Here is a 144,179-nt window from a genome sequence, read left to right on the forward strand (position 1 = left end):
AGCCTTTGAATGTTATGGGGAAAAAGAGTATTGGCAGATGTTACAAAGTTAGTTAGCTTGAAATGAAGATGAGGAGACTGGATTATCTGGTAAGCCCTGAATGCAAGCAATGGTATGTAATCTTAAAGAGGGAGGCAGAGAGGGGCACCTGGGTGGTTCAGGTGGTTAAGTGTCGGATTCTTGGTTTCAGCTTAGGTCATGATCTCACAGTTTCGTGAGTTTGAGCCCCACATCGGACTCTGCGCTGACAGTGCTGAGCCTGCTTGGGATTCTCTCTCTTCCTCTCTCTCTACCCCTCCCCTGCTCACACTGTCTCTGTCTCTCTCAAAATAAATAAATAAACTTTAAAGAAGAAAGAAAGAAAAAGGAAAGAAAGAAAGAAAGAAAGAAAGAAAGAAGAAAGAAAGAAAGAAAGAAAGGAAGAAAGGAAGAAAGAAAGAGGGAGGCAGAGAGGTTTCACACACACACACACACACACACACACACACGAGGAAGAGGCTCCATGACCACAGAGACAGAGACTGGAGTGGTGCGACTATAAACCAAGGAATCTGGGCAGCCACCAGAAGCTGGGAGAGGCCCAGAGAGCCTCTGGAGGGAGCCTGGCCCTGACAGCGCCCTCACTTTGGCTCAGTCCAGCCTCCAGACTGGGAGCAAATAAATGTGTGTTGTTTCAGCCACTAAGTATGTGGTGAATTGTTGCAGCAGGATCAGGAGCCAAATGCAAAGGCACCCCCCACGATGCAGGCCACCTAGGCTCTGGACACACCCTCAGCTGCCCCCACCACTGCCTTCTGCCAAAGGTTCCCTAGGGATTGGGGGTAGTTAGGGGGGAAAGCCTATGTGAGGTGAAGGGTTAGTCTGGCTTCAATAAAGTCCTGGCCTTGACCACTATGATTTAGGGGCCTGAGACCAGTCTCTTGGCCTCAGTGGTGAAATGGGGACACAATGACACACACATTGCTGGGTAGCTATGGGGATGTATTTTTGGAGTTGGAAATCTTTGGAGTTGGAAATCTCCTTGGAAGGAGACCTACCATCACTGTTCAGGCTCATGGGAAACCAGGAACAGGTGTACTCTGACCACTATGCAGGAAGGAGGGGTGGGTACTTTAAAGATAAAGAACTCCAGGAAAGGGATGCAGGGAGACCACTGGAATGCCACTGAAAAGCCAGGCTGCCGGAAGCCCACAGATTTCATGCCCCCACCTCCTCCGGCCTCTGGTTTCTCTCTGGTCTTTCCCTGTAGTCAACTTTTTCTAGTCCTGTCAGCACAGGGGAAGGTGTCCACAGGTCAAGTCCCAAGGTCCCACACTGATCACCCCCAGCACTTCTGGGTTCTCCAGTGCAGAATTCTGGATGGGGTCCTGGCTTGCGGGGGTCTCAGCCCTGGGCCAGTGCCAATTCCTTCCAGTCACATGGGGCTGTGCTTGGTCAGCCACTTTGGAGAAATAGGTAGCTGCCTCTGTAATGAGGTGTACTTGGAGGCAGATGAGGCCAACAAAGCAAACACAACTAAGTGTCCATTCTAAGCTCTCCTAGCATAAAGAATAGGACCAGGGTGGCCCTCTCCATAATGCCACAAAAAGTGCCCCTCTCAAAAATGACTCAGGAGGGGTGTCCAGGTGGCTCAGTCGGTTAAGCGTCAGTCAGACTCTTGCTTTCCACTCAGGTGAGGATCTCATGGTTTGTGGGATTTTGCCCTGTGTCGGGCTCCCTGCTGACAGCATAGAGCCTGCTTGGGATTCTGTCTCTCCCTGTCTCTTTGCCCCTCCCCTGCTCACACTGTCTCTGTCTCTCTCAAAATAAATAAATAAACTTTAAACAAAATGACACAGGAGGGGCGCTTGCGTGGTTCAGTCGGTTAAGTGTCTGACTTTGGCTCAGGTCATGATCTCATGGTTCATGAGTTTGAGCCCCACATTGGGCTCTGTTCTGACAGCTCAGAGCCTGGAGCCTGCTTCAGATTCTGTGTCTCCCTCTCTGTCTGCCCCTCCTCCACTCATTCTCTGTCTCTCTCCCTCAAAAATAAATAAACATTTTTTTAAATCTTTTAAAAAAATGACACAGGAAAATGTCCCTCATCTGGACTGGGCCTGGTGTGTGGAGGATCATCTACCCCTCTGCACCCCAACCTGGCAGTAACCATGAATTGGACTTGATAAGAACCCTGAAACCTTGATTGTCAGGAGCAGAGCTGGACCCTGAGCTGGGCCCTGGTGCCTGCCCTTACAGCGCAGTGACCATGGACCAGGCCACATGTGCTCAAGCAACACTAGGGCACACGAGCAGCATCACTGCCAGGGGCGGTGCAGAGGGGCAGGTGACCCCCCCCAAGCACTCCACCTCAGTCCAGATAAGAATATTTTCCTTCATTATTTTTGGCAGTGACATTATGAAGACAGCCCACAGTTTCTGTGACAATGTGTTGTCTCCAGTTACTTCCACTAATGGCAGATGGTTTCTCCACCATGTACGTATAGGAGGCCCAAAGCCAAGTGCCAGTGATGTACTTAAGACCACAAGAAGGTTTTCATTTTAGTTTCTCTTTGAATAAAAAAATAATATAATAATAATTATATGTATAATGGATCCAGCCTGGATTCATCAATGTAGTCATGAAATATATACATGTATTTTTTTAATTTTTGGAAGAAGACACCCACACACCAAGGCAAAAGTCCTGGGGAACCCACAAAAGGCACACTGCAGGCCTGCTTCCTTTTATAAGTAATTGTCACGGATGTTGTCACAAGGCATTTTTGTTGACATATCTGTTTATGTCTGTAGGATTAATTTCTAGAATTAGATTTGCACAGAGGGAGATTAACAAGAAAGGGGCTTGACCCCTGAGGCCTCTCAAACCCCACAAGGGATTTCTGTCATCTATAGAACTTTGTAAACACTGGTAATTTTTCCCCTAAAGGGTGAATTGTCTTTTATCCATAAATCTTTGAAAATTTCAAAACAATTTTAGTCATTATTTGTTTGAGAAAATTTGGGGCTTGCTTTCTCTGTGCTTGACTTGACAGTGGTCAGAAAAAATGAGGTTTTGCTCCCATTAGTGAGACACCAGGAGAATGAAGCAGGTAGGAAGACATCAGAGACATTTGCAAATTTAAATCTTATGATTTCCATTAAGCACATGCATTTAATTTACTCTCTCCCAAATTTCTACTAAAAATAGACTAATAATAATTGTTTCAAGTTGTAAACCCACAAAGACAAAAAAAAAATGGTCATAAAATGACAAGCCAAGAAATTTCTGAATGATAAAAAATGGATGAACGGGATACCCACATGCAAAAGAATGCGGATGAATCCCTACCTCACACCATATACAAAATGTAACTCAGGGGCACCTGGGTGGCTTAGTCAGTTAAGCGTCTGACTTCAGCTCAACTCATGATCTCACAGTTCATGGGTTCAAGCCCCACATCGGGCTCTGTGCTGACAGCTCAGAGCCTGGAGCCTGCTTCAGATTCTGTGTCTCTCTTTCTGCCCCTCCCCTGCTCACATTCTGTTTCTCTCACTCTCAAAAATAAACATTAAAAATTTTTTTTAATGTAACTCGAAATTGAATTGACCAATAACCTAAATGTAATAGCAAAAAACACAAAACTCTTAGAAGAAAATATAAGGATAAATCTTCATGACCAAATCTTGGCTTTGGCAATGAATTTTTATATATGACAACAAAAGCACAAGCAAGAAAAGAAAAAAATAGGTAAATTTGATATCAAATTGAAAACTTCTGTGCACCAAAGAACACTATCAAGAAAGTGAAAAAAAAAAACCACAAAAAAAAAGAAAGTGAAAAAACAACTTACAGAATTAGAGAAAATGTTTGCAAACTGTTTATCTGATAAGGGTCCAGTATGCAGAATATATAAAGAACTCTTATAGCTCACAACAAAAAGACAAAGAACCCAGTTTAAAAACGGGCAAAGGACTTCAGTAGAACTTCTCCAAGGAAGATATGCAATGTCCATCAGTCATTAGGGAAATGCAAATAAAAACATAATTAAGGTACAATTTCACACACACTAGGATGGTTATAATAGCAAAACAAAGACCAGAAAACAAGCGTTGGTGAGAATGGAAAAATTGGAAACCTCACATAAAACAGTACAGCTCCTATAGAAAACAGTTTTGGAGGTTTCTCAATAGGTTAAACATAGAATAACCATAGGAATCAGGTTTCCATTCCTGGGTATCTACCAGAAGAAGTGAAAACAGGTACTCAAATAAATACTTGTATACACATGCTCACAGCAGCACTATTCACAATAACCAAAAAGTGGAAACAGCTCTCATCAGTGGATAAGTGGGTAAGCAAATTGTGGTATGTCCATACAATAGAATAATTGGCCATAAAAAGGAACGAAGCACCACACAAGCTACAACATGGATGAACCTAAAAATATTATGCTATGTCATACGTTGTTTGATTACATAGATATGAGATACCCAGAATAAGCAAATTCATAGAGACAAGCCATGGACTGAAGGTTTGGCCAGAGCCAGGGAGGGAGTAGGAATGGGAAAGGGCTACTTAGTGGGTATGGGGTTTCCTTTCGAGGGGATAAAAATGTCTTGGAACTAGATAGAGGTTACGGTGGCACAACATTGTTCACTTTGAAATGGTTAATTTTATGTTATATGAGTCTCATCTCAATAATAATTTTTTTTTAATTTTTAAATATATTTATTCATTTTTGAGAGAGAGAGCGTGAGCAGGGGAGGGGCAGAGAGAGAAAGGGAGACACAGAATCTGAAGCAGGCTCTAGGCCCTGAGCCGTCAGCATAAAGCCCAACATGGGCTCGAACCCACAGACCGTGAGATCATAACCTGAGCCAAAGTATATGCTTAACCGACTAAGCCACCCAGGTGCCCCTCAATAATAATTTAAACCTTATTAGACAAACAATAGAACAATCATTTCCAGGGTGAGGGGGTGGTAGGTAGAGGGATTGGCAGTGCCAAGGAAGGGGAACCCCACGGTCTGTGCAGACACCACCCCACAAAAGGCTCAGAACAGGGAGTCTGGGCAATGGATGGAAACGGATAATCCTATGAGCAGAGCAGCTGAAGCCCCATGTCCCCTACCCCCACATAGAGCCCCCCCCCCACAAACACACACACAGCTGGTGACTACCCAAGCCCCATCCTGGCTGGAGCCTGAAGTTGACCTTGATCCTCTGGGGAAATTGAAGGAAACAAAGGGACACACACAACCCAGGAGGAGGTGATTCCCTGGATGGAATTCCCAGCATGGGGCAGCCACTGGGACCCCCTCACCCGAATGGAGCAGGAAGACACAGATCTTGACATGGGTGTGTCTCTGTAAATGTCCCCATCCTGTAGATGACCCCAGTGAAGACATCCATGGGAAGAATCAGCAAGAGTAGTAGACAAAACTTAGCAAGTAAAAATACAAGGCACTCAGGGCGCCTGGGTGGCACAGTTAGTTAAGCGTCCGACTTTGGTTCAGGTCATGATCTCACAGTTCATGAGTTTGAATGCTGTCAGCATAGAGACTACTTTAGATGCTCTGTCCCCATCTCTCTCTGCCCCTCCCCCACTAGTGTGCGTGCTCTCTCTCTCTCAAAAATAAATAAACATTACACAAAAATAAAAGGCACTTGTGTTTGATATCAGAAAAAATATATACAAAAATGTTAAATGTGACTTCATGCAATACTTTCATTGCTACCTCTTATCTCAGATGCAATGAATATTTGTGGGGGCACTTGCCCTGGGCACCAGATGCAAAGATGGAAGCCCAGCTGGGAACACAGTGACTGTGGCTTGGCTCTGGGGAGGAAGGTCACAAAAGTTCAGATCCCTGGTTCCGTAATTCTGGGTCAACTCTTACAGTCGGTCTTCTCTTGTTGGGCCCTGGTCCTCATTTAGTGCATTTAAAAAAGTCAGATAAGGCTCAATGAAGAGCCATCTGTCCCTGGTGAGGCCAATGTTGGGATTGCAGTTCCATTAGATGGGTTTTGGCCAAGAACTCAGGGAATTCTGCCTTGCTCTGGCCATCCCTTTGGAACCCCCAAGGGAGCAATGGTGGAGAAGAATAAAACCCCGGAGTCCTTTTGGCCCCAAACCACAGAGGCCTGAAGCTGGGTCAGAGCCCAGAGCCTAGACTGCAGGGCTGAGGGGCTGCTTCCATGGCCCATACCTAAGAGAGAGAAGAGCCACGGGGCAGAGAGGACCAGCACTGGCTGAAGCACAGCCACCTGGACAAAAGAGGAAGAGCAGTGGACCCACCAAATGAGCAGGACCATCAGCTGTGAGGGGCCGTGGACCAGCTGGCAGGAGCTGTGGTCACTGGGGCTGTGGTGCTTGGCTCGGGGTCCCACCCCTGCAGGAAACCTGGTCCATCCTTTTCTTTCTTCTGTAAACCCACCCTGACAGCTAAAGGTGTAGGTGACCAGGAGTGGAGAGCATCACCACCTCCCGACCCCTGCCATCAATGACAGGGTCACTTTGCGTCCTTTGCTTCATGAGGTCAGGACTGCTGTCGGGGTGCGGTCCCAGAACCGTGAAATGGGTCGGTAATTAAGTCGGCCCTGAGGACCCACTAACTCAGAATCCTGCCCTGTTCTGGTTCTTATTTGGAATTGTGTTCAGTTGTGCTGTCCAAGCTCTGTGGATAAGGGGTGCCCTGTGACCACAAGCCACGGAGTCTGGGTGAAGCCAGCCATGCACAACATGCAGGGCTTGACCAACAAGAGGGCAGCCCCATCTGCATTCCCCACAACCAGATGCCACTTGGAAGTCATGGCTGAAGTTCACAAGGAACAGAGCCTGACCTTGCCCTTCTCCCTCTCTCCAATTGCCCCCACCCACCCCCAAGACCCCAGTGGGTCTGGGGTCCTTTCGCTGCCTGCATCTGACAAGTTAGGTGGCCCTGTGACTGCTAAGGCTTCCCTCCAGTCCCAAGCAGGGATGAACCGCATCTCCTGTTTCTTTCTTTCTTTGATTTTTTTAATGTTTATTTATTTTTGAGAGAGAGACAGAGTGTGAGTCGGGGAGGGGCACAGAGAGAGAAAGACACAGAATCCGAAGCAGGCTCCAGGCTCTGAGCTGTCAGCCAAGAACCGACGCGGGGCTTGAACCACAACATGTGAGATCATGACCTGAGCCGAAGTCGGACACTTAACCGACTGAGCCACCCAGGAGCCCCTACCCTTCTGGATCCTACCCCTACCCCTACCCTACCCCTACCTTGCTGGATCCAACTCTCTTGTTGGGTCTTGTCCTTGCCTCAAGAGCAGCAACCCTTTGGAAAAATCCCCTGAAGGTGAATTTTTACAAGTTGGAAATGTATATTCTATTGCAATTAGTTCCACACTGAGAATGATAATGCAAAGCGCCCCCAGACAATCAAGACAAAGTGTAAGAATTGTGTGAAGACCACACGAATGTTCACGCACTGGTCACAGCTACTTAATAAATCCTGTGCTGTCTGCAGGCAGAGGGTGCAGAGTGCCTGCCGTGGGAGCTCAGGAGTGGCTGGAGACCCGCCAGGCTGCAAAGGTCAAAACCCTCTTGTAACCAAAGTGGGGGGTGGGGGGGCGGTATTCTATGACACTCCGTGAAAACTCAGATCTCCCCACCAATGAGCCTGTGTCATGGGGCTAAATATGTTCTGCTAATCCTCCATTATCATATTCTGTAGTGACAGATGTGTAACGACTTTTAAAGAAACTCTTACTATGGAGACTGATGGCAGAGTTGGAAAACTGTCCCGGGTCCTTGTGTTCTCACTGGTAGCTGGTTGTGGCCTCACCAGGAAGGTGGCCAGGAATGATGTTTGACCTGGGTGGGCTTGGAGTTTCCTCTCTGCCTCTCCAGGACCAGAAGAGCTAGGAGGACCCCGACTGCATGCTATTTCCATGGTCTGGCAGCAGGAGGAAGGACTTGCCCCTTCCTCAACAGGGCCCACAGCAGTGCTGGAGGACCAGGTGGGGTCAGAACAGAGAGCTCTCTGCAAAGGCAACATCCTGGGTGGGCCTTGTGTGCACAAAGCATAGCCTACATTCCTGCTCTCAATGAAGAGCCCAGCCCTCTGGTCCAGGGGCCCTGCCAACAGGAAGTCCTTGGGCCCTAGGTGTGTAGCAGGGCATGGGTCTCCCAGGGCCCACCAGGCTGAGGAGGAAGTTGGCTGGGGCTCTACTAGCTGAGCAAACAACACATTTCTCAGGAGGATGAGGTGGGTGAGGCCCCAGCCTGGGAGAGGGGTGAGGACAGGGTATATGAATCACAGCGAGGCCTGTCTCTCTTCCCAGGAGCAGCCACTGAGCTCAGTCCACCATGGAGCTCACGGCCACCTTCCTGGTGCTCTGTGTGGCTCTGTTCAGTCATCCTGGTGAGTGCCTGCAGGACTTAGTTCCCAGCTCTTCTCTATGGGGCCTTGGCAGAGGCTCTGGTCGGGTCCCCTGTTGCCCTGCCTTGGGCACCAGGCCACTCCTCTGCTTACCACCTCCTGGGCTCTTTGTCCCTCTGGGCAGGATGTCCTGCTCCTTCCTGGGACTTCAAGGTCCTCTGGGATCTGCCCTGCCCCAGCCCTCAGACTTCCTTTCCTATTCCCATCATTCCTGTTTTCTTCTCTTCACCCAACACCAGGCTGTCCAAGCCTTGGCCAATGCCAGTGCTGGCCCTGGTCGAGGACTACCCATCTGCTCTCTGCTTCTTCCTTCAAGGCACAGCCCAGGTGTCCCCTCATCTGGGAAGCCTGTCTTGGATCCTACTCAGAGCTTTCTTCACCTCCCTCCACCCTCGAGCCATCTTGTATGTCCCTCTGTCCAGCTGTTTGCTTGCTGGGCCACAGCGACCTGCTTACATGACTGCCTCTCCCAACCAGCAGAGGACTCCTCAGGGCTGGGCCTCCCCCAACTCAGACAGGGTAGCTGTCAGTGGGTGGTTAGGGGAGCATGCACAACCTGGAGGAGAGAGGCCCTTAGCAGGTCTCCATAGAGGCCCAGTCCAGACAGAGGGCTCTTCTCTACTTGTGTTTGCAGCTGCCACTTTCTTCATGGACACAATGGTCAAGCCTGTGGCCTCAGCTCTGACCGACCTCAACCCTGCTGTGGAGGCTGGGGCAGAGGCCCTGGCTGGGGCAGAAGACATGACTGAGACAGCAGCTCTGGCTGGGGCAGGGGCCATGGCCAACCCCCTTCTCAAAGGCTTCAGCCCCCTGAAGTTCATCCTGACCATCCTGGGGATCCCAGTGGAACATCTCATTGAGGGTTCCAGGAAGTGTGTGGCTGAGCTGGGCCCTGAGGCCGTGGGAGCTGTGAAGTCTCTGCTGGTAATGTGGGCACCCTGTGCACCCTCCCTGTGAAGGCAGTCCTCCCCAGCCATCCTCCCAGAGTGGAACGATCTGCTCCTCAAAATGCCACAAAGGCATCCCAGTCCCATGTCAGGGAATCCTCGTTGCTGGCCCCCAGAAACAGGATGTCCTTGGTTGGGAACCAAGTTGACCACATACGAATGGCAAGGGGGCTGCTGAGGGCACTTGGGGGTAAGGTATAACCCTGTTGGGGACTCTGTCCAGAGTCAATCTGTGCCCTCAAGTGCCCAGTGGCAGTAGGATGGAGGAGAGCACACTCAAACTTGGCTTCTCCTTTCCAGGGGTCCCTGATGTACCTTGGCTGAGCGGAGGCTGGAGTATCTCTGCCTGGGGACAACGATGCTGCCATCTGTAGGCTGGGGACCTGCTGCCCAGCCCTGAACATCCAGCCTTCCTTCCCCTACTCTCTCAATAAACATGGATAAGAGCAGCTTTGAGGCTGATTTCTTCTTGCCTTGATACCAATGCCTGTTCCTCCCCCTGCTGTAAGTGATGGTGCTAAAGGGGCCTGCAGGTGGGATGGTCCCTACGCCTCAGGAGGTACACCATGCCCCAGATTATGTGAGGGTGCGTGCCTGTGTGTGAAAGACACTACTGACATTTGGCAGGTGACTCAGAGCCACCAATTAAAGGTGATGGGGATTGGACAAGTATTAGAGTTAGTTAAAATGGATTTTTCCCCCACCTGTTACACTCCACAATTGTTAATGAAGCATGGGAATTATCTAATCCTTGGAAATCAGTGAGAACCCTCCAAAGCTAGCCATTTGTTGCTAATATTTGGAAGTTTTGTTATCTTCCCTCTGACAGCTTTCTTTCCTGGAATGGAGCAGGACTAAGGGAAGACTATGTCATGTTTGGTTTTTCTCTAGGTTTCTGGTAATTTATTACTGAAATAATTTAGTGACTTTGGGTCCTTCCATTCTACCAGAAGACCCACCATTCCTGGACTGATCCCCAGTGTTGTGGGAAGGTGCCCAGAGCCTGAATATTGATGTCTGTCTTGAGGGAAACTTCCCAGAAAACTCCTTTTTGATTGATAAATTATAACTCCAGGAAAAATATAACTCTGCTTCATGCTTTCTGGGAAGGGTTCTCCCTGGTTTGACTATCAACTCACCGTGGACAATCGAATCCACTTGTACGTACTTTATATGAAAACATGGATCTGGCTTTTTTTCTGTTCCTATTTTGACAAGGACATTCAGGGCTTTAAATGGGGGGGCGCGGGGAGTGGCTGTATTTTGACAAGTTTACACATCAACCTAGAAGAGGGGAGGCAGCCACTGGGATCCAGATTAAATTTAAATCTCTAATCAACACCATTGCCCCCAAGATTCTCAAGGATTCTGAGTCTTTGTGTAAGGCTCTGGTCTGGACAAAAATGAACCGATAATTAGATGAATCATTGTGAATCTCTGGTGAAGAAAGCAGTGGGGACATGACCTGACCTGAAATGACCACAAGCCAATTTCTGGGGACATTACATATGTTCCTCAATTAATGCACTAGATTAAATTATTCAAGGGGATTACTGGAAAAACACCATTCTACTACAGGAGCTTTTTGGAGCTGACAGGGGGCTTGGGGGTTCAGGAAAGGACCCCGTCCTGAGATGACCCTGCTACCTTCCATCTCTGGAGCCTTCCCAGGCAAACACTGGAGGGGAAATCACAAAACTCCCTGGAAGAGGGAGTTCATGAATTACACTTGAAACCCCAAGCCTAACAGCAATAGCTAGCTTCCTCCACCCTGCAGATTCCTGGGAAGATACCAACCATAATCCCAGGGAAAGAAGGAATATGGCAGAAGGCTAGATTTCCTTAAATATCCTACTTTGTGGGGCACCTGGGTGGCTCAGTCGGTTAAGTGTCTGACTTTGGCTCAAGTCATGATCTCAATGTTCATGAGTTTGAGCCCCGCATCAGGCTTGGTGCTGACAGCTCAGAGCCTAGAGCCTGCTTTGGATTCTGTGTCTCCCTCTCTCTCTGCCTTTCCCCCGCTGGCATTCTGTGTGTCTCTCTCTCTCTCAAAAATAAATTAACACTAAAAAATTAAAAAAAAATCTTTTGCCCATTTGACTTGGTAACTATATAAATATTTTACATGATTCTAAAAGACCAAATAAAAAATTTTTAAGCACTCTAAAAATTGAAATTATAAAAAAAGAGGAACAAACCTAACTTTATTTCTCATGGTGGTATAAGCCCCAAAGAGTACTCCAGGGCACCTGGGTGTCTCAGTCTGTAGAGCATATGACTCTTGATCTCAGGTTCATGAGTTTGAGCCTCACGTTGGGCATATAGATTAGTAAAAAAATAAATAAACTATTCCAAGTAACATGAAAATACAGTAATTTAACTTTACATTCAGGGTGGGGGGGGGGAGTAACACCCCAAGAATGAGAACAGTAAAAACAATCAAGTTTTTCTTGGTGGTGGTGTTGCTATATTGAGGCTATATCTGCATATTCTGTGATATGATGAATGATTAATTACCTGAGTGTTATTGAAGAAACTTGAGATTTCTGGCAAAGTGGAAAGAAGGTGCTGATATAAGATTATTAAGGTTCAGTAAAAACTTTAGGGCTCAACATTTGAACAGAAAGTAACAATTATAATTACCTGGTGTGTTTTATCTTCAGAGGAAAAAAAATCTCTTATCTCTGTCCCCTGAAAATTTCTAGAAACTCACAAATCCAGTAGCAATGAGAATCCTCACACCTGGATTGTGGCCTCTAGACACCATTTCTCACTGAAGGAGCCAGGAGTCTTTGGAGAAATGGCTTGTTCCAGAACCTAGAACATCTTTTCATACCAGAATAGAAGTAAGCTACTGAAGACGACCAGGATGGTGCCAAAAAGACACAGGGAACAGTCTGAATAAATCTCTCACTGGCCAAAAATGGGGTAATCTGAACGTCAGTAATGGTAATAAGTGCAATGGATGGCATTAATCAAATATGTTTAAACTGTGTGTTTTTGAAACAGAGAGAAAAAAAGTAGCCTGTTTGGTAACATTTTGAGGACACAAGAAAATCAGTTCATCATTCTGAAAACCGAAAAATATTTCAAAATACAAAGTTAAGAAAAATTTAAAAGACAACTGAGAAATGCAAGACACATTAACCAATGAAGGGTAAGCATCCTGTGTACATAAAGAACTGTGAATTAACCAGAAAAGGACAAAGTCCTCAATAGGCATAAAATCATAAGAGGAACCTGAAATAGCAAAAATATGTCTGTTATTAATAAAGGAAAGATAAACAGAAACACAATGACATACCATTATACCCACCAGAGTGCCAAAAACGAAGTTGGAGAAAAACAAGCATTGGTAAAGTTGTGGAACAATGGGAGAAATCTCATAAACTTCTGATTGGAGAGTAAGCAGAAACACTTTGGACAGGAATGAGCATATCTAGTAAAAATCACATGTGTGCCCCCAACACCTAGCAATTCCAACCTTCTAGAGAAGCTAGCACACAGTGGCACCTACCAGAATGTTCAGACCAGAATGTTTTTAAGGGTTGGGGGAAGGAGAAAGAAAACTAGAAACAACGCAAAGATACTTGCAGAGAAGGGTAGAATTTGGAATATTCATACAATGGCAATATCACACTGCAGCTATTACAACTACATGCATTAACATGAGTGAATCTCAAATAATTCAAATCCCATAAAACTCACCCTTTTGAAGTATAAAATTCAAAGGCTTTTTAGACTATTCACAGTATTGTGAAACCATCACCGCTATCTAATTTCAGAATATTTTTATCACTCCAAAAAGAAACTCAGTCTTCCTGGAGAATGTCTATTCAAATCCTTTACTCATTTAAAAAAAAAAAAAAACTTTTTTAATGTTTTTATTTTATTTATGAGAGAGACAGAGAGCACGTGTGATTGGGGGAGGTGCAGAGAGAGAGGGAGACACAGAATCCAAAGCAGGCTCCAGGCTCCGAGCTGTCATTACAGAGCCCGACATGGGGCTTGAACCCACAAACTGTGAGATCATGACCTGAGCTGAAGCCAGACGCTTAACCGACTGAGCCACCCAGGCACCCCTCCTTTACCCAATTTTAAATTGGGTTGTTTTTCCATCGTTGAGTTGTAAGAGTTCTTTATATATTCTGGAGACCAGACTCATCAGATACATGGTTTATAAATATTTTCTCCCATTCTGTGGGCTGTTGTTCCACATTCTTTTCCTTTGATGCACAGAAGTTTTTCATTCTGATGAAGTCTAATTATCTGTTTTCCTCTCTTTGGTTGCTTGCACTTTAAGATGTCTTACCTAAGAAACTATTGCTCAACCCAAGGTCATGAAGATTTATACCATGTTTTTTCCTAAGGGATTTTATAGTTTTAGCTCTTACATTTAGATTTTTTTTTATTCCTTTTACTTTTTGTACATGGTGTGAGAATGAGGTCCAGCTTCATTCTTCTGCTTATGGACACTAATCCTTTCCCTACTTAGGTGTCTTGGCACTTTTGTCACAGATCAATTGACCATAGATGTAAGAGTTTATTTCTGGCCTCTCAATTCAATTCCATTGATCTATATGCTATCCTTAGGCCAATACCACACTTCTTGATTATTGTAGCTTTGTAATACATTTGAACTCAGGAAGTTTGAGTCTTCCAACTTTGTTCTTTTTCAATATTGTTTGGCTATTTGGAGTTCCTTGGATTTCCATGAATTTTAAGATCAGCTTGACAATTTCTGCAACAAACAAAAAGCCAGCTGTAATTTTGATAGGGACTACACTGAATCTGTAGATCAGTTTGGGGAGCATCACCATTTCAATAGTAGTAAGTGTTTCAGTCCATGAACATGAAAAGTCTTAACACTTAATTAGGTCTTCTTTCAATGTTTTATAATTTCCAATGTACCAGTCTTCCACTTCTTTCACTAAATTTCTTCTCAAGCATTTGTTTATTATTATTGTAATGCAATTGCTTTCTTAATTTTATTTTTGGTTTGTTCATTGCTAGTGAATTGAAATACAATGATTTTTGTATATTGATCTTGTTTCCATTAACCTTGCTGAATTCATTTATTAGTTCTAATAGGTTTTTGGTATGTGGATTACCTGGAGTTTTCTATATACAAGAACATATCATCTACAGATATAGTTTTACTTCTTCCTCTCAGATTTTATTATTCTTTTTTTTGCCTAATTTCCCTGGCTAGAGCATCTGGCATAATGTTGAATAGAAGTGGCAAGAGTAAACATCTTGTCTTTTTTCTGATCTTAGGGGGAGAGCCTTCACTCTCTCACCATTAAGTAGGTTGTCCATTTTGAGTTCTTTGCAAAAGCACTTTATCCAGCTGAGGAAGTTCTCTTCCATTCCTCTTTGATATTCTGTTATTGTTTTTAAATTAAAGGTTATAGAATTTTTCTGTGCCTAATGAAATGATCCTGTCGTATTGCCCTTTATACTACTTGATGAAGTATATTACATTAAGTGTGGATATTAAGCCAACCTTACATTTTTTAGATGAATCCCATTTGGTCATCAATTTTGCTGATCTTTCCAATCAACTTTTGTGTTTGTTGATCTATTTTCTATTCTCTATTTCATTATTTTCTGTTCCAGTCCTTATTATGACCTTTCTTCTGATTTTTTCCTTTGGCCCATTGGTATTTACGAGTGTACTTTAAACTTCCACATATTTCCAACTTTCCCAACTTTCTTTCTAGTTTCACTTCATTATGATCAGGGGACATACTTTGTACAATTTCAATTAAGCTTATTGACTTGTTTTATGGCATCACCTATGGTCTACTGGAGAATGTTCCATGTGTGGACTTGAGGAGAATGTGCATTCTGATACAGTTAGGTAGAGTGTTCTATACATGTCTGTTAGGTCTACTTGTTTTATGTGTTGTTCATGTATGCTATTTCCTTGTTGATCTTCTGCCTAGTTGTTCTTGAAAAGCAACCCTAAACTTACCAAGATACCAACAAATTGTTCCAAATTTTTCTTGTAGTTTTAGTGGCCAACTTACAAAATGTGATTACGATTAAAATTTGTTAGAAAATGTACAAAAATCAGCATTCTTGGCTTGTATCATGATACAACATAAATTTTTTTGTATCCATCTGTGAAGGTCACAAATACTTTCCTTGGAGTTTCAATTTTTGTTCACTCATATGCAGCTTGATACTGGTGAGAAAATGTGTATCATACTGATATGGTTTGCTTTTGATTACTGAATATTTGGCAAGCATTCCTTTCGTTGCAAGATAACCTTAAATTGGTATTAAAAGAACTGTAAGCCATTGTTAAAATTTCTTCATAATTCAACCAATGAGCTACTATTAGTAAAAGAAGACAATATCATTAAATTGTCTTCTATCTCTCTGAATAGTCTTAACTGGTGATGGTTCTTTGATTTGAAATTATATACACTTATCAGCTATGACACTTTTCAGTCTGTTTCGGAAATTTCAATAAGCATAAGGTGAAACACAATAAAGGAAATCAAGGCTTATAAAAAAAATTCCGATAAACCCAGATTTTTAACCTAACATAGCTAGAGTACCATCTGTAGTGACAGAAACAATTTTTCTTCGTATCTAGAAGAAAATTTTTGGCAGATGTAAAAGATGCAAAAATATCTAGGCTGTAAGTTTGATTTTAGGCCGAGAATTCCCATTTCTTGGTAAATTTGGAAGTCCGCTAAGAAATAGCATACACTAAGTATTAACTGGTTAGTGCCTTTTATATCACAAAACTCCTCTAAAGCTAGTAAGTACTTTCAACTTTTCAAATATTGAACCAATTGATCTTTAATAGTATTAGGAAGATCTTGTATTCTATAGGTAACTGTTGGCATAACTGAATGTATTTCATGTTTGTAAAATATTGTCTTCATTTTATAACAAAATTTCCAAACAAATATATTTTTATACCATATCTCCATTAAAAAATTCTTTTCCTGTGGAAGAATACAAGCCCTTTTATAGCTGGCCAAATCTACAAGCGCATATCCTATTATAGTTAGAAAAAAACGAAAAACACCTTTCTGTGGGACTTTCATTTCAGGTGATTAATTTCATCTATTATTCTTTTTTGACTGTTAACAGAACACTGAATTCAGTAAGTATTTGAAGAAAATGTATCTTAATGTTCACTTTATTACCTAACAGAGGTTTTTCCTTTTCCTCTGGTGCAGTAAATTCCAATTGTCATTCATTATGAAATTCAGTGACACACTCACTTTCTAGTCTTTATTGGGACTCGCTCACTTCTATTTATATCACTACTGACTTTAAATTTAGTAATTTGACCATAGTTTTTTAAACCAGAAAAATAATTTATATTAAAATGAACAAAGGGATCTCAATTACTAATGATTTACACAGGCACAGTAACTCCTGTTGCCAGCATAAAGAACTCAAACACATCTTAGTGTTACTTTGGTTAGTAAAATAGGGCAGAAACAGTTCTTTGACATCAACTGGTGAAGTGTTTATGTCTAACACAATACAGTGGTTTCATATCTTACACAATGTGTCAGATACAGGGAAATTTGGTCCTATCACAATAGGGTTTCATTTAACAGAAAAACATTTTAGTTCCAGTCACACGAGCCATGTTTCAAGTACTCAAAAGTCACGTGTGGCCAGAAGCTACCAGACTGAACACAGGTCTAATCCTCGGTGTGAGGGGATACTTACTTGGGTTTGGAATTTTTGGATTCCTTCCATTTGTTATGTGTTGCTGTATTAAAGTATCTTAAAAAAATTTTTTTTAATGTTTATTTTTGAGAGAGAGAGAGAGAGAGAGAGAGAGAGAATGAGCAGGAGAGGGCAGAGAGAGAAATAGACACAGAATCTGAAGCAGGATCCAGGCTCTGAGCTGTCAGCAGTCAGCCCAACCAACGCAGGACCCGTGAACCCATGAACCCATGAGCCGTGAGATCATGGCCCGAACTGAAGTAGGACGCTCAATGGACTGAGCCACCCAGGTGGTCCTTAAAGTATCTTTTAATGCCTACTAATTACTTAATTGTTCAGTAGAGAGACACACTGGATCTATTTTGCAGACTAAAATCTGCATGAAAAATAATGTGAAATGTAGTAAAGCGTAGCTTGAGAAACAAAATTGTTTGCCTAAATGTTTCGGTGAGGTCAGTAAAGGAAAAAAAACAGGTTGCTTTTGAGGCAAACACGTCTCTTACATGGAGTCAGGGTTTGTCTAATGAAAGTAAGGAGTGACTGAACAAAACTTGCTTTTCACCCACAAATGAGGAGGGATAAATCACGGTTCTTCCTAATTCTATTTCCTGAACATTTCAAATTCTCCTTTCTTTCTTCTCTTCTCTTACTGCCCCGCAAGCCATCCTCAGCTTACACACTACAGCAGAAGCCAGTTAACTAGTTTTACTGTTTAATTTTTTAAATGTTTTTATTTATTTTTGAAGGAGAGAGACAGAGGATGAGCAGGGGAGGAGCAGAGAGGGAGGGAGACATAGAATTTGAAGCAGGCTCCAGGCTGGCGGCGCTCGAACTCACGAACTGTGAGATCATGACCTGAGCCGAAGTCGGACGCTTAACCGACTGAGCCACCCAGGTGCCCCTAGTTTTACTGTTTTAATCCACCCTCCATAGCACTACTACAGCAGCCTTTCTAAAACATAAGCCTGGTAATGCTGCTCCTATTTAAAACCCTTCTAGAGTCACCTGGATGGCTCAGTCCGTTAAGTGTCCAACTTCGGCTCGGGTCATGATCCCAAGGTTTTTGAGTTTGAGCCCTGTGCCTGCTTCAGGTTCTGTGTCTCTCTGCCCCTCCTCTGCTCACTCTCTCTCAAAAATAAACATTAACAAAGGTGTTAAAAATCCTTCTGTGGCTCTTTATCACCACCTACAGAGTTAAGTTCACCACCTATGGCTCAAGGTTCCAAAGGCATCTACTGTGTCCCAGCCACTCACTAGTGCACTTCCCACTGAAAGACCCACATGTTCTAAATCCATTCTATTCATAACTATGCACCTTTCACAAAGGGTTTTATTGTAGCTATTATTCACCTGGGAAGTAAGTTCTTAGTCCTTCAAAACTAGCTCTAAGGTCCCCTCAAGAAAACTTTATAGGCTCATGTACACAGAGATTTGCTCCCTCCATGCCTGGTGTACCTGTAGCACATGTTACGTTGGATTATAATGACCAAAGAGCAACTTGAAGTCAGAGACCAGGGATGATAAATCTGTATTTCCAATCTTAGCATAATGTCTGACAAGAAGAAATTTCAAATGAGTATTGATGAGTATGGTGACCAAGAAAAGTACATTAAGAACAACTCTGATTCACCAAAATGGACATAGGGCTCCCACTATCAGGCCTGTTCAAAGTTACCACTAACAAGCATCGTATCAATGAGGAGAGAAGGTTCTGCTAACTCACAAAGCTCACAGTGTTGAGCATATACCCCTCACACCTATGTCACTGCCCTGAGAACCAGCCACCTGCATCAGCAGGAGTATTAAAAGGAAAGCTTTGGTCATGCCATCATTCCTTTTCAGTCTTTAACAGACCAGGTTTTCAAGAATTACGTAAAATTGCAAAATAGATACTACAAGTGGGTTTGCCATGCAGGGCAGACACGGAACTCACAGGGCTGAAGTACTGGTGGATATGACATTACGACACGGCTGTGCTGATGGGCTCCTTGGGGCCTGCAGCTTACTCAAAGTGAGTGCTAGGATGGCCTGAGAACTTTTGAGCCTGCTCGCCTCTGCAGAGTCACACTAGTGTAGTGAGCAAAATTTCTTATGACAGGCCCAAAATAATTGAACAGCTTTTGAATATTAGAGTGATCTGAGGGTTGCAGTTCAAGAAAATTTTTAAAAACTGACATCTCCTTACTTACTTGATTAAAAATGTTAATGTTGCTAAAGAAACCACAGAAAACTGGTTCACAATCCACCTTGTAATCCACTAGTTTTCCCAGTTCCTACAGACTGGTCAGTTAGAGTCATTTGGAGAGCAATCCACTTTAAACATTTTATGTTTTTTATTTGGAAGAAATTAACTTAGAGAAATGTTTCTCAACCTCTCGTAAAATTCTAGTAAAAACTATTTTCTGTATGATTCTTCTAACACATAATGTTTACTAAAGTTGTCTTTACAGTACTTGTGAAAGCTTATTTTTTTATGTTTATTTATATTTTGAGAGATATGGGGGTGGCAGAGAGAAAGGGAGAGAGAATTCCCCAAGTAGGTTCCGCACTGTCAGTCTACAGCCCCCACGTGCAGCTGGAACTCACCGAAACCTAGAGAGGGACACTTAACCAACTGAGCCACCCAGGTGCCCGTGAAAGCTTATTCTAAAATCAATTAAAATGTGAATACCTAAATAACACCCCAAATTGGGAATTCTCCGTATATACATGTTACCTAGAACCCACAAAGCTTTATTCTAAATATGTTTCACTTCATGTTCCCTTAGGTACTTGGTTCCTCTAAAGAACATAAACTAGAATTTATAAAGAAACACGGGCATAATACTTCATTTACTTTTTTACACACTTACTTCTTGACAGTTACGAGGAACAAGACTTTTCTGTTATAGAGACAAAATTACATATTAAGGATTAAGTAGAAAATGCCTACTTTAAAAACTGGACAGTCTTGGCAAATGCTCATTGTCATCTGATTTTAAAGGACTTTTTCTAGCATACATAAAAACTCACATGTGTTATCGAAGTAGTTCCCAAAAAGCAAATGGGCTTTTTCTGAAAAGCTGGGAAATCCCATCTTTAAAGCATATACATACAATAAAATAACACACATGAAAAGCAAAATATCTAATGAATTAGTATAACCCCACCAACACAATGTTTGTTACCGTGTTTAAAAGCATTTATTTAAAATACGTCAAACTCCTTCCAAAAAAGACGGAAGACACATGAGCCTAATTCTTATATTGAACGAGGTATATTGGTAACAACAACAACAACAAAATTCCTAAATGCAAATGGACCATCAGTTGCCCAAATATCAAACTGAACTTTGGCAAAGATAGGAGTGTTATACAGAAAACACAGTCAGTACATGGTCTCCCATATCACGGCCCATTCACTCACCCTTTCAGAGGATGACTTACAACCCTGTCCCAGACGACTCAGAATTTTAATCATATGGTCTGCTAACACTTATTCTTCTCAAACCTCAGTACTACTACAAATTACACTTTTAAGATATTTGAAACAGATATTGAATTTATTGGTTGGCTATGAGTAGGAAAATACATCAGTAAAGAAAAGAGACCCTGTATATAAATATAATACTAGCTAGTTACAATTTGACCAAGAAGGTTCCACTGAAAAGAACAGTAAAAGCCCTTGTTACCACCAGTCCATAGGTACATATTCAGTTTCCCATGACCCTTATCAAAGAGCTGCCTAGGCAAATGCGACATTCTTCAAGCTTAGTGCAGATAATGTGCTGGGTTCTGTTACATGAACGGTAAACACAAATTAGCCCAGTGCATATTACACAAGATAATGTACTGTGAATAAAGACTAGATCTTCTATTTTAGACGCTACTTCAACATACCGGTTATTAAACTTTAACCAAAAAGAAGAGCCAAGTGAACATCTTAAAATACTGTTTCTGAGTAGGGGAGAGACACTTGCTAAAGGTGTTGTTTGAATTATCTGCAGCATTTGTATGGAATACTCTGATAGGTTCATTAAAAGAACAAACTACTGTAATTGCTTTGCCTAGGTTGGCTTTTGTCTTACAGATGACATGACCCCAAGACATTAGAAGTCACTATGGAAACGAATTCCATGAATTGAAATAGTAAAAACTGGAATACTACAACTGGAATTTGTCACTGAAAGCTTGAATCTTAGAAAAGCTTTGAAATTTTAATTTCAACATTTAGAAGTGCATTCCACCCAATTTAATAATGTCCTTAGGTTTCAAAGTGCTAACTCAAAATAAGTTTTCCTGGCAGTCACCAAATCAAGAATGAAAACACATTCCTTGGAGATGTTCCTTGCCTGTCTTCTAGAACTATTGAAGTTTCAATCAACAATTTCTACAACTTTAGTTTAAATTATGCCATAAGTTAATTTTGATGAACATTATTTAAATTCTCAAAGCATAAATAATTACCAGTAATACGGTAAAATGTACTTCAAGAGATTTACAACAAGGAATTGAGTGCCTCCAAATTTCTGATCAGTAAAAACAGAAAACATACCCCAAAATTCTCTGTAAAACATTCATAAAATGGATTTATCCAGCAAGAACACTGAAATTACATTATGGCAACACCACGTTAAATATATGTGTTACAGAATTTTGAAAAAAGTCTATACTGTGAAAACATACTAATTTTTATTGCATTTTAAGGAGTATGGATTATTGGAAATTACTCAGGACACAGAAAAGATTTAAAACACAAAACCTTGCTTAACAAAAGTTATCAGTCTATTTTGGTGTGACTGTTCAGTCCCTGCGGACCCAAAATATTTCTTTCTCTTTTGAAGGTGACACTTGTAAATCTACACCCTTGGTTCAATTTATCACTAGATGGAGAAGCTGTTCAAACTGGCCCACAGAATGCAGTGTGCCCAGAAGAGGCAAGAACAAATAGTTGAGACACAACAGGCCCTCATATCTTACTATGCTGCCCCCAAATTCGAATATATTGTAGACAATAACAAATACAGATGAAAACATTTTGTGTAAAGCTCAAACCTTTAGCATCTAACAAGTGCACTCTAGTTCCAGCATCTACAAAAAGAATACATCCTCTGTTAACAAATACAAATGAGTAAGTGCTTCTCCCCTCCCCTGTCCATAAAGCTCTCTGGACCTGTTCTCATGTAATGCAGATCATAGGAAAAGCAGTTCCCTTGCCTCATCAGTCCAACCAGCTCCAGCTCGCCCTCGCTGGAAATTGTCATGATGCACGTTACCAACACAGTGTTTAGGAAAAATGAGTAAACACACCTTTTATTCACACTTTACAAAAAAATAAAACAAAACAAAACAAAAACCCCATAAAAAGTTATGCATTGGTTCTACATCAGTAATACCAGCTTTCCAATGTACTGATTATAAACTGGATGTGTTTGGTGTCAGCACAACTTAAAACAAAAAGCAAAAAATAAAAAGTCATCACAACAAAATCTTTAAAACCCTCAAAGGAAAAACCAGGTCCCAGACAAAGATTCAAGATCAACACCTTTTGGAAAATTCTTTAAAAAAGAAAAAAAATCATTTATTTAAACAGCATGTAATTTTATTTTCTCTTAAAAACAGAATAAGCACATTTAAGTGCTGAATATTTTTCATAAAATTTTAAGTCATTATCCAAAATGACTCATTCTCTGTATAAAAATTAAGAACATCTCAACGTTTTTTCTTAATGCTCACATGGTGTCCTTTTGCTCCCCTGCCTGCAGTTGAAACAAAAGCAGTTAGACCACGTTCCCTCTGAATTCATTTGACTTTTGAGAGAATGAATGAATGAGAACAGAATACATACAAGTTACCTTTGCAAAGTTAAAAGCTGGCTTTAATCTCTAATCTACTACTGGCACTATGGGCAAAATACAGGGTACAACAGAACCTTTATCTTGGTTGACCTACTAAAATGACTCAGTCACTTTATAAATGATCTGAAGAATTGTCGTAGGGACCTGTTTTGAAAATACATCTCATTTATACTGTTTCATAAATGGAAAATTATTTTCTTTTTTTTTTTAAAAAAAGGAATGATTAAAAAAAAACACATGGAAAACAAAAAGAATTCACATGATAGTAGTATTCTGGGTGACGAACAGCACTGTGCAATGACAGACACCAAGAAGCAGTGCTTGGGTCTGGTGAGCAAAGACCCAGGGACCCACCCTATGAACATGTTCCAAAATGGGATATTCAATGCTTCACAATGGAAAAAAAGCCACAGCTCATACAAAAGCATTTTCATAAAATTCCCACAAATGTTAAAACAGTATTTAAAAAATATAAAAGAGGATGCACAGATTTTCTCTGCATGCACAGGCAGTGCTTGGTGAGAACAAATTTAGGCAGGCACAGTGGAGATAGGACAGGAAGTGTCTCAAAAAGGAGTTAAGAAGCTGTATCCAAGCAGCTGGAATTTTTTAACTTAAAAAAGTTAAAGATTAAAAAATATCAGAATGTACATATATCAACCATTACATTCAGTCCATAAATGCCTACAGATCATTCACTGCTCAGCTTATCTGTCCTGGTAGATAGTTTTTGTAAAAACCCAGGAATTCATGAATAAGTTGCCTCTGGTCTGAGAAAATGTCCAAAGCTTTAAGCAGATTTAGATTTAAAGAGCAATGTTCTCAGTTTAAAAATAAAGTAGTACAAAAGGGCTAACAAAACCCTAACAGTGCAAATCATCAGCAGAGAAAGTCTGTTGCAACTTCTTTTACAAGCTGGCCTTTATAACACATGAAACAGTAAAAAAACTTAGCCTTAGTTTACAATACAATCATTTCCAAATCTGAATTTTTAGTACAAAATTTCATAAATCAGGTCTTCTGTGGATCATATACAATCATAAAGGCTAAATTCAAAGTCTCTATTTTACAAACAAGTCTGAAAAGGGAGGGAGTAGAGTATGGAAGAATGGTTTCTGGATGTTATTACTGGCCTCAAAAAAGTAGTGCTACAGATTTCTGTGCAAAGAGAATATGCTGTTTAAACATTTTCCTATTTCAAGGCATGAAAATATTACATTGGATAGAAGAAACAGGAAAATTACTTGTAACAAATTAAAGATAGGTGTAAACACACCGATCCCTGTCTAACAGTATATAAAGCATATTGGGCTCAGAATTTGTCTGTTGCTAGCACCTGGCTTTCATACGATATCCTTATCAAATAATCAAGATCGAAAATTCAAATCCTCAAGGAAAAGAAAACAACAAAACAAAACCCTGGTGGCCATACCTCACTCCCCCACATTCAGATTTTATGAGTTTACAAGTGAAATTGAGGTTGTCCTCTGAAGGTACTTGACTACCTCCTGCCAGGGAGGTGAATGCCGTTGACTTGGGGCAGGAAAGGCAGTAAGAGCTCCAGTTGTGCAAAAAGTGAGAAGTGGTCGGAGGGGATGAGTGGATGTGGGCAGCCGCTGATGTTATTCTCAACTAGCCAGTGGTGGTCCAGAGGTCCCAGGATGCCTAAAGTGTTCAGCTGAGGTTTAGAATAGAAGATGTAGTCAATTATACCCTGAAAAATAGAAGGAAAAAAAGATACAGCCTCACATAAGAGAATACTGAAACACTGAGAGCTTTCAAGACATACCCTTACAGTCATGTTTGGTAAACAAAGAAAGTGGCTGGCGTGTGAGAGGTAGGAAGACATAAACCAAATTGTCCCCCAAATGTCCAATCTAGCAGAATGAAGACAGTTTAGGTAGGAATAATAATCATGCATTCTTCCTCCTTTCTGGACTTTTTAGAATCTTTAATGAGACCTACAAGATCCTTCATGGTATGGCCTCTGCTTCTCTGCCCTAACTTGATTTGTAGTATTTTCCTATGCTCACTACCCTATCACCACACTAGCCTTCTTTTTTCCGGGCGGGGGGTGGGGGAGACATTCCTTGAAGATGCCAAGCTCTTTCTTGCCCCAGGGCCTCCACATATACTGTTCCTTCTGCCTGGAACACTTTCTTATTTCTACATGTCGGTTGGTTCATTTCTTCTCAGCCTTCGCGTGTTGAGTTCACTTTCCAAATACCTTCTTGAATCCTGCCCTCACCCACTTAATACCTGCTACCACCTCCAAGTTTATTCTCTTGCTAAGGCGTACCCCAGGTGTAACTACACACTCATCTGCTTGGTCGAGACTTGCCTCTCCCATCAGACAGTCAACTCCATGAGGGCAGGGCCATCTCTGCCTTTCACATTCTCAGCAGCACCCAGCACAGCACCTGGCATCTATTTGCCCCTCTCCTCCCTGTAACTTGAGCCTCTCCTCAACATGGTTTCAGCCAAAAATATTTAAGCACATTCAGGTGTCTTCCTATCTCTGTATCAGCAACAGGAACAAGAGAGAAAAAATCCCTATCTCTCCCACCTTTTGGTTATCAGCCTCGCCTCCTCTTTACATTTTTTAAAAATGTTTATTCATTTTTGAGAGAGAGCATGAGCGGGTGAGGGGCAGAGAGAGAGAGAGAGAGAGAGAGAGAGAGAGAGGGAGGGAGGGAGGGAGACACAGAATCCGAAGTAGGCTCCAGGCTCTGAGCTGTCAGCATAGAGCCCGACGTGGGGCTTGAACTCATGAACCGTGAGATCATGACCTGAGTCTAAATTGATGCTTAACTGACTGAGCCACGAAGGTGCCCTCCTCGCCTCCTCTTTAAAACAAAAATCTAGGGGTGCCTGGGTGGCTCAGTTGGTTAAGTGTCCGACTTTGGCTCAGGTCATGATCTCACAGTCCGTGAGTTCGAGCCCCGCGTCGGGCTCTGTGCTGACAGCTCAGAGCCTGGAGCCTATTTCAGATTCTGTGTCTCCCTCTCTCTCTGCCCCTCCCCTGTTCATGCTCTGTCTCTCTCTGTCTCAAAAATAAATAAAAGTTAAAAAAAATTTTAAAAAATCTAAAAAATTGGTTTTCACTATCAATCACCTCATTCTTCAACTCACCACATTCCAGTCTCTGTGCCTAGCTCTCCAGTGAAGCATCTTTCACCAACATCTTTCTGAAGCACAAAGCACACTCCTCTTTCCCTAGAAAGGCCTTCTTTCCTTGTCAGGTAGGCTCCTACACTGCCCTGGTTTTCTTCCTCTCTCTGATTACTCTTCTGTTGTTCACATGTTCATTTTCCCCAGAGTCTCCTCTAGCCTCTCTTCAACCCGACACACTCATTTGTTCGCAGGGTTAAATCATTATCTATAGTACTGTGGCTCCTCCAAAGTCAAATTAAAAAGATTTCAAGCTCTAAGTCTAAACAGCGCTCCCCCTCTAAAATTAAGAACCAGCTAACGCTAGTATTTTCACTCTAACACATAATCTAATCTGAATGATTATTTTTCCAGGAGGTTAGAAATGGAAAACTAAGATTTAGGAGAGCAGAAATTCAAAAGATGGTTAAAAAAGACAGATGAATGCAAGTCCTAAACAATCACCGATATTATTATTTCTTTTTAATTTTTTTTTTTTAACATTTATTTATTTTTGAGACAGAGAGAGACAGAGCATGAATGGGGGAGGGTCAGAGAGAGAGGGAGACACAGAATCTGAAACAGGCTCCAGGCTCTGAGCGGTCAGCACAGAGGCCAACGCGGGGCTTGAACTCACGGACCGCAAGATCATGACCTGAGCCAAAGTCGTACACTTAACCGACTGAGCCACCCAGGCGCCCCAACAATCACCGATATTAAAAATGAGGAGAAGCTCTAAGGCAAGGCTCCATATTGTAAGCCGTTAACTGTGTATGAAATAAATAGAAGATGTATTTTAAAATGGCTAATATAAAACACATTTTGGCACTTGAGGAGTACAGTTTCACTTAAATTATAATATGAGAGATGAAATATGCCACTCCAGCTGACACCAAATTAGATACTACACGGTACTTTCCGAACAGCTGAGCATATAAGAAATGTATCTGCCCCAAAACAGTAACAGTTAACTCAGGATTTACTATCATTATTTCATATGATTTCTCACCCTGGAAATGATTCTATCAAGTACCTCTCAAGTAGGAATGGGACACGGATCACATCAAATTCCACAGAAGAGTGATAAGAGAACACTGCTGTGAAGTGATTCAAGATGGCTTGCTTCCAGTCTGAACACACACCCACACTTGTGTTCAGAGAGAAAGCGCACGCATGTGTGCACATGAGTGGTTGCGGGGAGGGAGGTAGCATAGAGGAAAGGGAGACAGAATCCCAAGCAGGCTCCACACTCAGCAAGGAGACCAACGTGGGGCTAGATCCCACGACCTTGGGATCATGACCTGAGTCAAAATCAAGAGTCGGACACTCAAACGACTGAGCCACCCAGGCACCTCTACACATCCACATTTTAAAGACATAATAAAGTTACAAGACTCTCCAAAAAAACTGGAGGTTTGAAAAGTTTCTCAATCTCAAAAGTCACCTTGAAATCGAACGTGTAATTTGTGTAAGGCATCAGGCCGCTCTCGTAGGCACTCTTCAACTTGAAACCATGAGTGATCCTTCCATTGGTTGTCCCGTTTTTCCCATTACAGCTGAAGTTTGTAAGACTCTCATTATATCTCAGTTCCTTAAAATCTTTATGATTTGTTTCTACTCCACCGGTACTCAAGTATTCCACAACACCTATAATGAAGATACAGGTCCTTTGCTCACTGTCAAGTAGAATATGCAGTGTACAAACTATAATGTAACAGTAAATACTTTAAACAGCACGTTCCTCCTTTCTAAAATATTTGGTTGGTTGTTTTACGTCTGCTAGAACCTATCTAAATCCATTTTTACATGGTTTTGATCATAGTATACTGCATATTTTATACTTTGCTGTGGCACATGAACTCGTGTCTTTTCGATCACCATTTTTTTAATGGCTGCTTAATACAACCTGCCCTGGTGTTTCATATTTGTTAAACCAGTTCCTTATTTCTTAAAAAACTTCAGGTTGTTTCTACTTTTTAAAAAGAATTAATACCATAATCAACATCTTAGTATGTAGGTTTCTGCTTATGCTGAATTATTTACTTGGTATAAAATACCAAGATTAGGATTAATGTGCCATTATACATACTGCCCACTACATAAGAGAACGCCACCGGTTAGATGGGCTCTACAAATATTTCTTTTACTTTGCATTCCATTAGTTAACAAGGTTGGACACTTCCCCATGCGACTGCCACTATTTTTAACACTGAAATGAGACTTACTATGTATTATTTGACTAGAGTCTCTCTTTGCCCCTCAGATACTTTGTAGCTAAACAGAATGCAGAACACACATACAGCAACTACTAGAGAATAGTTCTCAACTGCTTTAGCAGCTGTAATGCCCAGATAGCTTGATGAGATGGACTAAAGAATTATGGACCTCAGCTACCTTTACTTGCCCTGAAAATGAATTTTAACATAGTTACAGCTCCCATGTATCATGACGGCAGTGATGTACTAGTGAACTGAACCAACCCAAGTGGACGTATGTGTGTGCATGCATGCTTACACACATACACAAGTGCCAGGGAAAGTATTTTGTGTGAATGAGAGACTATAATCAAGGAGGAGCTGAAAATAAAAAGGAGTAAGTACTTAGTTTGATATTATAAGAACTACGGCTTGTTCACTGTACTATCTAATGGAAAAGTATTCAGAAATAAGCCTTTCTGTATTCTTCTGCTTTGTAATAAAAATCAAGATCCCTGTTTTTTGGTGTTTTGTTTGTTGTTGTTGTTGTTGTTGTTCAAATCACTTGCCCGATCTGTGTAAATAAAGGATCTCAATTTCCACCTAAGGTTTATTATTATTTTTTTATATTAAAAAAATTTTTTTTAACATTTATTTATTTTTAAAAGACAGAGAGAGACAAAGCACAAGTGGGGGAGGGGCAGAGAGAGAAAGAGACACAGAATCCGAAGCAAGCTCCAAGCTCTGAGCTGTCAGCACAGAGACCAACACGGGGCTTGAACCCACAAACCGTGAGATCATGGACCTGAGCCAAAGTCAGACACTTAACCAACTGAGCCACCCAGCACCCATAAGGATTATTTTTTCTAATCAAGCCCACCAAAACGGAAATCCTATAAATATCCAATTTAAACTGTTTTGTATTACTACATGCTGGAATCCCAAAGAAATGGTCTTAATAACCTCAGTCTGGATTATATGTCACCTGGGGATACGGAAATCTAATCACACATTCTTTCAAGTTATCAACCACGTGTTTATCGAAGATGATTAATGTCCTTCCTTCTTAGGTTTTCATCTCATTTTTAAAATAGTCTCCCTATTTGCACACAAAATATGTTAAACCTGATTCATAGTTGACGTTACAAACTGAATATTCATTTTGACTAAATTTGGGATTATCAGAAATGATACCTTACAAAAACATTTTAAGTCAAAAAAGCATTCTATATAAAAGAACTTTTCTTACCAGAATCTGGCAAAGAATTAAGATCTGCACATAACACCAGTGGAATAGTTCCAAATTCTCCCAATACACTGGACTGGAGGTTTCGTGAGGCTTTATCAATAATGTTCTTCACTTCTGAGAGGAACATCATAGTTTGAACCAACTTCACATCAGAGTATTCAGGGTCCCAATGCATATGAGCATTAGCCACAAGAATAAGTTGTTTTTCTGTTGCAAGATGGGGCTTTCCAGCTATATTAGATAAAAAGAAAAGAAACAGACAGACAAAACCCGCCCATCAGCCCATATATTCTTACAGGATCTGGAAGCAAGTAGTATCTCAGAGTTTCCAAACAAAAAAGGACCCTAAAATTTACCTAACAATCTCCCGACAACTAAATCAATCAACAGGACCACAAACCTGAGAAGCAGTCATCTATGCCTCTGGGTGAATAGCCTCTGGGTGAATACTCTTGAGTAGAGGGCATTCACTACTTGAACAAAGCCCATTCTATCTCCGCCAAAACAGCTATCTCCTTGAAACTTCTAGCTTCATCAAGATGTCCTAAAGTGAGTCTCACAAAATCAAATCTACAGCCTTTTTTCCTAGATCTATTTAATACAGTCACCAAGCTCCATCTTCATTTTTGACTCTTCAGGTTAAGTATCTCTAGTTCCAACTGTTCCTCAAGTGACAGAACTTCCAGTTCTCAGCACGATGGTCACTCTAAATATACTTTTAATTTGAAATAAGTGGTCCATTTATCCAAAACGCAAGACATTTAAAGTAATGATTACAAGTAGGTCAGGAAGAGAAGTTAGCTTACAGAGTATCCTTGCTGTTAAGAAATTACGGGACTGTATGGAGTTCTTCTCTCTGAGCAGTTATTTTAACTAATATTTACTTCAACATTGTTTTTGTGTGAAAAACAGTGGGGAGCAAAAACACCATTTTCTCCTCTGGTTTTATGCCTTTCAAAATTTGGAATACTTTTCTGGGCACTGCTTTCTCAATCTTAAGCTTTGTGGTAGAGAGAAACGGATAGGATATTTTAGAAAGGACTTAAATTCTCACTGAGTTTCTTCAGGTGTTAGACAAGACTATTAATATGTAACAAATTTTCTGCTTTCTATCAGATTTTGGAGGTCAATTTTTACAGGAAGTGAAAAGGTCACTCACATGACATTTCAATCAATTCCTTTCGAAGTTCTAGCAGTACTGCAACTCCAATGTTATCTTTTGTCATGACTCTGTTCAGCATGGCTTCAGACCCTTCTGAATTTGCCATTGCTAGCTGATTAAATTCAACAGTGTGTTTCTGAACCAAAGTAAATCTAAAACACAAACAAAAACACACACACAAACATAGAATTGGGAATACCAAAGTATTAGCTTTGTGGGAAATGCAGTTTTCCCGAACTTCCTGAACAAATACAATGGCAAGTAAATCACATTATGGAAAATCGTCCACACTTAACACCAAGCTTCCCACATCTGTTTCAAGTTATTCTTAGTCTGTTACTGATATAAATAACATCTTGAAATACTTTTACAATGTAAGATAAGGTAGTCATCTTCTGTGTAAGTTTCATGTTGGAATAGTCCGTCTTGTAATTTTTAAATAAATCTTTTCCAAAATCTGGGTTTAAGAATCCCTCTACCATCCTAGAGGGAATGTTAATTACAAGAAGTTTCAATTAACAATTGGAGTTAAACCCTAGTAAACACCTGAAGAAACAGCAGCACTTTCAACAAGTCTCCAAAACAAGATTATTTCTGATGATTTAAAACAAAACTATTGAAGAGTACTGTTTTACTGAGCAATAACAACAATGCTTCATTCTCTTATTTGTCAACTAATTTCCACACCCTTGACTCCCTGCAAATACTGAAAAAATTTTCTTTTTTAAATGTAAGAGGACTTACTTTTCCGTCTTGAAGAATATTGCACAGCCATCGACATGTTTTCTTTCTTGTTCTGACATTGTCCTAGCTCTAGATTTAGGACTAAAGAATCCATTATAGCCACGTTCTTTCAGTTCTACCAGAAAAAAACTGTAATACTGTTCTGTTTCAACCTCCTGAAAAATTGTAAATGGCAAAGTTATTTCATAAGACAAAAAAATCAGTCCTACACATTAACTTTATGTGTACAGTTTGAGGGGCTCAAATAATTTCAAAGGACTGCTATGCACAATGAGGAACATAACATCTTTCCAACATATTTTATCTGAAACCCTACTTGTCATTTTATAGATACCTGCTGGTATCCTATTGCTTAGGAGTAAATAATGGAAAGACATACACCTCCATGTGTGTATATTTTCTTATATTTTATAATAGATGGGGAACAAGAATCAACAGAGGTAGAAGGAACATCACAGATCATACTTTCAGACCACAGGGAGAAAGTGACTTGCCCAAGGTCGTATGAATTATCAGGAGAGTAGGACTGAGACCCCGTTACTGTGCATCAGGTTCAACGCTCTTTCCACCATGTCCTAATTCCTCTATTACTGCTGATGGTAAAGCAAAACCATACCTTGACAATGCCACAGTTTCAATAATATTTGCCACCCAATTAAAAAATAGTGTGCAAGGGCATTTGAGAGGGAAAGATGAATATTTTAACTGTCAAAGCAAATGCCTAAAACCCAAAATAACCTATTTGCTTAATGTGGCAGCACAGCGCAGCTAAATGAAGCAGGTAGTGAATGTTCCAGGATTCACTAAAAACAGAAAAAGCCAATACTTTAAGAAGTGCTAAAGCTGGAACTTTAAATGTGTCAGGATAATGCATTCCCATTTTGCTCCTTGCTTATCAACACTGGGGCATTTGTGCAATTTAAACACTGTTCCGATGACTTACCTGAAGACTTATGATATCAGCATTGCAGTTCAAAATTTCTTGAATAATGGCCTTTTTCCTGTAGTCCCAATTTAGTGCCCAAGATGGACAGTAGCCGTATAACTGCCGGGTCGCATATTTATCACAAAGAACATTATAGCACATGACAGAAAACAAGGCTGTAGGAAAGATAACTTTACTTATTCACACACGTGGCAGAAAAAAAAAAATAATTAATATCAATAGTTTTCACTTAAATGCTAAGGTTGATTTTATTCATTCAATATATATTCATTGAAAAGCTACTACTATCTGCCAGACATAGCGGATATAAGTTGGATAAGGAAGGAAGGTCAGATAGGTGAACAAATTATAACACAATGTGTTATCTAATGCTACAGAGATACCACAGAAGGCTCAAAGCTAAAAGACTAAGATCTTGAGTCCCTTGGTCTGTAAGACCAGGGCTCCTCATTTCTATACTCCCCCTACCACTTTGCTAACTGCTAATGTACAACGTGGAAAACTGACAATCCTCTTAATAGGCATGGCTTATTTTCTTTTAAAGAGCAACTATTATTAATTCACACAAAAGGAAAAGGTATCATAGACTAAATCCTATTATACACATCATGTAATTCCCAAACTATTTTCATACAATTTAAGTTAAAAGGAAATTAGGGGTCATTAGTTCCATTTCTCTCAAGTAAGTGCTTTAGCTGTCTTACAATTCTGTAGTATCAAATACATTTGGAACATAATAGGGTTTGAAAACTTCCAATATAAAGATTTTGGTATATTTATTATAACAAATGAGTCTGATCAATTCTTTACAGCCCAATTAAAAAATAGTGTGCAAGCTGGGGCGCCTGGGTGGCTGTCTGACTTCAGCTCAGGTCATGATCTCACGGTTCGTGAGTTTGAGCCCCATGTTTGGCTCTGTGCTGACAGCTCAGAGCCTGGAGCCTGCTTTGGATTCTGTGTCTCCCTCTCTCTCTGCCCCTCCCCCCATTCCTCTCTCTCTCAAAAAATGAATAAACATTTAAAACAATTTTTAAAAAATAGTGTGCAAAGGCATCTTTTCAACATAATTTCTTAACAATGGCATCACTAACATTACGGGTGGGTAAATTCTTTGCTGTGGGGGGCTATGCTGTGCACTGTAGCATGCTCAGCAGCATCTCTGATCTCTAACCATGAGACGTCAGTAGCACTTCCCCTATTTGTGACAATCAAAAATGTCTCCAGACAGTGCTAAATGTCCCCCAGGGGATAAAAATGCCGGAGGTTGAGAAGCATTGCTCTACAGCAGACCTACAGCATATTACAGAGGTCAGGTAAGCAATAATTTAGTCTTTATTATGATCTCCCAAGCCAAATCAATCTCAAGCATACAAATGTAACACAGCCCATAATCTAAAGAATGCCAACAACACTGTTAGGTATGTAATATCAAGTAAAAATCATAATCTAAAGAATGCCAACAACACTGTTAGATATGTAACATCAAGTAAAAATAAGTTAAAAAAATATAAGGCTACCAACCAGTTGGCCTTGTTCTGTCCGGTTCTTGTAACATAATCCAAGATCTTGGAGGTGGCTGTTCTGTTGAAACTAGTTGAATATAAACACAAAATTAAGTAATATTCTTACACATCTTCTTAAAAAAATCATTTAAGCAAATGACCACTTACTTCTTTTTGCAGTACCTGCCAAATTATCAAGCAAATAGTTCAGTAGCCTTCTTGTTCCATCTGGTTCCAGATAGAGGTTCAATATATCCTGGGTAAGTGGATTTCCTGGAAATATTTTTTAAAAAGGTAAAATGAAACCAAGAAAGGTAATAAAATATTGCAAAAGTGAAAAAACATACCAAAATTATCAGACCTATCACAATATATGTAGTTATTAGTAAGATACCAAACTAGAGGAAATATTTTTTCAGTTTCTGACATGAAGAATAAAAATGACTGAAACCACGTTCTGCAGAAGTATCCAGAAAACAATTATTGTGGACTAATGTCAATCTAGAAGATATCTAATAGTGCTCTGTATCTGGCCCTGTGTCATCAACACTTTTATGACAATCAAAAGCAAGTGAAACTGGATGGGGAAGAATGGGAAAGAGGACAAGGGAAAGAGGACAGCCACTATAATGGATCAGAGAATCAAAAGTTAAGATGCAACAAAGCTAACACGAAGATATCCTCATGACAGATGTAGTCTTCATTTAGATTTTTAAAAACTCTACTAAATAAAGCAATAACAAGATGGGACAGATCTGATTTAAGATCAAGTTACTGGAGCGCCAGGGTAGCTCCATCGGTTGAGCATCTGACTCTTGATTTTGGCTCAGGTCATGATCCCATGATCCCAGGGTTGTGCGATTGAGCCCTCTGTCAGAGTCTGTGCTGAGCATGGGGCCTGCCTGAGATTCTTTCATTCTCTTTCTCTCTCCCCCTCTGCCCCTTTCCCCTGCTCATGCTGTCTCTCTAAAATAATAAAAACATTTTTTTTTTTTTAATTTTAAAAAAGATGTAGTCACTAAGGAAAAGGGAAAACCTCAGGACTGTGAGCCATCTGTAAATTCAATGACGGTTTCATAAGTGCTAAAAATGAAAGCAAATGGAATGATTTACATGTATCTACAAGAGTCTCAAATCCTCTCAGAAGGATTTCTTATGTGCTTATGAAAATTAACAGTATAATGAACTGTTTTGAACAGTGAAGGTCCTGGATACCATAGCTCCACTTTAAGAAAGACTAATAATAAATTTTATAAATTGAAAAGGACAAATGATTTATAAATCATTATAAAGTGATTATGTTAACCATGCCAAATGAAAGTTCAAAAGATACTGCCCCCCTCACTTTCTCTGCCAGAGCAGTTAGAAAGAGCAAAATAGGTTTAAGTAAGATCCAAAGTTTTATAGTATGAGTACTTCCAGTTTCAGGTGAAAATCACTCATCCTACCAAGAACTTTCAAACTAAATGAATAAAGATAAACAAGACTCAACACCAAGATGACAAAAACATTAGAATAATCTGACCTAAATAGAGCAGGCACGTTTCAATGAGCACTTCTATGAGAAATTACAAACATGCTTGAAATAAATGAAAAAATAGGAAGACTCAACCAAGAAAAAGTTTTGGCAAATTAACAAAACATATTTTTAAAAATGGAAATATTGAAACTGAAAAACTGAATACATGAAATAAAAAGCTCGGTGGATGGGTTCAACAGCAAAATAAAGCATCAAAGGAAATAATCAGTGAACTGGAAGACAGTAAGGAACAACAGAAAGGAAACTGAACAACAGAACAACAGAAAGGAAACTGAAAAAAAAAAAAAAAATGAAAAGAGCCTCAGGAACCTGTGGGACCACAAGAAAATTCTAAGGTTCATGTCCTCAGAGTTATGGAAACAGACAAGAAGCACAGAGCTGAAACAGTACTCAAATAACAGCTGAAAAACTCCCCAGATTTGGAGAAACACAAACGCGCAGATTCAACAGTCTGATAAAATCCAAATAGGACACATTCAAAAGAACCCACAACAAACCACACAGCAACTAAACTTCTAAAAACTAAAGACAATGTTGAAGGCAGCCAGAGTAAAACACCTTCCCTCTAGGTAAGAGTAAGAACTAGGGGAAACACAACTTGAATGAGCAGATTTCTCATCACAAGCCATGGTGGTTAAAGGGAAGTGGCACAATAACTTTAGGTGCTGAAAGAAAAGAACCGACAACCCAGAACCAATCCCCAGTGAAAACAGCCTTTAGGAATGAAGGAGAAATAAAGACATTCTCAGAGGACTGAAAACTAAGAGAATTTGTTGCCAGCAGGCCTACTATAAAAGATTCAGAACAGAAGTTCTCTAAATAGAAAGGAAATGATAAAAGAAGGAACCCTGGAACATAAGAAAAAAGACCATGGTCTTTAAAAAGGGACAAACATAGGCTTTCCTTCACTTAAGGTTTCTAACTCATGTTCAGCCGTTAAAATGTCTTTGTGACACTGACTTGGTTCTAAATATAGGTAGAGAAAATATTAAGACAATGATACTATAAACAGGGGGCATATGAAAGGTCATAGAGTTAGAGATTCTATTATTTCACTCAAAATGTAAAATGATAGCCCTACAAGACTTGATAAGTTATGTATGTTATTACATGAAACTTGCTTCAAATATAACAATACAAGCAGGCTGAAAAGAAAAGGATGGGAAAATATACGTCATGTAAACCTTAACAAAAGGAAAGCAAGGGTGACTAATATCAGATAAAGTTGATTTCAGAGAAAATAAATTTACTAGAGAAAGTGACATTATGTAATGATAAAGGAGAAGACACAGCAATTCTAAACATGCATCCACAAAATGAAAGAACTAAAAAATATTTTAAGCAAAAACTGATAGAACTGAAAGGACAATAGAAAAATCTACAATTATGCTGATACTTCAGCACTCATCTCACAACAACTGACAGAACTAGACAAAAACAAACAACAACAAAAAAGAACTAGACAAAAAAATCCTCTAAATACCATCGATCTAACAGACCCTAGTGTTAATACAGAGGATCCAGTTGAGATTTATAGAAGATTCTACCCAATTCATATTCTTGTCCAGTGTCCAAGGGACACAAAATTTGTGGCTGGACACAGCTAAAGCAGAGCCAAGAGGGACATTTATAGCACCTAATGTATACATTAGAAAAGGAAAAGTCTCAGGGGAGCCTGGGCGGCTTAGTCAGTTGTGCATCCAAGTCTTTATTTCGGCGCAGGTCATGATCTCATGGTTCATGAGACTGAGCCCCACATCAGACTCCACGCTGACCGCCTTAAGTCTGCTTGGATTCTCTCTCTTCTTCTCTCTGCCCCTACCCCACTTGAGTGCTCCCTCTCTCAAAATAAACATTTAAGTCCCATCTGAAGAACCTAGAAAGAGCAAAATAAACTGAAAGCAAAAAGAAGGATTAAAAACACTAAAAAATAGGAATCAATGGATTGAAAACAGAAAAAGAGGAATTTTTAAAAAGCGGTTTCTTTGAAAAGATCAATAAAATTGGCAAACTTATGCCAAGACTCACAAAGAAAATGAAGACAAAAATTACCAATATAAAAAATATAAACCCTACAGAAATCAAAAGGATAAGGGAATACCATGAACAATTCTAGATACATAAATTTAACAACATATATGAATGCGGCCATTTCCTTGAAATACACAAACTGTACTCACTCACCCAGTACAAAATTTAAATAGCCCTATACCTATTAAAGGAAATGAATTCAAAATTTAAAAACTACCAGAAATCTCCAGGCCCGAAATGTTTCACTGGAAAATTCTACTAAACACTTTAAGAATTAACTCTAATTCTATAGACTCTCTTCCAGAAAACAAAAGATGAGGGAACACTTTCAAATTCATTTCAGAAAGCTAGCATTACCTAGATGCCAAAACCAGACAAATTGAGCATAAAACAAATGAAAATTAAAGACAAATACCTTTATGAATATCGAGTCAAAAATCCTTAAGAAAATATTAGCATACAGAAGTAAGCAATATATAAAAAGATTTATAACCATGACCAAGTGGGATTTGTTCCAGGAATGCAAGGCTGGTTCAATATTTAAAAATCAATTACAAGGCTAACAAAGAAATCATATCAACTGATACAAAACAAGCATTTGACAAAATTAAACACCTATTCATGATTAATAACTCTCAGCAAAAGGGCAGAGGGAAACTTCCTCAAATTGATAAAGACGATCTACAAAATACCTACTGCTAACGTTATACATAATAGTGCACACAGAATACTTCCATATATCAGGAAAAAGAGGGATGTCTGTTCTCACAACTCTTATTCAACATGATGCCGGAAGTTCTAGTCAGTACGATAAGTCAAGAAAAGGAAAGAAAAAGCAGACATATTGGGAAGGAAGAAATAAAATTATCCCTATTTCCAGATGACATAATTTTCTACATAGAAAATTCCCAAAAATTTTACCATTAAGTATACCAAAAAAAGCAACTCCTAAGACTCCAATATAAAAATCCATCCAATTCAAAAAGATATATGAACCATGTCTGACTTATTTTACTGAGTATAAAATATCCTGTACATCCATCCATGTTGTCACAAATGGCAAGATCTTGTGCTTTCTCTCTTTTTATGGCTAAGTAATATTCCACGCAGCATTATTCACTATGGCCAAGAAGATATGGAAGCAACCCAATTATCCATCCACAGATGAATGGATAAAGAAGATGTGGTATGTACATACAATGGAATATTATTATACTAAGTGAAATAAGTCAGACAGAGGAAGACAAATACATGATCCCACTTATATGTGGAATCTAAAAAGCAAAACAAATGAACAAACAAACAAAACCAGACTCTTAAGTACAGAAAACAAACTAGTCGTTGTCAGAGGGAAGGGGGTGGGGGTTTGGGAGGATGGGTGAAATAAAAAAAAAAAAAAAAAAAAAATCCACTGTATTATGTCCAGGAACATACACATGGAAAGCAAAATTTAATAATTATAATTTACAACCACTTGAAAACAAACAAACAAAAAGACTTAGAAATAAATCTAACAAAACATTTATATAGCTTATATACCAAAAACTACACAATACTGATGAAAAAAAAAAATCAAAATTCTAAATATAAGGAGACATGGCATATTCACGGATCAGAACACTCAACATATTAAAGATGTTAATTCTCCCCTAATTTGATATACAGGTTTAACACTATTCTGATCAAAATTCCAGCAATATTTCTTTTAACTATAGACAGGACTATTCTAAATATATATGGAAAGGCAAAGGAACTAAAATAGCCAAAAACATTTTGAAAAAGACTACTGTAGGGGAATCAGTCTATCCTATTTCAAGACTTAATTACCTTATTTCAACTTTCAAGTAACTATTGGCAAAGGGGCAGACACATACATCAATGGAAAAGACGAGAGAATCCAGAAATAGATCCACACAGATATGTCCAACTGATTCAAGAGAAAGGTGTAAAGGAAATTCAATGGCGGGTAGACTTTTCAACAGATGGTGCTAGGGCAACTGGACATTCACAGACAAAGGAATGAAACTTGAACTAATCCTTTACTTCTTTTAGCTCTATTTTAACTCAGATCACAGACTTAAATGTAAAACATAAAGCCATGAAACGTTCAGTACAAAACACAGGATCCATAAAAGGAAAATATGGTAAACAACTTCATCAAAACCAAAACCTTTTGTTACAGAAAAGACCCTGTGTAACATCATGATTTATAATAAGAAATACATATCTGAACCCTAAAGCTCCTAAAATCCTGAAAGTGATTCAAGGATTTCTTCCAAAGTGAAGTTGTAGAGGTGCCTCTTGTGGTGTCAATGAAGTAACTTTCAGCCTCCACAGGAGGATGGGGGCTGGCTGACAGGAACCAACCATGTGACTGGAAGGTTAGAACTTCCAGTCCCAGTCCCCCAGGAGGAGGGGCTGGAAGTCAGCTCAATCATCAAGGCCAATGATTTAATCAGTCATGCCTATGTTATGAAGCCTCCACAGAAACCCAAAAGCATGGGGTTCAAGGAGCCTCTGGGTTGGTGAACAAATAGAGACTCGGGAAGAGTGGTGCTCTCGGAGAGAGGAAGAGGGCACGGAAGCTCTGTGCCCTTTCCCCATACCTTGCCCTACTCATCTTTTCCATCTGGCTGCTCCAGAGTTATATCATTTTATAATAAATTGGGAATCTGTGAGTAAACGGGTTTCCTTATTACTGTGAGCCACTGTCACAAACTGATCAAACCCAAGGAGGGGACTGCGGGAACCTTGATCAGGAGCACAGGTGACAACCTGGCCTTGTGACTGGAATCTGAAGTTAGGGAGGCATGGGCAAGTAGCAGTCCTGTGGGACTGAACCTTTTATCCATGGAATCTGAGGCTATCTTTGGGTAGGTAGTGTCAGAATTTAGTTGAATTACAGGACATCTAGCTGGTATCCTAGAATTGCTTGTTGGTGTGGGGGAAAGCCCCACAGTGCTGGAACTGGGTGTGTTAAGTGGGTGGAAAGACTACACACTGGGGAAAAAATGTCTGCAAATCACATATTTGACAAAGGCCTAATATCCAGAAAATATAACGGACTCTGAAAATTCAACAGTAAAAAAACAATTCAATTAGGACACAGGCAAAGGCATGAAGAATACTCCACAGATGATGACATACAGATGACAAGTAGGCACATGCAAAAATGTGCAATATCTTTACCTAACGGGAAAATGCAAATTAAAACCACAATGAGATGTCACTGCACATCTATCAGAAAAACTAAAAATAACAATAGTGACAACATCAAAGCTGGGGAAGATTCAGAGTAACTGGATCACTTATTCATTACTGGTGAAAATGTTAAATAGTACAGCCAGTCTGGAAAAGTCTGGCAGATTCCTAAAAAACTAAACAACACTAAAATATGACCAAGCAATTGCACTCCTGGGCATCTATCCTAGAGACATGAGGACTTATGTGCCATAATAATCTGTACACAGAATTGTTCATAGCTGCTTCATCCACAATAGCCAAATACTGGAAACCAGCCAGATGTCCTTCAACAGGTGACTGGTTAAACAGACCATGATTCATCCATACCATGGAACACTGCTCATCAATATAAAGAAGCAAACATGCAACAGCCTGCGAGAATCGTCAAAGAATTAACCTGAGTGGAAAAAACTAATCTCAGGTTACATACAGCATGATTCTACTAACACAATATTCCTGAAATAACAAAGTTTTAGAAATGGAGAACAAATCAGCGGTTGTCAGAAGTTAACAAGTGAGTGGGGCAAGCTCAGAAAAGTAATGGATTTGTCCAAAAAATCGGTGAAACTCTATTTCGAAGAAAGAAACCTAAAACCTAGATGTCAAACATTTTAGAGGATCTTTCTGAAATGAAAGAGCAAGGGATCCTCAAAAACTAAGGTGCCACAAAGACTGCCCTATCACTCCCCAACGCTTCCAAGGCTTTCATACACATTAACACAATGTGGACATGTGTGACCAATGACCCTAATGTCAAATAAAGTTTGTGAATCCTTAGAGAAATGAACACATTTTTGTAAAATAAATACTGTTAAGATTACAAAACCTGAAACTAAGAGGACATAAAACAGTAGCTGCTTCTGGGATGAGAAAGGGACCTAAAGAAGAAACAAAGAGAGTTTTTACATTCTGTAATGTTCTATTTCTTTGTATTAGAAAACAGACACAAAAGTGACACAATATTAATTGTTCATTCTGATGTTGCTACATTTTATATTTTTGTTTTTCAAAGTTAAAACAAGAAAACTTTAAAGGGCCTAATATAAGGAGCCTCAGCCAAAGGGTGGCTGGGTGGCTTAGTTGGTTGAGCATCTGACTTCGGCTCAGGTCATGATCTCACAGTTCATGAGTTCGAGCCCCATGTTTGGCTCTGTGCTGACAGCTTGGAGCCTGCTTCAGATTCTGTGTGTGTGTGTGTGTGTGTGTGTGTGTGTGTGTGTGTGTGTGTGTGTGTCTGCCCCTTCCCTGTTCATTCGGTCTCTCTCTCTCTCTCTCAAAAATACGCATTAAAAAAAAAAAAAAGAAGAATCCTCAGCCAAGCTCAGCCAAGCCCAGCCTACACTTTCCAAAGAAAACCTTATAAAGCTGATGTTTGATGAATATGGTTTTGTATACATTTACAAATGTATTATTTATATTTTCCCATTTGTTTTTGTAAAATTACTGTTACCTTTATGAAATGAAAAGGATTACAGGAATAAAACCTTATTTTCTAAATGTAGTCTTAAGAAACAAAAGTACAATTCTTTAAGACTTCATTATGTGACTATTTTTTTAGGAATTGATTAAAGAATGAGGTGGATACGAGATTAGCAAACAATCATCTAATGTGTTAAAAAAAAAAAATTCTTATTGACCTATTACCAAAATAGAGCTTTTAATCTTACTGATTTAAAAAACATATTTCCCAATAATTCTTACTGGATCAATTATGCCCTCAAATTCTAATAGATTAATGAAGTCCTTACACATCAAGTTTTAAAAAATTCTAAAAACTGAATATTAACATGTCCCAATGGATGAAAATTTTCTACTCAATTTCTGTACTTTGTGTGTTTGTTTTTTGAGATTTGAATACAAGGGAAAAGAAGCCATTTATTCGTGAGTTTCAGTCCCGTGTCGAGCTTTGTGCTGACAGCTCAGAGCCTGGAGCCTGCTTCAGATTCTGTGTCTCCCTCTCTCTCTTCCCCTCCCCCACTTGCACTCTCTCTGTCAAACATAAATAAACATAAAAAAAAATTTTTTAAACAAAGCCATTTATAGTATGATGACATAAAGTATGATCTGAGGAATGTATCATCAGAACACTGAACTGACTGAAACAAAGGATAGAAGAAAGAAAAGCCGGGCTAGGAGTAAAAAGGAATACAAAGATTAGCAGACAGTCTCCAGGTGGACAAGAGAGAAAACCACTGGGATGTACCTAAAAAACTGATGAAGTTTGGGGAAGAGTGAGCCTGCAAATCCCTGGCGACAAGATCCCCCTCTTACAGCTTCTTTAGACTCAAAGACACAACATACAAACCACAAGAAGCACAAATATGAGAAATCATACCTTTCAGGCCTAAAGTCTGCAACTGAAACAGTTTTCCCAGCTCAAAGGGTAGAACTCGTAACAGGTTGTTATTTAAATGGAGTTCCCTGTGGATGTAAAAATTCCACATCAGAACATATATTGCCTTTTAACCCATGGCTAAAATCAGCACTATAATTTCTAATATTCTTCTCAGAATGAAAAATTTTATATTATATTCCAATGTCTAGTACAGTGCTTCTCAAACAATGATGTAGCAAAAAAACAAAACACAACAAAAAAACCCCAGATTGCCACAGACCAAACATTTTAAAAATAACAGAAAACTGGGGCACCTGGGTTAGTATCCAACTTCAGCTTAGGTCATGATCTCACAGTTCATGAGTTTGAGCCCTGTGTCAGGCTCTCTGCTGACAGCTTAGAGCCTGGAGCCTGCTTTGGATTCTGTGTGTGTCTCTCTCTCTCTCTGCCCCTCCCCCGGTCACACTGTCTCTCTTAAAAATAAATATTCAAAAAATTTTTAAATATTTTTAAATATTTTTAAATAATTTTTAAATTTTTTTTTTTAAATTTCTAATTCAAGAAAAGAGAGGAGAAAAAAAAAAGACCAACAAAGCACAAGTCATATTTTTAAAGTGCATTAGATTCAATAGATACAAAACTGCTCTCACACGTTGTCTATTCCACTGCAGGCTGATGACACAGTTTACAAATGGGCACAGTCCACAGACTGCCCAAGAGCAGCACTGATCCAGCCACATGGAGTCTACTACACAACTTTAAGAAAGTGGAAATGATAAAACAGCCTAACAAGTGAATTGTTAAATGAGATTTAAAATGATCATGTAGCACCAACTGAAAATAGCTTATGACAGCTAAAAAATTAAGTTTACCATTAATATTTCTCCAAATTTTAAAGTTTCACATTAGACATAATGGAAGCTTTATTAACAATTAATATTTTTTTATGAACTATCAAAAGAATCTTCAGTAGTGAAAAGAAACAAAGACCCAACACTGAGATACTTACAATTTTCTGCGGTAAGTTTTATTTATCAATTTTTAAAGGTGAAGAGAACTACTTCTAAAAAAAAGAAGAACCAGTATAATCCCTGGTTCTTAGAATTTAAATGAACCTCGGTTACTACTTAGTGAACCAGAGGCTGGTGAGGCCATAAACTAAACAAGTCTAAATAATTTGTTCCCATTTATTTCCACATATATCACATGGGAAAGGAGGTCTTTTAAGGAGATTAAAAATGGTCATGGTATATACTCAGTAATTAAGCCCAAAACAATGTCAAAAAGCTGGAGTGGGAATAACAAAGGTAAAGAAACTCTCACGAGGTCCTTATTCCTTTTTACTATGCAGCAAATGGTAGGAAGCAGCAAAACAGCCAGGGGAATAAAAGAAAAGGCAAGTAATACGATATGGAGCAAGATTTTTCCACTGGGATTAACATAATAACTAGAAATTAGCTTTACTTTCAACTTGGATGGATCCCATCTACCTTACAAAAAAACAGGAATAATAAAAGAAATAGCAATTACCATTTATTAAATACAATATGTGTCCAGCAGGGTGCTAGTAGTTTCTTACTCATTATCTCAGGTATCTCTAATCTCAGCCCTGGCTAGGTAGGCCTTACAGTAACTTTACAGAGGACAAAACATTCAGCAAAGTTAAGGAGATTGCCCCAAATCACACAACTTGTAAATGGCAAAGTCACAGGATTCCAAACTGAACTGTGTGACTCCATATCCTATCTACTCCTCTACTCCGCACTGTAGTCCTCCAAATGCAGTGACTAATTCTAGCTTTTTTTTTTGAGTCCAGGCTTTATTACTATCATGCATACAAGCCCTGGGATGGCCAAAAAGGTGTCATTCCTTGGCAGTGGTATCCTGGACCCTGTGTTAAGCATAGTATGGTACCCCAGAATTTAGAGGGGAAAGCACCACAATCGTTTGTCACAGGAGAGTCCGTATGTAGGATTAACATAACTGCCTTTTATTTATTTACCCCCACTTTATCCAAAATTTTTGTTTAGGGATAAAGTATATTACACATAACATAGCAATAAAACAAATTTTAGGCAATGAATCTACCTAATTTATTATTTATTGACATTCAATTTTCCCAGAAAACTTTACAAGGGATACAATTATGTTTGCTCTTGTTCAAATACCATTTAATTGGTAGTGCAGTTTCCTAGCAAAATAAGTATTCTATTTTGTTTGTAGGGGGTTAAAGTCAGAAAATAAGTCGAATCTGCACACCTGAGTGATACCATGTTTCCGAGTTCTGCCGGTAAACTCCGGATTTTATTAGAGGACAGGTCCAGATACACCAGATTGTGAAGCTTGGCAATGTCTGAAGGAATGCGGGACAGGGAATTGTCACTCAGATGCAAAGCTGTCAAGTGAGTTAGTGACCACAAAGATGAGCTTAAGCTTCTTACTTTTCCTGTAAGAGAAGGAAAAAATGGGGAAAGGATTAATATGGTGTTGTCTACAATTTGGTCCCTGGATCAAATAACATTTAGATGTTTCAATGAATAATAATCTATCTTTCAAAACATTGTGAGGAAGGGTTTAACAGGAGAAAGCTTACCTATTCTAGGACAACGTACTGCTATGATTAGGTTATAAGCTCTACTTAGCAAACTAAAAAAATCTGTGTTTAAAATGCATCATTGTTTTTTAAGAGCACAACAGCTAAGACTTTATCCTTTAAGGTTGCCTCAGCTATGACACGAAAGAAAGATATGAATGATTTATAGTAATGATAAATCTAGTATGTCACCACGATTAATTTGGATACGCAAAAAAAAAATCAAATCCTCTCTCGGAGGCTGTTCCTATCTATACTCTAGAAAACAAGAATTCTGCCTGCAAACAAAAGGTAAACCATATATTCTCAGCTTAACAAAGTTTTAAGACCAGTGTATTCAAGTAATAACTGCATCAAGAATCATATAACTAAACAAAAGCTGTACTGAATAATTTACAAGCAAAAATACTTGCCCAGAAACATCAAAGATATGAAGTCATAATCAAACAGTAATAGACCCCGCGTTCAGTAACCAAGAAAGTAATCTCTTTCAATGTAACATTAAATCAGTACTTTGGTACTTTCTTGGTAAGATGACAATCATTTCTACAATCCATCTAAGAACTTTCCTCCAATCTCTTTAATGGTCTAAGATCTACTCTGAGACAGAATGAAACAAACAGATGTAATGGAAATACACTAGTCTTTGAGAACTGATTTTCTATTGGCTGAAAAAGCAATCTTAAGATTTCTAATCAAGGTGGAGTAACAGAGACCAAATTTACTATCCTACCTGAACAACTACCACACCAGACAATATATATGAATCAACAAATTTCAGCAATTAGACTTCAACCAGTGCAGAACAGTGATCCCCAAATGATCACAAACAAGGCAGGCCTTACAACTGTCTCAGCTTCCTGGACTGCACAGGTAGGAGATCCCAAGGGCAGCACAGTGATCTCCCCCAAGTTCTGGAGCAGGGAAGCCAAGATGACCAGAATTTACAAAGGCAGAGATAGTACCAGAGAGGAAGAGATAAACAAAGAAGTCTGGAGATGGGAAAAAGTTCCCCCTCAAGTTTTCAGCTAAGTATTGATCAGTATAAACATGTGAGAAATTGCCTGAGCCAGAAGGAAAAACACCCAAAAGAAGTAGAAACAATCCCTACATTTACACAGAACTGAAGCTAGCTAGTGTTGCCAACTACCAGAAGGAAATGTATCATAACTCACAAGGTGCTGGACTTATTAGTGGTATAAAATCAGGGGCACCTGGGTGGCTCAGTTGGTTAGACGTCCAACTTTGGCTCAGGTCATGATCTCACGGTCCATGAGTTCGAGCCCCGCATCAGGCTCTGTGCTGACAGCTCAGGGCCCGGAGCCTGCTTCGGATTCTGTGTCTCCCTCTCTCTCTGCCCCTCACCCACTCGTGCGCGCTCTCTCTCTCTCTCTCTCTCTCTCTCTCAAAAATAAATAAAAGCATTAAAAAAAAAAAATCAGCCCTAAAGATTGCTCTGGTCTCACCTAAAAAGTTTAAGAGCAAGCCTCAAAAGAACTAAACTGTTTCTGAGTAACCTAACTGTATCCCAAAAGAAAGTTCAATACTGGTTATAGGAATACAAAAATATGCATTGCCCAACAGGGCAAAATTCACAATACAGCAACAAAACTACTCAAAATGAAAAGAGAGAAAAATACTAGAAAAAAACACATGCATGGGCACCTGCATGGCACAGTTGGTTAAGCATCCGACTCCCGATTTTGGCTCAGGTCATGATCTCACAGTCTGTGAGACCAAGCCTCACCTCAAGCTCTGCGCTAGCCTACTTTGGATTCTCTCTCTGTCCCGCCCCCACTCGTGCTCTCCCTCTCTCTCTCTCTCTCTCAAAATGAATAAACATTAAAAAAAATCATGTCCATGAACTCTTGGGCAACTTTAAACAACCTAATATATATGTAATTGGAGTCCCCAAAATAGGGGAGTTGGGGACAGAAAAAAATATCTTAGGAAATAAACCCAAAAGATAACCAGATATCCACATGTTTTAACTTTTAGGAGTTAAACCTTTACCTTACACCATATACAAAAACTGACTCAAAAACTTTTGGAAGAAAACAGAGGCATTTACCTTCAAGACCTGAGATTATGCAATGGTTTGTTAGATAGGACACTAACAGCATAAGCAACAAAAAATATGTTAAACTGTACTTCACCAAAATTAAAACCTTTTGTGCCTCAAAGATCACCATCAACAAAGTGAAAAGTGTGTTCACACAGGAGAAACGATCTGAAAGTCATAAATTTAATAAGATATTTGTATCTAGAATATATAAAGAACTGATACAACTCAGTAAGAAAAGACAAATAATTCAATTTATAAGTGGGCAAAGAACAGGCACTTCTCCAAAGAAGATACACAAGTGGCCAACAAGCACTTGAAAAGATGCTCATTATCACCAGCCATCAGAGAAAGGCAAATCAAAAACAACAATGATACGCTACTTCATACCCACTAAGATGACTATAATAAAAAAGACAGAGTATTGGCAAGGAGTAGAGAAACTAGAACCTTCACATACTGCTGGTGGAAATGTAAACTAACGAAGCCACTTTGGAAAATAGTATGGCAGTTCCTCAAAAAGGTTATACAAGTTACCACATGAGCCAGCAATTCATTCCGATGAATATGCCCAAAAGAAAGAAAAACACGTGTCCATACAAAAACTTAAATGCTCACTGCAGAATTATCAAGAGTCAAGAAACAGAAACAATCCAAATGTCTGTCAACAGATAAATAAAATGTGGTGTATTCAAACATATGAAATATTAATACATATTAAAGCACGATTGAACCTTAAAAATAATTCGCTGAATGGAAAAAGCTAGTGACCACACATTACATAATTCCATTTATTTGAAATGTCCAGGAGAGTAACAAATCCATTCAGACAGAAAAAAGATTAACACTTTCAAGGTCTGGCTAGCTGAGGTGAAATGAAAGCTAATATGTATCGCGTTTCTTTTGGAGGCAATGAAAATGTTGTCAAAACTAACTGTGGTAATGAGTGCACAACTCTGTGAATATACAAAACCACTGAATGTGCATTTAAGTGGATGAATTATGTGAATTATATCTTGGGCTATCACCAAAAAGAAAAAAAAGAAGACAATGAAGAGATGCAAAAAATTTTCTACTTTTCATGAAAACTATAAACCTAGACACAAAAAGCTCAATTAACCCCCAAGTATATGAAAACTCCACGAAGAATAAAAAAGAAAACTACAGGAAGGCACATCTTAATCAAATGGCTTAAAACAAATGATAAACAGGAAATCTTAAAAGCTGCCAAAGGAAAAATAATTACACAGAGAAACAAAGATAAAATGTCTGCAGACTTTTACTTGTGAACAGTACGAGAGAGAAGACAAGCAGAGCAAAATCTTTAATATACTGAAAGAAAATAAATACTATGAACCTAGCAACCCAATAAAAATACCTTTCAAAAAAGAAGACAAGTTAGAAGATGAAAAGAGCTATAGAGATGGATGGTAGAGACGGCTGCACAACATTATGAGTGTTGTTTTTTTTTTTTTTAATTAAGTGTATTTTAAGAGAGAACGAGCACAAGCAGGGTAGGGGCAGAAAGAGAGGGGGGAGACAGGGAGGAGGGTGGAGAGAGAGAGAGAGAGAGAATATCCCAAAAAGGCTCCACACTGTCAGCGTAGAACCTGATGCAGGGCTTGCACTCATGAGCCTTGAGATCATGACCTGAGCTGAAACCAAGGAGGACGCTTAACTGAGTCACCCAGGTACTCCTGAACATATTTGACAAAAACCTTCCCACAAAGAAAATTCTTGAACCAGAAAGGCTCATTGGTGAATACAACCAAATATTTAAGGAATAACTATAACAATTCTACACAAACTGATCCAAAAACGTGAAAGCAAGAAGATCCTTTCGAACTCATTCTATGTGGCCAACATCATTCTGATACCAAAACCAGATAAAACTAGTACCAAAAAAACTACAAATCAAATCCTTCATGAACAAAAATGCAAATTTTAACAAATCAAATTCAACAATAGATTAAAAAGATAATGACCAAGTAAGACTTGCACTAGCAAATTCAAGGTTTGTTAAACATTCAAAATAATTTTTCAAAAAACTTTTTCTTAGAAAAGAAAATCATATACACAGATGTAAAAAAGCATATGACAAATCAACATTTAAAAATCAGCATTTAATCAAATCAAATCCTGATTTTAAAAAAAAAAGCTTGCTTGTAAGCTAAGAACAGAACTTCCTAAATCTTGAAGAAGGGTATGTATAAGAAGGTTAGTGGTAAGGGAATGAACACTTTCCTCCTGAGATCAGAAACAAAGCAAGATATGTCCACTATCACCACTCCCAATCAAAATTATGCTGGAAGTTTTAGCCTATGCAATAAGAAAAAAAGTCGAAAGTAGTAGTCATGGTTATCTGCAAATGGCACAATCATCATGTAAAATCCTAAGAATCTACAAAAATACCACCAATAAATGAGTTTAGCAAGGTTGTAGGATAAAGTATCAATATACAAAATATCTACTGTATTTTTATATACAGCAATGCATAATCAGAAACATATTTACAATAACATTTACATTAGTACCAAATTACAAAGTAGAGGAAAATATGACAAAAATATGTGTAGGACCAATATATTAAAAACTACAAAACACCCTGAAAGAAAGTAAAGAAGTCCTAAAGAAGCAGAGATATATACAGTGTTCACAGATCAGAAGATTTAATGTTGTTAAGATATTAGATCTCCCCCAAATTGGTTTAGAGTCAACACAATCACCATCAAAATACCAGCATGTCTGAAACTGGCAAATGGATTCTAAATTTTGCATGGAAATTTAAAGGCCTTATAAAATTCAAAACAACTTTGAAAAAGAAGCTGGAAGACTAAAACTACCTGATTTTAGAAATTATATAAAGAACTCTCAAAACTCAGTAATAACAATCCAATTTTCAAAACAGGAAAAACATCTAAATAGACACTTCACCAAAGACATACAACTGGTAAATAATCATATGAAAAAATGCTCAACATCAGCATCATTAGGGAAATGAAAATTAAAACCGCAATGAGATACCACTACAAACCCAGAAGAGTGGCTAAAATTAAAAAGACTTGACAAGTGTTGGTGAGGATATGGATCAAAGATATGTAGTAAGAATGTAAAATGAGACAACCTCTTTGCAAAATAGTTTGAGGTTTTTATTTTAATTTTTTTTTTAACGTTTATTTATTTTTGAGACAGAGAGAGATTGAGCATGAACAGGGGAGGGGCGGAGAGAGAGGGAGACACAGAATCGGAAGCAGGCTCCAGGCTCCGAGCCATCAGCCTGGAGCCCGACGCGGGGCTCAAACTCACGGACCGTGAGATCGTGACCTGAGTTGAAGTCGGACGTTTAACCGACTGAGCCACCCAGGCACCCCCTAGTTTGAGGTTTTTAAAAAGTTAAACCTTACCTACCTTATGATCAATTTCATTCTTAGGTATTTGCCCAAGAAAAATGAAAGTTATATCCTCTATAAAGAAGTGTACATAAAGCTTTATTTGTAGAAATTATCAAATATTTTCATCAACAAAGAAATGGATAAATAAATGCTGGCATATACAAATAATAGGATACTACTCAGTAATAAAAAGTATGAACTATTAAAAATCAACTGCATGGATGAATATCAAAATAAGTAGCAAAACTAAACAACAACAACAAAAAGTACATACTGTATTACTTCTTTTAAATAAAAATTCTACAAAACGTAAACCAATCCTATGGTTAAAAAAACCAGAACAGCGATTACCTGGGATTGGGGGAAGGGACAGAGAAATGAAGGAGGTAGAGAAAGGAATGACAAATTCAGGGGAATGACAGATATGTCCCTTGAATGTGGTGATGGTTTCAAGGATGTATAGATGTCCAAATATATCACATTATTCACTTTGCATACATGCTGATTATTACATGTCAACTTAAATCAATACAGCTATGCAATAAAATCTATCCTGGTCTAAGAAAGTATTTTTCCTTACTGTGTAATAATTACAGTAGAAACTACATCATTTCCTATTTGTAAAACAAATTTATTTACTTTTCAGTTCATAAAACTAAAGCACACAGCTAATATTCAATATAAATAAATAAAGCACTTAAAATATCACAAACTACTTATTGGGTACATGTCTTAACATATGTTTCAGCCTCAAGATAACACTTAACAAAAAAAGGTAGAAGGGCTTGAGAAATACATTTTTATACTTCAACTTAATAGGAAGGATACAAAATTAATTCTCAAGAAAGTAGGCAGAAAGAAAACCAAGAAGAAAGGATGAGGGGCTGGGTGGCTCAGTTGGTTAAGCATCCAACTCTTCATTTTGGCTCAGGTCATGATCTCATGGTTTGTGGGTTCAGACTCTGCACTGGACTCTGCACTGACAGTGCAGGGCCTGCTTGGGATTCTCTCTCTATTCCTGTCTCTCTGCCCCCACTCCTGTCTCTCTCTCAAAAATAAACATTAAAAAAATTTTTTAATCAAGTATAAGGAGTCATGTATTAAATAAATCAATCATACAAGATTTAAGGGAGAGGGAAAGGAGGAATCAGATCTCTACCATACACAGATAAGTAACACAAATAAATTTCTAAATGCCAAAAAACCAGAAAAGTAATGGAAGAGATTATTTCTAAACATAAACCCAAGATTCCAAAAACTGTCAGGTTTGAGTACATTAAAATTCAAAACCTCTCTAATGTGGAGATGCCAACAAGTACAGCAGCCAAAGAGATAATATTCAGGGACACCCAGGTGGCTCAGTCAGGTAAGCATCCAACTCTTGATTTCGCCTCAGGTCATGATCTCGCGGTTGTGAGACTGAGCCCCACATAAGGCTCCGTGCACAGATCTGCAAAGGGCTCCACGCTGGACATGGAGCCCGCTTCAGATTCTATCCCTCTCCCTCAGCCACTCCCTGCATGAGTGCCCGCTCTCTCTCTTAAAAAAACAAAAACAAAAACAAAAAAAACAAAAACAAAAACAAAGAGAGAGATAACATTCATTTATTCGGTCAACTTTCAGTGACTAGTATGCTGGTGTGGGGACAGAACAGTAAATATAAAGTCCTCAAGAAAAAAGGGTTAGTTATAAAAAATGTTTATTTCAACAATAAAACATATGCAAATTTAAACAAAGAATTCACTTCTACTTATGCAAATAACAAAATAAGATTAGTATCCAATATTCACAAGGCTAAGAGGGTTGAGACACCTTCATTAATTATGGGGAAAAACACAACTATATTTTGAAACCAATCCTGAAATAGCTACTAAAAATTTTAAATGTGAATATCCTTTGCCCCATCACAATTCCTCAATTAGATTAAAACTCTACTGGTAGAACTATGTAACCTAAGAAATTAAGGTTCCTAATTTTTGAGAATAAAAGAGAGCCACCTTTTGAAATTCTGAGGATATTTACTTCTCCATAAAATTGTACATTCCTCTGCATCCAAAAATGTGCATTCAATTTTAAGCAGCTTTGTGGCTTGAGAAATGCTGAGATTATCCTGACCTAAATTAAGAGCTGTGTTTTGAGAAGTAATTTCATTCTAACATATCCAGAATCCTTTATTTGTTAAATACTAAGAGACAGGGGGAATCTAACTAGTGTTCCCTCAAATCAGAGGGGCGATTAGCAAACTCTAGGGACCAGGTATAATTAACATCCCTATGAAGAAATCAAAATTGCTACCTCTACATTTGCAGATTTAGAGAAAGCAAGGAAGAAAACATCTTGACTTGAATCTTTAAAACTGACATTTTAGAAGAAAAGGGAATTATACTTATCTCCATTATTCCCAGATTCTGTATCTATGAATTCCCCTATCCCCTCCAGTTTACTTGTAACTCCAAATGCAATTCTTGTATTTCTGTTACACTCATTCATAAACATGCACAGAGAAGCAAAAAACTGTAGTCACCCAGAACAGTTCCCAGATGAGGTCCAACAAGGTAACACTCTGGCTTCTTGCTCCACTTTTCACAATGTGAACAAGTGTCTTCTTCATAATTTAGTGCTATATTTGTTTTTGCATATTTGTTTTTTGCGTATTTGTGCTTTTTGTGGGTGAATTTGAGGTTTTAAATGGCCCCAAAGCATGGGGCTGAAATGCCAGCTGCAAGGCTGTGAGGTGTCTAGTGTTTGAGCTAAGTTTCCCTCAGGCATTCGCTAGTGTCCAAGAGTTCAAGGTTAATGAGTTGACAATATACATTAAATAAGGTGTCTTTAAACATAAACACACATAAAACAAGCTTATGTATTGACTAGTTGATGAAAAGTGTTGTGACTAGAGGTTCACAGGAACCTAACCATGTATCTCCTCTCGGAGCAATGCTTCAGTACTTGCTAATTCCATGCTCAAGGTGACCATATAGAGCATAACTACTGTGAATAACAAGAATCCACTGTAACTGGAAACGGTGGCCATTTGAAATTTTCCCCACTCGCAACTCCTGGTGAAGTTAAAGACCAGGATTTCGGGGTCATGGTAAGGTAAACTTCACAAAAGGAAGAGGATTGTGCTGTGAGAATGGCAAATTGGATTAAGAAGAAGAAGAAGAGAGACCTGATTAAATTACATGAAGGGCACTAAGGAGAACATTTGGCAGATTAAATCCATTGATAGTGCTTAATTTAAAAATAGCAAAGTTGATGGGGAAGGAAACGGCCTTAACAGGGCATGTGAGTTAACAAATGGCAGTTTCAATCCGTGAAGGAAAACACATCTGCAAAGGTACCCTCATCAAACTTTGGTGGGAAAGAATTCAGGTCTTAAATGCAAGGAAAGAATGTCGCTTGTTCAAATTAAAGAGATCTAGTTTAAGTAAAAGAAGATTAGGCCTGGAGGTAAAAAGCCTAGAACCTGAGAATGCAAAGACTGAGACGAGTATTAGGAAAAAGGCAAAAGAACAAAGAAAGGTGAGAATATCAGGCTTAAAACAGAATGACAGTGGAGGTGGTGTGATGCAGATGAAGAAAGGGCTGAACTCAGGTAAGGGGACTCACAATAGTCTGTGCTCTACCACTAAGGAGCTCCACCATCTGGTTAACTGACCTTAATAAAAGGAAATGTTTGTTGCAAAGCTCAGTCAGTAACATCTGAACCAGTTACACCTTTTGCACTTTTCTAACTTCATTTTTTAAAGATTTTATTTTTAAGTAATCTCCACACCCAACATGGGGCTTGAACTCACAACTTCAAGATCAAGAGTCAAATGACTGAGCCAGCTAGGTGCCCTGTTAATAAATTTATTTTTATTATTATTTAAAAAAATTTTTTTAACGTTTATTTATTTCTGAGACAGAGAGAGACAGAGCATGAGTGGGGGAGGGGCAGAGAGAGAGGGAGATACAGAATCAGAAGCAAGCTCCAGGTTCTGAGCTGTCAGCACAGAGCCCGATGCAGGGCCTGAACTCACAAACCGTGAGATCATGACCTGAGCCGAAGTCGGTCGCTCAACCGAGCCACCCAGGCGCCCCTAATAAATTTATTTTTAAATGAACATGATTATATAATTCAACACTGTTTAAAAATACCAAATCCCATCACCTGGTGTAACTACCATTATATCACATTCGTGTTAATATAAAAAAAAAAAAAAAACAAACAGGAAACAAAATTAAACTATACATGATTCCTTAATGTGATTTAAAAAAAAAAAAAAAAAAATTAAAAAATGATGGAACCATAGAACTTTTGTTTGCTATAAAAGATTTTCTAAAACTGATCTAAGATTAACAGAGATTCTAAACATTAAAGGTTACAAATCTTAGTTTTAACTGCATGTTTTGCTTTTGAACTTGATTGCCTACAATGAAAGTGAAATAGACCATCATTTTGTACATTTCCCCCATCCACTCATTACATACTTTTTCTATCAAAAGCTTGTATCTTCTCCAAGGAAGATAAGTAAATGGTCAATAAATACATGCAAAGATGCTCGATTTCATGAACCATCAAGGAAACCCTAATCAAAGCCACAATACTTCTTTCATGCCCACTAAGATGGCTAAATCAAAAAGACATATGTAACAATTGTTGCCAAGGAGTGGAGAAATTGTAACCCTTGTACAAGGCGGTTTAGAATGTAGAATGATGCAGAAACTTTCAGAACAGTCTGTCAGTTACTCAAAGAGTTAAACATTACCATATGATCTAGTAATTCCACTCCTAAGTACCTACCTGACAGAAATGAAAATGCCCACAAAGAAACTTGTACACAAATGTTCACAGCAGTATTATTCTTAGAGCCAAAAAGTAGAAACAATCTGTGATGCTTTGATTACAACAAAAAATATACATTTGATCTTCATCTCTGTTTCCAGAATGGAGCTCCTAAAATCCTTGGAATTTCTGAAGTGATTAAAACAGTAAAGGTGTCTTTTATTACAGGTGCTCCTTTCAAGGACACCAGAGTTTAACCTTAAATGAGGTGACTTTTTTAATGCCCCCATAAATGGGGACTTGTTGCCAGGGACACCAAGCAGGATTAGAGAATTGAAATTTTCAGTCCCCACCAGCCCCCATCCCCAACCACCAGGGAGAAGAGAGGGGGGAGAAGTTGTATCAATCACCAGATTTAATCGACCGTGCCTAATGAAGCCTCTGAGGGAATCTGTTAACTATGGAGTTCTGAGCTTTCAAGAGTAGGGAACACAGGGAGGTATGGGGAAGGCGAGGGGTCTGGAAAGAGCATGGAAGTTTCTTACCTGTTCCCTACACCTTGCTCTATGGGATCTCTTCCATTGGCTGTTCCTGAGTTTTTATAATAAGCCAGTAATCTAGTAAGTAAACTCTTCTCCTGGTTCTGTGAGCTGATAATAGCAAATTAATCAAACCCAAGGAGAGGATGATCCTGGGAACCTCTGGATTTGTAGCTCCTCAACTGAAAGCACAAGATAACCTGGACTTGTGACTAGTGTCTGAAGTTGAGGGGAGCAGTTCCATGGGACTGAACCCTTAACTTGTGGTACCCAACACTAGTGTCAGAATTGAGTTCTGTGACACCCAGCTGAGGTGGTGTCACAGAATTGCTTTAAGTGTAGAAAACCGGCACATCCAGTGTTGAAGTAAAGTAGTATTGTAGTAGAGTACTGAGAGTAGACAAGACACACAGGAGTGTGTTTTTACACAGATAAATAAATACAATGATATCCACACATGGAACATTATTCAGCCACTAAAAGGAATGAAGTACTAATACGTGCTACAACACAGATGAATCTTGAAAACATTATCCTAAGTATTAAGAAGGCAGTCACATGCGGCGCCTGGGTGGCGCAGTCGGTTAAGCGTCCGACTTCGGCCAGGTCACGATCTCGCGGTCCGTGAGTTCGAGCCGCGCGTCAGGCTCTGGGCTGATGGCTCGGAGCCTGGAGCCTGTTTCCGATTCTGTGTCTCTGTCTCTCTCTGCCCCTCCCCCGTTCATGCATGTCTCTCTCTGTCCCAAAAATAAAAAATAAAAAACGTTGAAGAAAAAAAAAAAAAAAAAAAAAAGAAGAAGGCAGTCACAAAGACCACAAGAAAATGTTTGGAACAGGCAAATCTATAGATGTAGAAAATAAACTACTGGCTACCTAGGGCTAGGGGACCGGAAGGAAATGGGAAGTGACTGCTAATGAGTATAGGGTTTCTTTTGGGGTGCTAAAAATGTTTTAAAAGTGAATGTGATAATGGTTGCACACCTGTGAATAAACAAAAACCCACTGACTGTGCACTTTAATGAATTATAGGATATGTGAATTATATCTCAATAAAACAGTTACATAAAACAGTTTATAGCATAACAGAGAACAAAGCACAAAATAACATATGCAAAACAATTTGCATGTATACAATAATTAGATGGAAAAGTAACAGAAGATTCTATTCATAAGAAGAACCAGAAGGTAAAATACCTATGAATAAATCTACCAAGAAGTATATAGGACTTCTACAAAAAAAACAAATGGAAAGACATCCTATAGGGACGCCTGGGTGGCTAAGTTGATTAAGCATCCGACTTCAGGTCATATTACAGTTTGTGAGTTTGAGACCCACATTAGGCACTGCACAGATAGCTCAGAGCCTGGAGCCTGCTTCAGATTCTGTGTCTCCCTCTCTTTCTGCCCCTCCCTGCTTGTGCTCTCTTTCTCTCTCAAAAATAAATAAGCAAACATTAAAAAAACAAAAAAAAGTATCCTACAAATCACCCTAATTTATAAAACAACATGATCATGATAAAAATGCCAGGACCAGATAAGTTGATTCTGAATTTCATTATTGAAAAAAGTTGCCAACTATCATCTGTCAAAATTATAAACACATATACCCTTTTGACCTACATATACATTAGAAAGGATGCAAAACAATCTACAAGGTTATTCACTGTAGCAGTGGTTTGTCATAGACTGACCATCAATATAGTACTACTTAAATAAGTTACAGGGGTGCCTTGAGCCCTTCATCGGGCTACACACATGGAGCCTACTTGAGATTCTTTCTTTCTCTCTCTGGAAAATGGGAAGGGAGAGGGAGAGGGAAGGAGGGAGAGGGAAGGAGGGAGAGGGAAGGAGGGAGAGGGAAGGAGGGAGAGGGAAGGAGGGAGAGGGAGAGGGAAGGAGGGAGAGGGAAGGAGGGAGGGAGAGGGAAGGAGGGAGGGAGAGGGAAGGAGGGAGGGAGAGGGAAGGAGGGAGGGAGAGGGAAGGAGGGAGGGAGAGGGAAGGAGGGAGGGAGAGGGAAGGAGGGAGGGAGAGGGAAGGAGGGAGAGGGAAGGAGGGAGGGGGAGGGAAGGAGGGAGGGGGAGGGAAGGAGGGAGGGGGAGGGAAGGAGGGAGGGGGAGGGAAGGAGGGAGGGGGAGGGAAGGAGGGAGGGGGAGGGAAGGAGGGAGGGGGAGGGAAGGAGGGAGGGGGAGGGAAGGAGGGGGAGGGAAGGAGGGGGAGGGAAGGAGGGGGAGGGAAGGAGGGGGAGGGAAGGAGGGGGAGGGAAGGAGGGGGAGGGAAGGAGGGGGAGGGAAGGAGGGAAGGAGGGAGAGGGAAGGAGGGGAGGAGGGAGAGGGAAGGAGGGGAGGAGGGAGAGGGAAGGAGGGAAGGAGGGAGAAGGAAGGAGGGAGAGGGAAGGAGGGAGAGGGAAGGAGGGAGAGGGAAGGAGGGAGAGGGAAGGAGGGAGAGGGAAAGAGGGAAGGAGGGAGAGGGAAGGAGGGAAGGAGGGAGAGGGAAGGAGGGAAGGAGGGAAGGAGGGAAGGAGGGAAGGAGGGAGAGGGAAGGAGGGAAGGAGGGAGAGGGAAGGAGGGAAGGAGGGAGAGGGAAGGAGGGAAGGAGGGAGAGGGAAGGAGGGAAGGAGGGAGAGGGAAGGAGGGAAGGAGGGAGAGGGAAGGAGGGAAGGAGGGAGAGGGAAGGAGGGAAAGGGGGAGAGGGAAGGAGGGAGAGGGAAGGAGGGAGAGGGAAGGAGGGAAGGAGGGAGAGGGAAGGAGGGAAGGAGGGAGAGGGAAGGAGGGAAGGAGGGAAAGAGGGGGAGGGAAGGAGGGAGAGGGAAGGAGGCAGGAAAAATTACAGTGATAAGAGAACTATCTATTATTTAGAATCTCTCCACAGTACAATGTTACATGGGAAAAAAAGCAAAGTGCAGAAATTTGTACATAATATACTATCTTTTGAATTAAAAATAAGGTGTAGGGGCACCTGGGTGGCTCGGTTGGTTAAGTGTCCGACTTCAGTTCAGGTCATGATCTTACAGTTTGTAGGTTCGAGCTCTGCGTTGGGCTCTGTGCTGACAGCTCAGAGCCTGAAGCCTGCTTCAGATTCTGTGTCTCCCTCTTTCTATGCCCCTCCCCTGCTCATGTTCTGTCTCTCTCTCAGAGATATTTAATGAATACACATTAAAAAAAAATTTTTTTAAATATGATGTGGAATAAGAAACTATATTTGTATTTACATATGTATGGAAGGACTCCAGAGGTGTATAAAAGAAACTAATAACCCTGTATATGAATGCATACGTGTGTGCATGCTGGGAGGTATAACGGGAAAAGGGGGATGAAAGGGAGACTTCCACTGTATACTTTATATTCTCCATGTCCCCTTTTCCTGTGATGTCCTTAACTCCACTTTCCCCTGGCTAATATCATTAACTCAATAGTCAGCTATTCTAGGATGTTTTCCCTGATCCTGCCAAGCTGGCTAAGACCGTCTTAAAGAAAAGATAATAGGTCAAGCTTTCTGTCCTGTATTTATCATGGTTTTATAATTATCTTCTTGTGGGAGTCTTCTATAGCCTGTAAGATTCCTGAAACCTTATGTTTCATCACCTTCCACATCAGAAGTCTCAGAGTAAATGAATAACATGTAAGTGATTTCCAGTAAGTTAGTGATGGCCTCAAAACTAGTATTGTGCATGTCCTGCCTCCACTTGAGTTTCCCTCCTCTCTTGTTTACCTGTCCCCAGTCTAGACTTCCCTAGAGTAGACATCAGGGTCACCGAGAGGGTGGACAGCTGCACAAGCTGTTAACATTCTGAAACCTACTTGACTCTGGAGTTACACTTACCACAATTACCGAAAAGAGCTAAATGTAATACTATCTTTAAAAAATTCAGAAGAACTTGGGACGCCTAGGTGGCTTTGTCAATAAAGCGTCCAACTTCAGCTCAGGTCATGATCTAACAGTTCATGAGTTCGAGCCCCATGCCGAGCTCTCTCTGCTGTCAGTGCAGAGCCTGCTTTGGATCCTCTGTTCCCTCTCTCTCTGCCCCCCACCCTCACTCATGCATGCTTTCTCTCTCTCTCTCTCTCTCTCAAATATAAACATTAAAAAAAAAAAAATCATACTGGCACAAAAACAGGCACTCAGACCAATGGAACAGAATACAGAACCCAAAAATAGACTCACAAACATATGGCCAACTAATCTTTGACAAAGCAGGAAAGAATATCCAATGGAATAGACAGTCTCTTCAGTAAGTGGTGGTGGAAAAGCTGGCCAGTGACATGGAGAAAAATGAACCTGGACCACTTTCTTCCCCATACACAAAAATAAACTCAAAATGGATGAAAGACCTCAATGTGAGACAGGAAGCCATCAAAATCCTCGAGGAGAAAGCAGGCAAAAATCTCTTTGATCTTTGCTGCAGCAATTTCTTACTCAACACGTCTCTGGAGGCAAGGGAAACAGAAGCAAAAATGAACTATTGGGACCACATCAAAATAAAAGGCTTCTGCACAGCAAAGGAAATAATCAGCAAAATGAAAAGGCAACCGACAGAATGGGAGAAGATATTTGCAAATGACATATCAGATAAAGGGTTAGTATCCAAAATCTATAAAGAACTTATCGCACTCAACACCCAAAAAACAAATAATCCAGTGAAGAAATTGGCAAAAGACATGAACAGACACTTCTCCAAAGAAGACATCCAGATGGCCAACTGACACATGAAAATGTTCAACATCACTCATCATTAGGGAAATACAAATCAAAACCACAATGAGATCCCACCTCACCCCTGTCAGAATGGCTCACATTAACAACTCAGGCAACAAGAGATGTTGGCGAGGATGTGGAGAAAGAGGATCTCTTTTGTACTGCTGGTGGGAATGCAAACTGGTGCAGCCACTCTGGAAAACAATATGAAGGTTCCTCAAAAAATTAAAAATAGAACTACCCTACAATCCAGCAATTGCACTACTAGGTATTTATCCAAGGGATACAGGTGTGCTATTTCAAAGGGACATATGCACCCCAATGTTTCTAGCAGCACTATCAACAATAGCCAAAGGATGGAAAGAGCCCAAATGTTCATCGATGGATGAATGGATAAAGAAGATGCGTGTGTGTGTGTGTGTGTGTGTATGTATGTATACACACACACACACACACACACACACACACACACACACACACACACAATATGGAGTATTACTCGGCAATCAAAAAGAATGAAATCTTGCCATTTGCAACTACGTGGATGGAACTAGAGGGTACTATGCTAAGTGAAATTAGTCAGAGAAAGACAAATATCATAGGACTTCACTCATATGAGGAATTTAAGATACAAAACAGATGAACACAAGGGAAGGGAAGCAAAAGTAATATAAAAACAGGGAGGGGGAGAAAACATAAAAGACTCTTAAATATGGAGAACAGACGGTTACTAGAGGGGTTGTGGGAGGGGGGATGTGGGCTAAATGGGTATGGGGCATTAAGGAATCTGCTCCGGAAATCACTGTTGCACTATACGCTAACTTGGATGTTAATTTTAAAAAATTAAAAAAAAAGAAAATCAGAAGAACCTGATCCAGAATTTGAGCGACATGGTCTACCACTCTCCATGGAAAAACATGAAGAAAGCTTACTCAAACTAGACTCAAACTCAACTGAAGCCTTCAAAATGTCAGAAAGTGTCACAAACTAGAAAAGGCTAATGTGTGACCCTACAGCTAAAGGCACCTGATTTATAGATCATTTAAAAACTACCAAGGAGGACCCCCCACCCTCCATGGCCCCTGCACCCACTCTCCTGGGTGCTCAGCAGGCAAAGGTGCTGGAGGACATGCTGTGGGAGCAGTCTGAGCCGCTGCCCTAGCTGGCCACCATCTGCCAGTTCAAGTGGTTACCTCCAACTGGTGCTGGAGCAGGAGCACGTGGCCAACACCAAAGAGTATGAGCGGATAAAAAAATCTGAACTTTGGTTTTGCCAAACTGAAGGCACTTGTGCTATTTCTTCCCCAGAGCAGGAAGCATAGCAAAGCTGATATCCTTAAAGGTGCAACTGAATACATGTAAGTTCCCAGTGATATTTTCAAAAGAGCCAAAGATTCAGAAGAAAATCCAGATCACCAGAACTATAGCAACAGTACTTCTGAACCACATATATCCTTGGCTAGAAATCTATCGAGAAACAACACCCAATATGCCAGCTGTATTGTGGGCTTGAAGAATGAGGAGGAAAGGCCCGGGGCAGATGGTAGCAGTGGTGAGTCAGCATACACTTAGTCGCCAGAGCATGATGTCTAGTACTGGAGAGATCTCCCCAACCAGGAGTTTGGACAGATTCTTAGAAGTGGAAGTCCTGAGTCACAGGCTTCCCCAAGTATGCGAAGTAAAAAGGCCAGACCAGGCCTACCTCCTAGAGACACATGCAGTCTTGAAAGTTTAAAAAAAAAAAAAGACTCCCAAGGAGTCCAGACCTAAGTTCCTATATCCTGGAAGGTTCCTTAGTGTGACTCTGGTCAGTATCTCTCTCCCTACCTGCACTGCCGCCTCAAGGGCCTGGAACAAGTACCTGTTCTGGGCCACAGATGTACCTCAAAAGCAGGCAGTCACAGTGCTGCCACAACACAATGGAAGAACAAGAGGAACATGAAAGTTGTTTGTTATCTGCAGATTCTTTACGTAGAATTTAAAAATGTGTATATATCTGAATTTCAGCTTCCTGTAACAACAAAATAATTTGCTGTTGACCAACCACCCTACTGAAGGAAAGAAAAACTAGATGAAAACTGGGTACAAAACACAAAAATGAATTTGAAAGCACCAGAGAACTACCAAGGCAGCAAAGAGATGAGAGACAAAGAGCTCAGAAGAGAAGTACCAGGTAGGACAGGTCCCACATTACCTTTGGCAAAATATGCAGAATCACAAGCAGCTAAGGCAAGTAGATGAGGCAAAAGCAGAGAGGCTGAGGTGCTAAGCAAAGCTTTAATCCCTCTTCCACCGCTGGGGAAACAACACAGGAATTCGGGAACCATCACAGAAGACCCTGCTAAATCATCAAGATTCTAGTTAGGATCTATAAATGGGGGGGGGGGGGGGGGGTGCCTGGATGGCTCAGTTGGTTAAGCTCAGGTCATGATCTCACAATTTGTGAGTTCAAGCCCGGCATAGGGCTCCCATGCTGACAGTGCAGAGCCTGCTTGGGACTCTCTCTCTCCTGCTATCTCTTTCTGCCCCTCCCCTGCTCATGCTCATACTTTCTCTCAAAAATAAATAAATAAACTTAAAAAAAAAAAAGAAGATCTATAAATGTAGTAAGTATGACCTGCAATAAGCCAACCCAATGAACACCACACAAAAGGAGATAAATCCTTGATTAGATTATGGTCAGCCGTTCCTACCGTGACTACCTGCCCAAGGACAAAAGTAAATCCACCCGTAAGGAAAAAGAACACCATCCAGACTATCAAATTATTCTACCATTTCATACAATTTCCAGAAGTCAATGAAAATCACCAAAATGGGGTGACTGGGTGGCTCAAGTAAGTGTCTGACTCTTCATTTTGGCTCAGGTCATGATCTCACAGCTATGAGATCAAGCTCTGCAGCAGGATTCACGTGGAGCCTCCTTAAGATTCTCTCTCTGCCCCTCCCCCGCTCATGTGCATAGGCACACTCTCTCCCTCTTTCTGAAAGAAAGAAAGAGAGAAAGAGAGAGAGAGAGAGAGAGAGAGAGAGAGAGAAAGAAAATTACCAAAGTATTGAAAACCAAAAGAAAAAGAAAAACAACAAAACAGAACTCCCAGGAGATTTGGATATTGGAGTTATCAGACACAATCTTAAAAAAAAACTATGATGGGGGCACCGGGGGGCTTGGCTGGTTGAGCAATCAACTTCAGCTCAGGTCATAACCTTGCAGTTCATAGGTCTGAGCCCTACATCAGACTCCCTGCTGTCAGCACAGAGCCCACTTTGGAGCCTCTGTCCTCCTCTGCCCCTCTCCCACTTGCACTGTCTCAAAAATAAACAAACATTGAAAAAAAAAAAAAAAACCTATGATGGACTTGCATTTTAGGCAAGAAAGAGTGACACATACTAGATTTACCCTCCTACATAAAACAACTAAAAACCAAACAAATATATGAAAAATTGAGTTTCAGACATTAGACATCAAGTAGCACGGGACAATAATCATTGACAGATGGGACATAGACAAGGTGAGCCTTTGTGACAGTTGTGCCTGGATGGCTTCCTTAGAGTGGTGTGGGGAGATGGAACCGAAGTGGAGTCTGGTGGTCTATGTGAATTGAGATGAAGCTGTCAGTCCAGGGACATCAAGGTGGCTACAGTTCACAGGGCAAAGTGCCAGAGAGAGCTACACAGATAGAAAGCTCTAAAGATCTGAAGATCCTCCTGAGTCTTCAGCTGAGTAATGATCGGCAAATGCATATGAACAGAATCTGAGACCAGAGATGGGGGAGGACAAACAGAAAAGGGCAGAGGAAACAAACCTTAGATAGATCAACACAGGACCAGGAATAGTTTGTGTTCCCATCAGATGGAAAATTTCGTAATTCAGAGAATTTAGAAAGGTAGTACTTAAAGCAGACCTTGAGAAAAATCAAACTGTTTCCAAATAATTCAACTGCATCCCAGAACAAAGCTCAGGAGTATTTATAGGAGTACAAAACCATCAAGCACCCAAAAAAGTAAAATTCACAATGCAATGTGACTAATACAAAACTACCAGACATGCAAAAGGAGAGAAACAAAAAGAGCAATGGGTAGAGGGAAAGTGAAAAGGAATCATAACCAATCCAATCTATTGGATTGGTATCCAATATTGGTATCCAATATTGGTATCCAATAACCAATCCAATCTATCTAAAAAGATAGAATTAGCAAATAAGGACATTAAAAGTTATTTTAACTGTATTACATACCCTCAAAAAGGTAGAGGCAAAATGTTAAGTAAAGGCATGGAAGATTAAAAAAAAAAACAACACACTTTTAACTTCTAGTTATGAAAAATACACTATTACTGGATGAGATTAACAGCAAATTAGATATTGTAAAGATTAATGAAATTAAAGACAGCAATAAAAACTGTCTAAAAGAAAAAAAGGAACAAATTAATAAACAGGATTAGTGAGCTATAAGGCAACTTCAAGATACAAGTACAGTAAAACCTTGGATTCTGAGTAACTTTTTCTCTTAGTGTTCCACAAGTAAACATTTCTTTTAAAAAAATTTTTTTTAAATGTTTATTCATTTTTTGAGAGAGAAGAGAGACAGAGCATGAGTGGGAGAGGGGCAGAGAGAAAGAGGGAGACGCAGAATCCAAAGCAGGCTCCAGGATCTGAGCTATCAGCACAGAGCCTGACATGGCGCCCAAACTCATGAACCACAAGTTCATGACCTAGCCGAAGTCAGATGCTTAACTGACTGAGCCACCCAGGTGCACCGATGAGTAAACATTTCTAGCACATTTTAACTTGAAAAACGAGCCATGTCTTGCAATAAGAGTAGTATATGACACTGAACGTCACATGATCACAACTGAGCCAATGATTCTTCTTTCTCTCTCTCATTGCAGGATTGTGGGTGATCCTCTCCCATGGCTGTGGTGCTTGCAGAAATCAGTGATTTCTTTTAGAATGTTGGAAGGGCACTAGTGTATTTTTTGTCACTTCAAAGCACCCATGGACAGTCCTTTTCCACAAAAGAGTAAGCTTAGGAATTCTTTGCTTCATTCTAGGTCAGGCTGCCTGCAGGGACCCTTTCCTCTGTCTTACTGCCAGTTACATTAACTACAGTATATAACAAGAGTTTATTAATACTATACTGTAGTAAACATCCATGAGAGCACATACAATGGCTCCCATGCAGAAAAAGGTTGAAAAGAAAGGCTGTAAGAAGGAGATGATTACAGTGGAAGTTAAGAAGAAAATCATGGAGGGACGCCTTGGGTGGCTTAGCCAGTTGAGCGACCAACTTCAGCTCAGGTCATGATCTCACGGTTTGTGAGTTTGAGCCCCACATCAGGTTCTGTGCTGAAAGCTCAGAGCCTGGAGCCTGCTTCTGATTCTGTGTCTCCCTCTCTCTCTGTCCCTCCCCCACTCATGCTCTGTCTCTGTCTCAGAAATAAACATTTAAAACAAAAAAAAGAAAATCATCCAGAAGCATGAATGAGGTATGAGGGTGGCCGAAATTGAAAGATTTTGTAAGAAGTCTACATGTGCATCTCATCTGTAGAGAAGGAGGAGAAAAGGCGGAGGAATCCCTCACTTCAAATGAGATTAGGGAGATGTGTAGAATGTGGGAAACAGTCCAAAATTTTGTAAAAAAGCACCACCTGAATAAGGCTGTGGCAGTGCAAGTGATGAATCTGTTTCACGATAATACAATATTCCATTTCTGAGAAATCCTCAATGACAAAAGCCAAGTGTCATTGGATAGGTTCCTTGTTAAAGCTGCACCAAAAGAAAAAGATTCCATTGAGCCAATAAATAACAGTGATTCCGTTAGGGATACTGGAAGTCGTCCTACACAATAACCCTCCTCTCTCATCTACCTCACATCAGTCATGAAGGTTTTCAAAGGTAAGTGCAGGTTAATTTGTTTATTTTTATTTATAATTTTGTATTTTCTTTATTATTTTGTATTATATTACAGTATTGTAGTCATTTTTATATGCATATTTTTGGTTGTGGAACAAATCATCTGAGTTTCCATTATTTCTTATGTGGAAATTTGCTTTGATAGACAAGTGCTTTCTTTGGATTACATGAATGTTTCTGGAACGAATTATACTCACAAACCAAGGTTTTACTGTAACTATATTCCAAAAAAGGTGGGGAGTGGAGGGGAGAATATAAAAAATTACTTAAAGAGTAGCCTAAACTCTTTCAAATTTTCTGAAAACTATTAACCTACAGATCCAAGAGGTTCAACAAAACCTAAGCACAAGAAAAAAAAAGACACCAAAGTACATCATAATCACATTGCTTAAAACCAGTAATAAAGAAAAAATCTTAAAGCAGCCACAGAAAAGGGAGATACATAAAAGAGGCAAGGGTAAGAACAACAGCAGACTGCTCATCAAAAACAATGCAAGCACAAAGATGGAACAGGATCTTTAAAGTACTTCAAGATGAAAACTGTTAACCCAGAATTCTATACCCAGAAAAATTATCTTACAAAAAAGAAGGCAAAATAAAAAGACTTTTCAAACATGAAACCTGAACAAACCAGCAAGCATACCTCCACCACAGGAAATACTAAGGGGAAGTCCTTCAATCAGACAGAAAATGAGAACAGAAAAAACTTGCCTATACACAAAGAATCAAGAACACTGGAAATAGTAAGTACATGGATAAATAAAAACAACTTTTCCTAATACTTCAGTGTTTAAAGCAAAAATAACAATATATTGTGAGATTTATAACACATATAAGGAAAATATATGACAGCAACAGCACAAACACCAGGAGAAAAGAAACAAGCAGACTGTTAAAACTCTCATACTAAATATGAAGTAACAGAATATAACTTGATATACTTTATATTATTAACCCTAAAGAATTAGACATTATTAAACAAAGAATTATAGCTTACTAGTCAACAAGGAGATAAAATGCAATTTTACAAAAAATACTGAGTTAATTCAACATGAAAAAGGCAACAAAAAAAGATTATGAAAATGGAAAATAAATCACATGACAACAGATTTAAGCCCAACTAAAAGAACTGAAAAGAGAGAAACCAGCTAGTATCCACTGGAAGCACTGGAAGCACATCTGAGAACATCATCACAACTGGGAGGAGTTTAGTGCAACTCAATTATGAGAGCAAAGTGTCCACAATAAGTCAAAAAAGCAGTCTGGACCCCAGGAATTCCAAAAACTGGCCAGCCAAGGCCCCCCACTGGGGGGGGGGGCAGGGGGGACACGGACACTCTCTAAAAATGAGAGCAGGGAGCAGAATCAGAAAGTTTCACTCTGCAAAAACCAGAAGAGGAAGCTCTAAAGTTAGAAAAACAATCCTGAATTACACCTTCTAAAAGTTCAGAAAAATGAAGTTTAAATAAAAATGAACAGAAAAGTTATATGGTCAAATCTCATAGAAGCTATTAAGTTTTTTTAAAAGTTACCAGAATAACTAAACTCCCTATGGACAAGGAAAGCATACCACAAACATGCTCAAAAAACTACTTATAATTTCAAACGGAGCTAAAAATTTGACATTAAGAAATGATAAAAAAAACATAAATAAGAATTAGAAAAACTCAGTAAAGGAAAACTAAACTACCAAGAACTTAATGATGAATAACCACAAAAAGAGTATGCTTTTACAAAAAGAGGAAATTTTTAAAAATCACAAATAAATGAAGAACTAAGGGTTCAGAATCAATTGTTTTGTTATACACCAGCAATGAACAATTGGAATTTGACATTAAAAACAGCAATACCATTAGCACCCCAAAAATGAAATACAGTAAAATCTTGAATTGTGAGCATAATTTGTTCCAGAAACATGCTTATAATCCAAAGCATTCGTATATCAGTGAATTTCAAGAACCCTTGGCTCAGCTGTGATCATGTGAGATTCGGCATCACGAAGGACTCATATTGCAAGCCACTGCTCATTTATCAAGTTAAAATTTATTAGAAATGTTTGTTCATCTTGCAGAACACTCACAGAACAAGTTACTCACAAAGGTTTTACTGTACTTATGTACAGATCTAATAAAATATACACATGACCTGTATGAGGAAAACTAAAACTGTGATGAAAGAAATCAAAGAATTAAATAAATGGTAGATATTCCATGTTCAGCAATAGGAAGATTAAATATTATCAAGATGTCAGCTCTTCTCAACTTGACCTATAGATTCAATGCAATCTCAACTGAAAGTACAGCAAGTTATTTTGTAGATGTTGACAAACTAATTTTAAAGCCTTATATGCAGAGGCAAAAGATCACAAAATAATCAACACAAAATTGAAGGAGAAGAAGCTGGAGGATTGATGCTAGCTGCCTTCAAGACTTACTCTAAAGCTACAATCATCAAGACAGTGTGGTACTGGCAAAAGAATAGACAGATCAACAGAACCCCAATACATTCATACAGTCAACTGATCTTTGACAAAAGAACAAAGGCAATACAATGGAGAAAAGTTTTTCCAACAGATGCGCAGGAGTAACTGGATATCCACAAGCAAAAAAAAAAAAAAGTAGATACCTCACACTCTTTATAAAAATGAACTCAAAATGGATCACAGACTTAAATGTAAAACACAAAACCATAAAAATCCTAGAAGATAGCACAGAAGAAAATCTATTGTGATTTGGGTTTGCAATGACTTTTTAGCTATAACACCAAAAGCACAATCCATGAAAGAAATAATAAGCTGGACTTCATTAGAATTAATAACTTCTGTTCTGTGAAAGCCACTGTCAAGAGAATGAAAAAACAGGTCATAGACCGGGAGAAGGCATTTGCAAAGACCTATTTGGTAAAGGACTGTCAATCAAATACACAAAGAACTCTTAAAACTCAACAATAAGGAAACAACCCAATTTAAAACTGGGCAAAAGAGGGCACCTAGGTGGCTCAGTTAAGTTAAACATCCAACTTTGCCTCAGGTCATGATCTCATGGTTCATTAATTCAAGCCCCACATTGGGCTCTGTTCTGAGAGTGGAGACCCCACTTCGGATCCTCTGTCTCCCTCTCTCTCTGCCTCTCTCCGACTAGTGCTCACTCTCTCTCTCAAAAATAAACATTAAAAGATTTTTTTAGCATATAAGCATAAGAAAAGTTATGCTCTTAATCATATGTCATCAGGGAAATGAAAATTAAAAATAGTAACAATGAGATACCACCACACATACCATTTAGAATGGTCAACATACAGAACACTGACAACATCAAATGCTGGAAAGGATGTGGAGCAATAGGAAGTCTCATTCATTGCTAGTGGGAATGCAAAATGATATAGACATTTTGGAAGAGTTTAGCAGTTTCTTACAAAACTAAACATATTCTTACCATATGATCCAGCAATTGTACTCCCTGGCATTTACCCAAAGGAGTTGAAAACTTACATCCACACAAAAACCTGCACATGGATGTTTATAGCAGCTTTATTCGTAACTGCCAAAACTTGGAACAACAAAGATGTCCTTCCGTAGATGAACAGATAAATAAACTGTAGTAAACCCAGACAATGGAATATTATTTAGCACTAAAAAGAAATGAACTATCAAGCCATGAAAAGACATGGAGGAACTTAAATGCATATTATTAAGTGAAAGAAGCCAATCTTTAAGGCTACATACATACTACATGATTCCAACTATGTGACATTCTGGAAAAGGCAAAACTATGGAGGCAGTAAAAAGATCACAGGTTGCCAGGGTTCAAGGAGAGGGAAAGGAGGATGAATTGGCAGTGCACCAAAGTCTTTTAGAGCAGTAAAAATATTCTCTATGACTCATAATGGTGGATACACTCCATTATATATTTGTCTAGACCCGTAAAATGTACAACACCAAGAGTGAACCCTAATGTAAAGTATGGACTTTTTGGTGATCACATGTCACTGCAAGTTCATCAACTGTAATAAATGCATAATTCTGGTAGAGGATGTTGATAGTCAGGAGGTGGAGGGAGTCGTGCACTATACTTTGTCAAATGTGCTGTGAACCTAAAACAGCTCTAAAAATTAAAGTCATTAAAAAAACAAAAATTTAGATCAGTGGCTGCCAGGGGCTGGAAGTCAGGAGGTCTGCTTAAAAAAGGTGCATAGGGAAGTTTTCTGGGGGTGATAAAGCTCATATTGTAACTGTGGTCGTGGTTATACAACTGTGTATTTATTTTAAAAGCTGTACAACAGTAAAGTGAATTTTACGGTATTTTTATTTTACTGTAAATTATACCTTAATTTTTTTAAGTTTTAAAAATGATTCAAGAGACCAATATGCAAATTCAGAGAATAAATCTCTGAAAAAACACAAAGGAATTGGAATAAAAAAATATTATCCAAACTATACTGAAATGGTTTTCTTTAAAAATAATGTATAGTTTGAAATTTTTTTTCTTTATATACTGTACTTGAGAATATCAAGATAGAACAACCAACACCAAGATATATTCCAGTAAAATTACAGGTAAAAAAAAAAAAAATCCTTTGGGTATCTAGGCAAAAAGAGCAACTAACTAATAAAAGAAAGAAAATTATACTGGCATCAAGGCCATAGCAAAACTGAAGTAACATATATAAAATATTTAAAGAAAAAATGTGAGCCACCAATTTTATATTCAGCCAAACTGACTTTCAAATATAAAGGACACAAACTGTTATCAACATGCAAGAAATACAGAAAATACTGCTCCCATGAGCCCTTTCTAAAAGGAAACATCTAGAGAACAAGCTTCCAGAAAACCGAAATGATTAGGAATAAACAAACTGGTGGGAGGCACTGAATATATACTTACCTACAAAACAAAGTCTAAATGGGGAATTATGCAGGTTAAATAGGAAGGCTGATAGTATATAATGACTACATACTCTATCTAACAGTATAGACAGAAAACAACTACTTAATGGGAGTGAGGAGGGAAACGGGAATAATATTCCAAGCAGTTTTACCCGCTTTTGGTACTCATATTAGTAGTAGTATTTTTAGTACTGTTATTCTGAGACTGCAATGTAATATGGGATAAACCAAATAAGTAATTACGGGATATTCAAATTCCATCATCCCATGTCCCTGAGAACTAGGACACCCAGTATTAAAGGAGATACACATGTAATTACAGAAAAGGTTAACTAAAATCCCTGTTATTCTGATTCTGAATCAAAAGTCTCAATATATTTTTATATTTTAACTGTAAATATACAAATATATTTTTAAAAAATTTTATAAGTATGTATATATCATATAAGTATATATCTTTCAATCATAAACGTGTACGACTATACATATATGATGAAAAGCTATGATGCATATAGTCTTATTTCACAGCTCTGTCCAGTGAAAAGACCTAGAAACAGTGACCAACCCAATAGCAACAAGCATCTGTAGCAACAGATATTTTGGTCTTGAAATATCATTTCTAACTTAAAAAAAACAAAAGATTTCTTGGAAAAAATTATAAATTCCAGGTTTGAGGCAGTAAATACACAAGATGAGTCAAGAAAATCTTATTATATCAGATAGCAAGGAAACTACCAAAGACAGGGTTGTATCAAAAACTCATAAATCCTTTAAGAAGCTCTCCCACTGGCCAACAACAGGGCAATTTAAGCATCAAAATAAAAGTAATAATCACAATCCACAACATATGTTTGAAACTAAAATGTTTAGATATAGTAGTTAATAATGACACTTTAAAAAAACCTAATTAGGGGCGCCTGGGTGGCTCAGTCGGTTAAGCGTCCGACTTCGGCTCAGGTCACGATCTCGCGGTTCGTGAGTTCGAGCCCCGCGTCAGGCTCTGGGCTGATGGCTCAGAGCCTGGAGCCTGTTTCCGATTCTGTGTCTCCCTCTCTCTCTGCCCCTCCCCCGTTCATGCTCTGTCTCTCTCTGTCTCAAAAATAAATAAACGTTAAAAAAAAAAAATTTTAAAAACCTAATTAGTCACCATCAAAGAATGATAGTTTATACTGAAAACTGGTAAATAAAAGGAAACAAGCTTTCTTTTCTAATTAATCAGTAAGTGTGGGAAAGCATGTCTTTGTAGATGTAGCTCACTTAATGAAAAAAGATGACAGAATTAGAGTATCACTATTTCGCTTAGATATACATAATTTACTATTAAAACTATAAGGAAACAAAGGAAGTGATTAAAAGAAAGTAATGGTTACTTTTGAGAGCACAGAGGTGGTTATAATTGGCTGTGGCAAAGGAAGGGGCTCTGGGGTAGGTGAAAAAGTTCTAATTCTTGACCTGGATAGTGGTTACAAGGCTATTGACCTTATAATAATTCATTAACAGATTTGTCTGTGTGGTTTTCTTTATCTGTGTTTCATTTTACAATAAAAAAGGTTTTCTTTAAGAAGTAAATGATGAATAGCTATTTGGCTTATCTGGTTAATACCAAATGGCAAAAGGAACTCACCACCCATCCCGCTGGAACCAGAGGAGCATATGAGATAACTGTGGGTCCAGGATTCACTGACCTCAGGTCCCTAGAACTCTGCATCAAAGAATCTTAAGGAACTGGTGCTAAAGCATATACATGAACTGTCTTTGCATGAACTGAATTCAGGCCTTGACAATTTCTACATGTAGGAGCTTATGTATTCAAGACTGCTAAGACAAAAAGTGACCTTTCTGATAGCGGCTTTATTACAAGGTCCTGTTCCACAGACCAATTTCAACCAACAGTTTATCCTCCATGTTACTTGGTAAAGATACAACTATTTGTTAAGAAAGTTATTTCACAGGAATCCTTTCTTCCTTCCTATCTTGTATACAGATTTCTTACCAAAGCTCAGAGTAAGCAGAAAACAATGATTCAAAATTGTCAAGTAGTTCTCAACATAAGGTAAAGGGGGGGAAGAGTGAGGTAGTAGGAGGAAAGAGCAGAGGAGAATCCTCTTAACCTCAGAGATATAATCTCACTGACCAAAGTGAGTACTTTTTAGCTTATCCTGGTATTGTAAGAAAATGGAAACTTCCCTACATCCAAAGGACTTATAATTCAAAAACCACTAACACAGGCTGAAAAAAAGAGAAAAATACAGTTAAATACCTATCATGAGGAAATTAAAAGGGAAAAGCAAGAAAGGGTGACTGCCTGAGCTTTAAAGGTAACTGGTAAATCAGACAGCATGTTTCCCTTTGGGCTTACCTGATCCAGAAAGCCATATCTGACAGAAGACGGAGAAATTTTACTCTCTACCACACCTACTCTATGAAACTGAACACCCCTTACTTACCACCAGCACTCTAAAGAGAGAGGGAAACCAAGAGAGACTCGCGTGGGTACCCAGGGAGAGTGTTTAGGTTTACTGAATAGGTTCATAGAGATTTTGAGCTGACAAGGAAAGAATACTACTATCATTACTTTCCCTTTGCTTCCTGTAAATATTTTCCTGCCTAGTCTTGGCAATTATGTTTTGTCTATTAGTTACTTATATTGGTGCACTCCGTTCTTCTCACTCCCTAATATACCATAAGCTTCAGAATGCAGGGACTATGTTTTTTTCCATCCTATGTATCTTCCATATACCTAGTACAACACCTGGCAAGATGTTATACACATAGCATGTGTTCAGTATGTTTGCTGCATTAAATTAAAAAAAAAAAAAATTAAGGACAGTCAGGAAAAAGAGGAGAAACCTTGCAAAACTCAAGACAGAATGGAAGAAAAGTATGAGGAGGCATATTAGGCCAATATTAACACAAAACCTCTTTAGCACTGGTTGCCTTAAGAATAAGGCACCTGGTATTAACCAGGTGTATCCCTTCACCACCTTTGAAGTATTAAAAAAGAGGCTGCAGGCCCCCCCGCAGGGATGATGGGGATATCTCTGCGGCTCTGGTTCTAGGGGCTCTCCTATTTCTTTGACTAGGTCTAAACTGCATTAAGGTAGAAGGGAACTTTGAGATCTGCTTTGAATTCTTTAAAGATTTTGTGTTTCTGAATAAGGCTATCCTTAGAGACTCAGACTGAAAAGCAAATGAAGAAAATAAGGAGAAACAAATCTATCACATAACCTATTCTAGACCAGGCATTTCCCATCCCACTGGAAATCTGTAATTTGATAATACAAAAGCTCAATCCTACTTTGTCAGAGAATTAAGTATCAGAACAAACCTTTATGCACTAGGCAGTTCACATGTGTCATTTTTATTTCATCCTTGTCATTCCCATTTTTATAAAAGGACACTGACACTGAAATAAGCAATGAATGGGTTTTGAACTTTGACCAAAACCATATTCTTTCCACTGAACCTTCCCACTTCTAAGATAATTAGCACTGGTAAAATACAACACTGCCTCTTTAGTGCACTGGCATTAGAAAGCTTAATTTCTACCATCTTGATTTCCACACCATTAAATTTATGCGTGCATGTCTTACCACTTATTTCAAGCTCTGCCCAATGTGATTTCTTTCCATTTGCTGCTTCTTCAGAGGACATAATTGTGTACATCCTCCTAGGGTCAGGAGGCTCGTATTTTTCTTTGGGCATGCCTGTTGAATTGAAAAAAGCAATCAGTATTCTGAAGAACCAAATAACTGGAAATAACCAACATCTTTTTAAAAGTAAGTACCCATATTATCATCTCTAAATACCACTTCCCACTAAAAAGAAGCTTCTCGGAGAAATGGAGAATTGCAGGTCCAGGATCAGAAAAATATAAAACAAGGCTGGGTGCTAACAAAGATGCTGTGACAGCAGACAGCTTGGAGAAGCTTCCATTGGCCACAAGTAAGACAACATGAACATCAAAAGAGTAACTATTAAAAAAAAAAAAATTAAAAAAAAAAAAAAAATTCAGTCACCTAAAAAGTGGCAGAAGGGAAAGAATTAAGCATTTATCCTGCATTTCTGGCCAAAACTAAATAAGGGAATAATCTTAATAGAATTCCATCTAATAAATGCAGAAAGTTAAATAGTTAGAAAAATCACTATTTCACAACCCAAAATGAAAAAAAAAAAAAAAAAAAAAAAAAAAAAAAAAAAAAAAAAAAAAAGGACTGAGGCAATGACCACCAATGATTAATGAAAGCATTAGGTGAAAAAAAGAATACAATGGAAAAATTACAAATGGATATTCAGGCTATGAGATGTCAACACAATGGTCCATCTCATCATTAGGATGACTAAACTCATGTGCCAACACGACATATTTTGCCCCCTCATCTAAACATAGTAAAAATAAAAAAATTGAACGTGAATCAAATCAAGCACTCCTACTCCTGGTACCAGTTGACACAAAATGAAGGGGATAGAGGAATATGTTAAAAATAATACATTCGGGGTGCCTGGGTGGCTCAGGTCATGATCTGGTGGTTCATGAGTTCGAGCCCCACATTGGGCTCTGCACTGACAGCTCAGAGCCTGGAGTCTGCTTCAGATTCTGGGTCTCCCTCTCTCTCTTCCCCTTCCCCACTTGTGCGCATGCACTCTCTCAAAAATAACTAAACATTAAAAAAAATAACACAAGACATAACAACGTGAACATACTGAACACTTCTGAACTGTATACTTAAAAATGGTGAAGGCAGCAAATTGTTATATTTAACCACAATTAAAATTTTTTTAAAAATTGTAAACAACTCCACAAAAATACAGCCAACCAGATACAGAATATAGAAAGTTCTACATGAGAAAGATCCAATTTCTTCAAAAATAAAGGACATGAAAAACAGGAGACCAAATTGACATGGATTATACAACTTACAGGGCACAGCAATGAAATGCAATACCCACACCTTGTTTGGGTCCAATTTGAACAAACCAAGCATAAAAATTTTTGAGAATTTGAAAAACTAAATGTAAGTTGATACTGAAAGATTACTCTTCATTTCACTTGTGGTTATTTCCTTAATCCTTATCTGTTATCCATACATTCTGACATATTTACATGAAACGAAGTCTCACACCCTTGCATATCCCCCAAACTCCTTGCCTGAGTCTTCACCTTATTTGTTTGGATGAGTCCAAAGCCACTTAAGCCAACTCTCCACCTACTATGGATACATACCCAGCTAAATATAGCCAGAGAAAAACCTACTACACCATGTGAACTTAAAGGGAATCACTCAGCAATCACTTACCTCAAATGGACTATTTATGCCGCCAAGAAATTATACTTTAAATTCTCCTAGTCCCTTCTACGTGACTTTCTCTTCAAACTTCTAACATTTACCCTCCATCCTCCCTTTCTTACTTCCATTTTCTCATTGAAACAGAAAACAACCAAAAGAGGCCTTTCTATGAACTCCCACCCCCACCCATCTACACTCTCATTTAGTAGGACAAATTGCCTCTCTGAACACTCAATCTCATCCCCATCATCTTGCCTGTTCAAGGACATTACTTGGCAATTCTCTCTTACATCACTTTCCCCCTCTATACTAGATCTTTATCTTCAGTATACATATATATGGTATTATCTCCTTTATTTAAAAGTCCTAACCCCATTTCCCCCTCCAGTTACACTTTTTTTCTCATTCTCTTCACACACACACACACACACACACACACACACACACAAATAAATTATCCTTGGAAGTTACATATGCTGTCTCCTCCTCCCTTTTTCCCAGTTAAAATCATTCAAATCAGTATGTGCTTTTAACATTCCACCAAAAACTGCCAGGAAGAAAACCAGTGGCCCAACATTGTTGTAATCAATGCTCGTTTCTTAGACCTACTTTTGCTTGTCCTACGATCAGTATTTGATGTAGATGATCACTCCCTCTTAGACAGACTCACTCAGTTGGCTTCCAGGATATCTTTTCTCTTGGTTTTCCTCTTATCTTACTAAATTTAGTCTTTTGCTAGTTCTTCCTACAGTCAGAATTAACTCCATTTTACCAGCAGAAACCTGAAGCCCAAAAACGTTTAAGAAATTTAACCAGCATTATAAGGCTGGGAAGCAGCAGAGTCAGGCTTTGATTGCATCTGATTAAAAAGTTAAAGCTACTCTCTAAGTGAAATAAGACAATCACAAAAAGACAAACATTATTTCATTTACATGAGGTACTAAAGTAGTCAAACTCACAGAGACAGAAAGTAGAATGGCAGCTGCCAGGGGCTGGGGAAGGGAAGTTACTGAATGGGTGCAGAGTTTCAGTTTACGAGAATTACGGAGATGGATGGGGGGGGGGTAACTGTTGTACAACATTATGAATATATTTAATACTACTGAATGCTACATTTAAAAATGGTTTTAAGGTGATAAATTTTATGTACGTTTGCCACAATAAAAAAAGACTGGAAAAAAGCCAAAGCAACTCTATGCTGCCTTCCTAACTGATGGGAAGTAGAGCTATTTTTGAAACAGAAATGAGCTTTGGGCAGTCAAAACATAGAAGTAAATAATCCTTAAAAAGCTGCTTTAAAAAATATAAATGATGAGACTAATCATCTGCACAAGAAACAGCACATGTATTTTTTGTTTTCTTAAATATTATTGATGAAACTGTTGTCTTACATGTTAACTTCTGGAAAAGAGAAATACAAGGTCTGAAGTTTTTAGACTGTTACAAAATACCTAACAGAGAGCTATACAGTCAGAAAACTGTTCCTATTCTAGAAGACAATCTGGCAAAGCAAGTGCCTTTTCTGAATGATATGAATATCCTAGTAATAACCTAGAAAATATAAAACGTTGTGTAAGGCTACCAAAGCTTGATGGTAACAGTGCTTAAGATCACCCAAATGCCGTGATTTTGACCAGACTCTACTTAGAAAACAACCATCTGGGGGCACCTGGGTGGCTCAGTTGATTGAGCATCCAACTTCAGCTCAGGTCATGATCTCGAGGTTCATGAGTTCAAGCCCCACACTGGGCTCTGTGTGACAGCTCATAGCCTGGATGGAGCCGGCTTCAGATTCTGTGTCTCCCTCTCTCTGTGTCTGTGTCTGTGTGTGTGTCTCTCTCCGCCCCTCCCATGCTCATGCTCTCTCTCTCTCTCTCTCTCTCTCTCTCTCTCTCTCAAAAATAAATAAGACATTTAAAAAAATTTAGAAACCAACCATCTGATCTTCATTGGCTTTTCCAAATAGAATTTAACAATGGTAAGAAATTGGCTCTCTCCAGCTGAGTTCAGTATCTTGGTCCTATTATTAATCATTTGACTCCTTAGTGAAAGTTCAGAAGTCTGATTTGCCAACTACATGTGAGCTTAGTTTGAGTCAAGGTCCAGAGTTTGATTCCACTTCGGAGAATGGACAGAAGTGCCACTGAACTAATAAGAAATCTGAAAACTAGGTCCTGCACCTGGGGTCATTCCATTAGAGGGTCATAATTTCTGCATAGGTAGCCAACCACTCCCTTTCTTGATTTTTCATAATGTGGGATGGGTTGTCTTAAAATTTAAGAGACAGCTCATTAAATGTGAAAGCAGTGAGGAGATCATCTTTATTTCCAAATCCCTGAGACTGAGGATTCGGAAGTGGGGGTGGGGGGAGGTGTATGACAGCAGAGAAGTTGGCCAACCACTATACTGTACACCTGAAACTAATTTAACACTGTGTCAACTATAGTCAAATTAAAAAAAAAAAGTAGCAAATTGGACAAACTCCAGAAGCAGCAAGACAAGCACATCTGCCCACTGAACACCTCCCCATTTTTTTTTTTTTTTTTGACTCTGGCAAAGCATAGCATTGGTAGGGAAAAGGATATAAGAATGCACACAATTTAGCATCTTTCCCAAGACTTTGAAATCAACAAGCAGATCTCTCCTCTAAATAATCTGCAGTGGCATACCTTATTTTTATCTAAAAAGACTCAAAGGTTTCCAAAACAGACTTTAAAACTGTCAAGGATTACAAAAGAATTAGAAACAGCTAGGCCAGGGTAAGCAGCTATGCAGCACCTGACTAGTCAATCCCCTATCCCTCCAACCCAACACCAGACATCACTACTGACCCTGGCAGCATAAAACCCACCCCCACACTGGATCTGAGAAACAGTTTTTCATTATCTTAGAATAATTATTTGCCTTAAAGAAACACAGGACATTAATTTACCAACATAGAAAGACAGGCTTTCATAATTAAACATTTTAAGAAATGGCCTCAAAATACAGAACTATAATCACAGTGGGAAAGTTAGCGTTGCAAAGCAGAGTTACAAACCATAACACAACTAATAAGGTTATCCTGGAGTGTTTAAACTAAGAGTGGCCTAACTGCATACCATAAACTTAGAAAAACAGCTATCTAAATGAGGAAAAAAAATTAGGAACCTACAGATTCTCTACCTAACATTTCCAGAAATGGTCTGTGTGTGTGTGTGTATGGATATGGTGCAGTGAGGGGCCTGGGGCAGGAATCACAGGGAGGGGTTACGAGGGATTTATCAGAATCTAAAATAAAAGAAGAACACCTAAATAGGAAACAGACTAGAATGAAGATACAAAGGTCCTTGCAAAAAGTTATACCCCACCCCTATAGCCCTAAAAAGATTCATAGTTCCCTAATCAAATGCCTTATATTAAATCTATTTTAACCATCCTCTGGCTAGGAGTGGAAAGAAACAGCTGCTAGAAACAGGAACATAAAGAAAGGGGTAGGAACCTCTGGTCTTTTTCCTGTTAGGAACCAAACTTCTACCAATCAAAACCAGGGACAATCAGGTATCTGAATGTTCCCATGGAAGGAAAACGTAATTATAAAAACCACCAACTGGGGGCTGAAATCCACTAATCATAACTACCCGCAGCCAATAGGTGTGCCACAGCCTGCCTCTCCCTCATCTGTACTTAACCTTCACAATCAGTCTGAGTGGAAGCCAACAGAAGTGCTTAAGTACCCACCCACACCATATCTGTATAAAATGCAAGTCAACAGAGCGGTCAATGTCAAACACAAGTTAAGCATAATACACGCAGCACAACGATTATACAAAATCATACAAAAGAAAAAAGAAATACTACAGAAATCGAAAAATATTCCACAAAAAAATTGTTTCTTGTGCTTAAAAAACTACATAAACAAAAACTACAAATAAAGAAGTCAACTGTGCAACAACAAAAAGTGAGATAAAAAGAGTGTAGATCTAAGAGTGTAGAGGAAAAAATATTTGAATATTAGAATCTCTAGAACAAAATCAAGGCAAAAAAGGAAAGTCACAGACTACATAAACATAATTCCTACTAAAACAAGAAGCAAAGACAGGTGAAAATTAAATACACTTTTTTATGGAAAAACAAAAGAAAAGAGATGATTAACATAATATCTAAGAGAGTAATTGAGTAATGCCATAACTCAATAAACCTACGCTTTGGTATTTACCAAAGAGAAAAAAAACTGCATTTCCAAAAAAATACATTTATATAAACTTGCATAATAGTTTTATTCATAAGCACCAAAACCTGAAAACTGAAATGTCCTCGACAATGAAAGGATAATCAAAGGATAAATACTACTCAGCAATAAAAAAGGAATAAACTATTGATACATAACACACATATACAGATGAATCTCAAACATTACAAACTGAATGAAAAAGACCCAAAAGAGATTCCATTTACATGAATGTGCAGTGGTAACAATGGCTGCCCTAATGGGAAATGATGAAAATACCCAATATCTTAAATGAGGTGTGGTTTATATTGGTATATATTATGTACCAAAATTCAAACTGTACATTTAAGGCCTATACATTTTACTTTATATAAATTTTACCTTAACTAAAAAACCTTCTGTACTCAAAGACTTGGTCAGGTGTGAAGACAAACAAAAGGACATTTTCAAGCAATTACTAACAAAACATACAACCCATGTACTTTTCTAAATTACTCATTATAGCATTATGACAAAAAGTGCACACAACTTAAGTGGCCATTAACAAGAATGTACAATTAAATGAGTCACTCTACAGCCACACTAGGGGAAATCATGCAGCTGTAGGAAGAATGATGGTAAGTATTGGCATTACATTGAATTATTTACTTTGTATTTTAGGATTAAGCAAAGAATGACTTATGTCAATGATGTTAAGAACCAAAATTTTCAGGGTAAGAAAGCATTTATAAATCAAGTGAAAACACCAACACCAAAACTGACTTGAGAATATCAATATAAACCAATGATTTTAAATTTGTTTCTAACAATGCACTGGAGTGCTTCAGAAGCTATGCTATGTCTGGAATAACAGCACCTCTAATCCTCAGTTTTGATCTCTAATACCAAGAAAGCAAAGTTCTTTGTAAAATGGACAATTACAAGTCTGGGGCAGGAAATGTATAAAATGTATAAAGCCTGAGACATCCTTTAGTGCCAAAAACCTAAGTCAACAGGACACAGGAGCCAGTTAGAAGGGGTCCTCACTGGCCAAAACTGTGGACAACTTGAGCAAAAAGAATCATAAGTATAAAGGAATGAAATACACTGAATCAACAAAGATGTGTAGATAATGTAAGTACCTGTGCTACAGAAAACAGCTGGCAGTGCTGTAAAAGGTGGATTAGCAGCAGAGGAAACTACTGCAGTAATCAAGGCAAGAAAAAAGCAAGGGGGAGGAGGAGGAAAGGGAGTGCCAAAGGTGCAAGTTAGACAGACACCATTGAAGGCAGCTTTCAAACTAAGAAAATTGGTCACCAAAGAGAAAGATTTAGGTGTTTAACTTTTCAGCAAGTACCGCATTTGAGTTAACCAAACAGTTCCAGATGAAGAACAGCCCCACTTTACAAAAGAATGACAGCTAACAAATGAATAATAAAAAAAAAAAAAGCAGTATCATTTTATAACTCCTTTTTTAGGCAAGGATTCTAAATTGTGTTAAAACCATTAGATGAATCACTGGCACTGGTGTAATGCTAAGGTAACACCATCATCCAAATTGTTTTTGGATCACAAGGTAGAAAATGTTAAAGGGAGGAATAAAAGGTTACCTTCTTCAATCTTCACGACACTAATGGGGGGGAGAACCAGACACTGACTGAGTCTCTTGATATGACAGAACCCCAAGTGCACATCAACAATGTTCACCTTGATGAAGAACTAGAGGAACTGGCCAGATAACACCAAAGAAGCAATCAGACAAAGTGAGAATGCAGGAGCTTCTGCAGGATAACTGGTCTGCTTCAACAAGCTGGTGCCAGAACTATTTTAGATTTGAAGAGAATTAAGGGATACATAATCAGAGGTAATAAATGGTCCCTATATAAGACCCACAAATCAGCAATAAAGGACATTTTGTGGGCAGATGGGGAAACATTTAGTACCTAGTTCATATTTAAAATATGAATGAATAAGGGATGCCTGGGTGGCTCAGTTGGTTGAGCTCTTGATTTCAGCTCAGGTCATGATCTTGCAGTTTGTGAGATGGAGCCCCGTGTCTGGCTCTGTGCTGACAGATTCTTGGGATTGATTCCCTCTCCCTCCCTCTCTCTCTCTCTCTCTCTCTCTCTCTCTCTCTGCCCCTCCTCTGCTCATGCTCTCTCTCGCTAAATAAACATGAAAAAATTTTAATATTAATGAATAATTATGAAATCATGTTATTTTGGCCATGTACAAAAATGTTAAGAGGCACTCTGAAGTTGAAGAATTTATTTTAATTATATTGGCCAGATCTTTTTCAAGGAAAATGAAGTTGAATTACAGCCATCCTCAACTGACAAAAAATGCTAAATTTAACATCTCTTTTTTCCTTTTTACATTTTCATATCCATTCTTTGTGTATTCTTTCTCAAACATGAAGGAGAAAAGGACTGGGGCAGAGGAAAGGGAGGCAGGGAAGCAGAAAGAAACTCATGCGCAGAAAGACCCTTTTCATTGACTTATCAGGCCCCTGTCAGAGCTACAAGTTAGGGTGTACAGTTGACACCTGAACAACACAGCTGAAAACCCATGTGTAACTTCTGACTCCCCAAAATCTTTACTAATAGCCCACTGCCGACCTCAAGCCTTACTGATAACATGAACGTCTGATTAATACATATTTTGTATGTTATATATTATACACTGTATTCTTACAATAAAGCTAGAGAAAAGAAAATCATATGGCAGAGAAAGTAGTTACAGAACTGTACTATAAAAAATCGACACATAAATGGACCTGTGCAGTTCAAACCCGTATTGAGACAACCATATTTGAAAAACTAGTGACACTAACCTTGGTGCCAATTTATTTCTTCTAATCCAATTTTTCACTAAATCAGACTGATTTTTAACTCTTTATAATTTCTAAACCTGTCTTCTCCATTTTCACTGCTACTGAAGCTAATTTACACGCTCCTTATTTCTCACCTTCAAGTACTAACAATCTCCTCTATCCACATCTACCTTCCAGATAGATGCCTGCTCATGTTGCTCCCCTGCTTAAAAACCAAAGATGGCCCTTTCCACCGATTTACCTACCTAAATTCCAAATTTCAAATTCCTTTATTATCTAGACTTAGCCAACTATTTTCTCATTCCTCTTCATCCACTTACACTCATGCCACCCTATAAAGTCCTAAATTGATTACAGCAAACCTACTTCTAAGGGGTAGTATTTTAGTATGTGCTAACCCCTTCACCAAAGACAACCTTCACGCTAGACTTCTACTCGCCCTTCAAGCAAACCCAAGTCACATGTTGGAGCCTCTGCAAACCCTTCCCAATAAAAGCACATGTTCACTACTCCCTCCTCTGCGCACCAAACACTTTCTCCACCATCTGTCACACCGAACACCCAAACAGTTTGCATCTCCCGGAGTCTGGTGGAAGTACTACTAGAACATTCCACTAATGAACTGGTCTAAACATTCTTTCATTCATGACCCAGAATCAGGTATTCACAGAAGAAAAATCCCAAAGCAACTCAGTACATCTGAACCATGCTTCCTTAGGGAGCTTTCTTTACAGAATCACTCATTCACCAAATGCTTACTAATCACCTTCTCTGTGTCAAGTACTCTGTCAGGTGCCAGAAATAAACAATAAATAAATACATGGTCATGGCACTTTATCTGCTTGGGGAGCAACAATTTCACAATCATATAATCACACTACAACCCTTTCTTATTTTTACAGTCATCACTCTAATTTAGGACTTTGCCTTTTTTCAACTATTATAATAAACTCTCATAATTGGTATTTATGCCTTATAGATTACAACTAACCTACATAACACTCAAATTATTAATTATTATTAACCTACATAACACTCTCAACTTCTAAAGCTGAGTCCTAATTACACTGCAGAATTCAGGAAAAAGAACCATTCTTTGTAAAAAACTGGGAAGTCTTCTGGAATGATTTCTGGTCCTATATCAGCTTTAAAACTGGGATTCTATGGCATCCTCTCTCCCATCACTGCCCCCCACCTAAACTTTCTACTCCTTAGAAAACAAATTCAAACTTCTTAGTTTAGAATTCAAAATATTCCCTTTCCAGATTTTATCCAATACTTTTTTTTTTGGATGCAACTGGCAGATAACTGCCATCCTTCAAATATGCTCCACTATCTTCTATTACCATTACAAAAACACCAAGCCACTGTAAGAATGCCACCAAAAAAAAAAAAAAAAAAAAGGAAAAAGAAAGAAAAGGAAAAGAAAAAGGAAATGAAAAAGAAAAAAATTACTCCCTCTTTGAATACAATCCAATTTATTCACAGGTACATTAAAAATCTGCATAACAATAAATACTAATTTAACCTGTTTTCTGTTCCTACCAAGACATGTAATAAGACATGTAAAATGTCACATAAACACAATAATTCGATGCTTTTTTAAAATATGAAAACACTCTGGAACTTTAAATCGATAGTAATTATGGCAGGCCTAGCACACCCTGTACCTTACCTTCTGTTTCTTCCAGGTGTATTAGTTGAATTCTACACATGAGAAACATGTGACTCTCTGTAACTGAAATCAGCTACTTCCCGCGGACTACGTTCTTAAGTCTTTTTTTAGAACTTCAAGTCAGTTAAGGCACAGCTCCATCTCACTTTAAACCCCAATCATCCTGACTCTCAATGTCATCACATTTGTCTTCTTTTTCTATCCAGATTTCCACCACGATTGATGGGCCAATTAAAAGTTTACACAGATGATAAGCCTCATTCAGGAGCTGTCCTTAGTGGCAAAACTATCACCCTGTCTATCACTAGTGCCCTGTGGCAAGCCAAGCATAAAAAAAACCTTTGCAAGAAGACTACTCTTATCTAAAAAGCAAAACTTAAATCCAAACTGTGAGATCTGTTGAGTTCAAGGCTACTGTTATAAACAGCCAAAGATACTGCAGGTATCTTACATTTCATGATTATCTCTCAAAACAGGTTTCTGAATTGCACAGGAGAGATAATAGAAAAAAACAAGGCACCAAAAAGATCTTACTAAAAAGTGAAATTGTCATCTTGGTCTTCCAACCTGCCCTTCCTCTATGATCCCCACACTAGCTTTCCAAGCCAGAAATAGGAGTATTATCCTTAACTCTTTCCTATCCAATCCCAGCCTTCATATCCAGTTCCCTAGTTCTAGTCCACTTGACCTCCTAAATCTTCGTCTCACCCAATCTGTCTCAACCTCCCAGGCTCTTCCCTGAGATACGAGCTAATGCAACAGTCTCAGACCCACGTTCTTCTGCTGCACCCCAACTTGAATGCAGCCTTAGACACTATCCAAAGTGACCTCCTAAAAACACAAGTACTTAACTCATGGTCCTAAAACCACATCTCCTTCATCTTTGTACCCACGGACTGACAGTGCACCTGACACAAAGGAGGCTCAAATATGAGTTGAATTAAACAGAGGAACCCCAGGCTCATCTACAAAACAGGCCCCTGTGTGCCTCTCCAGTCATATCCAATTCCCACTTACCTCTCACAAACCTCTGTGCTTTACCATATGCTATCGCTCCTGCCTGAAATGCCATCTCTCCCTCTCCTCCAGATACCTTAAGGAACTCTGGTCATCTTCAAATGCCAAATCAGATATCCGACTTCAAACAGGTCCTTCCTTCCCTATCCCTCCCAAACACGGAGCTTATCATTCCCTGCTTTGAGCTTTTCCGAACCTTGAAGATTTTTTCTATAAGAGTATCTTTAACCACACCTGACTTTTTCTTTTATGTCTCACTCACCTACTCTAATATAGCTCCTTGCACTTCTATTTTTAATATTTTTTCTCTTCAGAGCCTGGCAAATAGTAAGTGCTTGGTGAATAATTATAAGAATTCAAGGAGAGAAGCTGTGATAATTAAAAAAAAAAAAAAGAGATAGCAAACATTTGTAAGAGACAAGTGTGCTAACAGAAGCAGGGCCCATTTTACCAGCAATAAGAAAAACTAACATCTTTCTAACCTTGAAAGCAAAATCTAGAAAAACCAGACAGAAAGGACCAAAAACCGAGAGTACTGGTTCTAGGACAAGAATCAAGGGGACAAACTTAAAGATTAAATTGTATAAACATAATCTTAGTGACATGCCCTAGCAGATTAAGAGCAAACCTCAAACAGATGGGGGTAACGGCAAAACTGTGTTGCACTGCCCATCTGCCACACTCTGCACTTGGCAGTAACAGCCAATGTTATCTGAGCACTCACCTCGTGACAGGCCTATCAGGCCCTTCACATACATGGTCTCATTTAACCCTTCAGGACTCCTGTAAGTAAATACTACTATTCTCCTTACAAACAGAAGGGAAGGTCCAGAGAATGAGTAACTTACCCGAGGTCACAGAGATACCAGTGGCACAACTATGATTTTAACCCAAGTCTGATCCACAAGTCTGTGCTCTATCTAACCACTATGCACTCATTTACTTTTATTACTCTCAGTTCAATTCTCAAAGCAGCCCATGAGTTAGATAATATCGCATTGTATTTTAGATGAAGACACAAGGGTTTAAATCATTTGCCAAGGTCATACATGCTTGTTAAGTAGTAGAGCTGGGGCGGGGGGGGGGGGGGGGGGGTTGAACCTAGGACAATCTAGCTCTTCACACTACTCTAGAATTCTGTCACTGATAAAGCCAAGATCTCATGTTCATTCCTCAAATATTGTGTGGTTGAGACCATCAGCCCTCCAGTTTCCTTCACAGATGTATCATCTTTCCAAGCTACTCCCCACCTGCCTTCTCTACTCCCAACCTCTGCCTAATACTCTAAGACAGCAGATCTCAAACACTATCATCTCAGAATGCTTACATACTTTTAAAAACTCACAAATACCCCCAAAGAGCTTTCATTTATGTAGGTTATACCTATCAACATTTGTCATCCTAGAAATTACAACTAAGAAAATTTTAAATATGTATTAACTTGTTAAATATACAACCATCCCATGTTAAAACATTTTTATGAAAAGGAACTATTTTTGAAAACAAAGTAAAATTTTGTGAGAAGAATGACACTGTCTTGCATTTTTGCAAGTCTCTTTAATGTCTGACATACTAGAAGACAGCTGGATTTGCATATCTGCTCCGAAGTCAATCTGATCAGATCCCACACATCATTTTTTTTAGCTTCTGGAAAACTCCACTGTACACTCATTAAGAGATTAAGAACGAAAAAGACAAATAACATCTTAGTAATATTTTTAAGAACTTGAGGTTTCTGTAGCCACCTCCCCCTCCTAAAATCTCACACACAATTTCCTTAAATCCTTTTTCAAGTAGTACAAAAATAAGTTCCAGTCCAAACTGGTTTAAAATTTCCAATCAGTAAAAGACCTTGGTGAAAATGGAGCGATTTTTAAATTATGGTAAAATATTCCTCCAAAACATAGAGCTGAACAGCAGATGTAGCAGTCAAAACCAAGCTCTAACAGGAAAAGATCGGCATACCCATCTGCATCCGCAGTGCCCAGCCCGTAACAGACAGCCTGCAACAGCCTGTTACCAGACTCCTGTCACAACGCAATTCTAACTGTGTGCATGGGCCCAATCACACACGAGTGAGTATAAAATATAGTCAGAGAAGCAGAGAGAGAAGTTTCCTGTGCAACAACCATAGGAAACTACCAATTTGAAAGGTCAAAAATGGTTCGGGGGGCACAGCTCAGTTGGTTGAGCATCCGAATTCAGCTCAGGTCATGATCTTGTGGTTTGTGAGTTGTTTATGAGTTTGAGCCCCAGAACAGGCTTGTTGCTGTTGGCGCAGAGCCCACATCAGATCCTCTGTCCCCCCCTCTCTGCCCCTATCCCACTTGCGCTCTCTTACTTAAAAAAATAAGTAAATATATTTTTAAAAATTGTTGAAATACTAGCAATTTCAGTCAATCCAATAAATTAACTCAAAACACAACTATGAAAACACAGCAAATACAGGTTAGGTTAGATTTTTATTCTATATTTGAAGTTAAAGTACAACATACTAAGACAAGTAAGATTTGCCATCTAATCAGCAAAAGCTAAGTAAGTGCCCACTAATAAGCAGGGTAAGTAAGTCAAAACCTCACCAAGATCAAAACGGCAAGGTAAGGGGGGCCACCAATCCTAAATCTGCTCCTTAGCATGAGATAAGCTGTAAACAACCATCTCATTTACAGCTTCAGCACCAAATGATGGATGCCAACAGAAATCTCTTCATTTCCTTCTTATCTTTTGTCAGATTTTCCATAATTTGCTGCTCTCTCTCTTACAACTCATGATAGTCTAGCTACCACCAACTAGTGGTGATTTTGGCCTTTGAGGCATTCAACATTTATTCTAATTTATATATCCAATCACTTAGGAGGTTTTAATATCCTGGCCATGTTTTAACCCACTAGTCCTTTTTTCCCCTACAAGAAAATTATTCATGAAATGCTGACCTTACAAATCATCAATAATAACACTACAATATTGCTCTGAAGCTACCTAGTGATGTTTCAGAAGATTTGGAAAGAAATCTTAAGCAACTCTGTTGAAATGGAGTTCCATTATGCACTGCTTTCTGACCACATAAGTGACTGCCTTTTCCCAAAACAATGAAATGCTTTAAAACTGGATTTTTGGCCAGCATGAATAGTATTCTTATGTGGACTCTCATGAAGTTTTTGATCCATAACCTAAGAGGATCACAAATATTAAGAATCTGCCAGGTAGTTCCATTCTATCAACAAGATCAGCCACCAATGTAAATGGTTATAAATTTGGGGCAGCAATTGGGTCTCCCTATATCATCAAATGTATATCAAAGGTCCATTCTAAGCCACAGCACCATGAGAGTGTGTTAGGACGGAAGTGGGGGATGTACAGTGAAATTAATACAAACTAGAGGGGTGCCTGGGTGGCTCAGCCGGTTGAGCATCTGACTCTTATCTCAACTCAGGTTGAGACCAATGTCATGGTCTTGAGACACAGCCCCACATCAGGCCTGCTTAAGATATTCTTTCTCTTGGGGGCGCCTGGGTGGCTCAGTCAGTTAGGCGTCCAACTTTGACTCAGGTCATGATCTCGCGGTCCGTGAGTTCGAGCCCCGCATCAGGCTGTGTGCTGACAGCTCAGAGCCCGGAGCCTGCCTCAGATTCTGTGTCTCCATCTCTCTCTGACCCTTCCCCGTTCATGCTCTGTCTCTCTCTGTCTCAAAAATAAATGTTAAAAAGAAAATTAAAAAAAAAAGATATTCTCTCTTTCTCTCCCTCTGCCCCTCCCCTGTTCACTTGCACTCTCAAAAAAAAAAACAAAAACAAAAACACACAAACTAGAGTCAAACAGACCGATATCAAGAAAGATATGTTTACATTCAACTTTAAGGCTAAAGCTTCCTCATTTATAAGATGATATCTACCTCACAATTTTGGTATGAGGATCAAATAAAATAACACATGTAAAGCACAATGCGTACCACATCATTAGCATTCAACAAAGCTCCTTCTTTCTTTGACTGCAAATCCCTAAGTCTGAATATCTCTAGTCTCCCTAAAATTAGAAACCAAATGATAATTCTTTAGATGTCCCAAATAAAGTACAGTTTTAATTTTCAACAATTTTAGATGAAAATATACAAAAGAAGCTTTCAGTCCACAAAACATGGCAGTTAGCTTCATCAGATACTGCTTTATGATGCTGTGGTGTTTGCATACAACCATACACAATCTTACGAAAGAAAAAAAAATTGCCCCCCAAAAAGCTGAATGCAAGAAATATTTTTGACTTAACTTGAATAAATCTTCGTTTCTATTTGGTCTTAATTAGCAAGGACTCCTCTAATATCCTTTTTCATCTATCTCGCCACACCACCCCCACTCAAAATCTGCCTAGTTAAAAAAAATCTATATGGGACAGCTAGATGTATCCAGAGAATCACCTGTAATACTCCTTTTAGATACAAAGATCACTGTCTAATTTTTGTTTTGTTAGATCTCCATATGCTTACTTTGTAAGGTATATATGTGTAGCAAATAATTTTGAAAGAAAATGACTATGCCTTCTTTGCTACTATTCTACATTTAAAAGTACATCAAACATTTAACTCAACTGCAGACTGCTGAGCACAGGACAAATACAAATCTAGCAAGGGAATATGAAGAGTAAATTTTAGGCTTTCAGTAACTGAAGACTGAAAGTTCTAATATTATGATTTCACATCAGGTCCACCTCCAATGAGGAAATTTTTCCTTTGTTTTTTAAATCACATAAAAGTCCACAAAGAAAAAGCTTTATGTGATCCAATAAAAAGTTCATCATTTCAGCTAATATATCAGGGAAAAGTCTGAAATATAAATATATATAGAAATTTCCTAAGTTTTGGGCTTATGGAAAACATAAGGTAGGCAACAAATATAGGTGTTTACCTTCAGTCAACCCTGTCCTCTTCTTTATATTACCCCCTTTCCTTCTTTCCCACTCTAAACTTTTCCAAACAGCAGTCTATAACATTTTTCCATCTTAACCTCCCATTTGTCCCCAGCCTAACCTACAGTCTGACTTCCACCTCCCTGGTCCCAGAAAAATTTGCTCTGCTTATATTCATCTAACCGCCAAATCCTATTAAACTATTCTCAGAGCTCATCCTACCCTAAACCTGGCCGTCACTCGTCACTGAAAACTCCCTCTTGCTCGGCACGCCTACCTTTCTTGGCATCTGTAATTGTACTCTCTTATTCTCCTACCTCTTTAACCATTTTATTGCCGTTGTGTCCAAAATGTAATTTTTGGCTGTTCCTAAGGGTTCCCTTGGTCACCTCTTCTTCCTGTCCTATATTATCCTGTGTTTCATTAAGTAAGCTTCACACTTAAGTGTATGCATATTTTTATTCTGTTCAGCAGGAGCCATAATTCTCAACTGATTCTCAAATGGGGACTCTACCTCCCTAAAAAAAGGTAAAAAGCATTTGTTCATACACTCTTCCTGAGTGATCTCCAAACTTCCAATACTAACTATATACTAACCAAGTCTTTAAAATTCCCAACCATTCTCTGGTCCAGATACCTATTAAGACATAGTGCACCTAAATACCCAATGGGCATATGAAAGTCAGATGCAAAAGCAACCTATTCCACTTCCCTTTTCCAAATCTGCTCTTCTTCCTCTACTTCCCCCAAGTTAAATCATACCAAGTTACCCAAGCTAAAAACCTTCTGAGTGGTACTCAATTCCCTATTTTTATAACTCATTGCTTGTCTGTCCCTAATTTGGTATCTTTCAAATTTATCCTATTCTTGTCCAGCTCCTATGCTGATATCCTTAGCCTCTCACAAGGACTTAAATGAACTCTGACCCCTTTCATCCACTGTCCGTATTTTTACTCTCCTGAAAAAAGTGTGTCACACACAATTGCCCCACTACTATCCACTCAACCTCTCAGTGGATCCTCAGGATATACAGACAGAAGTCCCAACACTTTAAGAAAGAGCCTTAGACTATTCACAAACTGTTTCTGGCCCCTCCTCCTATCCCTCCCATCCTTGCGTCCTATGTTTCACAGCCAAAGTCGTATGTAACTTGACTTTGCAAATATCATTCCTTCTCCATGAAAAGTCCTACTCAGCCTGGCAAGTGCCTATTCACCCTTAAAAACTCAGCTCAAAGACCTCGGAGATGACTCTATCAAGTTTCCCAAGCAGAATTAGTTGTTCCTTTCTTAGCACTTGCTTTGTATACTCCTTATTACTGTATAACCTGTGAGAGTTTTATTGGTCCATTTGTCTTTACACCCCACTATAAACCCCACTTGGGACAAAAGACCATAAGCCCCATAAGGATAGCAAGTCTATACATGGTGCCTAACATATGGGTGTTTGGGTATTTTTTGAACCGCGTTTCAGTACTATTTTAAAATGCTGTATTCAAGTATAATTAATTCTGCTTTATTGCTTGTTCTGAAATGTGAGTTTGTTCCAGTGTGATTGATATATTAGGGAATTTAAGCGTAACGCAAAATTCTCATTTGCATGCCATTTCTCATCTGCATCTACCGCACTAAACGAAGGTAGAAAACTGCACCCAGCCAAACTGAGCTGAGCAGAAATACACAAAACACACTCATCTTAAACACCCACCCTCCAGACAGTTCTCCATGTGTGTGATACAAGACACACCCACCCACCCACATCTGGTGTTACTAAACATTCCATTTGATTTCAGATAACCTGCCTGCTACCACTTCAAAGTAACAAACAGCAAACATTTTGATGCCCATTTCCACAAGCAAATGAGGTCTTTCTCAATGTAAAGTGCCACATTTACGGGAATATTTAGATACTCCTTAGCCATTTCACATGTGTAAAACTTTGCTACCATTCTCATCAGGTTCCTTTTTCAAAATAAGTCACTAAGTTTTTGAGTGTTGGACTCCAATCTCATTTTCCCCCACAAGGCCTGTAGTTTTTACTGCACAATCTTGCACACCATGGTAGCTTTTGGGAACCTGTATGTTGCTACACAGCAGAATAGGCTACATAAATTAACAGCTAGCTGTATCATGAGCTCAGAGACTTTAATTTCAATGCTCCAATTGCAGTAAATTACTGGAGAGAAAACTCTGCCCTCCTACAAGTTTCACATACATATGGCCTATGTCCCAATAGACTATTAGGAGAGTTGCAATCTTTAAAAGTTGGTGCCTCCCACTTCTGGTGAGCAGAGAGTTGTTTTTTCCAGCTTAAGCTCTACAGTCTGCCTAAGCAGAACTCAAAAAACAAGTTCTCAGTGCCTGAATTTTCAAGTGTACCATTTTATGGGTTTCATTGTTTTGACTGCTTTTAACTTCTTCCAAAACATCCTGACATTTTGATTTTAAATTACCCAGCATTGTAAAGCAATTGGGCAAACCCTCAAGTCCACTATAAAAGGAACTACAGAACACAACAGACACTATATCCAAGTTAAAAAAATTCAGAATCATTAACTCCACAGTACCTAAAATGTGACTTTTTTTATATATAGGGCCTCCACTCAATCCTCCACACTGATGCCAAAGTGGTCTATAAATCACCTTGCTCCCATACTAAAAATATTTTGGTTCCTTCCTTTGCTACAGGATAAAGATATAAACCTCATTTTTAGTTGAGCAAGCATGGTCCTTCAAAATCTAGGCTGGACACACCTTTGCAGGCCACTCTTCCTGTTCCATTAACACCTCACCATTGGGTCTTAGCCCAACTTTTGGCACCTGAATGCACCCACCGTTCCCTTCTGTTTGAAATGACCCCTCTCCCCAGTTTGACAAACACCTATTCTGCTGTTATTTTCTGTAAACTGGCCCCACGCCTTCTGCGAATTTATTCTTTCTTCTATTCTCTCATAGCACTTCATGCGCCTATGATAACTAGAGACTACATGACAAAAACTAGGTAGTGTTCATTTTTGAACTCTCAGGGTCCAATACCGTGTCCAGCACGTTTTATTCCTTGACATCCAACTGAAGTTATCCAGAAAATATAAACTGATGACGGAGAGGTAAGGCCAGAGAAGGGTAAGGTTAAGGCAGCCTACACATGGGTCCTCATTCTGGATACAAACAACCTACTCCTTTTCATTACTTGTTCAAAAACCAAAATATGGTGCATTCCATTGTACTTTAACACGCCAGGCTCTGTGTACAGGAAGTTTACAGTTTAATTTATCAAGTATATCTTAATTTCACATGGTGTTTCCTTAATCACACTTGTTGTAAACTGGCTACCTTTGGAAAGTGAGTAGCAGGCAAGGTGAAAGCAAAAAAAAAAATAAGCCAAAAGTGGAAGCTGAGGATTTGAAAACTGAAATCGGAACCTTTTTCTACATAGCACTGAATTCCATTCACAACAAAAAAACGCAAATAAGTGCTGCAGGCCCACAAATCTAAGTCTTTTCTGCATTAAAATATGTATCCTTACTGAACCTATTTGGACTTTTCCAAAATGATAAGCATTTTAAAAGCATAGCTTCCCAATGAGCAAGCATATAGGAAAGTTAGTGGTCCCTCACCCCTCATGGACCAAAGGCTACGGCTGTGAGTAATGTTGACCATTTATTCCAGTATGCCTTACATATATTATCCCTTTCCAGTGCACTACGATATGAAAAAGGTTTATGCTTCAGGGCACCTGCGTGGTTCAGTTGGTTAAGCATTCAACTCTTGGTTTCAGCTCAGGTCATGATCTCACGGTTAGTGAGTTCAAGCCCCATATCAGGTCCTGCACTGGCAGTGCCTAAGCATGGACCAAAATTCGTATTTATAAACCAGTACAGTAGGCAAATTCCTACAATGCCTTTATTTGCAGTCAGGACCAAGTTCTATAACCAACTTCATTCCTAGTCAAGAGAAAATAGTCTGAAATTTTCCAATAATTGTAGTTTTGATCTACCAAGATTTAAGAAACCTGAATACACCTACAACCAAAACAGGCATTCAAAAGGGCTTCTTCATCTACATCCCACTGATCAAGACACTTCTGAAACTATGCAAAAATCAACTTTCAGAGAGTGAATCTTCCTGAAAATGTCTGTCTTCTAGCCCATCCTTGTTTTCACTACTTCATTAAGTATCTTGTTCACCTGAGAACTGAACAGACACATCTATCCCAAATAACTTCTACCCATTAAAACACCTTCTGCCCTCCCCACCAATTACATCACTCTTTGATGTGCTTTCACACTCACACAAAACCTGGTCCTTTCCCTTTAAAAGTACCTTGGGCAAATCACTTTAACCTTTTTAGGTCTCAGTTTCCACATGTAGCTTTACAAATATTTTGTTTAAAGCAAGGTGACTGGGCCAGATCACTGGTCTAAAAATATTAAGCAATTTTAACTCTAAAAGTCATCCCATTCTGAAGACTGTCATAACCGCTCTGACAGCAATTACAAAAGTCTTCAAAACCTCTTGATCAATGACCATATCAACTCTTAGAGCCAACAACACTGTTTTGAAATAGTAAACCCTAGTGATTGTGAAAAAAAAAAGTGCTAATAGATGCCATTTTATTTGCCACTTGTTCATATTCCCTCTTTTCCTCTCCAAAATTAAATTTCCAGACACAAGAATGCAAGAAATTCCGCACTAACACTAACAATACAATCCACCTAGAAAATGGTAAGTGCAGGAACTCAAATTCAAGCAGATTATTTAAACAACGTCAGCTTAACACAGTGATTCAAAGAAGATCAAGCAAGATGACTATTCACAATGTTGTCATCTGCAGTAACAGTTAAAGAAAAGGTTACAGGTGTTAGCAGACCCTCTGGAGAAGATGAGAAAGGAAAAAGTCAAAAAGTTTACAAAGACAATAACGATTGGTGTTTAAATATAAAAAGGAGGATGAGGTTCGGGGTTACTGGAGAAAACGGCTTCAAGTAATTAATTAGGGCTATCTCCGAGCTCTGAGCAATACTATAAATCTTCAAATCTGGTGCTAAGTGCCTCTTCAACCAGGTCATTGTCACACCTACCCCCTCCCCCCAAATCTGCGTTAAACTGAATTTTAAATACTTTTGGGGTAGAGGGTCAACAGTTGGTTTCCCGCGTTGCGGTAACTGCGAAGTTCCACACTCCACGGCGCACAATCCCACACAGCCACTCCGCCAAAGTTGCCACCCATCCTGGCCAAGAGTCCCCAACACCCACCCGCCTCCTCGGGATGACCAGAGTCGGGGTCCCAGGGCCCGGGCGCCGCTCCCCCGCGCCCTGAGCCCCCCAGTCCCCGCCGTCAATCAACGCCCCCCGCCCCCGGGCTGGGCGCGGGGGCGCGGCCTGGGACCCAGCCCGATCGGAGAAAGGCTTTCCCCCCTAAACAGCCGCCAGCTCAGCCAAGCTACGGGCTCGCTACCCACAAAACTCAAGTTGCCCGCGCTAAGACCCCGCGCGCTTCGGTCTCGGGGGCACGACCGAGCGGGGGCGGTGCGCGACCAGTGCGGGCAGCAGAGCCCGGCCAGGCCTCGGGTCCGTCTCCCTCACCTCTCGGGGTGCTCCGCCTTCCTCCGCCGCTGCCGCCGCCTCCTCCCTGTGAGTGCAGCGGGGTCTGACCTGTGGAACCACCATACCAGTCCCGCCCGCTGCTGCAGCGCCGCCGCCGCCGCTCCTCCGCCGCCTCAGCCGCCGCTCTTTGTTCCCCCTCCGAGCGCCACCGCGTCAGCCGCCCGCCTCAGGCGCCCCGACGGGCCGCCACTATGCCCTCCCGCCCTCTCGGCTCCCGGCCTCGCCCTCCTCGCTGCGCCCACTGCCGCCTTCGCCTCCGCGCCGCCGACGCCGCCGCCACCGACGCCGCCGCCTCCTCCTTCGCGCCCCCCTCGTTTTCATTGAAAGCAAACAAGCATCATGGCGGCGGCCGCCGTCCCCCAGCCAGCGAGCACCCCGACCGCCGCCGCCGCTCCAACATCCCGGCCGCCCATTGGCCGCCGCCGCCGGGCGCGACCATTCGGTGTCCGACGGGGTGGGTCGCTCCCCTCTCGTAGTTTCCCAAGCCCCGCCTTCTCACCCCCCGCGCTGGACAGCGGTGCGCCTGTCCGGCGCGCTCCTAGGCCAGCCCTCCCGCTGCTCTTCCCGCTCTGTTCCGCTCCTTTCCTGCTCGGTCCCTACTCTCTCCTCTCCTTAACGGTCCTCCGTTTTTCCATCTACCCTCCCCACGCCCCCTTTTTTTGTGTGTGTCTCAGGCTGTTCACTTTTGTCTCCTCTCTTCCCTCGTTTTCCTCGATCTCTTTCCCCTTCGTTCTCCTGTCAATCACGTGAAGACATGGACCAGTTCTCAGACTTTGGACTTTAGCCAGTGCCTTGATCTGATTAAAGACGAGACATTAAATCGTGAACAGTCTCACGATTCCTCTTGCCTCACATATGCAGAAAAAAATTAATGGCCCGTTTCGGCCCATTAATGGTCGTTCAGTCCAGCAAGTTAAGGGACAGTTCTGGTGGTGGGATCCCAGCCGGAGTAACTGTCCGAGGCTGCCTTCAAAAATCAAGATATTCTGTTCAGGTGATGATTGAAGATGAGCAGGAAAAGGACTGGGCTAATTGATGATGCTTGCATCAGTGCACGTCGGTTAACTGGCGGTTGGAGCCCCTGTGTTGGAGCCAGGATGTAGAGATGAAACACCCCACCCTGCCCTGAGTAAGCTCAAAGTCTAGGGAAAAGAGAGACACCCAACAAACAAATCCATTAGAGAGGCATGCTCAGGGGCGTGATGTGAGAGACCTACATGGCAAACTAAGATGGGCCACTGGCTCCTTCTTGAAAAATCAACCCCCAAGAAATGTGTGAAATTGATTCCAGGAATTAACAATAGCAACAAAGTGAGACATCCCCACACTGAAGGCTGTCTTGGGCTACAGGACATGGGAAATGGGTGGCAGCTTGCTGCTGGGGCAGAGGAGAACTGGAAGAGCCAGGAAAAGATGGAAGGGCAAAAGCTGTTTGAGTTCCATACTTGCCTCTCCAGCACCTCCGTGGGATTGTCCTTACCTGTCTTCTTCCAAGAATTCAAGCGACAGCCCCATCTTCAAGTGCCAGAGGACACTGGACAGGCAAGGCAGGGCAACAGCAAAGCCCAGCAAGGGTAAGGGATTGATAAAACAAGTGCAGACCTACACTTGCCCATCCCTCCACATCTCCCAGCCTAAGACCACAGAGTACTGGAATTGTGCAGCCTGGCTGAGGAGCTGACATCTATCTGGGTCTCTGCACCCGCCTTGAGTACTGTGCCCTGGCAACCTGTGCTCTAGCCTGGGCAGTGAGGTGCCATTTTTGTAATTGATCTTTCCAGAGGGAGCTACTTTTTACAATTGGCACAGTGGGGATGGAGGAGGGGAGTTCATAACAAAAACCTTAGTGCATGAAACAACTAATTTATGAAATCTCATGATTCCGGTGCCTGGCTAGACAGCTCTACTGGTCTCACTGGGGGTCTCTCATGCCTGCACCTGGGATGGTGGCTAGGGATTGGCTGTCTGCCCCCTTAGAGCACTCCCCCCCCACCCCCAGTGAGACCTCTTATCTCTGTGTAATGTCTCATCCTCCTGCTTTTCTGTGGCCTCTCCCTCCAGCAGGTTATCTTGAATGTCCTACTTGGCAACCCAGGGCTCCACAAGGGAGGAAGGGGAAGCTGGCAGGCCTTCTAAGGAATATCACTCTCTCTATTCTATTGGTTAAAGCAGTCACATGCCCAGTCCAGATTCAAGAAGGGAAGACATAAGCAAGGCAGGAGCTGCATGTACATACAGGGAAGATGGGCTTATTTGATGCCATCTCGGGGGACTACCACAGAGAGAGTACCAATGGTGGTCCCTTGCCTGAGAACCTCCCTCCTGGGTTTTTTTTTTTTAAAGTTTATTTATTTATTTTGAGAGGGGAGGGGCAGAGAGAGGTAGAGCAAGAATCCCAAGCAGGCACCACACTGTCAGAGCAGAGCCCGATGTGGGGCTTGAACCCACCAACCATGAGATCATGACCTGAGCCAAAACCAAGAGTTGGATGCTTAACCCACTGAGCCACCTAGGTGCCCACGTCCTGTTCTTTCTGAAGAGAAACCCACCAAATGCCTCACCTTTCCAGTTCCAGATCAAAGAGACCCATGTATTAGGCAGGACCTCCTGCTGCAAGTTGTAAAACCCCAACCCAAGTAGAAAGACTTCTGCATAAAGACTTTCTTTATGCAGAAAGAGGTCATTTATGGATTCAGGTGTCATGTAACTGAAAAGTTCGGGCATCATAAGATGTCACCAAGAATTGATCTCATTCCCCCACCCTCCACTCTGTACCTCCACACCAGGGTCCTCACACAGGCTTTGTGACCAGGTAGGGAAGATGGCCACTAGCATCTGCTTCTACCAGATTCTACCAGTTTCTCCACTTGGATAGAGTACCTCTTTCCTAATCATTCCAGCAAAAAGCCCAGGACAGGCTCTCACTGACCTAGCCTAAGCCCCATCTCTAACCCTGGTCAGCCCCATGTGAACTAGATGTATTGAGAGTGAGGAAGGGATTCCTCAGGAAGAGCTGGGGACAGCCAGAGAATGGGAGCAGATTCTATCTCATCCCTCTGGGAAGGCCTTCTTGGTAGAGCTAGTCATTCTCCTCAGACCCCCCTCCATCTTTGCCTCTATAAGGGCACTTAACAGATGACGCTGTTATCTCCCCTGCCAGGCTCTGAGCTGCTCACGTGAGTCTAACTCATGTTGCCTCCATGCCACCAACTGGGGTTGCTTTTGAGTCTTTCCAACCTGCAGGCTTTCCCACTTTCTTCCTCTATTAGGAGAACCTTGCCCCTCAGGTCCAGGCATGTAACTGACGCAGGACCAATCTGGGATTGATTTGTGGACACAGGAACAGAATTCTGGCTCCATTGGGATGCTAAGCTAGGACAGTATGAATTGGTGTCAGTCAGTGGAGAGATGACACAGTGATGAACAGAGATTGTCTTGGTGACATAGAATCTTGGTGCTGGGCGCCAAGGTCCCAGTTTCAGTAGTTTCTCCTTTTAGCCTGTGACCTATCTCAGGTACATGTCCAATCAATGCATTTTCTGCTCAAAGAGTTGGGCTTCTGTCACTTGCAAACAAAATACTTATAATGTGATGCTCACTAAATGTATTGGATAATGGGTGGGTGGATGAATAAGGAAGACAAACAACTGAGTGCTGGCCATGATCACCAATGTTGGTGTGGTGTCTATTTCTCACACATGCCTGGAGCATTGGAATTCAAACTCAGGGTCAATTTTGGATGTGGACCATAACTTGATGGGTCCAGCAGCTGGAGTTGTCAGGGTCCCCAGAAATGAGCAGTGTTGATCAGACTGACTCCAATAACTAAAATCCACAGGAGACTTCCAAATGAAGCAGGTTCATTTGCACGATAAGCCCCAACCACTGTGTGACCAGAGTGCTTGCAGTGGAAAATCCATGCACCTTCAGCCTGTAAACACAAAGTCATATGAGAGGTTGCTGCATGAGCCTGAAATATGGACCCTGGCCACTCAGCTTCAATAGTCTGATGCCTTCTCTCAGGGTGGAGACTTGCTAGCTAGGGACCAGAACTGATGACCAAGATCCCTCATCCCCACTCAGTGCCAAAAACATGGATACACCCTGCTCATCTTCTCTGGGCTCGAAGCCTCCAGACCACAGTTTTCTTCACATAGGACATAATACAATAGATGAAGTTTCAGATCCCAGTCATATCTCCCTATAATGTCCTTTGTCCATTGTTTTAGCCTGAGATTGATTGAAAAATCTAACTTAAACAGCTTTAAGATAAGAAAGGAATTAGCTGGCCCAAATAGCTTTAAAGGGTGAGGAAATAATACACCAGCTTCAGGTGTGGCTTGATCTGGGGGCTAATTTCATTCTCAGCTCTGCTCACCTCCATGTTGATTTCATCATCAGAGGCCATGGGTGCCAGCTTCTACCAAGTTCAAAGCCAGTGGGGAGAGCTTTCCTCAACAGATGAACAGACATCCTGGGCCTGACTCTCATTTCCATCCCTGAACCAAATGCCACATTCAGGGCAATGTCCTACCCTGGTCAAGAAGAAGCCACACACCCACTCTTGGACCTGGATTGTCTTCAACCTCACTCAAAACTGATGATTTTTTTGCTGGAGGAAAGAGGACTAGATGTAGAAAGGCAGAAAGAAGCAGAGGTCCAAGGTCTCTCTATCAAGCCTTGAGCTGCGCACACTCATACACCCTGTCAGCTGCTTCTCCAGGAATCCATCTAGTCCTGATTTCACTCCCAGTGCACAGAGTTAGAAGGTTCCTTGATGCCTCAGAACGTGGGAGGCAGAGGGGGTTCTCCCATTTCAGAACTCAGATTCTCTCCCTGAAGGCTCACCTTAGAGATATAATGGGAACAGGGAAAAGCTGCAAATCCATTTCTGGTTTTAAGTGCATGTGATTTTTTTTTTTTTTCTAAGATCAACCCACCCTTTTCCTTGTAAAAGTAATTTGTGGTCATAGTTTAAAAAATGGTTGAAATCAAACAGCAGAAAGGCATGAAGAAGAAAGTGGATATCTCCTCTCTGTCTAATCCCAGCCACACTCCCTAAAAATGTGAATTGATTATGATGCTTTGGCCTTAAATAACAAAGTAAACAAACAAGCATACACAAACACCTTCAAATACGCTTACTGGATGAAGTACTTACTCCCAAGACTGAAAATCCAAATGTAGGGCAGCCATTAGGGGTGTTTGATTTAAAGCCTAAGGGGAGATTAATCACCGATACTACCTCGGCTGAAAAATATTTTGTTACTTTGCTACTTATTATGGGATACATGGGGTGATTAGCAGGAGTCTGAATGCAGGTCCCTCCAGAGATAGTTGGGGCCATGGGGATTCATCCAGAGGGGCTGAGGTGACAGAGTCTCAAGGGTCTTTATGTATAATTTGATTTGTGGGTCACTTTCTGAATTTATTAGGATTTATTCGGTTTCTAGGATAGAGACCTGACTCATAATTTAGGCAGAAATAGTAACTTACTGCCTCCGGGTAATGCTGGCTGCTTTAATAAACAGATACAAAATATCTTGCTCATGTAACAACCCTTACAGCAGATGACTTTCTTCCATGCAGTGATTCAGGGACGTGGGCCCCTTCCTCTTATGGCTCTGTCATCCCCTAGGACAAGAGTTCTTATGGGGGAGGGGGGTGTAGGGAGGGGAGGTAAAGATGTGGGGCAAGTACTCCCAAGGGATCTGTGCATAGAACTCAAGGTGGGATGCTATGAAGCCAGATGGGAAGATTTTCACATTTGCTGCCATTTTGAATCTAGGTAACAATCCCAGTATTATGAGTAGTACCTGTGACTATCCCCAGTGGAAACCCCAGCCTGACAGTTCCATTATTCTGTCATAGTCATTGGGGAGATCTCCCCCACTCCCAATTAATCTTTTTTTCCTTTTTGATTAGGGTGAAATTCACATAACTTAAAATTAACCATTTTAAAGTGTACAATTCAAAGGGTGCCTGGTTGGCTCAGTCGGTTAAGTGTCTGACTTCGGCTCAGGTCATGATCTCATGGTTCATGAGTTCGGGCCCCTCATTGGGCTCTGTGCTGACAGCTCAGAGCCTGGAGCCTGCTTTGGATTCTGTGTCTCCCTCTCTATGCCCCTCTTCTGCTCATGCTCTGTCTCTCTCTGTCTCTCATAAGTAAATAAATGTTAAAAAAATTTTTTAAATAAATAAAAAAATAAAGTGTACAATTCAATGGTATTTAGTATATTCACAATGTTGAGCAATCCCCTCTCCCTCAATCGAAAACATTTTCATCATCCTAACAGAAAATGTTGGGGATATCTTGAAATATCATTTTCACTCATTCATACTTTGAGAATGTGGTAGCTATGAGACCCACAAGTAGATCTTGCTATTTGATACTCTATTTAAATGCATAAATATGTCATAACACTTAGAATATTTTGATAACTGTACTTCAATATAACTGATTTCCTTTGTAATGCTATGTATTGTATTTTATGCTTTTTATTTATTTGGGGGGTGGGCAGAGGGAAAGGGAGAGAGAGAATCTTAAGCAGGCTTCACACCCAGCATAGAGTCTGACGTGGGGCTCCATCTGACAACCATGAGATCATGACCTGAGCTGAAATCAAGAGTCAGATGCTTAACTGACTAAGCCACCCAGGCACCTCTATTTTATGCTTTTTAAAAAACATTATTCTGCACAGGGGTCTATAGACTTTTTTTTTTAATGTTTATTTACTTTTTGGGTGGGGGAGGGGCAGAGAGAGAGGAAAACACAGAATCTGAAGCAGGTTCCAGGCTCCAAGCTGTCAGCACAGAGCCTGATGCAGACCTTGAGCTCATAGACTGAACCCATGAACCATGAGGTCATGGCCTGAGCCAAAGTTGGACACTTAACTAATTGAGCCACCCAGGTGCACCAGGGGTCTGTAGAGTTTATCAGATTACCAAGAAGGTTCGTGATGTAAAAAATGCCAAGAAGTGAAATAAGTCAGAGAAAGACAAATAACATATGATTTCACTCATATGTGGAATTTAGGAAACAAAACAGATGAACATATAATGGGGGGGGGGGAAAGGAAAGCAGGAAACAAACCACAAGAGACTCTTAACAATAGAGAACAAACTGAGGGTTGAGTGAAGGATGTGGGTGGGCGATGGGCTACATGGGTGATGGGTACTAAGATGGCACTTGTGATGAGCACTGGGTGTTGTATGTAAGTGATGAATCACTGAATTCTATTCCTGAAACCAATATTGCACTGTATGTTTACTAACTAAAATTTAAATTAAAAAAGAAAAAAAATGCCAAGAACCCCAGCCCTAGGCTTTGGTCCACCTGGTCAACAGGGAAGAGGTGGAGAGAAAGCTTGTGCTTGTGTGTTTCTTCACTAGCTCAGCTTGAAGTCACCCACAGAACTTCCCACACTCCACTGCTGAGAGCTAGTCTCATATTACCACCAAATGCAAAAAAAGACGGGAAAGATTTCATAAGTTTAGAAAGAACTTACTTCATTCTTGTGCTTCACAGCAACCAGTCTATACAATGGAAGGAACAGCATGAATTTGTTTAAGCAGACAACCATCTCAGTCACGGTCACCCCTCTGTATATGAGATATCCACATGCACACTTCTTCCAACAAAGGGTACCTCCTCTTCCTGTCCCCAAGGAAGGCCCCATCTATCACTGCCTCCTTCCCTTAGCCTTTCTTCTGTCCTGCTTCCTGGAACTTGGAAGCTGCTGTCTTTGACCAGGAGAAAGAGGCCCACAGTGTCAGAGTAAGAATAGAAGCTGGAAGAAGCCTAGTTTCTGAGCATTTTGTGGAGGAGCAACACCATCCCAGCTCTAGGCTGAATTCTTCCAGAATCAAGGTATGTATTTGGCAGGAGATAAGATTGATGCCCTGTCATGCAGAAACCAACAGCTTGCTGGTGTGGGGCAACACCAGCAAGTTTGCCCTTCCAAACTAAGTTGATTATTTAAAAAATGGCCTCAATTTCATTAGGTTGTGAAATTTGGTAGTGAGCAGACCACAGAAGCAAATAAGGAAATGACTCAAGTCTCAAGATTTTAAAACCATGTCCAGGCAAGATCTTTGGTTATGAGTATTTTTATATGGAATGAATAAAATGAGAAGAGACTGGAAACCTAGTAGGTTTTGGAGGGAAATGTATTGCCAAAGGAACCACCAATATGGCCCATAACTCCATAATTATTTAACCCTGAAAGCAGCACCCAATTTCTCAAGCCTGCACCAGCTGGGAGTAGGTGCTCTACTTTCCAAATCTAATGTGATCACAAAAGAAAATACACCTTCCAGTAGGTGGGGACAAAGCTGTAGAGGGCAGTAGACAAAGGACTACCAGTTGGGCTGGCCAATAACTTACTCTACTCTGGAGAAGGGAGACGGCAGTGTTCCTAGAAAACCGGATGGACAAGAACCAGTGACTGCCGTATATCCACCATCATCTTGCTTTCCTTTTTTTAAAGCTTTTTAAAGAGGCCTAAGAGGTATGTTGTACTGGGACCATAGGATAACTCTTCTTTCGGAATAAAGATTAAATTTTCCAACCTCCTTTCACTTGCCAGCATCCTTACAGCTGAGTAATATGAATAAATATAGAGAAACCCTCTGCTTTACTCTCTTGAGAGAACAAAAACCAAATAACAAAAAAACAGGGTGGGGGAGGGGCAGACATCTGGCTGAGCAGAGCAGGGGAGGGGACCTGGGTCTAATTTCTTCTGAGTGCTTTCTCCTGTTCTTGGTTTAGCCTCCTTTACAATTAAAAAACAAAAACAAAAACAAAGCAAAACCAAAAAACCATAATTTTCAGTTGAAGATATAGCTGATGCCAATTTCTGAGACTTGAGGATTTTTGAAGTTTTTCATTGTTTATTTTCCTTCATAGGAGTTCCTTTCCTCCTTAAAAATTTTTTTTTCATTTTGAGATAATTATAGATGTACATGAAATTGCAAGGAAATGCACAGAGAGGTCCATGCAACTTTCACCCAACCTCCCCTGATATTAACAGTGCAATATCAAACCCAGAAGGTTGACATCAGGCACAAACCGTTGAGTTTATTCAGATTTCATCAGTTTACATGCACTTACATGTGCATGTATGTGTGTAGCTGTGCAATTTTGTCACACGTGTAGCTTCATGGAACCACCACAATCAAGATGCTTAACTGTACCATCACCTCAAGACTCTCTTGTGCTGCCCTTTTCCAGCCACATCCTCCTCTCCCCAACCCATCCCTAGCCCGAGTCACCCACTAACCTCATCTCTCTAATTATGTTTTTTCACAAATGTTGTATAGATGGAATTATGCAGTTTGTATCCCTTTGAGATGGCTTAGCATAGCTTCCTTGCCATTCATTTGAGTTTTTGCATGTGTCAATAGTTCCGTCATTTTTATCACTGAGTAGTATTCCATGGTATGGACATACCACTCTTTAACCATTCATCAGTTGAAAGACATTAAGATCATATCTAGTTTGGGGCTATTATGCATACGGTTACTAGAACATTCACGTACAAGTTTCTGTGTGAAAATTAGTTTTCACTATTCTGTGATAAAGGCTCAAGAGTGTAATTGCTGGTTCATATGATAACTACATTTTTTGTTTTAAAAGGAACTGGTGGGGGGGGCACCTGGGTGGCTCAGTCAGATAAACGAATGACTCTTGATTTTGGCTCAGGTCATAATCTCATGATTTGTGAGATGGAACCCTAAGCTCCGAAACTGGAGTCCAACTCAGGGTCCTACTCGGGGCCCGATCTCACCAACCTTGAAATCATGACTCAAGCCAAAATCAAGAGCCAGACACTTAACCAACTGAGCTACCCAGGTGCCCCAAGATAGAATTTTTAAAAATTATATTATACTGTATTATTTTACATTCTCACCAGTAACATATGAGTGATCCAGTTTCTCCCCATCTTCACTAGCATTTGTGTTATCACTATTTTTTATTTTGATCATTCTGATAGGTATGTGTCATTGTGATTTTATTTGGCCTTTTACTAATAGTTAATGATGTTGAACATCTTTCCATTTGCTATCTGCTTATTTGCCATCTACATGTCTTCTTTGATAAAACGCCTCTGTGTGTCTTTTGCCCACTTTCTAATTGGACTGTTTGTCTTTTTAATGTCAGGTTTTGAGAGTTCATTATATATTCTAAGTACAAGTACCTTGTCAGATATGTGATTTGCAAATATTTTCTTCTAGTCTGTATTTGTGTTTTCATACTCTTTTTAAAAAAATGTTCTATTTATTTTTGAGAGAAAGAGCATGAACGTGAAAGGAGCAGAGAGAGAGGGGGACAGAGGATCCAAAGCGGGCTCTGCACTGACAGCAGCAAGCCTGACGTAGGGCTCAGACTCAGGAACCGTGAGATCATGACCTGACCCGAAGTCAGACACTCAAACTACTGAGCCACCCAGGTGCCCCAGTGTGTTTTCATACTCTCAACAGGGTCTACTGCTGAGCAAAAGCTTTAATATTTGATGAGGTCCAATTAATCAATTATTCCTTTCATGGATCACACTCTTGGTGTCAAATTTAACAACTCTTTGCCACTATATTTTGCCAAAATACAGAATCCAGAATATCTTCTCTCATTTTTTTTTCTGAAAGATTTATAGCTTTATATCTTACATTTAAGTCCATGATCCATTTTGAGTTAAAATTTGTATAAAATGGATGGCTTCATTCAAGGGTTTTATTTGTTTGTTTTAGTTATGGATGCCCAACTGCTCCACCACTATTTACTGAAGAGGCTGCCCTCTCTTGTTGAGTTGCTTTTGTTCCTTTGTCAAAAATTAATTGAGACCATTTGTGTGGGTCTACTTTTTTTTTATTCTCTATCTGTTGCATTGATCTATGTGACTATCCCTTTGCTGATATCACAGTGCTTTGATTACTGTAGCTGGTAGGAAAGTCTTAACATCTGGAAGAATGATTATTCTCACTTTAATTTTATTTCTCACTCATTTAATTTAATTCTCACTCATTTAATTTTATTTTTCTTTTCAAAAATTGTTTTGGCTATGGGGCACCTCGGTGGCTCAGTTGGTTAAGCCTCTTACTTTGGCTCAGGTCATGGTCTTGTGGTTCATGAGTTCGAGCCCCTGCATCAGGCTCTGTGCTGACAGCTCAGAGCCTGGGGCCTGCTTCAGATTCTGTGTCTCCCTCTCTCTCTGCCCCTCTCCTGCTCATACTCTGTCTCTCTCTCTCAAAAATAAATAAACCTTAAAAATTTTTTTAAATAAAAAAATAAAAATAAAAATTGTTTTGGCCATTGTAGAGCCCTTTTCATATAAATTGTAAGTATTTGTTTTAATGTTTATTTCTTATGAGAGAGAGAGAGTGAGTGCGGGGAAGGGGCAGAGAGAAAAGCAGAGAATGACAAGCAGGGGCTCATTGCTGATGTGGGGATCAATATCACCCCCTGAGATTGTGACCTAAGCTGCTACCAAGAGTCACTTAATCAACTGAACCACCCAAGTGCCCCTAAATAATAAATATTTTTAATAAGCATTTCTATATCTATAAAGTAAACCTTGCTGAAATTTTGAGACGAATTTGGGAAAATTGGCATCTTTACTATGTTTCTGAACATGGTATGTCTTTCTAATTATTTAGGTCTTCACTGATTTCTTTCATCATCATTTTGTAAATTTCATCCTACAGTTAATATTTTGTGCATGTTTTGTTAAATTTATGCCTAAGTATTTCGTTGCCTTGAAGCAATCTTAAATGGTATTTTTAATTTTGATCTCTACTTATTTATTGTCAGTATATAGAAGTATGATTGAGTTTTGCATGGCAATTTTGTATTCTACCATCACTGAACTCACAAATTAGTTCCAGGTGATTTTTTGTATATTCTTTGGAATTTTCTATGTAGACAATCATGTTACTGCAGGTAGAGGCATTTTTATTTCTTCCTTTCCAATCTGTGTGCTTTTTGTTTTGTTTTTTCTTGCTTTGTCACAGTGGTTAGAACTTCTAGTACTATGCTGAATGAGACTGGTAAGAGCAGACATCCTTGCCTTATTCTCCATCCTAGAGGGAAAGTAGGCAATAATAGGCTTTGTAGATGCTCTTAATGGAGTTAAGGAAATCCTTCTTTATTCGGTGTACTAAGACTTTTTATCATGAATGGTTTGGTGGTTGAGTTCAAGAAAATGCTTTTCCAGTGTAAATTGATACAATCTTTCCTTCACGATTTTCAAATATTGAAGCAACCTCACATACCTGAAATAAGTCCCACGTGGTTGTGACGTATTAGCCTTTTCACGTGTTCTTGGATTTAATTCACTAAAATGTTCTTGAGGCTGATTGCATCTACGCTCATGTGGGATATTGGTCTGTAGTTTTCTTTTTTGTGTTATGTTTGTCTGGTTTTTGTATCAGAGTAATACCAGCTCAGAAAATGAGTTCATGAGTGTCTGTCCCTCCTCTCCTATTTTCTGAAATAGACTGTGTAAAATTGGTGTTAATTGTTTAAATGTTCAGTAAAATACTCCAGTGAAACTATCTTGGCCTGGAGATACTATTTTTCCATTCTTTTATTTTGTACCTATCTATGTCATTATGTTTGAGGTGAATTTCTTATACCCAATATATAGTTGGGTTATCATTTTTTAAGCCACCCTTCCAAATCTTTTAATTGGTATGTTTCAACTATTTACATTTAAAGCAATTATTGATACATTAGGGCTAAGTCTGCCATTTTATTTTTCTGTCTGTTCTCTGTCTTTCTCCTTCTTCCTCTGTTTTTTCCCCTTGCTTTGTGTTTCAATGCCCTGAACATTTTTTTTTAGAATTTCACTTTGATTTATTGATAAAGCTTTTAAGTGTATCACTGCATAATTTTTTTAGTCATTTGCTCCAGGTGTTATCATATATGTCCACATATGTAAGCTAATCATAGCCTGATGGTGTCAACATTTTACCATTTTGTGTAAAGTATAGAACAATTACCTCCACTTAGGTTCCTTTATCTTTCTAATTTATAAAATATAATTTCCTTTTCTTTTTCTTAATTTTATGTATTTTGGGGGCACCTGGGTGGCTCAGTCAGTTAAGCATCCGACTCTTGGTTTCAGCTCAGGTCACAATCTCATGGTTCATGGGACAGAGAGAGACAGGCAGAGCAAGTGGGGAAGAGGGAGAGAGAGAGAGAGAGAGAGAGAGAGAGAGAGAGAGAGAGAGAATCCCAAGCAGGCTCCAGGCTATCAACACAGAGCCCAACGTGGGGCTCAAACTCATGAACCATGAGATTATGACCTGAGCTGAAACCAAGAGTCAGACACTTAACCAACTGTGTCACTCAAGCGTCCCTAAAATATAATTTTCTTAAGTATTTTCTCTACATACATTGAGCACTACAGCAGATTGTGCTATCACTGTTGCTTCAGTCATAAACTATGGTTAAGGAAACTGATGAGGTGAAGGATAATCTATTTTGTTTACCAATTCCATTGTTTTTCACTCCTTTCTGAGGGCTCTGGTTTCCTCTGTCATTTTTTTTTCATTTCTGGGGAGTGTCCCTTAGCCATTCTTTTTTCTTTTTTCATATTTTATTTATTTATTATTTTTGAGAGAGAGAGCATGTGCACGAACACATGTGCAGGGAAAGGGTGGGGGCGGGGAGCAGGGAGAGAGGATCTGAAGCATGCTCTGTGCTGACAGCAGAGAGCCCTACGCAGGTCTCAAACTCAGGAACCATGAGATCATGACCTGAGCCAAAGTCAGATGCTTAACCAACTGAGCCACCCAGGCACCCCTAAAGATTTTATTTTTTTAAGTAATCTCTACACCCAACGTGGGGCTTGAACTCACAACCCTTAGATCAATAATCACACGCTCTGAATACTGAGCCAGCCAGGCACCATAGCCATTCTTTAAGGGTAGGTCTGCTAGCACATTCTCTTAGTTGTTATCTCATCAGAGAATGTCTTTATACACCCTAAATTTCTGAGGGACAATTTTTACTAGATTTAGCCTTCAGAGTTGATATTTTCTTTCAGCACTTGAAAAATGAGCCACTTCCTTCTGGCCCCCCATAATTTCAGATGAGAAATCCACTGTCAATTGAATCACTGTTCCTTTGTGGGGTAGTGCATTGTTTCTCTTCAGCTGTTTTTAAGATTTTTCTTTGTTTTTGGTTTTCAAAAGTTTAATTACGATGTGTCTTGGTGTGGAGTTCTTTGGGTTTTCATATTTGGGGTTCTCTTCAGTTCTTGAATCTGTAGGTTTATGTCTTTCTTCAAATTTGGGAAAATTTCAGCCATTATTTCTACGAACACCTTTTCAGTTCCACACTCTTCTTATCTTCTGGGAGCTTTACGACATGAATCCTTTATCATACTCACAGGTCCTTGAGGCTATGCTCATTATTTCTTCGGTCTATTTTTTTCTCGTTGCTCAGATTGAGTAAGCTCTGTTAGTGTTCAAGTTCACTGCTTTTATCTTCTTTCATTTCCACTCTTCTACTAAGTATATCCAGTGAGTTTTCATTTGGGGTATAGTATCTTTTAGTTCCATAATTTTCATTTGATTCTTCTTCTTCTTCTTCTTCTTCTTCTTCTTCTTCTTCTTTTTTATTTGATAACCTCTTTTTCTTTGCTGAGACTTTCAAGTTTTTATTTGTTTCAGGAGGACTTGTAGTTGATTGTTGAATCGTTTTTTATGCTGGCTACTTTAAAATCTTTGTCAGGTATTCCCAGAAACTGATTTATTTCAGTGTTGGCCTTGGTCTATTGTCTTCCCTCAATTGGATTGTGATTTTCCTTCTTCTGGGAATGACAAATGATTTTCTATAGTGCCTTTCATATTTTGGTTAGTGTGTGAGAGGACTCTTAATCCCCCTTGAATCTTCGATGTCAGCAGGCAGTCACAAAGTTTAGTATGTAAGTTGTGTCTACTTATGTCTTTAGTTCTGGTGGCAGCTTTAGTTTTCTGAACCCTTACCATGTTCTCATTGGCTTTGTCCTTCTGGTGCTTCTGGGCCCCTGCTCAGTGCCAGCTACCCTTTTGGGGTCAGGAGGAACTTCCTGGGTTTGACTGCTGTTCCTGGGTGACTTGTTTGCAGGGGATGGGGGTGAACCGAAGCCACTGGACCTGGGTCTCCTAATGCCACTGGGTAGAGGGCAGGGAGACATAGCTGCTTTGCTGTCCCATTTCAGGGGACTCGCAAATCCCTGGTTGTGGAGTGGGGTCCAGAACACCCCAAGGCTTTACCACTGCCATTGCCACTGCAGGTATAGAGCACTGTCCCAGTGCCCTGGTTGTGGAGTGAGACTGGGCTGGCTGGGGACTTTGTAGCTCTGCTCCTGCCCATGGATCCACTGGCCGGGGTTGTGGTGCCAGGGTTAGATTCTGAGGTTTTTGTTTTTGTTTTTGATGTTTATTTATCTTTGGGACAGAGAGAGACAAAGCATGAGTGGGGGAGGGGTAGAGACAGAGGGAGACACAGAATCCAAAGCAGGCTCTAGGCTCTGAGCTGTCCGCACAGCTGTCTTTCTTACAATGTTTTATCTTCTACATACATATGGTCTTACTTATCTTTTTCGTCATTCCTAAATTTACCTATTTCTGTTTCTAGCTCTTTTTTAAGTTTGTTTATTTATTTTGAGAGACAGAGAGTGCATGCAAGGATAGAGAGAGGGAGGAGGAGCAGAGAGAGAGGGAAAGAGAGAGAGAGGATCCCAAGCAGGCTCCACACTGTCAGCACAGAGCCCAATGTGGGGCTCAAACCCACAAACAGCAAGATCATGACCTGAGCCAAAACCAAGGGTCCTATGCTTACTCGACTGAGCCACCCAGGGGTCCCTTGTTTCCAGCTTTTTCCCCCTCTTGAAGGCATACTTGTCAGAGTTTTGTCTATTTTATTGGTATTTAGAAAATACTTATCAGGGCTACTTTTGTTTCTTATTTCATTAATTTCTTTAAGTTCACTAATTTCCTCCTCCTACTCTGTTGGTATTTATTAATCATTTTCTTTCTAGAAATGACTGCTTATTTCATGTTTTTCTTTTCTTTTTTTTTTTATTTGATAAAGTTTCCTAAGACTCTGCTTTTTTTTTCTGTAAATTTTCCTTTGGCTACATGCAATGGCTTTTAATATATGATATTATCATTGATATCACTTTATAAATTAATATTTTATTCTATGTTTCTTCCTTAAAAATAGTTACTTATGAAATTTAAAAAATTCTAGATGGCTCTGGAATTCTGGTAGGTGTGGGAGGATGGGATGAAACAGGAAGAAGCTCTCCTTTTGTAGTTAATTTCTCAGTTATGGGCACCTGGGTGGCTCAGTAGGTTGAGCATCCAACATCAGCTCAGGTCATGATCTCATGGCTCGTGGGTTCAAGCCCCGCATCAGGCTCTGTGCTGACAGCTCAGATCCTGGAGTGTGCTTCAGATTCTGTGCTTGCTTCGGATTCTCTCTCTGCCACTTTCTGGCTCACACTCTGTCTCTTTCTCTCAAAAATAAATAAATGTTAAAAAAATTTAATTTCTCAATTATTTCTTCATGGTAAGAAAATGCTCTGTATAATTTCTACATTTTAAAATTTACTGAGGTGTTCTTTATGGCTGAATAAAACAAGTTTGGTAAATGTTCCACAAGTATTTGAAGGCCGTGAACATTTCTGTGAGAGATTCTATGATTATATATGGAAGATAAAAATAATTTTCTGCTGTTTTTTAATGTTTTATTTATTTTTAAGAGAGAGAGAGAGAGACAGAGCACAAGTGGGGGAGGGGCAGAGAGAGATGGAGACATAGAATCCAAAGCAGGCTGCAGCCTGTCAGCACAGAGCCTGACCCAGGGCTCGAACTCATGACCTGTGAGATCATGACCTGAACCGAAGTCGGATGCTTAACAGACTGAGCCACCCAGACACCACTCTGAAATACAATTTTACTTTTAATTTTTACTTTAAAAAAATGTTTGTTTTTGAGAGAGAGAAAGTGGACGCTTGAGCAGGGGAGGGAGCGGAAAGAGGGAGGGAGACAGGATCCAAAGTAGGCTCTGAGCTGTCAGCACAGAGCTCAGTTTGGGGCTCGAACTCACGAACTGTGAGATCAGGATCTGAACCAAAGTAGGGCACTAAACTGACTGATCCACCCAGGTGCCCCCTAGAAAAAGAATTTTCATTGCAACTCTTAAGAAAATAACTAATATTTACTGACTGCTTATTTTGTGCCATGCACTATTTCAGGGTTTTTCAACTTTGACACTACTAACACTTTGAGCTGGGTGATTTCTTTGGGTGGAAAGCTATCCTGTGCAGTGTAGGATATGTTTAGCAGATCCCTATGCTCTGCCCACCAGTTGCGAGTAATAGCTGTGGTCTCCTTCCCCAAGGAAGACCAAAAATGTCTCCAGACATTGTCAAATGTCCCCTGGGTACAAAATTGCAAAATTACACTTGATTGAGACCCACTGCTGGTTTACATTTATGAATGCATTTAATCCTCATTACAAACCTATGTGGTAAGTTCTACAGTTCCTCTCTTTACAGAGAAGTATCAGGGTGCCTTGGGTGGCTCAGTCAGTTTAGCGTCCAACTTCAGCTCAGGTCATGATCTCGCGGTTCATGAGTTTGAGCCCTGTGTTGGGCTCTGTGCTGACACCCTGGGACCTGCTTCGGATTCTGTGTCTCCCTCTTTCTCTGCCCCAACCCTGCTCACTCTCTCTCTCTCAAAAATAAATGAATATTAAAAATTTTTTTACAGAGAAGTATCTGTAAACTGAGAAAGTGCCTGTAAACAGAAGCCTAGAGAGGTTCAAAGTAACTCTCCAAAATTACAGAGCAATTAAGCATCATTTGTAACTGAAAAACCAAAACAAGGCAAAACAGAATCAACCTAAATGTCATTCAATAAATTGTGGAATAGGCATACAAAGGCACTTTGAAAAAATTAACTACTTGGTTTATTTACATATGATGAATAAATCTCAAAAATAACACTAGGAGGAAAAAGCGAGTCACAGAAATCTTTCAGGGGGAAAATAGAATATGCATTATTGTCTGTAACCTCTCTGAGGATTCTTCTCATTTTTTTTCTTTAAGTATTCAGAGAGAGACAGAGAGAGAGAACCAGCAGGGGAGGGGCACAGTGGGAGACAGAGGATACAAAGCAGCCTCCCCGCCCCCCCCAGGTGGGGCTCAAACTTACAAGCTGTGAGATCATGACCTCAGCCAACATCAGACACTTAACCGACTGAGCCACCCAGGTGTCCCCTCTCTGGGGATTCTAATTAGTGTTTTCCTTTCTGACCCCTTGCCCACTCCCAGAATCATCTTTGCGTCTCTGGGAGTCCATGTAGGACTCTGTTTCTCCATCTCTCCCTTTCGGGAAGCTGGCTTTCCTCACGTGTCCAGTAGCTCTCGTTCTTCCGTTCACATACAGGGGAAGAAACGACCAGGATATTGGGGGCAGAGTTTGCTGGCTGACAGCCATCACTACGGGGTTGACTCTGTCCCCAGAGCACAGGGTTGCAGAAAGCATCTGCACCTGGCCTAGGCACCCGAACCCCCTCTCGGCTGGACGGCCTTGGGGTCCCCAGAGAATGCTGCTGCAGCTCAATTCACCTACTCCCTATTCTTCTGCAGAAATCTTTAGCTGTTGACAACCCCCCGCCCCTTTTCTTTGTATTGGGGGCTCATAGGGCCTTTATTCCTTTACTCTCATGTTAACAGTGTCTTGGGAAAATAGTAGATACCCAGCCAATGCACTCTGCTAGGTCAGTTACCACTCAAGTGCCTGCCTTCCAGCTTTTGAAATGGTATTACTGCTCTTCTCCGCATGCTTGTACATTTGTGTATGTGTGTGTGTGTGTATGTGTATGCCTGTGTGTGTGTGCGTGTGTACCAGTTGTTAAAATGCTGACTTGACCCCCCCCAACTCTGGTTGGTGCCTTGAGCCTCCAAGTGTTCCCCACAGACCTCACCTCTTCCCTGAGACCCCCCAGGCACCCCTAATGATCCAGAAACTGATGGGGTAAGGCCTGGTTTAGCAGGGAGGGGTCTCCAGAGCCCACTCTAGCTCCAGGGCCAGCCTCTACCCTGGGTGGCCATGGTTGTCTTTGCCTTTGACATTCTGTGTGTGTCACAGAAGGGAGAGTAACCACGTGCACATGGCTGATTCCTCACCTCTGGTTTGAAAATGCTCCCTGGGTGATTTTGCCTACCAGGCAGATTTATAAGCCATTGGCACGGATGACAGCACTGGGGTTCAGACAGACCTGGAATCTAACCCTGATTCCTCTACCCTCCAGGTTTATGATTTGGGAGCCATCACCTCCACTCTCTGAGTCTCTGTTTCACCATCAGTGACATGGGGATTTGGATCCCTCGCACAAAGGGTTGTTGGAGATATCAGAAGAGATATTGTGTGTAGCAAGCCAATGATCCTAGGGCTAAGGAGGGAACACATTGGGAGCCTTCCTTTAGGAACGCCATGTAACTCACCCGAAGGCCACCAGGTGGGGCCATTGGCATCAGTGACCCAGAGCGGCAGCATTAAAACTTGGGTGGGCCTCTGCAGCTCCTGAGCCGGTTTTGTTTGTTGTTTTTAATTTTAAAATAATGGCTTCCCCAGGCCGGCAGAATCTGAATCTCTGAGGTGGAAGCTAGGATTTTAGTCCACACTGTGAAACTCTAAGACCACTGATTTAGAGCACTGGGTAAGGGGGACCAGGCCTCCCTCCCTCCCTCCCCCTGGAGTGGGGCCTCACCCTTGGCTCTCCCTTGCTTTGGCCCAGGACCTTTGGACATGCTCTCTGGGACTGATGGGATGACCCTTTTAGGGTCCATTTCCCAGCTTGGATCTTGGCAGTCCATCCAGAATCTGCTCTATGGGCATCCCCCAGCCCCACGCACAGGATCCATGGTGAGGAGAGCCTTGGACCCTGCAGCCTGCCCTTGGCCAGTGGGTGGAGGCCTGGACCCACCCTCCCCCTGTTGTCGACTTTGGCCAAGACGACTGGATAAGTCATACTGATCATGGAACATTTGGTTTCTCTGGGGAACGCCCATCAACAACAGGAACCAAAGGAACATTGGTTGAGGAGGTGGCTATAACAATCTAGGTTAGAGATGATGGGACCTGGTAGGAGGAGAACACTGGGGACAGATTCAGGAAGTATGCAGGATACAAAGGGGGAAGTAAGAGAGGAGAGAAAAGCCTAGAAAAGCTGCACTCTTCCAACTGCGTTCTTCCCCAGCACCTGGGGGCTTGTCAGAAATGCAAAATCTCAGGCTTCCGAAGCCTGCTGAGTCAAAACCACATTTTAACAAGACCTCCAGATGATTTGTATGTACCTTAAAGTCCAAAGGTACTAGCCCTGGTCCAGAGTGCTGACTAGGTTTCTGGCTGTTTTGACAACACCCCTGATAGAGGACACAGGAGGAACAGGAGCAGGGCAGGTGGTGGGAGAGACTGTGTTTCATTTGGGCTCCTGGGATTTGGGGTTTCCTAAGGACATCCAGGTGCACTATCTGCGAGGAGCTGGGCATGTGCCTGAGCCTGGGGGTGGGAGGTGCAGGTGTAGGAGCCAGGAGCACCCCTGTGATGACTCAAGTCCCAAGTACAGATGAAATCCCTCAGGGAGGGTGGGTGGCAGTGAGGGTGTCTGGGTGGCCCAGCCAATATGTGATGGAGTGGACTTGAACTCAGCCCTTCTGACTCTGATGAGAGCCAGGACTTGCCTGTGGTTCAGACCAGCGTCCTTGGTGCCACAGGGACTCTCGGGCTCCTGCCATCTGTCCAGGGCCCCTCCTCTGAGTAGCCAAGCCCTCGTGACAACTTATCTACTTGCCATCTCCACCCATACCTTGACTGGCATCTCACGCCTGTTTTGCCCCATCTATTCCACAGAACTTGGGGCTTTCTTCCCCCTGCTCCCTGAGGCTGCTGTCTCAGCTTTCCCTCAGTGGATGCAGGCTGTACCTGGGCATTCCCCATCCTCACTCCCCAAGACCTGTGAATTCTGCTCCCCAAATCCATCCACATTTTATTCTCAGCATTCCTTGCCCTGGTCCAAGGACATATGTTAAACTAGATGACTTCCATGACCCCAAAGTGGTATCCTGGGCTGCCATGGTGACCTCTCCAATCCACTCTGCCCATAACAGCCAGAGCAAGTTTCTCAAAAGCAAATCAGTTAGCACACACCTCTGCTAGGAACCTACTGGTGGGATCCTGAGGCTCCAAGAACAAAGCCAAACCTGCCACCAGGCTCTCAGTGTATGAGATGCAGGGCCCAGTAACCTGTCACACTCTGTCTGGGTACTCCCCACTGTGTCCTCTGACAGACTCACGCCTTCCTTCACATCCCAGGTCTACTGGGGGAGGACTGCAGATCACAACAGGCTTCTTCCCTGAGTCCCCAGCTCAGAGATGCCTTGCCTCTTAGATCTGTATTTAATGCATAGAGCCTTTCCTTCATCCCAGATCTCAAAGTCACCACGGTGTGTCTGCTCCTTCCCCCTGATTATTGTCTGTCTTCCCCCACAACTATCAGTTCCACATAGTGAGGGCAGTGGGTGCCTACCATGAACTTGTGTTACTGCTGGTATTGAGTTCCAGGAAGTCCAGAGAAATTCAGGAGACACTTCCTAGATGGCCTTCCTGAGATAAAGCTGGAAGAGGGGCAAAGCTCTGGGTTTGGGTAAGCTGTAGTTTGTAAGTAGAGACTCGTAGGCAGAGTCAACTGTGAGATGAAACTGGAATGTACTTATGGAGAGGGGAGAGACTGACAGGTCCAAATGGGAGTCATAGAGAATGCCTGGAGGCGGGTCTGGGAAATGAACACTAAGCAAGGGTGATGGGGCCGGGCCCAGAAATCCCCAGAGGCCTCTGAGCAGGATCTAGGCGGTACTCCTAAACCACCTGCTCTGGCCCTGAGGCCTTGCCCCCTGACCAACCTTTCCCTCCGGTCCAGGCCACAACCAGACTCTGCCCTTCCTGACCTGCTGCGCCCCTATCTGAGCCCACATCGGCTTCTCTTCCCTGACTGCTGTCAGACTTTGTCAGACCTCCCATTTTCCAGATCAGTAATTACACTTACCCCCAAGGTTTGCCCTTTCCCATCTGGGGCCCATCTGGCCCTTCCTCCACCCACCCTAGGCTACTCCCAGCTAGCTCCCGCCTGCCAGGGATCCTCCAGTTTTCTTGTCTGTAAACCGGGGTGAGGGCGTCTCCTCTCTGGCAATCAGTGCAAAATGCTTCCTCCACCTTCCCCACTTCAAATCTTCTAGGCCAGTAGGGAGAAGACCTGCTGGGGCTGACCTGTGACCAGAAAATGGTTTCCACTGGCCCTGAAATTTCACCAGAGACACACCTTTCTTCTTGCACAACAGCTGGTGGGGTGTGGCCGCCTTCGTCACCCTTTCCCCTTAGCTGTGTCCATTCTTATCTTGAGTGTGGGGCCCCAGGACACCTCTCTTACTCGTCTCAGGCCACCTCCAATCTCCAGGAAAGGCAGAATGTGCCAGTTGGCTGTGGGCACCGCCCAGAGCTTCCCAGCTGTGGCTGGTGCTGAAGGAGCAAGATAGGAGGGACAACGCACTCCACCCTGGAAAGCCCTGGGGAATTCCAAGATCATCGTTGGCTCCAGCCCACGCGGTGCGCCCTGCCTTCCCTACACCACCCTGGCCTTGCCCACAAGCACCCTCAGCTGCTCCCCACTGTCTCACCCCCAGGCCCAGTTCTGTCCTCTGGAAAGCGTCCCTGATGACCCCAACCCCCAGGGCTCTCTCCTCCTGAGGATGGTGCTCCACTGAAAGCAGCACCTGCAATGGATAACATGGGGCCTTACACAGAATTTCTTTCAGTGATTCGGTGCTTTGTGGGGAGTGGGGTCTCGCCTTTGCACCTTACCAAGTACTCAGTGCTTGGCGGCTGCCAGGAGCCCCTTCCCCACCCACTACACCTCTCCAGGGTCTCCTGCTCTCAGGAACGGATCAGGGACACTCGTGAGCAGCCACGTTGGCCTACGCGGGGCTGAGGGAATCATTTGGGAACTCTCGACCCTCCAGTCTTGCTCCCCTGGGAGTGGATTAAGCCTGAAATATAGAAGTTTGAAGCCTGAGAGAGAGGTTGATCAGCCGCAAAGCCAAGGGGCAAGAGGCAGGACAGAGAGGCTCCAAAGCGCCCTCTGCCGGCGGCCTCTCATGGACCGGCGTATATTGCACTGAAAATGAACCGGTGGGAGTTTGGTTTGCAGGGACCAATCGGGCCTGGAGCTGCAGATCTAGGGATCACATCCTGGCCCAGGCACCTTCTCCAAACTCCATGTCACTTTAGGGGAACCGCCTGGGAGACCCGTTGGCCAACTTATATTTCAACAGTGCATTTAGCCCGCAAAGCATCCTTTCATAGCTGTCCTAACCCTAGTGCAGGCGAGTAAACAGGAATTAGGGCCCCTCGTTGTGAGATCAGAGAGATTGAGACCGAATTCTCCAGTCTCGAGTAACAGGCATGTCTCCCTGTCCTGCTGCCCCCCATTGCCTCTTTCAGCTGGGGAAGGTGAGGAAGGTCCTGTGGCAGGACTTGGTTGGCTCAGTCTGATCCCTACAAAGGAACAAAGACATTGGGCTGGGGCTGAGGCAGTGCTGGAGAGGCCCTGTAACCCAAATGGCCCACCCGGTGGCCAGGTGCAGCTCCATAAACAGATCTGGGCAATCTGTTGGCAGTGGGAATGCGGTGGGGGGGGGGGGTGCAGTGCCAAAGGAGGTTGTAGCCAACGTGGGCATCTTTTGGTGAAGAATTTGCTCTCTCTGCCCACCCAGCATCCACTCCCTCTTATGGTATGTTTCCCTTAGGGATCTCCCCTGTCCTACTCTGGGGACATGTGGTTCTATTGAGATCGCCTTTTCCAGCACCCGCGGGCACAGGGCCCAGGCCCAAAGGCTGACTCAGAGAATTCCATTCCCTGCCAAAGTTATTGCTTCTGAGGTGGGCATAAATTCAACCCCAGATGAAAAGTCCCACCACTCAGGGACTTTTGTAGGGACTTTTTCCTGTGGATTTGTTAAGGAGGGCACATGAAGCACTGGGGACTGCTTGAGTGTGAAGCCAGGGCAGAGCTGGGAGAGGGTGGGATGGGGAGCAGAGGCACAAGCCTGGGGATAGGGTATCAACCACTAACCAGGCAATGTCTTTTATCTTGGGTCAAGTCTGTGCCCCTGCCCAGAAGAGTCCAGCAAGGCTCAGAGCCCAGTGGGCTGAAGCCAGAGCTTAGATGTCCTATAGTTATGGGAATTCACAAGGGAAGTTCTAGGTGGAGGCCGAGTGGACAGAAAGGTGGCCTCGAAGTGCGTGTGTGTGAGCACATGCACAAGGGGGAGGGGGAGAGTCAGGACTTGAGCCAAGAAATGAAGGAATTTTCTGATGGAACCAGAAGTCCTAAGCAGGATGCTGGAGAAGTCTAGGGAGTCTTCACAGAGTTAGGTACCAGGGTCTCCCTCTCCTGCCAATGCGCAGATCTGCCACTAGGAGTGGGCAGGAGAGGGGCCTGCAGGAGGGAGGCAGCAAGGTGCAGAATGAGACTGGGAACATGGCCCTGATGCTTTCCTGAATAAATCAGCTTTCTCAAGGTCTATAGGACTGCTCATTCAGCGAAGACTCCGACTCACCCCATCCCTGGAAGGTAGTGGATGCAGGAGTCGGATCAGACCTAACCCTGCATTTCAGGTCTAGAATGGGAAGAGGAGGTGGGTCTGGCCCTCATGTCAGGTGCCCAGCACTCCTGTGTCCCCAGGCAGCAAGGCCTGCTTAGCCCAGGCCCCTGCAGGGGCCAGCAGTCCCACAATGAGCACCAATTTCTACCATTCTGCTGCAGAAGGGACAGTCTCTAATCTCAAGGAGGCCCAGTCTAAAGGCAGATGTGCGGGCCCTGATATGTGAAATGGTCAGATGGGCCCGGAGCCAGGGGAGCAGCAGAGGGACCCTGGGCTCCAGAGCTGGTGGTCGTGGCCCACTCAGGATCTGGGGAGGAGCTGAGCACAAGCTGTGACTCCCACGCCCTCTCCAGCTGGCAATCCTTCAGGCCAGACCAGGTTGCCCGGAGCCTCACCCACCTGGCCCAGGGACATGAGGAACTGGGCTGCAGATGGCCTTGGTAACCAGCTGTGCCAACATGCTGACGTCTGATCTGGGGCGGGTCTAGGAGGCCCCTGGCTTGTTAGATAACCGAAAACAACAGCCTGAGGGGGAGCAGAGGTCTTCAGGGGCTGCTGGCTTTGGGTTCAACCCCCAGAGGACTCCTCCCTAGGCCCCTCCTGGTCCTCTCCACCAGCCAGCAGAACAGCCAGGACACCAGGTCACAGCTTCCTGGAAGAGATGCCCCATCGCTGCTGTGACAAATTATCACAAACTGGTGACTTAAAACAATACCAGTTTAGTCTCTCATGGTTTTGGTGGCCAGAAGTCTGAAATCAGTTTCACTGGGCTGAAGTCAAGGAGTCAGCAGGCCTGGGTCCCTCTGGGTGTGCCAAGGGAGAATCTGTTCCTAGCCTGTCCCAGCTTCTGGTGGCTACAGGCATCCCTTAGCTTGTGACTGCATCACTCTGATCTCTGGTCAGTGGTCACATCACCTTTTCCTCTTCTATGTCTAATCTCCATCTGCCCTTCCTCTTTATGAGGTCACTTGTGGTTGCATTTAGGGCCTGCCCAGATGATCCAAGATAATGTCTCCATTTTAAGACCTTTAATTGAATCACAGCTGCCAAGACTCTTTCCACATAAGGAAATGTTAATAGGTTCTAGGGATGAGGATATGGGTATCTTTGGGGGCTATTACTCAGCCTACCACCCTCCCCTCTGTGTGGAGACCTCTGGTCCTGGAGCTGGAGGGTTGCTCAGCACAATGGGCATTAAAGAATGGGTTCTTGAGGGGCACCTGGGTGGCTCAGGTTGTTAAATGTCCAACTTCGGCTCAGGTCATGGTCTTGAGGTTCGTGGGTTTGAGCCCCACATGGGGCTCTGTGTTGACAGCTCAGAGCCTGGAGCCTGCTTTGGATTCTGTGTCTCCCTCTCTCTCTGCCCTTCCCCTACCTGCCCTCTGTCTCTCTCTCTCAAAAATAAATAAACGTTAAAAAATTGTTTTTAATTAAAAAAAATAGAATGGGCTTCTGGGAGGAGGTAGCTCCCAGGGACACACCCACCCTCCAGTTGGGGGTGACCAAGGCCTCCACCCCACAGGCTGCCTGAGAGACCCTGCAGCATGGCAAACCAGGCAGCAGCAATTCCAGGCTGAGTAGTTTCCTGGTGTGTGGCTGAAAGTACTTGATGCAGAGCCTTGAAGAACATGACCCTCACTCTCCCAGTGCCATGGGCTGGTTGTTAGGGATGCAGACTCCCAGGCCCAGGAATCCAGATCTTTCACAAGCTCTCAGGGGCTGAGGTGCTAGTGAAGTCAGAGGACTACCTCTACTGATGAGCGTAGGGCTCCCCTGAGGACCATTGTCTTGGGGGCTGCCTGTGTTCAGAGATTTCTCCCTCACCTCTGCCAACCAGGAACACGGGGGGTCCTGTGAGCTTTGGGGGACAGGGTGAGTCTAACAGACCCTCCCCAGTGTCAGGTGAGCATCAATGTCCACATTTTTACAGAAGTGTCCCCAAGCACAGAGCCCTCAGACCTCATCAGAGACAAGCCAATTGAGGTGGAAAGATCTCCACTATACCCCCAGAGACAGGGTCTGACCACTGTCAGGGTGGCTTCTCCCATCCTGGGCAGCCCTGTTGCTGGGAAGTGGTCTTCTGAAAAGAGAACACATTGGCCATGTTTTGGCCTGGGTGCCACCCCAAAGGATACTCAACTGTCTCTTCAGTTTGGTTGCTTACAAAGCCCAGATGCTCCCCATGGCCCCATGAATATCAGTGAAGTGTCCACCCCATGCCACATGTGTGGGACACACCTCTGCAAACAAAGGGGGCAGATCTGTGGCCCCCTGGAGCTAGACTCTTGGGGGTGGGTGTTTAGGACTGAGCTCCTCTGCGTCTTCATTGGAGCAACAGGGATGAAAGCCCACCTCACGACAAGGACCAAGCAGGGCAGAGGACCTGGAGGGCTATCCCTCATTAACTTCCATTTCTACTTGCCCTCCCTTTTCCAGGCTGGAGTCTTCTCCCAAGTGCTCAGGGGTTTGTCAGCAGCACTCTTGAGTCCTAACACAATATCACCCTCCTCACCGTGACCTCATCCACAACTGGTCACAAGTCAGCTTCCTGTACATGAGAGAGGAATGTCTCAGACGGGACAGGTGTCCAGGAGTTTATGTGGCTCTACCTCTGACTCCTGCAAGGGGCCAACCAAGTGGGTATCCATTGTTTCCATGGGCACCATCATCACCCTTCCCTTTATTGCTCACTCTCTTCCCCATTCCCCATGCTAGCTTCTGTCCTGGGCAGGGGAGACAGTAAGTGGAAGGAGACTTCCCAATAGGGCACAGGCCATGAAGCCAGAGGAGACTCTACCAGCTCAGGGATGTGGTGTTTCTGGACCTCAGCCACAAGAGACACCACTCAGGGCACCTCCATTCTTCCACAACACCGTGTTTGTGCTATTCCTCTTTCTTTTAAGAAAATTCTGCTATACGCACTGCTTCGTTCTGGCACATGATCTGCAGATCTGCTGACCAGCTGCCACACACCAGGCACTGTTCTTGGCACTAGATATATAGCAGTGAAGGACCCAGACAAAGACACTGCTCCAGGGAGCTTATATTCTAGGGTGGGAAGGGAGAGACAGGACAAAAACAAGCACATGGGGACAGACACAGGAGCCAGGTGGTGGAGAAACAAAAGGCCAGGACCGTGAGCAGCAGTTGCAGGAGAGAAGACAGGAAAAGTTTCCATCGAGAAGGGGACATTTGAGCAGATACGGAGGGAAAGCAAGAGAGGGAGCCATTCTATCTGGAGAAGAGCCTTCCAGGCAGAAGGAGGCCAAGAGCAAGGCCTAGAAGTGGGTCCGTTCTTAGCTATGCCTTTGGGTCACCCGCAAGCCCCGTACTACCACCATCAGCCACAGAATTAGGCCCTTGACACCTGCTGGTTCAGTTATGGTACCCATCCCTGTGTACATGCTGGGGGTGGGAGAGGGGGACAGGACTTTCCACCTAAGCCAGGTCAATGGGAGCTCCTTTCATGTGGAGCAGAGAGACATGGCTTTCCCTCCAGTCCTAGAACAGAGGCTGCCATGTCTCCACCCAGGGGAGAAGCTGTCTGCATGAACAAAGCCAACACATGCTCAGAAACTGATGGAGGAAAGGGGGAAAGGGGATGGCCGATTCCCCTCATGATTCCAATTTTCCTAAAGACCCCTTTCCTCTGCCCTTCCTAATTTGATCTGGCTTCTGTGTTGTTATATACATATGATATATATGTATATATACATATGATATATATATACATATGATATATATATATATGATATATGATATATATGAGCTGTGACACACAGAGCCCGATGCGGGGCTAGAACCCATGAATCATGAAATCATGACCTGAGTTAAAGTCAGATGCTTAACCAACTGAGCCACCCAGCCGCCCCTATATTTTTTATTTTCTGTTTATTACAAGGCTTTGGCATCTTTAAAAAAACAAAACAACAACAAAAAACCTTTCTGGCCAGGGAGACTATTCCTCCTGGGGCAGGCCAATTCTCCGAAATGGCAAAGGGCCCAACCCAGAGAGCATGCCTTTGATATGCAAACTACAAACCAACTGTTCCAGAGCCAGAGCTTCTCTACCTGGTCCCTAAAGCCCAGGAGACAGTGTTCCTCTGCCTTAATCATCCCAGGCCTGGTGACCCACTACTGGGGACCACCCCTGTAGCTTAAAGCCAAACCAGCCCATCCTAAACTGTCCACCTTGCTCTGCCTTGTCTTTCCCGAGGAAACCCCAAGAAAGACTCTGGCCCAGATTTCCCACCTTACTCTTGTCTTCTGCCTCCTGAGCATGCTGGTCTCTTTCCCATGTGGTTCTGCACAGTGTACCCTGCCTCCTGTCTCTAGAACCAGTGAGAATAATCAACTTTATTTTCCTGAGCCTCTTTTGGGACTCCTCTGGGGTCACCCCTGACTGACCATCGTGTAAAAAAAACAAACAAACCGTGAAACATCTTTCTCTTCTGTCCTTCCCTGACTTTCTCACATGTGAAACTCTTCTTTATTCTTTTAGATCCAGTTTCCGTGTCACCTTCTCTAAGAAACCCACCTCAACAGCCTCTCCTTCCCCAGCAGTCCTGTCACCCACAGCTCAGTAGGAATGGCAGGTATTTGGGGCAGAGATGCTCAATACTTGGTGTCACCCAGAGCCCAGTGCAACATTCAGGAAGCGCCAAGCAAGTCCAAATCAGCGGAGATGTCTCTTGGAATGGAGCTGGTCCAGCCTTTTAGAGAAGAATCTGGCAAAATGTGGCAAGAACTTCAAAACTAGTACACCATTGCCCTAATACTTCTAGGAATCTGCTCTTTGGAAATAATCTTTAAAAATAAAAATAAATCAACATATGGGACAGGCGGAGAGAAGAAAAAGAAGCAAATCACAAGAGACTCTTAATGATAGCAAACTCAGGGAGGTGAGTGGGGGATGGGCGAGATGGGTGATGGGTATTAAGGAGGGCACTTGTGATGAGCACTGGGTGTTGTATGTAACTGATGAGTCACTGAATTCTACTCTTCAAACCAATATTGCACTGTATATTAACTAAATAAAATTTAAAAAATTTTTTAACATTTGTTCATTTTTGAGAGTGAGAGAGACAGAGCATGAGCGGGGGAGGGGCAGAGAGAGAGAGGGAGGGACAGAATCCGAAGCAGGCTCCAGGCTCTGAGCTGTCAACACAGAGCCCCACGTGGGGCTCAAACCCATGGTCATGGCTCAAGACCATGACCTCAGCTGAAGTCCGACGCTTAACCAACTGAGCCACCCAGGCGCCCCCAACTAAATAAAATTTAAATAAAAATAAAGAGGGGCACCTGGCTGGCTCAGTCAGTAGAGCATGTGACATGCTTGATCTCAGAGTTGTGAGTTCAAGCCCACGTTGGGTGTGGAACCTACTTAATTATAAACAAACAAACAAATAAATAAATTTCTGCCTAGAATGGCTTATCACACTGTTATTTGTTTTAAATTTATTATTGGTCATTGAAGTTATGCATGCATGCAAAGTAAAGACATAAGAAATTGTGCAAAAATTATACCAAGAACAGCAGCCCCTTCATGTCCTGGTCAGGTTTTCTAGTTGGTTCTTTAGGCATTAACTTTCATACGTCTAAATAGCATGCTTATATTGCTACTTCTGGATTGTTTCATTTTAAGCTTTATTTATTGCATTTCTACAATGTAAGATGAAAATTTCGCTCACGTCCCTTCCTTCTTGCGCCCATCTCGACTTTAAATCCCTCATCTCCCAATATGTGCAGTTTTATTGTCATTTTAGCTAGATGGCTATTCAGGCACTGTATCATTATGTTTATGTAAATGCTATTCACAGCTGAACATGTGGTGCCATAATTACTTCTCCTTTCCTAGAACAGCCTTTTGTTTGCACTAGAGGTAATGACTGCCATCTATTTCTCTATGTACTCATCACGAATTTCATCCCTAAACTTTTTTTCTACTTAGGCAAATCTCCTTTTGACTGTGTAAAATCATGTTAGATGTCTTTGCACCTTGAACCTCTTGAGGAACTCTTTCCCGGGGCCTCCTGGTCCTCTTCAGTCTGGACAGGGGCTGGAACCTCCTGTCTTAGATCCTGTGTTGTTTTTTTTCCTTGTGCTATCAGCACATTCTCTAACAGCTTCTAGAAACCAAAAGCATGGGAGGTAATGCTTTTGAGGACCTGCATGTCTGAAAATGTCTTTAATTTACTCTTATACATAACTGACAGCTTTGTTGGATATAGATATCTAACCAGGGGTATATTTTCTCCCATTATTGTGATGGTGTGTGCTGCTTTCCCAGAGTAGTTATCGAGACATCTGAAGCCATTCTAATTGATTGTTGTTTTTTTTAAAATGAAATCTGGTTTTTTGTTTTTCTTCTTGTCTAGGATCTTATAAAATATGTACTTTTTATTCAGTATGCTAGAATTCTATTGTGATGTATTTTGGTTTGGTGTATTTTCATAAATTGTGCAGAGAACTTGTTGAGGAAGGTGTGCTCTTTTTTGGGAGACTTGTGTCAATAATTTCTTGAATTATTCCTTTGGTCTCTCTGTTTCCTGTTTCTTCTTTCTGAAATTCCTGTTATCCAAACATTAGACTTCTTGGGCTGGATTATGTATCTAAAATTTTTTCCTTATATTTTCCATCTGTCTTCTGAACTTTATATTTCTGGGATCATATTTTTTAATCCTGTTTTTTTTTAATTTATTTTTTTAAATTTATATCCAAATTAGTTATCACATAATGCAACAATGATTTCCAGAGTAGATTCCTTAATGCCCCATACCCATTTAGCCCATCCCCCCTCCCACAACCTTCCAGTAACCCTCTGTTTGTTCTCCATATTTAAGAGTCTCTTATGTTTTGACCCCTTCCCTGTTTTTATATTATTTTTGCTTCCCTTCCCTTATGTTCATCTGTTTAGTATCTTAAAGTACTCATATGCATGAAGTCATATGATATTTATCTTTCTCTGTCTGACTAATTTTGCTTGCATAATACCCGCTAGTTCCATCCACATAGTTGGAAATGGCAAGATTTCATTCTTTTTGATGCCGAGTAATACTCCATTGTATATATATACCACATCTTCTTTATCCATCCATCCATTGATGGACATTTGGGCTCTTTCCATACATTGGCTATTGTGGATAGTGCTGCTAGAAACATTGGGGTGCATGTGCCCATTTGAAACAGCATACCTGTATCCCTTGGATAAATACCTAGTAGTGCAATTGCTGGGTCATAGGGTAGTTCTATTTTTAGTTTTTTGAGGAACCTCCATACTGTTTTCCAGAGTGGCTGCACCAGCTTGCATTCCTACCAACAGTGCAAAAGAAATCCTGTCTCTCTGCATCCTCACCAACATCTGTTGTTGCCTGAGTTGTTATGTGAGCCATTCTGACAGGTGTGAGGTGGTATCTCATTGTGGTTTTGATTTGTGTTTCCCTGATGATGAGTGATGTTGAGCATTTTTTCATGCGTCAGTTGGCCATCTGGATATCTTCCTTGGAGATGTGTCTATTCATGTCTTTTGCCCATTTCTTCACTGGGTTATTTGTTTTTTGGGTGTTGAGTTTGATAAGTTCTTTATAGATTTTGGATACTAACCCTTTATCTGATATGTTGTTTGTAAATATCTTCTCCCATTCTGTTGGTTGCCTTTTAGTTTTGCTGATTGTTTCCTTTGCTGAGCAAAAGCTTTTTATTTTGATGAGGTACCAATAGTTCATTTTTGCTTTGGTTTCCCTTGCCTCTGGAAATGTATTGAGTAAGAAGTTGCTGCAGCCTAGGTCAAAGAGGTTTTGCCTGCTTTCTCCTTGAGGATTTTGATGGCTTCCTGTTTTACATTTAGGTCTTTCATCCATTTTATTTTTGTGTATGGTGTAAGAAAGTGGCCCAGGTTCATTCTTCTGCATGTCACTGTCCGGTTTTCTCAGCACCACTTGCTGAAAAGACTGTCTTTATTCCATTGGATATTCTTTCCTACTTTGTCAAAGATTAGTTGGCCATACATTTGTGGGTCCATTTCTGGGTTCTCTATTCTGTTCCATTGATCTGAGTGTCTGTTCTTGTGCCAGTACCATACTGTCTTGATGATTACAGCTTTGTAACACAGCTTGAAGTCCGAGTGGGATCATATTTTTAAGTTTTTCTTTCCATGCATGGTTTCTGCCTCCTTCAAGTTATTTGTTTGTTTGCTTATTAGTGTTGGTATCCTGACTTGATATAGGAAAATTTACTCACGTGTATGGTAATCCTTGACTATCCACTCACATCTAAAATGGGGGAAAGTAGAATGGAGGATTTTCAGTTTCAGCCACAACAAACAAGTATTACATTTATCTTCCTCTCCTAGACAACTATCACACTGTGGAAGAAATATGAAGTGACCTTCAAAAAAAGGGAAGCATGGGAAGTCCCACACCTATCCCAGCTTTCCTCCTAATAGCACCACAGATTGTTGCTGAAATAGGGGCATTGGTTTTATTAGGTGGATGAAATGAGGATTTGAGTTTAGAGCTGCTACAGTAGCTGGAATCTGTGAGGTACAATAACAGAGAGGAGGGACCTGGGAAGAGAAGACACATAGAAATCTTTATGGTGGTCCCTTTGAGTCCTCAGCCAAACACTGAAATGGCATCCTGAGGGTAAGTCTTTGTGAGGCCACTCTGAGAACAATGATTAGGAAACTGAGCTGAATTGAGATTCCTAAGATCATACAGTATTGGAAAGAATTGCAATTTCAAACAGCTAAAAGAAAAAGAACTTGCTGAATGTCAGGCAATCAGATGGAAAACCACAAAGGTAAATAAAACACAATGCTCTTTAAAGGAAAACTACATAATCTAGTCCCACAATAATGTAGCATAACAATGTCCAACATACTATCAAAATTTACTAAGCATAAGAAGCCCATAAAAAGATGGGGAAAAGTCAATAGAAACCAACTCAAAGGTGACAAAGATTCTGGAATTAGTAGACTGAGTTTCAAATCAGCTATCACAAGAAATTCAAGGAAAAGATGGGGGTCCAGCACAGAAATGAAAACATGAAAAAAGGGAAAAATTAAAATTCTAGAACTAAAAAAATGCAATACTTGAAGTTAAAAATTCACAGAATGGGCTAAATAGTAAAATGAACAGTACAGAAAAAAGGATTAGTAAATATGAAGGTAGGTCAATAAAAACTACCCCAACTAAAGTACACGGAGAAAAACAAAAAGAATAGAGCTCTGGTGACCTGGGGGGAGGGGGTAATATCAAGCACTCTTAAGATATATGTAATTAGAGTTTTCAAAGAGTGATATTTGGGCAGAAAAAGTATTTGAAGGAAAATGGCCAAATTTTTTTTCTAATTTTTCCCAGTTTTATTGATCTATATACATATATACATATATACATATAACATTATATTAGCTTCAGGTGTACTATCTGATGGTCACCACAGAAGTTTAGTTAATATCCATCACCCTACATAGTTACAACTTTTTCCTCATTATGAGAACTTTTAAGATTTACTCTCTTAGTAACTTTCAAATACACAATACAGTCTTGTTAACGTTAGTCACCAGGCTGTACATCACATCCCCAGGACTTATTTGTCTTATAACTGGAAGTTCATATCTTTTGACCATTTTCACCCATTTTGCCTACCCTCTACCCTCCAGTTCTGGCAACTACCAATCTGTTCTTGGTGTCTGTATGTTTGGGCTTTTTAATATTCCAAATGTAAATGGTATCATACATTTAATCTTTCATGTTTTTTAAAAACCAGTTTTTTAAAAAAACTCACATTTTTTCCTTCTGTATATTCAACGACCATATATTTAAAACACATAGTTGGATCTTGCATTATTCAGTTTGACCAGCCCTGCCTTTCATTGAAGTGTTTAGTTCATTTACATTCTGTTAATCATTGATATAATGAGTTTATTGTCAAGCATCTTTCTGTTTGCTTTCCATTTGTCCCATGTAGTCTTTGTTTCCTTTTTCTTCCTTTCCTACCTTCCTAGAGGCCAATTTAAAGTTCCATTTTATCTCTTCTATTGGATTTTTAGCTGTGTGTATTTTAAACTTTTTGTTGCTTTCTGAGGATTACAATATTCAACTTCAATTTTTTACAAGTCACCTTGATTTATTATTATACTTTTTATATATAATTTAAGAAACTTAAAATAGTATAGTCCCTTTTACTCTCTTATATACTTTATAATATTGTTATTATGTTAATATATGTTGTAAACCCCACATTTCATGGTTTTCCTTATTTTCTTGAAACTGTCAGTTGTCATAAAAAAATAAAGAAACTAGGAAGAAGCTGGAGTGTCTAGACAAAGTAAATTTCAGGATAAGGGCTATTACCATAGATAGAGACATTTCATGATGATAAAAGGTTCAGTTCATCAGGAAGATATAATACTTATAAGTGTGTACACTCAACAGAAGAACTTTTAACATTCAGGAGGCAAAAACTGACTAATCTAATGGAGAATTAGACAAATCATCAATTATAGGTAGGAATTTTTACACTGTCCCTCAGTAATTGATATAAGCCAAAGTAGACCAAAAAAAAAAAAAATCAGTAAGAAATGAATAGTTTTAACACTACTATCATCCAATTTAATCTGATATATGTAAAATGGTACACTGAACAACCTTGGAATATAAACTTTTTTCAACTGTACATGTAGCATTCATCAAACTAGACCACTTTTTGGTCAAGAAAACAAATCTTACTAAATGCAAAATGATTGAAATCATACAGCACATGTTCTCTGACCACAGTGGAACTAAATTAGAAATCAAAGACAAAAAACAATCTGGATAACTCTTAAATATGTTAAATTGATCAGAACACTTTCAAATAATGAATGGGTCAAAGAAAGAATGCTGTGGAAAATTAGAACGTATTTAAACTGAAAGCTAGGGAAAAAACAAAAAACAAAATAGCAATATTTGTGAAATGCAGCTAATGTAGAGCTTAGAGAGAAATTTATAGCTTTCATAGGGATTCAGGACAGATCCCCTTCCTCCCAAATATACCACTTTGGCGTGTGTATTATTTTGAGCTAAAGGCACGTGAGATCCTTCAGGCTTAAGAGAAACTTTTATCCTTCTTAATCACACAGAAGAATCTAAATTGGAGGTCTTTCCCAGAATAAAGGTTATTAACAGAGAGAAGTTTTATCTGAGTGGCCCATCTGTATGGCAGGGCAAACAACTAATTATCAAACCCCTGATCTTCTTATCATCCTGTGAAGTGTATTCCTTTCTTCTGAAGTCCCAGACCCCTACTCTCTTCTTAGTTCAGAATGATATATATATACCTCATTTTGCCTGACTGTTTTGGAATTTCCATGTCTATATGGATTCCCCATTCATATGCTTATTAAATTTGTTTTTCTCCTGTTAGTCTATCTCGTAACAATTTATTTCTCAGTCCAGCCAGAAGGACCTTTGAGGGGACAAGAATGCTTGGTCCCCAGTGCTTTATTTTTTTTCAAGATCCAGTTCTTTTTTTTTTAATATAATTTATTGTCAAGTTAGCTAACATACAGTGTATAGTGTGCTCTTGGCTTTGGGAGTAGATTCCCATGATTCATCATTTACACACAACACCTAGTGCTCATCCCAAAAAGTGCCCTCCTCAATGCCCATCACCTATTTCCCCCTCTCTCCTGCCCCCCCATCAACCCTCAGTTTGTTCTCTGTATTTAAGAGTCTCTTATGGTGTGCCTCCCTCTATGTTTGAAACTATTTTCCCCCTTCCCTTCCCAATGGTCTTCTGTTAAGTTTCTCAAATTCCACATATGCTCCCCAACACTTTAGATGTTTATATTGTACAAGAGTGAAAATTTAAAGTCAACTTTGTTGAGTTTCTGCCTGCAAATTTAGGGAAAAAGAGCAATAAATTAGAAGGAAAAGGAACTCATCACTTGCCTAGAAGCAAATAAAACAGCAAATATATAAACAATAGAGGAAATACACAAATCAGAAGATGGTCTTTTGACAGAGGAGTCAGCTTGAAGGGGTCCCAATGGCCAAATGTGGGAACATTTGAGGAACAAAATAAATAATGGGTTATAACCCACATGATAAAATCAATATCCATCAATCTGATATAAATAAGTATTTAAAAATATAATTAAATAGGGGAGAAGGGGAAGCCCTTTCTTATAGCAGCATTCTAATTCATCAATGTAGAAGTAATGATGGAAATAGAAAATCACTACTTGGCAAGCACCGCTGTAAAAATTGTTGCCAGCAAGGAACCATGCCGGCAGCTAAACATTAGTAATCTAGAAGTCTCCCCCAACAGGGTGCCTATTAATTACAAAGGTGAAAATAGTAACTTTATTGTGGAGGAAAATGGCATTCACCACCTTAAGCAAGTGACCAAGGCTGATGTTAGCAGTGATGAGACACATCAACAGCATGTACCTCCTGGTAGGATGCACTGGGGGGAAGGACTCGGCAACTGTTCATGCATGCAGCTTCTTCTTCTTTTTTTAAACACTTTTTAATTTGTTTTTGAGAGACAGAGCATGAGCGGGAGAGGGGCAGAGAGAGAGGGATACACAGAATCTGAAGCAGGCTCCAGGCTCTGAGCTGTCAGCACAGAGCCCGACGCAGGGCTTGAACTCATGAACCATGAGAACATGACCTGAGCCGAAGTTGGACGCTTAGCCAACTGAGCCACCCAGGCGCCCATTGTGTATGCAGCTTCTAGTCCACCCCACACTCACAGGGAAGAATTTATGGTTGCCACAGACTACATCAAGGTGACTGTGTATTTGTCAGGATCTGATCAGAGAAGCAGAACGTGCGGGTGCTTATAGGGATTTGTTAGAGGAGTTGGACCTCACGCAGCATGGGAGCTGGTTGAACAATGGGTCAACTCTTGCTTCTGTGTCTGGTGCTAGAACCTGAAGTCAGCAGACCAGGCAATCAGAAGAGATTTGAATGTGAAGAGGGGGAAATAAGGACAAGCTAAGACCTGTAGGCATGGATCAGAGCCTATGAGAATGGACTGGAACCCATGTCCATCTATCTCTGTCTTGAAGCCTCCAGCTTAGATGAGGAAAGTGACCTCCTGGCACCCTTCATCATGGAGCTATACATGTACCTGGCCCAGAGCCTGAGAAGCCAAAGGAGATTCTGGCAGGAGCTAGAAGAGCTGTGTGCTTGGAACAGCTGCCTATACCAACCAAGTGAGCCAGCAGATAAGCATGCTGTGAGGGCCACAACAGGGCATTGCATCAAAGAATATGGTTGCTGGGACGCCTGGATGGCTCAGTTGGTTAAGCATCTGACTTCAGCTCAGGTCATGATCTCATAGTCTGTGAGTTCAAGCCCTTCATCAGGCTCTGTGTTGACAGCTCAGAACCTGAAATCTCCTTCAGATTCTGTATCTCCTCTCTCTGCTCTCCCCTGCCCCTCCCATGCTCTGTCTCTCTCTGTTTCTGAAAAATGAATAAACCTTAAAAACTTAAAAAAAAAAAAAAAGAATATGGCTGCTGTTTCACTTCCACTTCCATGATCTCTGGTGAAATGTCTCTGTAGCCCACACGGACCTGGAACTTCACGGGGATGGGAATTCTGGGAAGCAATTCTAGCTCAGCTAACTTGATGGGATGCAAATCCACCACACTTCAACACAGAGAAGGCACCACCTTGGTTTTCCTCCAGGCACTTGTGGTCCTGGCCCCCCCCATGCCAATTCACAGCTCTCTGGGTCCAGGCACAGTCACACAGACGGCGGGGGGGGGGGGTTCACTGTAAACAGGGTTCATCAACAATTGTTCATGAATGGCATTTCACTTGTATCTTGACTCCACATCTTCCAAGGAAACACTGCTCTAAGGAAGGAAACTCCAGGTCATTTTTCCAGTCAGGCTTACTTCTGTGAAGAAAGGGTCCAGGCCTGCTGTTACCTTTTCTTTTCTTTCTTTCTTTCTTTCTCTCTTTTTTTAAAAAAATTTTTAATATTTACTTATTTTTGAGAGAGAGGGAGAGAGTCAGAGCATGAGTGGGGGAGGGGCAGAGAGATAGGGAGACAGAATTGAAAGCAAGCTTCAGGCTCTGAGCTGTCAGCACAGAACCTGACACCGGGCTTGAACTCACGAACAGCTAGATCATGACCTGAGCAGAAGTCGGATGCTTAACCAACTGAGCCACCCAGGTGCCCCATCTTTTTTTTTTAAGTTTATTTATTTTGAGAGAGAGAGAGAGAGCGAGCATACGTGCATTTGTGGGAGTGGCAGAGACAGAGGGAGAGAGAGAATCCCAAGCAGGCTCTGCACTGTCAGCACAGAACCCAATGGCTGGACCCATAATCTCTTGAGATTATGACCAGAGCCAAAATCAAGAGTAGTAGGTTTAACCGATTGAGCCACTCCAGCGCCACCTGCTGTTATTTTTTCTCATGAAAGTGTTCCCTCTTTTTGTATTCTCTGGAAGAGAGATGGTTGCAATGTCTTCCTTAAATGGGACAATTCACCAGCAAAACCATCCGGCCTAGAGTGTTTTGTAGGTCTTAAATTATGAGTGAAATTTCTTTAATATTTAAAGTCTTCAAATTTTCTAGATCTTCCTTTTTCTATTTTGCTGGGTTGTATGTGTGGTTTTCCAGGAATCTATTTTGTCTTCATTTTTCAAATTTATTGTCATGAACTTTTATATAACATCTTATGACATTTTAAAATTTTTCTTGATGCTTATTTATTTTTGAGAGAGAGAGACAGAGAGACAGAGTGCATGGGGGTGGGGGATGAGCAGGGAGAGAGAGGGAGACACAGAATACAAAGCAGGCTCCAGGCTCTGAGCTGTCAGCACTGAGCCCGATGTGGGGTTCCAACTCACGAATCACGAAATCATGACCTGAGCCAAAGCCGGACGCTTAATCGACTGAGCCACCCAGGCGCCCCACATCTTATGATATTTTTAATGTCTAAAGAATATGAGGGGTGCCTGGGTGGCACAGACAGTTAAGCATCCGACTTCGGCTCAGGGCATGATCACGCGGTCCGTGAGTTCGAGCCCCGTGTCGGGCTCTGTGCTGACAGCTCGGAGCCTGGATCCTGTTTCAGATTCTGTGTCTCCCTCTCTCTCTCTCTGCCCCTCCCCTGTTCATGCTCTGTCTCTGTCTCAAAAATAAGTCAACGTTAAAAAAATTTTTTTTAAAGAATATGAGATCCTGCTATTTGTGACAATGTGGATGAATTGGAGGACATTATGCTAAGTGAAATAAGCCAGACGCAGAAAGAAAAATACAGCAGGATCTCACTGATATGTAGAATCTAAAAAAGTTGAATACATGGAAGCAGCAAGTAGAATGGTGGTTACCAGAGACAAGGAAATGGGGGAAAATGAGAAGACATTAGTTAAAAGGTACAAAGTTATGTATGATGAATGAGTCTAGAGGTCTAATGTACAGCATGGTGATTATAGTTAATATTGCCAAGAATAGATTTCAGGTACTTTCACCGCACACACACACACACACACCCCACACTGGTAGCCATGCAAGGAGATGCATATATTAATGAGCTTGACTGCAATAATCATTTCACTATATACATGTATATAAAGATGTCATATTGTTTACCTTAAGCATACACAATTTGTATTTCAAAATAAGAATATGTAGTGACATTCTCTTTTTTGTTGCTGGTTATTTGTGTCTCTTCCCTTTTTTTCCTTAATTTCATTGGAGGTTTATCAATGCCATAGTCTTCAAATAGCTCTATTTCGAGTTTGCAAATTCTCACTATGTGTATGTTTCTTTTACGTTCACTTGTTTTTGCTCTTATCAGTATAATTTCCTTCCTTCTATTTTATTCGCGTTTAATTTGCTAATCTTTGCATTTTTAAAAGCGTAGTTATTTTACATGTAGTGAGATGTCTGTTTGGAGAAGAGGTCCATTGTGTGTGTTCAATCCACCATCTTTAACTAAAAACTCAGAATTGTTTATATACAAAACTGGGAAATACCTAATTACTCAGCCTTAGGCCTAACTCAAGGTCACAAACATTACTTCTAGAAGGTTTATAGTTTTGCATTTTACACTTATGTCTCTGATGCGTTTTTTGTTAATTTATGTGTAAGTTGTAAGGTATATGTTGATGTTTTTGCTTTCCCATATGTACGTCCAATTTTTCCAGCAACATTTATTTTTTTTCTTTAATGTTTATTTATTTATTTTTGAGAGAGGGAGAGAGAGAGAGAGAGAGAGAGAGAGAGACGGAGGGGAGGGGCAGACAGAGAATCTGAGGCAAGCTCCATGCTATCGGCACACTGATGAACTGTGATATCATGACTTGAGCCAAAATCAAGAATTGGATGCTTAACCAGCTGAGACACCCAGGTGCCCCTCCAGCAACATTGTTAAAAGAATTATCCACTTTTCACTGAATTGTCTTCACATACTTGTCAAAAATTAGTTCTTCATATATGTAAGTCTAATTTCTCAACTATTTTGTTCCATTAATCTATTTCTCTATTATGTGAATATCACATAATTTTGATCATACAGCTTCATAAGAAGTATTAAAATCAGGTAGTGTTAATCTTCTAATTTTGTTTCTTTTTTTTTCAAAATTATTTTGGCTATTCCTGGTATGTGAATTTTAGAAACAGCTTCTCAATTTCTACAAAAAGCCTGTTGAAATTTAATTGGGATTGTATTGAATCTATAGTTTAACTTGAGGAGAATTACTATGTTAATTTGCAATAATTCATTGCTAATACACACAAATAAAATTGACTTTTGTACTTTGATCTTGTATCCCGAAATCTTGTTAAATTCATTTATTAGTTCCAGTAGCTTTTGGTAGACTCCACTAGATTTTTACATACACCATCATGTGGTCTATGAATAAAGAGTTCCAATCTTTTCCAATCTGGGTTGATTTCATTTCTTTTTTCTTGCCTCATTGAGCTGGCTAGAAGTTCCACAAAAAACCCCTGAAATTTTAAAACTAGAATTTTTAATGGCAACAAAAATATTAAATGTGAATAGATAAAACAAAAGGTGTGTCCCAAAACAGAAGCAACCCTCAAACACCTGCAGAGTATTTTGATCCTTTTTTCCTGTTTTTTTTTTTTCTCTGTGTCTCTCTCTCTCATGGCTCCAGGTATGTCAAGAAATTCTTATCAAACTTTCACTGATGACTAAGCTAAAGGAACAGATGCTTAGGAGCCACACATACCAAAGTATAGTCTTTATAAAAGTGGTCTTTAAAAGTCACTAAACTGGGGTGCTTGGGTGGCTCAGTCGGTTAAGCATCTGACTCTTGATTTTGGCTCAGGTCATGATCTCATGGTCATGAGGTAGAGCCGCCACCCCTCACCCAGGCTCTGTGCTGGGTGAGGAGCCTGCTTAAGATTCTCTCTTTCCCCCTCCCACTTACACATGCTCTCTCTCTCTCTCTCTCTGTCTCTCTCTCTGTCTCTCTCTCTCCCAAAAATAAAATAAAATAAAATAAAATAAAATAATAAAAGTCACTAAGCAAACAATTGCAACTCACAGTAAGCAATAACAAGCTCTGAGATGACAGAATCTGATTTCCAGGTTACAACAGCATAATATTTTATTTTATTTTATTTTATTTTATTTTATTTTATTTTATAAATATTTTATCTTTTAAAATTTAATTTTTTTTTGAGTTATATCCAAGTTAGTTAGCATATAGTGCAACAATGATTTCAGAAGTAGATTTCTTTTTTTTTTTTTTTTTTTTATTTTTATTTTTTTTATTTTTATTTATTTATTTATTTTTTCAGCTTTGACTACAGTTGCTTTTATTCAGCTACAGGTTTGGGAGACACCCATTCCTCACACAGAGAAGTAGATTTCTTAATGCCCCTTACCCATTTAGCCCATCCCTCCTCCCAAAACCCCTCCTGTAAACTTCAGTTTGTTCTCTATATTTATGAGTCTCTTCTGTTTTGTCCCCCTCCCTGTTTTTATATTATTTTTGTTTCTCTTCCCTTATGTTCATCTGTTTTGTCTCTTAAAGTCCTCATATGAGTAAAGTCATATGATTTTTGTCTTTCTCTAACTGACTAATTTCACTTAGCATAATACCCTCCAGTTCCCTCCATGTAGTTGCAAATGGCAAGATTTCATTCTTTTTGATTGCCGAGTAATACTCCTATGTGTGTGTGTGTGTGTGTGTGTGTGTGTACCACATCTTCTTTATCCATTCATCCATAGATGGACATTTGGGCTCTTTCCATACTTTGGCTATTGTCAACAGTGCTGCTAGAAACATTGGGGTGCATATGTCCCTTTGAAATAGCACACCTGTATCCCTTGGATAAATACCTAATAGTGCAATTTCTGGATTGTAGGGTAGTTCTATTTTTAGTTCTTTGAAGAACCTCCATACTGTTTTCCAGAGTGGCTGCACCAGCCTGCATTCCCACCAAAAATGCAAAAGAGATCCCCTTTCTCCGCATCCTCGCCAACATCTGTTGTTGCCTGAGTTGTTAATGTTAGCCATTCTGACAGGTGTGAGGTGGTATCTCACTGTGGTTTTGATTTGTGTTTCCCTGATGATGAGTGATGTTGAGCATTTTTTCATGTGTCGGTTGGCCATCTGGATGTCTTCTTTGGAGAAGTGTCTATTCATGTCTTTTACCCAATTTGTTCACTGGGTTATTTGTTTTTTGGGTGTTGAGTTTGATAAATTCTTAATAGATTTTGGATACTAACCCTTTATCTGATATGTCATTTACAACAGCATAATATTTTAAATGCCCACGGTTTAACAAGTGAAAAAATATTAAGCATGCAATGAAAAAAAAAATATGACCTATTTACAGGAAAAAAAATAATAGAAAGTGTCCCAGACATCAGAATTACCAGAAAAAAACTTTAACTTAACTTTCTTAACTATACTCAAAGGAAAAAAAAGTGAACCATGAACAAAGGATGAAAGGAAACCAGAAGAAGGATAGCTCAACAAATAGAGAATACCAATAAAGAAATAGAAACTGTAAAGAGGAGCCAAACGGAAAATTTGAAGATCACTATAGGCTGAATGTTTGTGCCCCGTCGCCCAATACATACTCTGAAATCAAATCCCCAAAATGATGATATTTGGAAGGTGGGCCTTTAAGGAAACTGTTTGGAGGAGGAGGGCCTTCATGAAAGAGATTAGTGTCTTTATAAAAAGAAACCTCAGAGAATTTGCTTGCCCCTTCCGCTATATAGTTTGATAAGGTTATATAACCTTACATATAACCATATGTAAGGTTACAGTGAAAAGATGATGGTCTATGAACCAGAAAGTTGGGCTCTCAATGTACCTGGGTAACTCAGTCAGTTAAGCATCTGACTTTGGCTCAGGTCATGGTTCGTGGGTTTGAGCCCTGCATCAGGCCTCTGTGTTAGGTTCAGAGTCTGCAGCCTGCTTTGGATTCTGTGTCTCCATCTCTCTCTCTGCCCCTCTCCCATTCATGCTCTGTCTCTCTCTTTCTCTCTCTCAAAAATGAATAAACATTAAAAAAATTTTTTTTTAAAAAGAAAGTTGGGTTTTCACCAGACACCAAATCTGTCAACACCTTGATCTCAAACATGTAGGCTCTATAAACTGTGAGAAACAAATTTATCTTGTTTATAAGCCACCCAGCCTGTGGTATTCTGTCACTGAGGCCCTAATGCACTAGGAAAGAGATGAAAAGTTCAATACCTAAAATGAAAAATTCACTAGCATGGACCAAAGCAAACCTGAACCGGCAGAAGAATAATCAGAGAATTTAAAAAATAGGTCAAATGAAATTATCCAGTCTCATGAGTAGGAAGAAAAAAGAATGAAGAAAAATTAACACAGTCTAAGAGATCCATGGGACATCACTGAGCATGCCAACATTGGAAGTCCCAGAAAAAGAGACAGAAGGGGGGCACCTGGGCAGTTCTGTTGGTTGAGTGTCAGACTTCAGCTCAGGCCATGATCTCATGGTTCATGAGTTCTGGCCCTGCTTCGGATGGCTCAGGGCCTGGAGCCTGCTTCCGTTTCTGTGTCTCCCTCTCTCCTTTCCCTTCCCCGCTCACGCTCTGTCTCTCAAAAATAAATAAACTTAAAAAAATTGTTTAAAGAGACAGGAGCAAAAAGAATATTTGAAGAAATAATTGTCAGAAACTAACCAAATTTGAAAAAATACATGAATGTACATATCCAGGAAGCTCAACAATTTCTGAGTGGGATAAACTCAGAAATCTGCACTGACACACATTGTAATTAAACTGTGGAAAGACAGAGACAGAATCTTGAATGCCATTGTGACAATATGGATGACTCTGAAGGACATTATGCTGAATGAAACAAGTCAGACAGAAAGACACATATTGTATGATCTCACTTATATGTAGAATCTAACATACTTGAATTCATAGAAACAGAAAGTAGAATGGTAGTTACCAGGGGCTGGGTGGAGGGGGAAATGGAGAGATGTCAAGAAGTACAAAGTTTTAGTCATGCACAATGTGTAAGTACTGGAGATCTAAGACACAACAATGTGACTATAGTTAACAATACTTGATTGTATACTTGAAATTTGCTAAGAGGGTAGATCTTTTTTTTTAAGATTTTTATTTTTTTTAAAGTTTATTTATTTTTGAGAGAGAGAGACACAGAGACAGAGAGTGAGTGGGGGAGAAGCAGAGAGAGAGAGAGAGAGAGAGGGAGACACGGAATCTGAAGCAGGCTCCAGGCTCTGAGCTGTCAGCACAGAGCCCAATGCGGGACTCAAGTTCACAGACTGTGAGATCATGACCTGCACCGAAGTCAGATGCTTAACTGACTGAGCCACCCAGTTTCCCCTAAGATTTTTATTTTTAAGTAATCTCTACACCCAACATGGGGCTCAAACTTACAATCCCGAGATCAAGAGTTGCACGCTCTTCCAACTGAACCAGCCTGGTACCCCCTCTAAGACAGTAGATCATAAGTGTTCTCCCCACCCGCCCCCCAAAGTGATAGCTATCTAAAGAGATGGATATGTTAATTAGCTTGAATGTGGTGATTATTTTGCAACATATATCAAAGAATCAAGTTGTACTTAAATTTATTATCCTAAATATAGAAAATTCTTAATTGTCAAATATACCTCAATTTAAAAATTAACTAAGTGTTTAAAAGAGAGTAAAAAGACAACTGACAGAATGGGAGAAAATATTTACAAATCATACATTTGATAAGGGCCTAGTATCCAGAATGTATAAAGTACTCTCACAACTCAACAACAAAAAAGACAGTCCAATTACAAAATGGGTAAAGACTTGAATTAAACATTTCTCCGAGGAAGACATACAAATGGCCAACACACACATGAAAATATACTCCTTATCACTGATCATCAGGGAAACGCAAATCAAAATCACAATGAGATACCACGTCATACCCAGAGGGCTGGCAATAACAACAGAAAATAACAAGTGTTGCCAAGGATGTGGAGTTGGCTCCCTTGCAGACTGCAGGTGGGAATGTAAAACATTGCCATCACTGTGGAAAAGTTTGGTTGTTTCTGGGTAAGTTCAACATAGAATTACTATATGACCCAGCAATTCCACTCCTAGGAACAAACCTGAAAGAATTGAAAGCAGGTACTCGTAAAACCAAGAACACACTGTATACACTGTATATGTTAGCCAACTTGACAATAAATTATATTTAAAAAAAAAGAAAACAGGTACTTGAATAAATACCTGTACACAAATGTTTATAGCAGCATTATTCATAATAGCCCGAGTGTGTAAACAATCCAAATTTCCATCAGTGGATGAATGGATAAACAAAAGGTGGTCTATGAATACAGTTGACCCTTAAACAACACAGGTTTGAACTCTGAGGGTCCATTTATGTGTGGGTTTGTTACAGGACAGTACTAACTGCATTTTCTCTTCCTTGTGATTTTCTTAATAACATTTTCTTTTCTCTAGCTTACCTTATTGTAAGAATACAGTATATAATACATATAACATATACAAAATATGTGTTAATCAACTCTTTATGTTATTGGTGAGGTGTTTGGTCAACAATAGGCTATCAGTAGTTAAATGTTTGAGGAGTCAAAAGTTATACACAAATTTTTGACTGCATGGGGAGTTAGGGCCCCTAACCCCTGAG

At 40.6% G+C, this 144,179-nt stretch overlaps 2 protein-coding genes and 1 pseudogene across 5 annotated transcripts; 2 read left to right on the plus strand and 1 right to left on the minus strand.

Annotated features, from left to right (window-relative positions):
* The first annotated feature begins 8,284 nt into the window (after nt 1–8,284).
* On the plus strand, nt 8,285–9,791 carry SCGB3A1 (secretoglobin family 3A member 1). The gene is made up of 3 exons (XM_015537903.2): nt 8,285–8,381; nt 9,034–9,323; nt 9,647–9,791. The coding sequence occupies exons 1-3, from the start codon at nt 8,327–8,329 to the stop codon at nt 9,668–9,670; spliced, it is 369 nt and encodes a 122-aa protein (XP_015393389.1). The 5' UTR covers nt 8,285–8,326; the 3' UTR covers nt 9,671–9,791.
* A 10,782-nt stretch (nt 9,792–20,573) lies between these two features.
* CNOT6 (CCR4-NOT transcription complex subunit 6) lies at nt 20,574–97,715 on the minus strand. 4 transcript variants are annotated; one of them, XR_006215840.1, is made up of 12 exons: nt 75,423–75,536; nt 45,246–45,432; nt 42,987–43,072; nt 34,006–34,110; nt 33,857–33,925; nt 32,333–32,490; nt 31,390–31,544; nt 30,643–30,797; nt 29,484–29,714; nt 27,484–27,686; nt 24,322–24,603; nt 20,574–22,790 (listed from the first exon to the last, which is right to left on the minus strand). XR_006215840.1 is itself a non-coding variant. In XM_042981857.1 (12 exons), the coding sequence occupies exons 2-12, from the start codon at nt 75,532–75,534 to the stop codon at nt 24,391–24,393; spliced, it is 1,674 nt and encodes a 557-aa protein (XP_042837791.1). In that variant the 5' UTR covers nt 75,535–75,536; nt 97,316–97,715; the 3' UTR covers nt 20,574–24,390. The 4 variants fall into 4 exon arrangements, 3 of the variants coding, with proteins under 3 accessions (XP_042837791.1, XP_007083129.1, XP_042837797.1); XM_042981857.1 differs by adding an exon at nt 97,316–97,715 and having other exon boundaries at nt 20,574–24,603; XM_007083067.2 differs by having other exon boundaries at nt 20,574–24,603; nt 34,021–34,110.
* LOC102950676 lies at nt 62,108–62,767 on the plus strand (annotated as a pseudogene).
* Nucleotides 97,716–144,179: the final 46,464 nt, after the last annotated feature.

The sequence above is a fragment of the Panthera tigris genome, chromosome A1, assembly GCF_018350195.1.
Source record: "Panthera tigris isolate Pti1 chromosome A1, P.tigris_Pti1_mat1.1, whole genome shotgun sequence".
In the NCBI taxonomy this organism is placed as follows: Eukaryota; Metazoa; Chordata; class Mammalia; order Carnivora; family Felidae; genus Panthera; species Panthera tigris.

Excerpts from the sequence above, each read along its gene's own strand:
- SCGB3A1 (XM_015537903.2), top strand. The coding sequence starts at position 8,327 with ATGGAGCTCACGGCCACCTTCCTGGTGCTCTGTGTGGCTCTGTTCAGT. Across the intron at positions 8,382-9,033 it reads GGCTCTGTTCAGTCATCCTG|CTGCCACTTTCTTCATGGAC; the intron begins GTGAGTGCCTGC and ends TTGTGTTTGCAG. Across the intron at positions 9,324-9,646 it reads GAGCTGTGAAGTCTCTGCTG|GGGTCCCTGATGTACCTTGG; the intron begins GTAATGTGGGCA and ends TCTCCTTTCCAG.
- CNOT6 (XM_042981857.1), bottom strand. The coding sequence starts at position 75,534 with ATGCCCAAAGAAAAATACGAGCCTCCTGACCCTAGGAGGATGTACACA. Across the intron at positions 45,433-75,422 it reads GGCAGAGCTTGAAATAAGTG|GAAAAGTAAGAAGCTTAAGC; the intron begins GTAAGACATGCA and ends CTTCTCTTACAG. Across the intron at positions 43,073-45,245 it reads GGAAACATGGTATCACTCAG|GGAACTCCATTTAAATAACA; the intron begins GTGTGCAGATTC and ends TTACATCCACAG.